This window comes from Caretta caretta, chromosome 1 (genome assembly GCF_965140235.1).
Source record: "Caretta caretta isolate rCarCar2 chromosome 1, rCarCar1.hap1, whole genome shotgun sequence".
Lineage (NCBI taxonomy): Eukaryota > Metazoa > Chordata > Testudines > Cheloniidae > Caretta > Caretta caretta.
The window spans coordinates 15,884,285-16,006,180 of NC_134206.1; the positions used below are offsets into that span (position 1 = coordinate 15,884,285).

The following is a 121,896-nucleotide window of genomic DNA, read 5'->3' on the forward strand; positions in this document are numbered from 1 at the left end:
TTATCTTTACCAGCTTAGGTCAAAACTTCCCCAAGGTACAAAATATTACACCCGTTATCCTTGGAATGGCCGCTACCACCACCAAACAATTACTGGTTACTGGGGAAGAGCTGTTTGGACGCGTCTGTCCCCCCAAAATACTTCCCAAAACCTTGCACCCCACTTCCTGGACAAGGTTTGGTAAAAAGCCTCACCAATTTGCCTAGGTGACTACAGACCCAGACCCTTGGATCTTAAGAACAATGAACAATCCTCCCAACACTTGCACCCCCCCCCCTTTCCTGGGAAATGTTGGATAAAAAGCCTTACCAATTTGCATAGGTGACCACAGACCCAAACCCTTGGATCTAAGAACAATGAAAAAGCAGTCAGTTTTTTACAAGAAGACTTTTAATAAAAAATAGAAGTAAATAGAAATAAAGAAATCCCCCCTGTAAAATCAGGATGGTAGATATCTTACAGGGTAATTAGATTCAAAAACATAGAGAACCCCTCTAGGCAAAAGCTTAAGTTACAAAAAAGATACACAGACAGAAATAGTTATTCTATTCAGCACAATGCTTTTCTCAGCCATTTAAAGAAATCATAATCTAACACATACCTAGCTAGATTACTTACTAAAAGTTCTAAGACTCCATTCCTGGTCTGTCCCTGGCAAAGAGCAGCACACAGACCCTCTGTTCCTCTCCCTCCTCCCAGCTTTTGAAAGTATCTTGTCTCCTCATTGGTCATTTTGGTCAGGTGCCAGCGAGGTTACCTTTAGCTTCTTAACCCTTTACAGGTGAGAGGAGCTTTCCCCTGGCCAGGAGGGATTTCAAAGGGGTTTACCCTTCCCTTTATATTTATGACACGCCCCCCAAATCTCAGCTAGGGTGAAACACTGGCTGGGATTTCTTCCTGGAGCTCTAGGAAAAACAGAGTTAATAAGACACATGCATCTCTAAATATACTACCAAGTACATAAAGACTAACAATATTTTCCACATCTCAAGGACGATTTTAACCAGTTGACTCTGGGAAACTTTCACGGGAGAGTGCATCAGCCACTTTGTTAGAAGCTCCTGAGATGTGTTGGATGTCGAAATCAAAATCTTGGAGAGCTAAACTCCACCGAAGAAGTTTTTTGTTAGTTTCTTTGACGGTGTGAAGCCACTTTCGTGCAGCATGGTCGGTTTGCAGGTGGAAACGCCGTCCCCAAACATATGGGCGTAGCTTTTCCAGAGCGTAGACAATGGCATAACATTCTTTTTCAGTGACTGACCAGTTGCTTTCCCTCTCAGACAGTTTTTTGCTGAGAAACACTACAGGGTGGAATTCTTGATCAGGTCCTTTCTGCATTAAAACTGCTCCCACACCACGCTCGGATGCATCTGTGGTTACTAGGAACGGTTTGTCAAAGTCTGGGGCCCTTAGTACAGGGTCAGACATGAGTGTCGCTTTAAGCTTGTTAAAGGCCTTCTGACACTTTCCGGTCCACTGAACAGCATTTGGCTGTTTCTTTTTGGTTAGGTCTGTCAGTGGGGCAGCGATTTGGCTGTAGTGCGGTACAAATAGTCTGTAATAACCGGCCAAGCCTAAGAAGGATTGAACCTGTTTCTTTGACTTTGGGACAGGCCACTTTTGGATAGCATCCACTTTGGCCTGTAGGGGGCTGATAGTTCCTTGACCCACCTGGTGTCCAAGGTAAGTCACTCTGTTTAGGCCTATTTGACACTTCTTGGCCTTAACAGTTAGTCCTGCCTCCCTTATGCGCTCAAGGACTTTTTGTAGATGTTCCAGGTGGTCTGCCCAGGAATCCGAAAATATGGCCACATCGTCAAGGTAGGCGACTGCATATTCTCCTAATCCCGCTAGGAGACCATCTACAAGTCTTTGGAAAGTGGCGGGTGCATTTCGCAGCCCGAAAGGGAGTACATTAAATTCATACAGCCCGAGATGTGTGATGAAGGCTGACCTTTCCTTGGCAGATTCGTCTAGCGGTACCTGCCAGTACCCCTTGGTTAAGTCCAAGGTAGAGATGAACTGGGCCTGTCCCAGTTTCTCTAATAGTTCATCTGTGCGTGGCATTGGATAGTTGTCTGGGCGAGTTACAGCATTTAGCTTACGGTAGTCCACGCAAAAACGTATTTCCCCATCTGGTTTGGGAACTAGAACCACTGGAGATGCCCATGCACTTTCAGAGGGGCGGATTACCCCCATCTGTAACATATCCTGGATCTCCCGTTCTATAGCAGTTTTAGCTTGAGGAGACACCCGGTAAGGTTGGACCCTAATTGGGTGAGCATTACCTGTGTCAATGGAGTGGTATGCCCGTTCAGTCAGTCCTGGGGTGGCTGAGAACGTTGGCGCGTAGCTAGTGCACAGCTCCTGGATCTGCTGTCGCTGCATACGCCCAAGGGTCATGGAGAGGTTCACCTCTTCCACACCACCAGCACATTTCCCTTCGTAGTAAACACCTTCAGGCCACTCAGCGTCGTCTCCTCCCTGGGCTGTAAACTGACAAACCTTTAATTCTCTGGAATAAAAGGGCTTTAGAGAATTAATATGGTACACCTTAGGCTTTTGGTTGGAGGTGGGGAATGCTATGAGATAATTAACAGCTCCCAGGCGCTCCTGGACCATGAATGGCCCTTCCCACGATGCTTCCATTTTATGGGCCTGGAGCGCCTTTAAGACCATGACCTGGTCTCCTACTTTGAAGGAACGCTCTCTGGCATGCTTATCATACCAGGCTTTTTGCTCTTTTTGAGCATCCTGTAAGTTTTCTCTAGCAAGGGCTAAAGAGGTTCGGAGGGTGTTTTGTAGGTTGGTTACGAAGTCCAGAATGTTAGTTCCTGGAGAAGGTGTAAATCCCTCCCATTGCTGCTTCACCAACTGCAATGGCCCCTTAACCTCACGGCCATATACAAGTTCAAATGGGGAAAACCCTAAACTGGGATGTGGTACAGCTCTGTAGGCAAAGAGCAACTGCTGCAACACTAGGTCCCAGTCATTGGAGTGCTCATTTACAAATTTACGTATCATGGCCCCCAAAGTTCCATTAAACTTCTCCACCATGCCATTTGTTTGATGGTGGTAAGGAGTGGCAACCAAGTGATTTACCCCATGAGCTTCCCAAAGGTTTTTCATAGTTCCTGCCAGGAAATTAGTCCCTGCATCTGTGAGGATGTCGGAGGGCCAACCTACCCTGGCAAAAATGTCTGCTAGTGCCTGGCACACACTTTTAGCCCTGGTGTTGCTTAGAGCTACTGCTTCTGGCCATCGGGTGGCAAAATCCATGAAAGTCAGTATGTACTGCTTTCCTCTGGGTGTCTTTTTCGGAAAAGGACCCAGAATATCCACAGCTACTCGCTGAAATGGAACTTCAATGATGGGGAGGGGTTGTAGAGGGGCTTTGACCTGGTCTTGGGGTTTTCCCACTCTTTGGCACACCTCACAAGACTGGACATAGGTAGAAACATCCTTGCCCATTCCTTCCCAGTGGAATGACCCCCCCAAACGGTCTTTGGTCCTGTTCACCCCAGCATGGCCACTAGGGTGATCGTGGGCTAAGCTCAAGAGCTTGGCCCGGTATTTAGTTGGAACTACCAACTGTTTCTGAGGATGCCAGTCTTTCTGGTGTCCCCCAGAAAGAGTTTCCTTGTATAAAAGTCCTCTTTCTACAACAAACCTGGATCGATTAGAAGAGCTGAGAGGCGGTGGGTTGCTCCGTGCCGCCGTCCAAGCTCTTTGGAGGCTTTCATCTGCTTCCTGTTCGGTCTGGAACTGTTCCCTTGATGCTGGAGACATCAGTTCCTCATGGGATTGTGGACCTAGGCTTGGTCCCTCTGGAAGCGATATAGGGGATGGAGCTGTTTCTGTTGACTGTGAACCGCTCTCCGCTGGTGCACTATGTTGGGATTCAGGCTCCGGCTGAGCCTCTTGTGTAGGGTTATGGGCTGCTGCCAGTTCAGGTTCGGTGGGGCCCTCTGGTGTTGAGGTTGCAAGTACTGGATTCAGTGCTGACACGGGGTCTGGTGTTGGTTGTTCGGCTGGTTCCGGTTCTGGGACTGGTTCCGTCTGGGTCTCTGGGACTGGATCCACTACTGCTGTTGCAGACATTGGCCTGGGGTCCAGGTCCATCACCTCTGACTGGGTCCTGATAGAAGTTTCTGGAACAGAGCTAGGCCTCACGGCTTGTTTAGCCTGGCTGCGGGTGACCATTCCCACCCTCTTGGCCTGCTTCACATGATTGGCCAAGTCTTCCCCCAACAGCATGGGGATGGGATAATCATCATAGACTGCAAAAGTCCACATTCCTGACCAGCCCTTGTACTGGACAGGCAACTTGGCTGTAGGCAAATTGAAAGAGTTGGACTTGAAGGGTTGAATCGTCACTTGGATCTCTGGGTTGATTAAATTGGGGTCCACTAAGGAAGCATGGATAGCTGACACTTGTGCTCTGGTGTCCCTCCACGCGGTGACCTTCTTCCCGCCCACACTCACAGTTTCCCTCCGCTCCAAGGGTATCTGGGAGGTATCTGGGCCTGTGGACCTCTGGTGTGATTCCGGTGCAATGAACTGTAATCTGTTGGGGTTCTTGGGGCAGTTGGCCTTTACATGCCCCAGCTCGTTACATTTAAAACATCGTCCAGCTGACGGGTCACTGGGGCGAGGAGGGTTGCTGGAGAACGGGGTGGTGGGACGATAAGGGGTCTGGAGGGTTCTTTGGGAGGTAGGTGGGGCTTTGGGCGGCCCCCGGTAATAGGGTGTGGTCTGGGGTGGTCCCTTCTGGTCTCCACTCCAACTGCGACCAGTTTTCTTCTTCTCTGCCACCTCCACCCATCTGGCTCCAATCTCTCCTGCCTCGATTACAGTTTTGGGCTTCCCGTCTAGGATGTATCTTTCTATTTCCTCAGGAACACCCTCTAAGAATTGTTCCATTTGCATTAGGAAGGGCAAATTTACTGGAGATTCAACACTTGCTCCTGATATCCAGGCATCCCAATGTTTCACAATGTGGTAGGCATGTTGGGTAAATGACATGTCTGGTTTCCACCTTAGGGCTCTGAACCTCCGACGAGACTGCTCGGGTGTTATCCCCATTCTGACTCTCGCCTTGGATTTAAACAGTTCATACTTGTTCATGTGTTCTTTAGGCATTTCAGCTGCCACCTCAGCTAAGGGTCCACTGAGCTGCGGCCTCAGCTCTACCATGTATTGGTCAGTAGAGATGTTGTACCCAAGGCAGGCCCTTTCAAAGTTTTCTAAGAAGGCCTCAGTATCATCACCTGCCTTGTAGGTGGGGAACTTTCTGGGATGGGAAGTGGTACCTGGAGAAGGATTGCTAGGGTTTGTTGGTATATTCTGCTGGGCCTTTATCCTCTCCACCTCCTCCACATGCTTCCTCTCTTTTTCCTTCTCCTCCTCCACATGCTTCCTCTCTTTTTCCTTCTCCTCCTCCACATGCTTCCTCTCTTTTTCCTTCTCCTCCTCCACATGCTTCCTTGCCTCCATTTCCCTCTTGTGGGCAGCCTCCTGTACCTCCTTCTCCAGCCGCATGAGTTCTATCTGTCTTTCATGTTCCCTTTGTCTTTCCTCAGCCTGAAATTTGGCTAATTCCAGCTGTAGTTGAGCTGAGGATTTGGTCATTCTAACCTCTCTGTTTTTAACTAACTTTACACCTGAGGTTTAGAAATAAACAAACAAAACTTGGCTGTAAAATTTTGCTGTGCTGCAATAGAATACCTATTCTCTGATAGTGATTGTCAGCCTACAGAAAAAGACAATTCCCTTGTCTCTGCTCTGGGCCCAAATTAAAGCAAAAAACCTCCAACTGCTTGGAAACCTGCTTACCCAGCCCAAAGAAAAAGCAAATGGGTAGAACACACACCCCCTATTTACTTTTAGGAAGAAAAGAAAAAAACCACCTCTGGGATGGAAGATTTCCCTGCAGGAGTTAAGTACCCTGCCTCCAGGCAAAAAAAAACCTGCAATTCACAAGATAATCCCCTTTTGTCTCTGCTTGGCCACAAAGCAGAGAGAAACCAAGCTGCTTTCAGTTTCAAAGCTGCTTTCTGGACTTTCTTTCCAAAGAAAAAAAAATTTTCCTTTTTAAAATCTGTATTTCTAGTTCAAAAAATCTCAACTGGATCTCAAATGATTTCAGGTTAATCCCACCACTGTGCCACCATGTCAAGGTTCCTCCCCCACTCTGAACTCTAGGGTACAGATGTGGGGACCTGCATGAAAAAACCTCCTAAGCTTATCTTTACCAGCTTAGGTCAAAACTTCCCCAAGGTACAAAATATTACACCCGTTATCCTTGGAATGGCCGCTACCACCACCAAACAATTACTGGTTACTGGGGAAGAGCTGTTTGGACGCGTCTGTCCCCCCAAAATACTTCCCAAAACCTTGCACCCCACTTCCTGGACAAGGTTTGGTAAAAAGCCTCACCAATTTGCCTAGGTGACTACAGACCCAGACCCTTGGATCTTAAGAACAATGAACAATCCTCCCAACACTTGCACCCCCCCCCCTTTCCTGGGAAATGTTGGATAAAAAGCCTCACCAATTTGCATAGGTGACCACAGACCCAAACCCTTGGATCTAAGAACAATGAAAAAGCAGTCAGTTTTTTACAAGAAGACTTTTAATAAAAAATAGAAGTAAATAGAAATAAAGAAATCCCCCCTGTAAAATCAGGATGGTAGATATCTTACAGGGTAATTAGATTCAAAAACATAGAGAACCCCTCTAGGCAAAAGCTTAAGTTACAAAAAAGATACACAGACAGAAATAGTTATTCTATTCAGCACAATGCTTTTCTCAGCCATTTAAAGAAATCATAATCTAACACATACCTAGCTAGATTACTTACTAAAAGTTCTAAGACTCCATTCCTGGTCTGTCCCTGGCAAAGAGCAGCACACAGACCCTCTGTTCCTCTCCCTCCTCCCAGCTTTTGAAAGTATCTTGTCTCCTCATTGGTCATTTTGGTCAGGTGCCAGCGAGGTTACCTTTAGCTTCTTAACCCTTTACAGGTGAGAGGAGCTTTCCCCTGGCCAGGAGGGATTTCAAAGGGGTTTACCCTTCCCTTTATATTTATGACACGCCCCCCAAATCTCAGCTAGGGTGAAACACTGGCTGGGATTTCTTCCTGGAGCTCTAGGAAAAACAGAGTTAATAAGACACATGCATCTCTAAATATACTACCAAGTACATAAAGACTAACAATATTTTCCACATCTCAAGGACGATTTTAACCAGTTGACTCTGGGAAACTTTCACGGGAGAGTGCATCAGCCACTTTGTTAGAAGCTCCTGAGATGTGCTGGATGTCGAAATCAAAATCTTGGAGAGCTAAACTCCACCGAAGAAGTTTTTTGTTAGTTTCTTTGACGGTGTGAAGCCACTTTCGTGCAGCATGGTCGGTTTGCAGGTGGAAACGCCGTCCCCAAACATATGGGCGTAGCTTTTCCAGAGCGTAGACAATGGCATAACATTCTTTTTCAGTGACTGACCAGTTGCTTTCCCTCTCAGACAGTTTTTTGCTGAGAAACACTACAGGGTGGAATTCTTGATCAGGTCCTTTCTGCATTAAAACTGCTCCCACACCACGCTCGGATGCATCTGTGGTTACTAGGAACGGTTTGTCAAAGTCTGGGGCCCTTAGTACAGGGTCAGACATGAGTGTCGCTTTAAGCTTGTTAAAGGCCTTCTGACACTTTCCGGTCCACTGAACAGCATTTGGCTGTTTCTTTTTGGTTAGGTCTGTCAGTGGGGCAGCGATTTGGCTGTAGTGCGGTACAAATAGTCTGTAATAACCGGCCAAGCCTAAGAAGGATTGAACCTGTTTCTTTGACTTTGGGACAGGCCACTTTTGGATAGCATCCACTTTGGCCTGTAGGGGGCTGATAGTTCCTTGACCCACCTGGTGTCCAAGGTAAGTCACTCTGTTTAGGCCTATTTGACACTTCTTGGCCTTAACAGTTAGTCCTGCCTCCCTTATGCGCTCAAGGACTTTTTGTAGATGTTCCAGGTGGTCTGCCCAGGAATCCGAAAATATGGCCACATCGTCAAGGTAGGCGACTGCATATTCTCCTAATCCCGCTAGGAGACCATCTACAAGTCTTTGGAAAGTGGCGGGTGCATTTCGCAGCCCGAAAGGGAGTACATTAAATTCATACAGCCCGAGATGTGTGATGAAGGCTGACCTTTCCTTGGCAGATTCGTCTAGCGGTACCTGCCAGTACCCCTTGGTTAAGTCCAAGGTAGAGATGAACTGGGCCTGTCCCAGTTTCTCTAATAGTTCATCTGTGCGTGGCATTGGATAGTTGTCTGGGCGAGTTACAGCATTTAGCTTACGGTAGTCCACGCAAAAACGTATTTCCCCATCTGGTTTGGGAACTAGAACCACTGGAGATGCCCATGCACTTTCAGAGGGGCGGATTACCCCCATCTGTAACATATCCTGGATCTCCCGTTCTATAGCAGTTTTAGCTTGAGGAGACACCCGGTAAGGTTGGACCCTAATTGGGTGAGCATTACCTGTGTCAATGGAGTGGTATGCCCGTTCAGTCAGTCCTGGGGTGGCTGAGAACGTTGGCGCGTAGCTAGTGCACAGCTCCTGGATCTGCTGTCGCTGCATACGCCCAAGGGTCATGGAGAGGTTCACCTCTTCCACACCACCAGCACATTTCCCTTCGTAGTAAACACCTTCAGGCCACTCAGCGTCGTCTCCTCCCTGGGCTGTAAACTGACAAACCTTTAATTCTCTGGAATAAAAGGGCTTTAGAGAATTAATATGGTACACCTTAGGCTTTTGGTTGGAGGTGGGGAATGCTATGAGATAATTAACAGCTCCCAGGCGCTCCTGGACCATGAATGGCCCTTCCCACGATGCTTCCATTTTATGGGCCTGGAGCGCCTTTAAGACCATGACCTGGTCTCCTACTTTGAAGGAACGCTCTCTGGCATGCTTATCATACCAGGCTTTTTGCTCTTTTTGAGCATCCTGTAAGTTTTCTCTAGCAAGGGCTAAAGAGGTTCGGAGGGTGTTTTGTAGGTTGGTTACGAAGTCCAGAATGTTAGTTCCTGGAGAAGGTGTAAATCCCTCCCATTGCTGCTTCACCAACTGCAATGGCCCCTTAACCTCACGGCCATATACAAGTTCAAATGGGGAAAACCCTAAACTGGGATGTGGTACAGCTCTGTAGGCAAAGAGCAACTGCTGCAACACTAGGTCCCAGTCATTGGAGTGCTCATTTACAAATTTACGTATCATGGCCCCCAAAGTTCCATTAAACTTCTCCACCATGCCATTTGTTTGATGGTGGTAAGGAGTGGCAACCAAGTGATTTACCCCATGAGCTTCCCAAAGGTTTTTCATAGTTCCTGCCAGGAAATTAGTCCCTGCATCTGTGAGGATGTCGGAGGGCCAACCTACCCTGGCAAAAATGTCTGCTAGTGCCTGGCACACACTTTTAGCCCTGGTGTTGCTTAGAGCTACTGCTTCTGGCCATCGGGTGGCAAAATCCATGAAAGTCAGTATGTACTGCTTTCCTCTGGGTGTCTTTTTCGGAAAAGGACCCAGAATATCCACAGCTACTCGCTGAAATGGAACTTCAATGATGGGGAGGGGTTGTAGAGGGGCTTTGACCTGGTCTTGGGGTTTTCCCACTCTTTGGCACACCTCACAAGACTGGACATAGGTAGAAACATCCTTGCCCATTCCTTCCCAGTGGAATGACCCCCCCAAACGGTCTTTGGTCCTGTTCACCCCAGCATGGCCACTAGGGTGATCGTGGGCTAAGCTCAAGAGCTTGGCCCGGTATTTAGTTGGAACTACCAACTGTTTCTGAGGATGCCAGTCTTTCTGGTGTCCCCCAGAAAGAGTTTCCTTGTATAAAAGTCCTCTTTCTACAACAAACCTGGATCGATTAGAAGAGCTGAGAGGCGGTGGGTTGCTCCGTGCCGCCGTCCAAGCTCTTTGGAGGCTTTCATCTGCTTCCTGTTCGGTCTGGAACTGTTCCCTTGATGCTGGAGACATCAGTTCCTCATGGGATTGTGGACCTAGGCTTGGTCCCTCTGGAAGCGATATAGGGGATGGAGCTGTTTCTGTTGACTGTGAACCGCTCTCCGCTGGTGCACTATGTTGGGATTCAGGCTCCGGCTGAGCCTCTTGTGTAGGGTTATGGGCTGCTGCCAGTTCAGGTTCGGTGGGGCCCTCTGGTGTTGAGGTTGCAAGTACTGGATTCAGTGCTGACACGGGGTCTGGTGTTGGTTGTTCGGCTGGTTCCGGTTCTGGGACTGGTTCCGTCTGGGTCTCTGGGACTGGATCCACTACTGCTGTTGCAGACATTGGCCTGGGGTCCAGGTCCATCACCTCTGACTGGGTCCTGATAGAAGTTTCTGGAACAGAGCTAGGCCTCACGGCTTGTTTAGCCTGGCTGCGGGTGACCATTCCCACCCTCTTGGCCTGCTTCACATGATTGGCCAAGTCTTCCCCCAACAGCATGGGGATGGGATAATCATCATAGACTGCAAAAGTCCACATTCCTGACCAGCCCTTGTACTGGACAGGCAACTTGGCTGTAGGCAAATTGAAAGAGTTGGACTTGAAGGGTTGAATCGTCACTTGGATCTCTGGGTTGATTAAATTGGGGTCCACTAAGGAAGCATGGATAGCTGACACTTGTGCTCTGGTGTCCCTCCACGCGGTGACCTTCTTCCCGCCCACACTCACAGTTTCCCTCCGCTCCAAGGGTATCTGGGAGGTATCTGGGCCTGTGGACCTCTGGTGTGATTCCGGTGCAATGAACTGTAATCTGTTGGGGTTCTTGGGGCAGTTGGCCTTTACATGCCCCAGCTCGTTACATTTAAAACATCGTCCAGCTGACGGGTCACTGGGGCGAGGAGGGTTGCTGGAGAACGGGGTGGTGGGACGATAAGGGGTCTGGAGGGTTCTTTGGGAGGTAGGTGGGGCTTTGGGCGGCCCCCGGTAATAGGGTGTGGTCTGGGGTGGTCCCTTCTGGTCTCCACTCCAACTGCGACCAGTTTTCTTCTTCTCTGCCACCTCCACCCATCTGGCTCCAATCTCTCCTGCCTCGATTACAGTTTTGGGCTTCCCGTCTAGGATGTATCTTTCTATTTCCTCAGGAACACCCTCTAAGAATTGTTCCATTTGCATTAGGAAGGGCAAATTTACTGGAGATTCAACACTTGCTCCTGATATCCAGGCATCCCAATGTTTCACAATGTGGTAGGCATGTTGGGTAAATGACATGTCTGGTTTCCACCTTAGGGCTCTGAACCTCCGACGAGACTGCTCGGGTGTTATCCCCATTCTGACTCTCGCCTTGGATTTAAACAGTTCATACTTGTTCATGTGTTCTTTAGGCATTTCAGCTGCCACCTCAGCTAAGGGTCCACTGAGCTGCGGCCTCAGCTCTACCATGTATTGGTCAGTAGAGATGTTGTACCCAAGGCAGGCCCTTTCAAAGTTTTCTAAGAAGGCCTCAGTATCATCACCTGCCTTGTAGGTGGGGAACTTTCTGGGATGGGAAGTGGTACCTGGAGAAGGATTGCTAGGGTTTGTTGGTATATTCTGCTGGGCCTTTATCCTCTCCACCTCCTCCACATGCTTCCTCTCTTTTTCCTTCTCCTCCTCCACATGCTTCCTCTCTTTTTCCTTCTCCTCCTCCACATGCTTCCTCTCTTTTTCCTTCTCCTCCTCCACATGCTTCCTTGCCTCCATTTCCCTCTTGTGGGCAGCCTCCTGTACCTCCTTCTCCAGCCGCATGAGTTCTATCTGTCTTTCATGTTCCCTTTGTCTTTCCTCAGCCTGAAATTTGGCTAATTCCAGCTGTAGTTGAGCTGAGGATTTGGTCATTCTAACCTCTCTGTTTTTAACTAACTTTACACCTGAGGTTTAGAAATAAACAAACAAAACTTGGCTGTAAAATTTTGCTGTGCTGCAATAGAATACCTATTCTCTGATAGTGATTGTCAGCCTACAGAAAAAGACAATTCCCTTGTCTCTGCTCTGGGCCCAAATTAAAGCAAAAAACCTCCAACTGCTTGGAAACCTGCTTACCCAGCCCAAAGAAAAAGCAAATGGGTAGAACACACACCCCCTATTTACTTTTAGGAAGAAAAGAAAAAAACCACCTCTGGGATGGAAGATTTCCCTGCAGGAGTTAAGTACCCTGCCTCCAGGCAAAAAAAAACCTGCAATTCACAAGATAATCCCCTTTTGTCTCTGCTTGGCCACAAAGCAGAGAGAAACCAAGCTGCTTTCAGTTTCAAAGCTGCTTTCTGGACTTTCTTTCCAAAGAAAAAAAAATTTTCCTTTTTAAAATCTGTATTTCTAGTTCAAAAAATCTCAACTGGATCTCAAATGATTTCAGGTTAATCCCACCACTGTGCCACCATGTCAAGGTTCCTCCCCCACTCTGAACTCTAGGGTACAGATGTGGGGACCTGCATGAAAAAACCTCCTAAGCTTATCTTTACCAGCTTAGGTCAAAACTTCCCCAAGGTACAAAATATTACACCCGTTATCCTTGGAATGGCCGCTACCACCACCAAACAATTACTGGTTACTGGGGAAGAGCTGTTTGGACGCGTCTGTCCCCCCAAAATACTTCCCAAAACCTTGCACCCCACTTCCTGGACAAGGTTTGGTAAAAAGCCTCACCAATTTGCCTAGGTGACTACAGACCCAGACCCTTGGATCTTAAGAACAATGAACAATCCTCCCAACACTTGCACCCCCCCCCCTTTCCTGGGAAATGTTGGATAAAAAGCCTTACCAATTTGCATAGGTGACCACAGACCCAAACCCTTGGATCTAAGAACAATGAAAAAGCAGTCAGTTTTTTACAAGAAGACTTTTAATAAAAAATAGAAGTAAATAGAAATAAAGAAATCCCCCCTGTAAAATCAGGATGGTAGATATCTTACAGGGTAATTAGATTCAAAAACATAGAGAACCCCTCTAGGCAAAAGCTTAAGTTACAAAAAAGATACACAGACAGAAATAGTTATTCTATTCAGCACAATGCTTTTCTCAGCCATTTAAAGAAATCATAATCTAACACATACCTAGCTAGATTACTTACTAAAAGTTCTAAGACTCCATTCCTGGTCTGTCCCTGGCAAAGAGCAGCACACAGACCCTCTGTTCCTCTCCCTCCTCCCAGCTTTTGAAAGTATCTTGTCTCCTCATTGGTCATTTTGGTCAGGTGCCAGCGAGGTTACCTTTAGCTTCTTAACCCTTTACAGGTGAGAGGAGCTTTCCCCTGGCCAGGAGGGATTTCAAAGGGGTTTACCCTTCCCTTTATATTTATGACAGAGCCATTGCTGCTTTATGGCAAAATCCTGCAGGGTGCTGGCCTTGCAGTGTGCTTGCAGTCCTGCATGCTGCTATTGCTAAGACCATGCATGTCAGCGCCGTTCTCTTTCATCATGCCCTTCTTTGGGGAGGGGATATACAGCAAAACAGCATCCTTTCCTGGTGTCCTGTCCTGGCCCAATGCCCCAGGACAGTGCTATGGGGCTGTGATTACAAGTTATTACACTAATTCTAGCACGATTGCTCCAGATCATTTTCCAAAGTGTTACTGGAGTATGTTTGGGGCCATTTCTGTCGTTCTGCTGTTGAACCTGTGAGAAGGACATGCTGCAAGAAATGGTCGTGGAGATTCATCAGGTGGTGCTCTTCTCTCTCAATCAGTACGGAGCCCTGGTGCAAGGTGTCGCTATACAGCGAGAGGGGCCATCTTCCAGGTAAAGTACGTCAGGTAAGTAAACCGAGGGCCATACTCACTAGAGAATATTCAAGATTCCCTGGCCCTTCTCACAGGAGCGTGATGGCTGCATTGTGTATGGAGTGTGCAGGCGTGTGTTTGCTTCCCTGACTGTGGTGAAAGGTGCACAATTCATACAGCAACCCCCCCGTACAAATGCACTGCTCTGTGTTAGGGTGTGTGCAGTACCTAGGTATCTGGTACACTAAGGCCACCTGTCATGCCAGCCTGAACTGTCTCATTGTTTCCTTCTGCTCCCTGTTGTCTCTCGTCTTGTACTTAGACTGTAAACTCGTTGGGGCAGGGACCATCTTCGTTCTGTGGTTTTGAGCTGTGCCCAGCACAGGGGGATCCTGGTTCATGACTGGGGCACCCAGGCCCTACCACAGTACAAATAATTATTAATAATAAAAGTAATACCTGCCATCACCATTAGCTTGCCCTGTCTGAACATTCTACCTACCAACTGATTATTTTAACCAGAGAAGTGGCTGCCTGGTAATACCATGTTCACACTTGTTTCAAGACCTCCCATTTGCGTCCACTATCTCTGATCCTGAACTCTCCTTCTTCCATATTTGCAAATCTGCTTGTTTTCATTTCTGAAATGTTGCCTCCACAAGCCACCCCTTGGATTCCCCCTCTGCTGAAATCCCCATGCAAATCATCTCACCTGGACGACTTCAAATACTCTCTCTACCATCCTCAAAATTCCCAGCCTTCCACACTCAAGCCCAGGCACCAAGCTGCTGCCCACCTTCTGAAAGAAGAGCCACCCCATCACTTCCATCCTCTGTTCACCTGGCTTCCTGTTCATTTCAGGATCCTGTTCAAAACTGTCCTCCGTGGGCCAGATCCTTAGTCTCTGTTAGGATATAGATATTCAGGCCTGTCTGTAAAGGCCTATACTCTAAGAATTTAGGTGTATTCTTATCACTTGGCTAGTTATAGAGGTACAAAAGAGAGAATTAAAATCACTGTCTGCCTGTGTAAGGGCCTTCTCTTACTGTGACAGTTTGTGGCCCCGTGCTTAGGCTCAGGCCTTTGGCTAAGCAGCAGAGGCAGCCATAAGCTGGGAAGCGAACGGTCACATCCTCACATTCCAAACTAGTCACATTGAAATAAGGTGCTATTCGGCTGTTAGGAATACAGTCCTGTTCTGATAGTGCTTATCACCTCCAGAGAAAGGGAAGTGCCTAGAAAATGTAAAAGAAAACTTAGTTTGATAGCATCCTGTCTGGCAAGAACTCACTTATCAATAGCTGGGATGTGAAATCCTCACTTCTGTATTGTTTTGTCATTATAGTTCCCACTTTGCTGTTGTTTGTCTGTATAATCTCTGTCTGGTTCTGTGATTGTTTCTGTCTGCTGTATAATTAATTTTGCTGGGTGTAAACTAATTAAGGTGGTGGGATATAATTGGGTACATAATCATGTTACAATATGTTAGGATTGGTTAGTTAAATTTCCGGAACATGATTGGTTAAGGTATAGCAAAGCAGAACTCAAGTTTTACTATATAGTCTGCAGTCAATCAGGAAGTGTGGGGGTGGGCATGCGGGTGAGGGAAATGGGAACAGGGAATGGGGGTAAGGAAATTGGAATCATGTTTTGCTAAAAGGGGAAATGGGAACAGGGAATGGGGCTGGGGAAATTGGAATCATGTTTGGCTAAGGGCAGGAATGGGAACAGAGACACAGGTGTAAGGCTCTGTGGTGTCAGAGCTGGGAAGGAGGATACTAAGGAAGGAAACTGGAATCATGCTTGCTGGAAGTTCTCCACAATAAACATCGAATTGTTTGCACCTTTGGACTTCGGGTATTGTTGCTCTCTGTTCATGCGAGAAGGACCAGGGAAGTAAGTGGGTGAAGGAATAAGCCCCCTAACAGTCTCTAATGGGCATGTCATTGAATCATAGAAATGTAGGGCTGGAAAGGACCTTGAGAAGTCATCAAGTGCAGCCCCCTGTGCTGTGGCAGGACCAAGTAAATCTAGACCATCCCTGACAGGTGTTTTTCCAGACCGCTTTTAAAAACCTCCAGTGACAGGGATACCACAAACTCCATTGGAATTCTAGTCCAGAGTTTAACTACCCTGAGAGTTAGACTTTTTTTCTAATAACTAGCCTAAATCTCCTTTGCCGCAGATTAAGCCCATTCCTTCTTTTCCTAACTTTAGTGGACCTGGAGAACAGTTGATCCTAGTCCTCTTTATAGCAGCCCTTCACATGTAAGGAGACTCAGTCTCCTTTTCTCACGACTATGCAAGCCCATTTTTTAAAATCTTTCCTGATATGTCAGGTTTTCCAAACCTTTCATTATTTTTGTTGCTCACATCTAGACTCTTTAATTTATCCATGTCTTTCCTTTCTTTGACACAGTACTGTAGCTGAGGCCTCACCAGTGCTAAGCAGAGCGGGACAATTACCTCCCATATCTTACATGACACTCTTGTTAATACATCCCAGAATTATATGAGCCTTTTTCTGAGCAGCATCATGCTGTTGACTCATATTCAATTTGTGATTCACCATAACCCCAGATCCTTTTCAGCAGTACTACTGCCTAGCCAGTTCTTCCCCATTTTGTAGTTGTGTGTTTGATTTTTTTTCCTTCCTAAGGGAAGTACTTTGCACTTGTCTTTATTGAATTTCATCAGACCAATTCTCCAATTTGTCAAGGTCATTTTGAATTCTACTTCTGTTCTCCAGAGTGCTTGCAACCCCTCCCACCGTGGTCTCATATGCAGATTTTATAAGCATACTCTCCATTATCCAAATCATTGAAACAAATATTGAATAGTACCAGACCCAGGACTCACACCTGTGGGACCCCACTAGGTACACACTCAAATTTGACAGCAAACTGCTGATAACTACTCTTTGAGTACAGTCTTGCAGTAAGTTGTGAACAGGGGTGCCATTTCAGATTGGGGGGGGCAACTTTAACCATGATTCCAGGGACTACTTAGGCACCTGAAAACTCTCTCTCTCTCTTTTATTATCTTCAGAAAAAAAAAAAACCTTAGAAATTAGCTGACAGGAGCACTGTATCTAATTCCTATATAAAAAAAGAAATTATTAGACCCACTCAGTTCTAATACTAACATGTTCTGATATCTTGTGATAAGTCACTTAAAGGACACTGCTTAGGTTTAATGTATATTCTTATTTTGTTACCAACTCTTGAGTACAATTGAAAGAATTGTAGAAAATCTAGATTACTTTCTATCATGTAGGCTACTTACTTTTTGCAGTTCACCAAGCTTGGAATAGATCACTTAACTTTTGAAAACATCCTACTCAGGCAAGGCCCCGTGAGTTTATACTGCACCTGCCTGGGGCTCTAGGGATGTTACCATACTACAAATAATAGACTAGAAACTGACTTTAAACAGGAGTAAAACTGACACTTTCAAGTCACTTTCACAGTATTGCCAAACCAGGCTCACCAAAAATCATGACATCGGCTTAAAAATCGTGAGATTATGTAAAAATAATAGATCATAGAATCATAGAATATCAGGGTTGGAAGGGACCTCAGGAGGTCATCTAGTCCAACCCCCTGCTCAAAGAAGGACCGATCCCCAATTAAATCATCCCAGCCAGGGCTTTGTCAAGCCTGACCTTAAAAACTTCTAAGGAAGGAGATTCCACCACCTCCCTAGGTAACGCATTCTAGTGTTTCACCACCCTCCTAGTGAAAAAGTTTTTCCTAATATCCAACCTAAATCTCCCCTACTGCAACTTGAGACCATTACTCCTTGTTCTGTCATCTGGTACCACTGAGAACAGTCTAGAGCCGTCCTCTTTGGAACCCCCTTTCAGGTAAAAAGAAAAGGAGTACTTGTGGCACCTTAGAGACTAACCAATTTATTTGAGCATGAGCTTTCGTGAGCTACAGCTCACTTCATCGGATGCATACCGTGGAAACTGCAGCAGACTTTATATATACACAGAGAATATGAAACAATACCTCCTCCCACCCCACTGTCCTGCTGGTAATAGCTTATCTAAAGTGATCATCAGGTTGGGCCATTTCCAGCACAAATCCAGGTTTTCTCACCCTCCACCCCCCCACACAAATTCACTCTCCTGCTGGTGATTGTGTAAAGAGTTGTCACTTTGGATGGGCTATCACCAGCAGGAGAGTGAATTTGTGTGGGGGGGTGGAGGGTGAGAAAACCTGGATTTGTGCTGGAAATGGCCCAACCTGATGATCACTTTAGATAAGCTATTACCAGCAGGACAGTGGGGTGGGAGGAGGTATTGTTTCATATTCTCTGTGTATATATAAAGTCTGCTGCAGTTTCCACGGTATGCATCCGATGAAGTGAGCTGTAGCTCACGAAAGCTCATGCTCAAATAAATTGGTTAGTCTCTAAGGTGCCACAAGTACTCCTTTTCTTTTTGCGAATACAGACTAACACGGCTGTTACTCTGAAACCTTTCAGGTAGTTGAAAGCAGCTATCAAATCCCCCCTCATTCTTCTCTTCTGTAGACTAAACATCCCCAGTTCCCTCAGCCTCTCCTCATAACTCATGTGTTCCAGTCCCTTAATCATTTTTGTTGCCCTCCACTGGACTCTTTCCAATTTTTCCACATCCTTCTTGTAGTGTGGGGCCCAAAACTGGACACAGTACTCCAGATGAGGCCTCACCAGTGTTGAATAGAGGGGAATGATCATGTCCCTCGATCTGCTGGCAATGCCCCTACTTATATATCCCAAAATGCCATTGGCCTTCTTGGCAACAAGGGCACACTGTTGACTCATATCCAGCTTCTCGTCCACTGTAACCCCTAGGTCCTTTTCTGCAGAACTGCTGCTGAGCCATTCGGTCCCTAGTCTGTAGCGGTGCATTGGATTCTTCCATCCTAAGTGCAGGATTCTGCACTTGTCCTTGTTGAACCTCATCAGATTTCTTTTGGCCCAATCCTCCAATTTGTCTAGGTCCCTCTGTATCCTATCCCTACCCTCCAGCGTATCTACCTCTCCACCCAGTTTAACGTCATCTGCAAATTTGCTGAGGGTGCAATCCACGCCATCCTCCAGATCATTAATGAAGATATTGAACAAAACCGACCCCAGGACCGACCCTTGGGGCACTCCACTTGATACTGGCTGCCAACTAGACATGGAGCCATTGATCACTACCCGTTGAGCCCGACAAACTAGCCAGCTTTCTATCCACCTTATATTCCATTCATCCAGCCCATACTTCTTTAACTTGCTGGCAAGAATACTGTGGGAGACCGTGTCAAAAGCTTTGCTAAAGTCAAGGAACAACATGTCCACTGCTTTCCCCTCATCCACAAAGCCAGTTATCTCGTCATAGAAGGCAATTAGATTAGTCAGGCATGACTTGCCCTTGGTGAATCCATGCTGACTGTTCCTGATCACTTTCCTCTCCTCTAAGTGCTTCAGAATTTGGGGTTCTTTTTATTTGCCTTCTGCTTTTTGAGCCTTTAGGGTGCACTGGGGTCACATTTTGAAACTTTCTTCACAACCATGAGGGCTAGAAACTTACTTTTTCTTTAAGAATGAAGGCTGAAATCATCACATATCCACTTGACTCCAGGAGCTGGAGCTTTCAGGAAAACATTATCATGAGACTCATTACAAAATCATGAGACCAAGAAAATTCCACATTTTAAAATTGAGGGAAAAAAATTAAGTGTTCTGAGGTATATCAGGGTCACTGCAGGTAGGAAAGGAAAATAAATAGGTACAGGAGCTCTGGGCAGCTTTTCCTCTGGAAAAAGAAGTTGAATGGTTAAATCTTCCAGTCTGTAATCAGGTAAAACTTCTATTGCCATCAGTGCCTCCACTCATAGATCTTAACATGTGCTTAATAACTATACATTTCATACTTAAATATCTGAGCCATCTTATCCAGGGCTACACATTTTATATGCATTGGCTCAGGGGCTACATTTTCTGGCATATTCTGAATAGTGCTGCGCACACCGATGGTGCCCAGTGAATAATACAAATCATGACAATAACCGACTTTATGGACTCTGTGGATGCAGTTTCTGTTTTCTGTTCTGGAATTGGCCTGGATACAGCTGAAATTCTACAAATTTGAGGCATAAACACATCTGATACTCATACAACACTTTCTCATTCCTTCCTTTTCTCAAACTCAGAACAAAAAATGACAAAATGTTTTTCAGTTCAAATGTAAAATTGCACAGAGCAGCCATTGCTCTACAACCAAGATTGGGCAGAATCTGCCATCTCTTGGAGGTTAAGTGATCCCCTCTCATCTGACTCTTGTTCTCTCTTTTTCTTCATCCTTCCTGACCTCTGTGTTGCTTTTCATGCTGTCAACTATGACATCCTTCCCAATCGTCTGGGATTGTTTGCTGGAGTCTCGGCAAATTGGCATTCTTGGTTTTGCTCCCATCTTATCCTCCAGGTTGCTTACGAATTGATTGTTTAATAATTTGTTCAAGTATCTTTCCACATGTCCAAGGAAGGGTGATTGGTCTACAATTTCCCAGATCCTCTTTGTTTGTACCATGCAGCAGAGAGAAAGGCTGGTCCAGTGGATAAGGAGCTAGCTCTGAGAGACCTGGGTTCATTTCCCTACTTCCCCCATAGACTTCCTGTATGGCCTTGGGAACAGAGTTTCAAAGTTGCTTAGGCACTCCAAGATGCAGCTCGGCATCTAGTGGCTTTACAAAGCACCTAACTTTCTAAGTGCTTTTGAAAATCCCACTAGGTGCCTAAATATCTTTGAAAATCTGGCCTTTAGTCTCTCTGTGCCTCAGTGCCCCATCTGTACAACGCAGATAACAGCACTGCTCTATCTCACAGAGAGGCTGTGAGGAGAAATAGGTTAGACATTGTGAGGTGCTCAGATATTACAGTAACTCCTCGCTTAACGCTGTAGTTATGTTCTTGAAAAATACTACTTTAAGCGAAACAATGTTAAGCGAATCCAATTTCCCCATAAGAATTCATGTAAATAGTGGGGGTTAGGTTCCAGGGAAATTTTTTTCACCAGACAAAAGACTATATTTTTATATATATACACACATACACAGTGTACAAGTTTTAAACAAACAATTTAATACTGTACACAGCAATGATGATTGTGAAGCTTGGTTGAGGTGGTGAAGTCAGAGGGTGGTATATTTCCCAGGAAATGCCTTACTGCTAAATGATGAACTAGCACTTGGCTGAGCCCTCAAGGGTTAACACATTGTTAATGTAGCCTCACACTCTACAAGGCAGCATGAATGGAGGGAGGGGAGACAGCATGGCAGAGAGAGACAGAGACACACATGGTGTGTGTGAGAGAGAGAGAGATGCACATTGCCCCTTTAAGTACGCTGACCCCACTCTTTTAAGTAGATCAGCAAGTTGAGACAGCAGCTGCTGCCAGCAAGCTCCCTGAGTCCTGTCGTGTCCGTCCGTTCCCCCAGCCCTCTGTGGAGATGGGGTAAAGGAGAGGGGGCAGGAGCGGGGGGGGAGGGGCACATCCTGACATTAGCCCCCCTCTTTCCCCCTGCCCCCCGCAGAGCAAGCAGGAGGCTCCTGGGAGCAGCTCCAAGGCAGAGGGCAGGAGCAGCACAGGGCAGTGGGGGGAGGGACAGCTGAACTGCCAGCAATTGATAGCCTGCTGGGCACCTGCCACACAGGGAACTTAGGGGAGCTGACGGGGGTGCTGCCGGTCCACCCTGGTTCTAAGCCCCCACCAGCTCGCTCCAACGGGCTGCTCTTCCTGCAAACAGTGGACAAAGCAGGCAGCTGCCAAACGACGTTATAAGGGAGCATTGCGCAACTTTAAATGAGCACGTACTCTAATGGATCAGCAACGTAACAACGAAACAACATTAACCAGGACGACTTTAAGTGAGGAGTTACTGTATAGTGATGGAACCTGTGACAGGGTGTACAGGCCCTACACTGGACAAGAAGGGGTTAACCCCACACCTATTGGGCATGCGCCAAATGCTGGCTCAGTATAAAAGGGAGCAGCCCAGCTCATTCTAGGCTGACTGCCAGAGAGGAAGCAGGATGCATGCTGCTGGCTCCAACGTGGGAGCAGCCACAGCCCCAGCCCCAGACAGCGGGAGCTGGAGATGCTGAGATCCAGGCAGACACCCGGATACCTGTGGACGGCCCGTGGACGCTGTAGTCACTGCGGGTAGTGCAGCCAGAGGAACCCGGAGACCGTGAAGACGTGCAGGCCACAGCATCAGGAGATACAGTAGAAAGAAGGACAGGGAAACTAGGCAGTGGACTGGTTAGTGAACCGGGTTTTGAGTCGGTGTGTTTCGGCTGAATCCCCACGGATTCAGTAGCATGCACATGTGCCAAGACCAGGGCCCTGGGCTGGGACCTGGTGGAGAGGGAGGGCCTGGGTCCCATTAACCCCGGTGCCACCCCCATGATTCTGACCATTGGGCTACATAACCCTGCTAAGGAGGGCAATTGCATTACTCTGGCCACTGTGCCGCACCGCGCTGACATCAAGGGCAACTGTATTGACTCTGGCCACTGGGCCGCACCGCCCTGACATCAAGGGCGACTGTATTGACTCTGGCCACTGGGCCGCACCGCCCTGACATCAAGGGCGACTGTATTGACTCTGGCTATTGGACCATACTACCCTGAGGCTAAGGGCAGGCAGGCGGACTTAAATGTGGGGCTGTGACGCCCTTGCTCCACCCCGAAAGGGGGATGGGGTGTACTTGCTTGGCGACAGGGCCATATAACTACTACAGGTAAGACTGGGGACTTCTCTGTATCACTGCTATCCCTTCCCTTGGTTTTGGCCCCCTCTTTTCACCTATCCCCCTCACATCTATCTCCCTCTTTTCTGAGTGTAAACTTGGCTGTATTTCTTCTGAGTCGCCTGTGTTCTCTTCAATGCCTCCGCCCACAAAGGCATTCCTGTTCTACAGGCTCATTGAAAGGCTTCCAGATCCTTAATTTAATTACCAACCCTTTCTTATCTTAATTACCCTGCCTCTGTTTATCAACAAAATACTGGCTCCCTGCCCCTGGGGCACACGCTGGGAGCAGCACCTCTCCTCTGCAGAATTTACATTCCACACTCAGGCTGTACTGCAGTTAAGAGCTCCTCCTGGGGCCAGGATTTGCACTGCGAGCAGACCTCCTGTATGAAAGTGTGGGTGGGGGAGGGGGGGGAATTGTGCACTCACTTTACAGTAATCCCATCTAGACCACATTCCCCTAGTTTGCTTATGAGAACGTCATGTGGGAATGTATCAAAAGCCTTACTAATGTCAAGATACATCACCCCTACTGCTTCCCCTCCACCCATTGCCATTAATCCTGTCAGAGAAGGAAATGAGGTTGGTTTGCCATGATTTTTTTTTCCCCTCGACAAATCCATGTTGGCTATTCCTTACGACCCTGTTATCCTCCAGGTTGCTTACAAATTGATTGTTTAATAATTTGTTCTAGCATCCTTCCACGTGTCCAAGGAAGAGTGATTGGTCTATAATTTCCCAGATCCTCTTTGTTCCTCCTTCCTCTGTGTTTGCCCTTCTCCAATCTTCTGGATCCTCGCCCATTCTCTAGGACTTCTCAAATGTAATTGCTAATGGTTCAGAGAATACTCAGGGCTAGTTCCTTAAGTACCCTAGGATGAATTTCATCAGGCCCAGCCAGCTTATTCCTTATTTTGGCTTGCATTCCTTCCTCCTTGTTGTTAACATTAATTGTGTTAATTATATGGTCACCATTAACCTTGTTAGTGAAGACTGAAGCAAAATAGGCATTAAACACCTCCGCTTTCTTGATGTCGTCAGTTATTGGTTCTCCTTCCCAGCTAAGAAGAGGACCTACAGTTTCCTTCGTCTTTCTCCTAACATATAAAAAGAACTTCTTCATATTCCCTTTTATGTCCCTTACTAGGTATAACTCATTTTGTGCCTTGGCCTCTCTCACTGTGTTCAGACATGCTTTTGCTATTCTTCTGTGCTCCTCCTCAACACTTTATCCATGTTGCCACTTTTTGTAGGATTCCTTTTTGATTTTTCATGTCACCAAAGAGCTCCTGGTGGACCCATAGTGGCCTCTTATCTTTCATTCGCACTGGAAAGGAAAAGACCACTGTGAAGAACATGGGGCTGCTTAGTAATCATTTTATTAATAATATAGTTCAGAAGGAGGCTGCCTGTATGAAAAGATGGGGTTAATTCTAGAAGCGAGTGACTGCATGTAGGCAGGACAGGGTACAATGGCTTCAGCCAGCCATCCATTGGCTGACACTTAAGAGAACTCCGAATAAGTGGCTCTTGTGTCGTTTACCTCTGACCAGCTGCTGAGCTCACTGGATGAGATTGTCAAGTGTGTGTGGGCAGGGAGGGGGCGGGGGCAAGAGGGCAGGTTTCCCAACTGTTAAACACGGGAGAAACAAAACAGCTGGGAAATTGAGACAAAGGACTTTTGGGGGAATACAAGTGACACTCTTGAGGGAGTAGGCAGTTGTTGGGAGAGACCTGCCTACCTGACGATCATCTAGGTAAAACTGACCTACAGGTAGACCTTTTGTGTTAAATTCCCCCCCCCCCACCACATGCTGTGCTTTGTTCCTGTGGTTAAACAAACAATACTTTTGTCTAAGAAGGCAGTTTTGGGTCACTGTAATCCAGGGGTCACAAGCTAAGTTCCCTGTAAGCCGCGGTCACGCAGCAGCCTATTTAAACACCATGCAGGTGCTCAGGGAACCCACCCGGGGACCTAGCCTGGCCCCCCTGTCACAGCCGGGGCGGCCCTCTGCCCCCAACTATGCTCCAGCCCAGACCTGCCGCAGCCGGGGTGCCTCTACCCCGGCTGGCGCAGCCCAGCTCAGATCAGGCCAGGCCAGGCCATAGCAGCCTGGCCAGGACCCGGTCGCAGCTGGGGCAGCGCAGCGCAGTGTGGCCTGGACCTAGAAGCAACTGGGGCAGCCTGGCCAGGACCCGGTTGCAGCTGGGGCAGTGCAGCGCAGTGTGGCCTGGACCTAGAAGCAACTGGGGCAGCCCGGCCCAAACCCAGGCAACCCAGCTCTGCTGCGGGGCACTTGTCCCAAAACCCAGCCCTAGCCGGACCTGTGGAGGCCGGGGGAGAGGCGCCGATCCTGCGGCCCCAACCCCAGAGCTGCCACAGCAGGGAGAGGCACCTCTCCCCCACCAGCTCAGGTGATGCTGTGAGGCGAGAGGGCTGGGGGGGAGTCCTCTCTCCCTGCCATAGCCCTGGAGCCCCCTCCTGCATCCCAAACCCCTTATCCCTGGCCCTAACCCAGAGCCCGCACCCCAACCGGAGTCGTCACACCCCTGCACCCAGCTCTGAACCCCTCATCCCTGGCCCCACCACAGAGCCCACACCCCCAGGTGGTGTTCACACCCCTGCACCCCAACACTCTGCCCCAGCCCTGAGCCCCTTCCCACACTCTGAACCCCTCAGCCCCACCCCCATCACATGAATTTTGTTATGTGCACTCATATGAAGGAGATATGTCACACATCACCTCCATATCAGTGCACATAACAAAATTCATTCCACAATTGCGTGGGAAAAATTAGCGGGAACACTGGTCACAAGCGCCCAAAGGGAAAAACTGAACCCGGTAGGATCTGCTGGGCGCGTATGGCTGATCATAGAATCATAGATTTTTAAGGTCAGAAGGGACCATTATGATCATCTAGTCTGACCTCCTGCTCAACGGAGGCCACAGAATCTCACCCACCCCTCATAGACTGGGCCCTGGGCTACAGTACCTGTGTAAGGGCGGGAGAATCATGGGATTACACTCCGGGGAAGGTAAAGGCAGGAGACCTGAAGAGGTGTACTCTAACTGTGCCGACCACTACCACTCCAATAGGCCCTAACTGGAGTCAGGATGGGTACATACTGGAACAAGTTACCTAGGGAGGCTGTTGAATCTGTCACTGGAAGTTTTTAAGACCAGATTAGACAACCACCCCTCAGGGGATGGTCTGGATAATATTTAGTGCTGCCTCAGTGCAGGGAACTGCACTGATGATCTAGCGAGGTCTCTATTGGAAAAGCGCCTGAGACATAAGCCCTTGTACTGGAGGCCTGAGGCCTGGGCTAAAGTAGCAGTCTAAATTTTGCTGATATAAAGCAAAATCAGGCTGTGAGCTAGAGGCAGGCCATGCTCACAGAATCTGGCAAGAACGGGGCTGATACTACAGAAACGCACAATCCTAAGAAGTGCTAGGCACAAAACACACACACACATTCCAGAAGGGTGGTACCAGAACACACCAGTCCCCATACCAAGAATGCTACAAACACGTTCCTCCAATATAACAGGAACACACTGACCCCTCCTAAAGATAAGGTCAGGATGACACTGCGATGGATAGAGATGTACAAGGTGATGGGTGGTAACGTCAGAGGGTGTCAACTAACTACATCAGAGGAGCAATACGTAACTTTTTTGTATTTGTGTATAAAGATGTATTTTAGAGGGAGTGTCTTTGTTTAGCCTAGGGAGGAACAGAAAGTCCTGTCATTCACTGAGCTGGTCCATTGTTACAGGCATACCTGTATTAGTTGCCTGGTAAAGTCTGCAGGATACTAGTAGGGTGACCAGACAGCAAGTGTGAAAAATCGGGCCGGTGGGGGGTGTAATAGAAGCCTATATAAGAAAAAGACCCAAAAATCAGGACTGTGCCTATAAAATCGGGACCTCTGGTCACCCTACATACTAGTACCATGTTTTGTTGACAATAAACCTGGCTGGGTGCCTTCGTACGTTAACAGATTTTATCGTCATTGGGCAGTTCGCTCTCGAAGTCTGCCATGCCAGCTGTCTACGCAGGGCTGGGGCGGCACATAGAGAGAACACACACACGCAGCCAGACATCTAACCGCATTGGTGAACCACGACCGCTAATCTGGTAAGTAAGCGAGCTGTCCTCCGTTTAAAAAACAACAAATTATCGTTTTTACATATAGTTTTAAAATAAAGTTTAATAATAAAAAATGCCTTGTTACTAAATTAATACAGAACATTTGGCAAATAATATACGTTATCAATTTTTAGTAAAAGTTTTAAATAAAATAATTTATTTAAATGTTTAACCCTTTTTAAAAATATTTGTTTGCCTTATTTTTTATACAGTTATAAATAGAATTCTGGCGCCATTTGTTTTTAATTGTCTGTTTGTCCTGTATGTCCTGTATGTTGTCTTGCGTTGCATGTTGTATGTGTCACATGACTGTTTATCATATTTATTTTGTTGCAATAAAAGTCAATTTTATACTTTTTTAAAAAAATGTAAGTGATACCACAGTATTTTGATATTATGGTTAGGGTATAACCATCATAATATTATTAATACCATTTTTTTTTCAAAATTCAAAAAGGTCTCAGTTATAAATATATGTACATATATTTCTGCCTCAACCATTAATGCAACGGAAAACAAAAATAATCCTCTTTTATTAATCAGTTTTGTTTTAGTTTTAGTTTTTATTTAAAGGGGGAAAAAAGGAGGGAAAATCTCAACATTAAGGTAAAGGTAATATTAACAAAATGTCAATTTCTTGTTTGGGTTTCTTTAAAAGTGCAAACAAGTTTATATATAGTTATAAAAATGTTATAGCAAAAATGTTTAAAAACAGTAATTTATGCATAAAGCTAATAAAACAATTTCAACAGGTTTCCACCTTTTCAAGAGGTTTCCACCTTTGTCTCACAAACACAGAAAAGTGTCATGAAAATTTAATACCCTCAAAGTGTTTGCTCAGACTTGCATTTAAAATTTATTTTGGTTTAATTTTATACACTTTTTTCTTTTATGGTATGTTAAAGGAAAGCAGTGGTTGTTAACATTTGTGCTTCTAAACAGTTAACGAATTGGTATCACAAGCAAATTAACTCTAAAAAGCTTGATAAAAATTCTCTTATTAACTCTTTTGCTAAAACAGAGTGCTCTGCAGGGAAAAGCCATCCACCTTCTCACAGAAGATTGTGAGCATCTATTTAAGCAATTAACCATTACATTTAGTATAAAATATTATGCATCCGATGAAGTGAGCTGTTGCTCACGAAAGCTTATGCTCAAATAAATTTATTAGTCTCTAAGGTGCCACAAGTACTCCTTTTCTTTTTGCGAATACAGACTAACACGGCTGCTACTCTGAAACCTATATAGCTTGTGTCATAAAAAACTTGGTCCCCATCATACTGTAAACAAACCAAGTTAATGTGTGTTAAATGTGGGTTACTAAAAACAAGAAGAAATGTAAAACAATAAAAAAAAATTATTAACTAATTGAAGATGTTTAAGGTTGCATCCCACAAACCAAAACCACCAGAAAAATCACACCACAAAAACACCAAAAAATATCAGTATACAGTTAACACACACACCCCCCCCCCAAAAAAAGAAAAATGAAGGGCTTTATAAATAAGAGACTGGTCAACTACACCTCAGTCTACCATATATAAACAATTAAGTTAACAAATCAGCTAAAAACCACTAGCTGAACCAGGGTTAAACTGTCATTTAATTTGAATTTAGCTACTGTGTAAAAGTAACTGTATCGTTACTGTATTTTTGCTGTACTGTTGTATTATAGCTGTACAACATTTACCATGTGCATAACATTGCTAAACTGTTTAAACAACACAACACACAAATAGCAGCGAACAACATGAAGGCAAGGAAAAAACAAATTGGTAAAAAAAATTAAGTTACACGGTAACTACAAATTGGGTAAACAAATTCCCTGGTAGTACCAGTCACAATCTGGGGTGAGTGACACTTCATCCTAAGTGTGGCCCATGTTATTAAAACAATCTTGTTCAGTCTCTGGGTACCAACACTAAATCCTGATACAGGAATATTGATTATTATCCATTCAGTAGGTCATCTGGAAGACAGCATCCATATGCAACAACGGGATCTACGTCTGCTCCTGGTGTATCACAGAGCAATGCAACCAATGGAACAGGGAAGCAAGCTGTTCCTGTTCCCTGTCCCGTGAAGCTTACCAAAGGGTAACAACCAGCAGTACGGGTAACCTATAACTTTTTTTCTGGCGACCCACTTGAAGAAAATTGATGCCTGCAACCCATCTGAGCTGGGGATGAGGAGCTTGGGTGTAGGAGGGGGCTCAGGGCTGGGGCAGAGAGTTGGGGTGAGGGCTGCGGGGTGGGGCTGGGGGATGAGGGGATTGGAGTGAAGGAGGGGGCTATGGGTTGGGGAGGCTCAGGGCTGGGGCAGGGGGTTGGGGCGCAGGCTTACCTGCAGTGGCTCCCAGCCAGCGGCACAGTCACGGTGCAGAGAGGGGGTTCCCGCCTGTCCTGTGCCCCAGAAGCGGCCAGCGGGTCTGGCTCCTAGGTGGAGGTGCACAAGTGGCTCCATTCGGCTCTTGCCTGCAGGCGCTGCCCCCCCCAGCCCAGCCAATGGGAGTGCAGAGCCAGTGCTCGGGGCGGGGTAGCGCCCAGAGCCCCGTGGCCCCCTTGCCTCCGAGCAGGACCTGCTGCTGGCCGCTTCCAGGACGCAGTGTGGTATCAGAACAGGTAGGGACTACGAGTTTTTACTGGCCAGCCACCAGGGTCCCTGGATGCTGAGCAAGGCGACCCAGTCCCTTGCATTCTGCGACCCAGTACTGGGTCGCAACCCGAACTTTGAAAACCACTGACCTAGAATATGATAGGACAGTACTGTGTAGTAATTAAAGACAAGACATTTATGTATAAAGGCCTCTTTTGTAATGTCACTACTCCATATTTCTTTTACTTCTCATATACATAGCACTGTGAAACACACTGTAATAATGCCTATCCCAGTAATTCAAAATACTCAACCTGCTACTAATAATAATACAGGTGGTAACTGTAATTACCCTAATAGGAATGTGTTGCGCTCTGTGGCACCAAAGTAAAAGAGCCAGACTACAATAAATTTAAAAAATTGTTATGCTTGAATATAAGGTGGTGTCATATGTACACATACATAATATGGATAGGGTATATTACACCATATCCATGTTATTCATATGTATTAATTATCTGGAAATACCCCAAAGGCTCAATCATGAGTACATTCCTCAATCAAATCCTGGACCTAACATTCCCAGGCCCACCATAAGGGACTAAACACAATTGGCAAATAAAATCTGTCCAGAAGTCATACAAAGAAATGTGCAGACCAAGGGACAAATGGAGCATTAATGTATAAATCGTAGGACTGGAAGGGACCTCGAGAGGTCTTCTAGTCCAGTCCCCTGCACTCATGGCAGGACTAAGTATTGTCTAGACCATCCCTGACAGGTGTTTGTCTAACCTGCTCTTAAAAATCTCCAGTGATGGAGATTCCACAACCTCCCTAGGCAATTTATTCCTGTGTTTAACCGTCCTGAAAGTTAAAGTTTTTCCTAATGTCCAATCTAAACATCCCTTGCTGCAATTTAAGCCCATTGCTTCTTGTCCTATCCTCAAAGATTAAGAACAACAATTTTTCTCCCTCCTCCTTGTAACAACCTTTTATGTGCTTGAAAACTGTTATGTCCCCCCTCAGTCTTCTCTTTTCCAGATTAAACAAACCCAGTTTTTTCAATCTTCCTCATAGGTCATGTTTTCCAAACCTTTAATCGTTTTGGGTGCTCTTCTCAGGACTTTCTCCATTTTGTCCACATCTTTACCAGTTGTAGCATTGGGAAGCTTTCCTTCTTTGGAAGATTTTTGCAAGAGGTGCATCAGTAGCCATCTTTTGTAACTTCAGTAAATGGAAAACTTCAACAAACATTGGGAACTGCCTTTAAGTTTTGGAGACACTGTTTAAGTAGGTAGCCGTATTTGTGCTTCAGGCTGTTCAGATGTTAATATACTGTGTGAACCTTCAGATGTCATGTTGGTATATTCTTCATTCTTAGTGTGTTCTTCAGCTTGGTTGGTTTTTGAGACCTTAGAGTGGAAAAATGGTTGCATTTGTTTTTGTCTTTTCATTTTCACTTTGATCTGCTACATATAAAACATATGAATAAATTAAATGCAAATTTAACATAAGGATAATGCAAATTATGCCAAAACACACAACAGTTATAGATTTCTAAAACAAAAAATATCAAACAATTTTGCCAGACCGATCAGCAAAGCCAATGCTGACAAACTACATGAAAAGGCTGAAAAACACTAAGCCCCTAAAAAAGCCTTATAAGCCAATCACTGTCAAAACCAATTTTAGTAGTACTTAATGAGGCTGTTAAGAATGTTGGATACACAACACAGTTTATTTGAACAAACATGGCTGGTGCATCCTACTTTCTATTTAAGCAAGAGATACCACACACTACAAACTGGAGGCCAATGTTAAGTGCATTGTCACTTGTTAATCTGGAAGTTGGATGCAAATGCTCACTATCTTTCTGCAAGAAACTCAGCTGACTGGTTAGAAGCATGTGGTACAACAGTGAAAGACTCAGCCGTTGAAAAAGTGAAGAACTCTTTCACCACATTCAAAAAATTTGCATACATGGCTGATGAATGCACCAATGCAAATAGGCTTAAAGTAGGAAGTCATTGTCCACATTATCTTGATGTCAGTAGTAAGCCAGCAGATGCATTTCTAGATGTTCAGGTTGTAGAAGACACATTGGCTGCATCTGTGACAACCCACATCTAAGAGTTAAATGCTTGTAAATTGAACCTACCTTCACTCTCACTGTCTCACCCTTCATCTCCCCTTCCCCGTAAATTCGGGGGGGAGGGGAAAACAATTTAAATTCCTGGGGAAAACATTGGCTTCAACACAATTGCTATAGAAAAGCACATAGAAACCCAGAATTCAGTCACCGGGGATTTTCAGCAAGAATTGTAGTGCCAATCTTTAAAAAAGGGAAGGAGGAGGATCCAGGGAACTACAGGCCAGTCAGCCTCACCTCAGTCCCTGGAAAAATCATGGAGCAAAGAATCAATCCTGAAGCACTTGCATGAGAGGAAAGTGATCAGGAACAGCCAGCATGGATTCACCAAGGGAAGGTCATGCCTGACTAATCTAATTGCCTTTTATGATGAGATTACTGGTTCTGTGGATGAAGGGAAAGCAGTGGATGTATTGTTTCTTGACTTTAGCAAAGCTTTTGACACGGTCTCCCACAGTATTCTTGTCAGCAAGTTAAGGAAGTATTGGCTGGATGAATGCACTATAAGGTGGGTAGAAAGCTGGCTAGTGTCGGGCTCAACGGGTAGTGATCAATGGCTCCATGTCTAGTTGGCAGCCGGTATCAAGTGGAGTGCCCCAGGGGTCGGTCCTGGGGCCGGTTTTGTTCAATATCTTCATAAATGATCTGGAGGATGGTGTGGATTGCACTCTCAGCAAATTTGCGGATGATACTAAACTGGGAGGAGTGGTAGATACGCTGGAGGGGAGGGATAGGATACAGAAGGACCTAGACAAATTGGAGGATTGGGCCAAAAGAAATCTGATGAGGTTCAATAAGGATAAGTGCAGGGTCCTGCACTTAGGACGGAAGAACCCAATGCACAGCTACAGACTAGGGACCGAATGGCTAGGCAGCAGTTCTGCGGAAAAGGACCTAGGGGTGACAGTGGACGAGAAGCTGGATATGAGTCAGCAGTGTGCCCTTGTTGCCAAGAAGGCCAATGGCATTTTGGGATGTATAAGTAGGGGCATAGCGAGCAGATTGAGGGACGTGATCGTTCCCCTCTATTCGACATTGGTGAGGCCTCATCTGGAGTACTGTGTCCAGTTTTGGGCCCCACACTTCAAGAAGGATGTGGATAAATTGGAGAGAGTCCAGCGAAGGGCAACAAAAATGATTAGGGGTCTGGAACACATGAATTATGAGGAGAGGCTGAGGGAGCTGGGATTCTTTAGCCTGCAGAAGAGAAGAATGAGGGGGGATTTGATAGCTGCTTTCAACTACCTGAAAGGGGGTTCCAAAGAGGATGGCTCTAGACTGTTCTCAATGGTAGCAGATGACAGAACGAGGAGTAATGGTCTCAAGTTGCAGTGGGGGAGGTTTAGATTGGATATTAGGAAAAACTTTTTCACTAAGAGGGTGGTGAAACACTGGAATACGTTACCTAGGGAGGTGGTAGAATCTCCTTCCTTAGAGGTTTTTAAGGTCAGGCTTGACAAAGCCCTGGCTGGGATGATTTAACTGGGAATTGGTCCTGCTTCGAGCAGGGGGTTGGACTAGATGACCTTCAAGGGTCCCTTCCAACCCTGATATTCTATGATTCTATGAATTGCACAGGGTCAACCTCCCCACAATCAAGTCCAAAAAGAACACGAGGAATAAACTTAATTCTTAAATACAACTTTATAAACATAAAGAAACAGTAATAGCTTAAATTCTAATACAGAGCAAGGCTGCTTATTAATCTGCATATAGTAAATTCAGTTTGATCTAAACTGGTCAGTCCTACAGAAACAGTTGGAAGTAACTCGGCACTCCAGAAGCTTAGGCTGTGTTCCCTCGAGTCTTTGTTCATCAACTTGATACAGTCTGCTGAGTCAAAAGCACTGCAACAACCTCTTCCCTCCTGTCTCCAGCTGGAACCCAGGAAGACTTTCTCCTCCTCCACTGCACTGTGGAATCGCTCCATTAGCTAGAGTAATTAACAGACCAATCAGTATTAAGTGGATAAATGAAAAATCTGTTACAAGAAAAATAACAACCGAGAATAGCAAAATATAGACGATTCTTTTCCCATCATCACATTTAAATAAGAAAAGAGTTGGTAAACCATACTGGCTGAGACAATTTTAAAGAGTTTGGCTGAAATCAAACATTCAAGCTATACAATTAAAATGAAAAATAATTTTCCCTCCCAATCTCCGCTTTCCATAACTAACCCTGCCAGGGCTTCTCTGTGAGAAAGTTAACATCACTATCATTCTGCAAAATGCTTCAGAGTTAGGGGGAAACAGCCTGCTTAGTTTCTGTTCCTGTGGCTGAGCAGCTACTCTGACTAATTGACCTCAATGGAGTCTATTAGTCCAGCTACAGGGAGCCTATTGATCATGCCCAAAACTACCATACCCGATTCCAGAAACTTCTAGGTGTGGATGCTAACTGTGCATTGATCTGCCTAGCTACACTGAGCCAGATACAACTCATTCCTCCCCCGCTTCTCCTCTCAAGAAGAGATATCTCCCTTTAAGGCATGTGGGTTACAGTTACACTTAGAAAATACAGTAGAACCTCAGCGTTATGAACACCTCGGGAATGGAGGTTGTTCGTAACTCTGAAATGTTCGTACCTCTGAACAAAACATTATGGTGCTTCTTTCGAAAGTTTACAACTGAACATTGTCTTCATACAGCTTTGAAACGTTACTATGCAGATGAAAAATGCTGCTTTTAACATCTTAATTTGAATAAAACAAGCACAGAAACAGTTTACTTACCTTGTCAAATTTTTTAAAACTTTCCCTTTATTCAGTAGTTTACGTTTAACACAGTACTGTACCGCACAGTATTTGCTTTTTTTGTGGGTTGGGTTCTGCTGTCTGCTTACTTCTGGTTCCAAATGAGGGGTGCGGTTGACTGATCAGTTTGTAACTCTGGTGTTCGTACTCTGAGGTTCTACTATACCCAGGCTCTGTGTCACTGATTTTCCCTGCAATAGGTAACTGACCTGCAAGGCCCCACCATCTGCTATGGCTCAGCAGACATGAGACACTGTTTTAAGCGCCTAAAATAGAAATCTGCTCTTACACTGTAGTGGCTTATGAGTAATCCTTACACCAATGGTTCCTCTTCTTGTTTTGAGTTAGGATACAAGCAAGGGTTGTGGGATTGGGCCCAAACTTTCCTAGAAAACAAAACAGCTAAAAGTACACTTGAAAAAAAAAATCACGGTTGGCAGGCAAGGCCAATGAAAGAAGGAAGCGGTAGTTTTAGAAGCTGGTGTGAACAAAATACCAGGGGCCTTGCTAGGCAATTTCAGACAGTACTATAGACAGATCAGGGTGTCAGTAGCTTCTGGTGATAAGACTTAAAGGCCAAAACAGAGAGACGAATGTGAATAGTGCAGCGATACCAATATGCAAAATAATTCTGCAGTGGGAGGGAGAGGGAAACAACTTGCAGAAGTGGAAAGAGGAAACAAGGAGAAAAAAGAGGTTGTGTTATAAAAATGGACAGAGAAGGGAATTTTATTAATGAGCTTTTCAAATGCATTGGCCATTATCATCCATTTGGCAGTCACAAGAAGTTATTCGGCCCCTGTCAGACAGGGAAGCAATTGGAGCTCCAAGCCATTAGAGGGCAATGGGCCAACATGAATCAGGCTGTCAAGAAATGCATTTGCTTGTCAAGAGATTAAGGGTCAGCCCTCCAAAATGCTAAACAGGGGCTTGGCAACAGAAACAGAGAGAGACATACAAATACCCTAGAATCTAATTGTGGTGAGGACAGTGGTGGGAGAGACTGCATCCAATTGAACTGTTAGTTTTTTGATAGAATTTTTAAGAGAGGTGAGTTTTGACTCAGTCCATCTACGATTTGCCTCTTCCCACCACTGCATGAAGCAGTCTACTTCTCCTCTCTCCAATTTGGTTTTTGGGAGGACGAGTTTGCTTTTTAAAGCATCCACTCGATCCTTGTCCCAAGAACCTAACAGTGGCCACTGTAATTTGGGGTTCTCTAGAGCTAATTTGGACCATTTTTCAAGAAACCTACAAGAGTCCGGACCCCTCCTAAAATACATAAAATAAGCTGGAGTTCCCCTAGGGAACTGTTCTACCTTAGACTTCTGATTACCCATCCAGGAGGACTTCACACAGCACTCACACAAGAAGGAAATTCGGGCTCAGCAGAGCGGTGCCCGGTGCAACACACAGAAAGGAGCCCACAGGCTACTGCCTCAACTGCCCTTGCTTTCACACCAGGGGTTATACCCAAGGCGTGGTGCGGCTGCAGCTGTGCAGATTCCACTTATTCAGACCTTGGGGACGGGGACCCCTTGGTCAGCCAGTCTCCGGACAGAGATGGCTCCCAGATTCACATACACACCACGGGGAAGACGGATAGACACAAAGACAAGACAGTCCTCAAACCGGTTAAAGCACAAAAATAATAATTACCTGAGACATCTGATTCCAGAAGCTGGATCCAAAGACCCCTACCCAAACAGAGTGGGAACCAACAAGTTCAATGGCGTAGACTGCGCTGCTGCTGTGTACCTTTCTGTCTTGTGGAGGATCGCTTGGACTAAGTGTCCAGGCGCCGGCTGCCACGATCATCCTGCAAGGCAGTCAGGGATCACACAGCCTCAGTGAAGCCGCTTGCCATCTCGGTGGAACCTCCAAATTGTCAAAGTTTGACTCAGACTCACAATTTATCAGACCACTCTGTTTTATTAGCAAAGCTGCTCTGCTAATACATTTAGAAGTGAGCCCCCCGAGTGGGGCTTGTGTCTCTTAATTTATACAGTTTTTTGGAGAACAAGTTACAGAGAAGTTACAGACAAAAGAAGAAAAAGATTTTAGTCACCACCCTTCCAGATCCCTGAGACCAGTCACGTATCTTCAATTACCTGCCACCCTTAACAATCTCCTTTAACAGCTTCCAGTTAACTAATTGCCCTTCACACCTTCCATTCTGATGCCTGCTTCTTAGACGTGCTGGCTCTATCTTAATTGCTTCTCCATTCAAAAGGTAACTGTCCCTACGTGTGCTCCCTCAGATACTTTGTAACATGTTTTGGCATGCCCTCTCATATACAATGTATCCAGCATGTCCCCTTATACAACGTTATACAATGCTATACTTCCACACCACCATAGGATGATTGACCCCCAACAGAGGCTCATTGTTCAGCAGCAGAACAGTAAAGCATATTGGGATTTCATTTCTAAGATCAGGTCAATACTGCAAACTGTTGTGAGCAAGCTATGTTGGTCAGGCATGGGATGAGGTAGGCTCTGTGATCAACACTGCTATGCTAACAAAAGGAGTAGACGGTTACACCAGCAAAACTGTGCTTTTGCCAGTATATCTTATTTTGCTGGGGTGCGGGGGGAAGAGGGGAAACTGGAATAAGCTCTACTGGCGCTGCCATAAGCTGTGTCCATACTGGAAGCACTCTGCTAGCCGATGAAGTGAGCTGTAGCTCACGAAAGCTTATGCTCAAATAAATTGGTTAGTCTCTAAGGTGCCACAAGTACTCCTTTTCTTTTTGCGAATACAGACTAACATGGCTGTTACTCTGAAACCTAGTATACCAGTGTAGCTAAACTGGCAAAGTGCTCCTAGTGTAGATCTGGCCTAAAAGACTGACAGTTCCAGCCTTTATCTTACAACCTGCTGATATCTAAAATGTGAGGAACGTCACAGCCATATTCAACATTCCTATGGGAGCAGGTGTGGCTTGTAATCATAAGTGAAACATTAATTATATGCTACACCTGATGTAACACTAAACCCTGGTCCAATTGAATTCCATAGCAACATTCTCTAGGATTTCAGTGGGACAAGGTTTAGGTCAATATATAAAACAGCCATATTAGAAAAGGGTAAATAATTTAAATGGTTGAGTTAAACAAGATACTGAGCTAAATGGGTTCTCTGCTTTCCAATTCAGAGCTCTTCATAAAAGATTAGGTTTGGAATAGATTTCAGGAAATCATCTAGTCCAACCCCCTGCTCAAAGCAGGACCAACCCCAACTAAATCATCCCAGCCAGAGCTTTGTCAAGCAGGGCCTTAAAAACCTCTAAGGATGGAGATTCCACCACCTCCCTAGGTAACCCATTCCAGTGCTTCACCACCCTCCTAGTGAAATAGTTTTTCCTAATATCCAACCTAGACCTCCCCTACTGCAACTTAAGACCATTGCTCCTTGTACTGTCATCTGCCACCACTGAAAACAGTCTAGCTCCATCCTCTTTGGAACCCCCCTTCAGATAATTGAAGGCTGCTATCAAATCCCCCCTCACTCTTCTCCTCTGCAGACTAAATAAGCCCAGTGCCCTCCGCCTCTCCTCACAGGTCATGTGCTCCAGCCCCCTAATCATTTTCATTGCCCTCCACTGGATTCTCTCCAATTTATCCACATTCTTTCTGTAGTGGGGGGCCCAAAACTGGACACAGTACTCTAGGTGTGGCCTCATCAGTCCCGAATAGAGGGGAATAATCACTTCCCTCGATCTGTTGGCAACACTCCTACTAATGCAGTCCAATATGCCGTTAGCCTTCTTGGCAACAAGGACACACTGTTGACTCATATCCAGCTTCTCATCCACTGTAATTCCCAGGTCCTTTTCTGCAGAACTGCCGCTTAGCCAGTCGGTCCCCAGCCTGTAGCAGCTCATGGGATTCTTCCATCCTAATGCAGGACTCTGCACTTGTCCTTGTTGAACCTCATCAGATTTCTTTTGGCCCACTCCTCCAATTTGTCTAGGTCATTCTACCCTACACCTATCCTCCAGCGCATCTACTTCTCCCCCCATCTTAGTGTCATCTGTGAACTTGCTGAGGGTGCAATCCATCCCATCATCCAGATCATTAACGAAGATGTTGAACAAAACCAGCCCCCGGGAATGACCCCTGGGGCACTCCGCTTGATACCAGCTGCCAACTAGACATCGAGCCATTGATCACTACTCGTTGAGCCCGACAATCTAGCCAGCTTTCTATCCACCTTATAGTCCATTCATCCAATCCATCGGGAAAAAGTGAAGTCACAGAAACTGCTGGGGAAATTGGAGAGTGTCTCTTTAATTCCTCTACAGCAGTGGAACACTGTCTGCTGACAAGGGTGGGTGTGCTTGAGGCCAGCTCTTACCCAGAGGCTACAGACAGGCTTTTCTTCAAGGGGGATGGGAGCATTTTGCCTGACAGTAGGAAGTCTGTCCAGATTGCTGGCTGCCAGGAAGCATAGGCGCCGACTTCTGTTGGCGCCGGTGGGTGCATGCTTTTTTGGAAAAATCTTTGGTACAGACTAGGAGTGGGAACAAGAAAGTCCTATGAGAATACTGCCTCTCAACTAGTACCTGTAGACAGGCTTAGAGATTGGCACAGCAGGGAAAGCATAACCAATCTAGACTGCTGTGTGGAAGGGGAAACTGAGGCACGCTGCCTCATGGCATTGATGGCTAAATGCCAAGACACCTACACTTTAAAAGATATTGACATCTGCATTATGTACACAGTGCTACACACCAGTGTTTTCAGGCAACCTGGAAACAGAAACCCAGAACATTGCAAAAGCACCTATGGATAACTTTGCAGTGTTTGGCAACACTTGGAGGCTGTATAACCAAAGCCAAAAAGGGATTTTAGGTATACTGCCTCCCCATTGGTCAGAGACCACCCCTCTGGCAGTAATCTCAGGGGGAAGGTGTGACGTTTCACTCCATATTATTCATGAAAATATGCTTATGATATTAATATGACATAACTGAGATATACTTTATGCAAGATGGCTCATGTGAGATATCATTGGAAAGGTTAGGATTTACTGAATGTGATTATCCAATTTATACACCTGCATCATTTCTGTATCTGAAGTTAGGAATATTAACTCTGTATCTGTATTTCAAGTGTCACCCCCAACCAGCCCTTCAGGTACAACAATAGAATGGAACAACAATGGAAAAGATGGATGCTGGAGACAGCCTACAAGCAATGGCTGCCACAGCCATGAAGACATGGATCCGAGTTACCAGGTACTGGATACCCTCCTCCCCTTTTGGAATGCTAGTGGTTTTCCACTAGAAGACAAAGGGTTCCCGCCTTACTCAAGAGCTATATCAGGCAGGGGAGTGACATCATCATGGTTCTCCTCTGCCTCCCCACCCAAAGAGAAACTGAAAAAACACCTGGAAGCAATAACTGAACTGAGGGGAGAAGGGTTGAACCCAAACTGGAAGGGCATCCAGCTTATGAGGAGTAATAACTGAGGTTTTTAGCTGGAGACCAGTGTATCTGCCTTTCAAGACTGTCTGTAATCTGCCTGCAGCAATATCTTGGGTGAGAAATTACTGTTTGTAAGAAATTTCTTTAGTGAAACAAGCCTAGTTTGCATGTTTGGTTTTATTTGCTTAGTAATCTGCTTTGTTCTGTTTGCTACCCCTTGTACTACTTAAAATCTGCCTTTTATAGTTGTTAAACTTTGTTTTGTTTATTATTAAACCCAGTTTCTGTAATTTCTAACTGGGGGGGGGGTCCACATTGAGGGCGGAGGCAGATTTCATAATATACCTTTGGGTCTGCACTCCAAGGGAGGTGGGATACCTGAATGCTGGGGCAAGTCCCTTAAGATGAGCCTTCTCAGTGTCTGTTCTGTTCTGCAGTTGGGTGTGGCCCTGCCTGTGTGTGCTGGAGGAGGCTTAACAGCTTGGCTCAGCAAGACAGGTAAAAAGGGTGCCCAGGCTCGCATAACAGGCGGGCTCAGTGATATCTCAGCACGTCAGGTGCCATCCTAAGGGAGGGAACCCATCACATTGAGTACTTCAACTTTTTCCACATCATCTGTCACTAGGTTGTCTCCCCCATTCAATAAGGGTCCCACACTTTCCCTAACCACCTTCTTGTTGCTAACATACCTGTAGAAACCCTTCTTGTTACCCTTCACATCCCTTGGTAGCTGCAACTCCAATTGTGTTTTGACCTTCCTGATTACATCCCTGCATGCTCGAGCAATATTTTTATACTCCTCCCTAGTCATCTGTCCAAGTTTCCACTTCTTGCAAGCTTCCTTTTTGTGTTTAAGCTCACTGAAGATTTCTCTGTTAAGACAAGATGGTCACCTGCCATATTTGCTCTTCTTTCTGCACATCGGGATGGTTTGTTCCTGCGCCCTCAATAAGGCTTCTTTAAAATACAGCTAGCTCTCCTGGACTCCTTTCCCCCTCATATTAGCCTCCCAGGAGAGTGATCACTTTAGATAAGCTATTACCAGCAGGAGAGTGGGGTGGGAGGAGGTATTGTTTCATGGTCTCTGCGTATATAATGTCTTCTGCAGTTTCCACAGTATGCATCCGATGAAGTGAGCTGTAGCTCACAAAAGCTTATGCTCAAATAAATTGGTTAGTCTCTAAGGTGCCACAAGTACTCCCTTTCTTTTTGCGAATATAGACTAACACGGCTGTTACTCAGAAACCAGGGAATCCTGTCTATCAGTTCCCTGAGGGAGTCAAAGTCTGCTTTTCTAAAGCCCAGGGTCCATAATCTTCTGCTCTCCTTTCTTCCCTTTGTAAGGATCCGGAACTCGACCATCTCATGGTCACTGCTGCCCAGGTTGCCATCTACTTCTACTTCCCCTACCAATTCTTCCCTGTTTGTGAGCAGCAGGTCAAGAGGAGCATGGCCCCTAGTTGGTTCCTCCAGAACTTCCACCAGGAAGTTGTCCCCAACACTCTCCAAAAACTTCCTGGATTGTCTGTGCACTGCTGTATTGCTCTCCCAGCAGATGTCCGGGTGATTGAAGTCCCCCATGAGAACCAGGGCTTGTGATCTGGAAACTTCTGTTGTCCAAAAAAAGCCTCGTCTACCTCATCCTCTTGGTCTGCTGGTCTATAGCAGATACCCACCACAACATCACCCTTGTTGCTCTCGCCTTTAAACTTAACCCAAAGACTCTCAACAGGCTTTTCTCCAGTTTCATACTGGAGCTCTGAGCAATCATACCGCTCCCTTACATACAGTGCTACATCTCCACCTTTTCTCCCTGCCTGTCCTTCCTGAACAGTTTAAACCCATCCATGACAGTGCTCCAGTCATGTGAGTTCCCCCCCCCCAGTCTCTGTTATTCTAGTCACATCATAGTTCCTTGACTGTGCCAAGATTTTCAATTCTTCCTGCTTGTACATGAGTTTGACTATTAATTCTCCTTTCAATTACATTGGTATAAATTAGAAATAATTCCATTAAATTCAATGGAGTTACACAAGTGTAAAGCCTGAGTACACGAGAGAAGAATTAGGCCCTTAATCCACTAGACTATATAACCTTTGGTTAAGCATGCAAATTTTCAGGTGTTAAATTAGCAACAGAAGCCTATTCACCCTGTGTACTAAAAACAATGAGGGTTACAAAGAAGAATTGATTATTTAATGGCTTCAAAGTTCAAGCAGGTTGTATTCAGATTGGGATCTGTGTATGAAAGTGTCATGCAAAATTGGATGTAATTTACAGTGTTTTGCTTTTTCAATAATAAATTAAAGTTAATGCTTTACATTTGGAAATGCTTTTCATCTGAGGAAAGTATTATAAACAATTATTGTGGGGCTTTTTAAACTTGTGTGAAGATTTTCAAAAGCACAAGGCGCAGTCAGGCACCTAACTTCCTTTGAAAGTCAATGGGATTTTGACTCATAATTACAATTTTTGCCTTCGAAAAACTCTCCCTTCACTTTCTAAGTCTAATTTGAGAGTGTTTCTGGTTTTACAACCCCTGGGCCAGATCCTCAGCTGCTGTAATTCAGCGTAGGTCTATTGAAGTCAATAGTAGCTATGCCAAGTTATACATGTTGAGGATCTGGTTATCTGCCTTTACTTCCTATTTGAAAGACAAGGGAATGGCTTTATATTTCTCGGCCCGTATCAGAGTAGCCCCAGGAAAGACAGCACCCAACTGCTAGGCTCAGACTTGGCTGTGAGAAAGATAAATGCCCCCTGTGATGGGTTCCCCAGGGTGCAACCTGGAACTAGGGTACCACTAAGCCCACTGTCTTACCTCTCATACTGTGATGCTGTGACAAGCTGCAAACCTCTCCAGGTACTGCACTTACAAAGACATCCACCAGCAGGGATGCACCCAGCTGAGTTACATGAATGCTTTTGCCAGCCACTCATGAACCAACAATAGAGGAGGCTCCAGCCAATTTCCCCCAGCTCCCCAGCTTTGCACCCCTGAGTTGTACTGTCTTGCCCTGGTCAGAAGCCTGACCAGTGTAAATTTATAACCCAGTCCGCCCCTCCCTCAATGTAGAGAGGACATGCACCAGCTGTTGTTCCTGAGCAGATTTCCCAAGCACTTCAAACAAAACACCCTGTTTTGAGTAAAATATAAAACAGATTTATTAACTACAGAGAGCCAACTTTGATCTGTACACTTATTACTTATAATCACTTAAAATCTATCTAAGAAATAAAAGTAAAATCACAATCTGAGTTATATAAACTAGATAGGATTTCAATCAAGCAGTGTCTCCCCCTGGTAGATAATACAAGCAGGTTACAGATCTTCCATACATAGGCTGGAATTCTCTTCCAGCCTGAAACCACCTCCCCAGTTCAGTCTTTCCCCTCCAGATATGTTTCCAGGTGTTGAGTTGTGGGGGGTGAGAGGCCAAGTGATGATGTTACTTCCCCTCTTTTATAGCTTCGTTTAGCTTGCTGAAAAGAGGCTTTGCTATGACATGCGTCAAGCAGTTTCCATTGTCTATGTGCTATCTCTGAGAAGTCTCCATTGTATGTGATTCTTGGGGGTATGGAGTCCTTTAACAGGTCATCAGTGTGTCTGGCTCCTCCTTTGTTGCACCTGAAAGGCTTGTTGTGAGTGTTCACAACCTTACAACATATTTCAGTAACACACACACAGCAAAACTTCATAACTTCACATACAATCCAACAGGATATTAATATACAATAGATAAAAACTTTTAAAATAATATCTCACAAGGCATACTTTGTACAAAATATAGCATAATTACATGACAGTGGTGAATATAGGGGTTCTAGGGTGCAGCTTTGAAGCACAGCATGCTGCAAACCCCTAAAATGTCTGCTTTGAGAAGGTTGGTAGAGTGAACCCCCTTCTGTTGGAGGGATGTAGGGATAGTGGCTTCAAAGGCAATAGGGGTCAATTGGGGAGGGAGACATGAACTACTAGTAGAAACCTAGGCCAAGATCTGAGTGATCTGAAGGTGGTGGATACAGGGTTGATTCTGTTCTTACACTGCTCTAAATCAGGAATGACTTCAATGAAGTCAATGTAGTTATTCTAGTTGTACACTAGTGTAACAGATCAGAATGGAGCCCAGTGCATGGGTAAGTGCCTCTGCCTTAGGGGCTTCTGGCCCACTGCTTAGCATTGCCTCCTTCCTTGATTGATTGCAGTGCTTGGCAGGCTTCTTTCTCCTGCTCCTGATGCTGATAGCTGTGGCCATCACTTGGTCATAAATATCAGAGGGATTCCTAACAGCTGCTCAAGTTCCAGAGAACCCCTGGAATTGAAACCTATGAACCTATCACCCACTTCCAAAACCACATACTGCAGCTCTTGTCAAGGGGCCGGCTTTTACAGAAACCTGTGACCATCCCGTCTGCAGCTGATGGGTTTGTGCTCTATTAGTAGATATTTTTATTTGCATATTGCTCATTCTTTACATCCTTCCCATATTTTAATATTAAATTTGTAAAGTAGATGGTCTGTACGGTACTTGTTTCTTTAATTGGTTTCCAAATTGCAAGCAGAATTTCAGATTTTACAGAGATTTTTTTTTTCTAAGTTTCACATCTATGCTGAAAAAGTCCTGTCTAGAGCCTCACTAAGAACAGGTTGGACAAACACGTGTCAGGGATGGTCTAGGTTTACTTTGTCCTGCCTCAACACAGGGTATTGGACTTGACTTCTTGAGGTCCCTTTCAACCCTACATTTTTATGATTCACGTCCTTACTGTATGAACAATATGAAATCAAAAACAAAACTGATAAATCTGAGCTATATTTGCAATCAACATCACCTTCCAATATATTGAACTTCCACAAGTCAAGAAGCTGAAATGCTTCAACCAGGCTCTACTCCTCCATCAGGGTCTGCAGGTTGAAGTCAATGGTGCCGGTGCACCTAAATCAGATGTTTTTGAAAATCCCACCCTTAGGTGCCTAAATATAGATCTGGGAGTCTATTTTTGAAAAATCTGGCATATATATATAAAAGTTTGCAATAACATTAATGTATTGAAAGTCTAAATTCTTTTAATTGTTAACATTGAAGCAATTATGTTTTGAAGCCACAAACATTTTATGCCCCTAAGAAATGCTTATACCACTATAAAAAATACACAAATAGTTACTATTCATGTGAGTCAAGGTATGTGCCTGCTTATGTGTTTGCATCTACTCTAGGAACAGAGACTGAGTTTAAGTTTGGTTTAGCTAGCCTAGACAAACCTTAAAGCATCTACTCATTTATTTAGCTTATGAGTGAATTGCTCAATTATGTGGAGGGAGAGGTTCAAATATTAGAAGGGGGATCCCTGGAACTGAACCTGGGGAAGATGGAGCTAAATTGTAGAAGGAGGTGAGAGGTGAAATTAGTGTTTTACTTAAAAAGAGAGAAAAGGAAACAAAGATGAATAATAAGATGTGCCTAGGAGGTCTGTGTGAATGAAGCCCTATACCTGTATGCAGCCCTGCTGAAATCAATGGGGATCCTCACTGGCCCTGGGGTATACCCCAATAGAGATCATTGCTGGACTGGGTCTGTACTTGTATGTTGTATCCCTTCTCTGCTTTGTCTTTTTAGATTATATGCTTTTTGGGGCAGGGATTGGCTTCCTCAGTGCTTGCAAATCAGTTGGTATATTTTGGGTGCTAATGTAATATAAACAGTAATAACTAAAGGAAATACTTGTATAAGGTGAGCAGGAGTGATACCGCAAATCAGGGAAAATCCCCAAAATGCTTCTACCAGCCCCCCAAACCTCCCCCCTTCCCGCCCCCAGCCCCTAAACCTCCGCGTCTGGCAGCCCCCCAAACTTCCCCCCTTCCCGCCCCCAGCCCCTAAACCTCTGCTTCTGCCAGCCCCCCAAACCTCCCCCCTTCCCGCCCCCAGCCCCTAAACCTCTGCCTCTGCCAGCCCCCCAAACCTTCCCCCGTCCCGCCCCCAGCCCCTAAACCTCCGCGTCTGGCAGCCCCCCAAACTTCCCCCCTTCCCGCCCCCAGCCCCTAAACCCCTGCTTCTGCCACCCCCCAAACCTCCCCCCTTCCCGCCCCCAGCCCCTAAACCTCTGCTTCTGCCAGCCCCCCAAACCTCCCCCCTTCCCGCCCCCAGCCCCTAAACCTCTGCCTCTGGCAGCCCCCCAAACCTTCCCCCCGTCCCGCCCCCAGCCCCTAAACCTCCGCGTCTGGCAGCCCCCCAAACCTCCCCCCTTCCCGCCCCCGGCCCCTAAACCTCCGCGTCTGGCAGCCCCCCAAACCTCCCCCCTTCCCGCCCCCAGCCCCTAAACCTCTGCCTCTGCCAGCCCCCCAAACCTTCCCCCGTCCCGCCCCCAGCCCCTAAACCTCCGCGTCTGGCAGCCCCCCAAACTTCCCCCCGTCCCGCCCCCAGCCCCCCAAACCTCTGCTTCTGCCAGCCCCCAGCCCCTAAACCTCTGCTTCTGCCAGCGCCCCAAACCGCGCTGCCGCCCACGAACCGGCTCCGGCGGGTCACAGTCGCTGCTCCCCGACTGGCGCCGACACCCCGCAGGCCGCAGCCGGTCGCCCTGGCAACGAGCGGGGCGGGCTCTGGGCCCGGCGGCCCCGCCCGGGCCCGGCCTGTGGGCGGAGCCACCTCCCGCCTCCGCTTCGGGCCGCGCCGCGCAGTGAGCGTCCGGGCCCGGCCGCGGTCGCACGCAGGCAGCGCAGCGCCATGGCTCCCGCCGCCGACAGGGCCGGCTACTGGGGCGCGCCCACCTCCACCCTGGAGTGGTGCGAGGAGAACTACGCCGTGTCCTCCTACGTCGCCGAGTTCTGTGAGTGCCGGCGGGCCTGGGCCGGTGCAGGCCCACCCAGGGCCCTGCCTCCCTTCCCGCCGAGCCGGGCTGCCCGCTCCCCGCCATGCCCGGGGGTGGCTTCCTCCCTCCTCCTGCATGTGGGCCAGGAGCCCGGGTGGGAAGGGGGAGACGGGCCCGGCAGCCCCTTGCCCCCCGCTGTAAGGGGAGAAACTGGCGGCCCCTGCCCCCGAACTCGTGGCCCCGGCCTCGGGGCTGGTGTAAACGGATCACCTGTTATGCCAGGGATGCGTCCCGGCTGCTCTCGGCAGGAGCTAGTGGAAGCTGGGCCCCAGAGTCGCTAATTCGAAGAGGAGTGAGTTCAGCCGAGTCCTCCGCTCTGCGTTGTGCAGGAGGCCAGATTAGACGTGCACCAGGGTCCCTTCTGGCACTCTCATCTCTGCCTGTGGGGATAGCCTCGGGGTGCTGCCGGAGCGGGAGATGAGATGAGGGGGGCAACAGGCTGTTGGCTATGGACATTGGGATGGCTTGGGGCCTTAAAGATACGAAGAAGGGAGATTCTTAATAAAAAAAAAAATCACACATATAGGCCATACCCTAGGCTTGGAAGGGTTAGAGTTTTATCAGTAAATGTTGGTAAATGTCAGTTTCACCATACACAGGTTAAAAAAAAAATCTCAATCTGTGATGACTGAAATACACCAATAGGTAAAGTAGGAAAAATGCTGCTTCGAGAGGTATTAGAGTTTGATTTAAGGATATTTGCTTTGTATGTTTTGACAGGTGGTGTTGGCAATTTGTGTTTTAATGGTTATAAAATTTTATTTTTTTAAAACTTAATGTCTGCTGTCATTAAGTAATTATTGTCTGACCCCCCCCCCCCGTCTGACCTTTCCATCATTTTCTGCAACTGTGAAAATTTAAATAGATAAGAATTTTGAAAATGCTTGATATTTGTTGACTTACATAGATAAATCAAATTCCTGTAAGCCTAGCCATGAGTTTGCATAGCTCTTAAACAGAGTGAGGCACATTCCCTGTCCTTTCCAAGGGAGGTAGGAAGAAGTGTCAGTCTAAGATGGACAAAGCAAAGTGCAGTTGTTCAGAAAAGGCACTTGAGGAAGCATATATTAATACATGCAGGACTTATTAATCAAGCTGATCTTATTTTTTAGGGGCTGAAGGTGGGACAGCAAGCTGTCAGGCTTTGTGCCTAGGGGTGGCCTTGGATCACAGAAAGAAAAGGAGTACTTGTGGCGCCTTAGAGACTAATAAATTGGTTAGTCTCTAAGGTGCCACAAGTACTCCTTTTCTTTTTGCGAATACAGACTAACACGGCTGTTACTCTGAAACCTGTCATTATGCTTGGATCACAGAGATGCTCACTTTGTATTCATGGCACTGCAGATTGTGCTATGAAAAATACTGATTTTTGACTTTTATCTCCGCTCCCCCACCCCATAATTAAGTATTTTTGTGTCATTTTTAAGGGTGATGGTGGTCATAGTGCATACATGCTGCTGTATGGTAGGGTCCCTATGCTGCAAAGGTTTATGTGTGGGCTTAAAGTTAAGGGCTCTTGTTTGCAGGATTAGCCTAGGAGAGCAGGATCAAACAAAACAGCTCCCTCCCCCAGAGTGTTTGGAACCTTGTATTAGAAAAAATCATAGCTGAGAATAGTTTAGATGCTTCACAGATTAGGTATGATTTCAGAAGTGTTTTGAATGAGTGGGAGCAAGTTTGGCATCCACTTTTGGAAGGTTTTAGGCATACAGGAGGGTGATGCAGATGATAGTGGGTTTTCTTTTGTCACAAACATTGGAGTGGGTGAAAAAGACACAGGGAATGGTCATGAGAGGCTCTTTTGTAGAGAGTGGCCATGGGAAGGCATGTAGAAGTAGAAGAGCAGCAGTGTAGACAAGGCAGAGTTATAGAGATACTAGAAAAACAAAGTCAGTATTAGAGGTGGGGCTGGTAGTGCTGCCTGTTGTTAAGGTTGCCTGAAACTTTCCATTGTAAGACCTTGCTTTCACTTGTTTATAATTTTTTGCCAAACTTTAACCATTTATAGATCTAAGGATGAAAAAGCGTAGTGACTAGCAAGATATACTTTTGTATGGATTGAAAGGCTATAAAATGAGTAAGTTGGGACATAACGTGTTAGCCCACACTAGTAGGCGCTAGATATGGAGAGGAATAAAATAATTTTAGAGATGTAAAGAACAGCAGAATTTGATGAAGGGGACATAAATCTACACAGATTTGAAGGGTGTAAACCCCGAGAAGGAAGGAAGATTATTTAGCATGGCAAAAGGGGGATATAACTAGGAGTACTGGGATAAAATTTAAAAAGAGAAAATTTAGACTGAACATCTGTATGTTCAGTGAATAATCTCTCCAGGGAAGTGGAGGAGGCCCCAATACTTTACAAATGTAAAATTAGGTTTTACTAGTGTCTAATCCATGTACGTTATGGAATAATCTTCCATTATTGTCGAGACAGACCAGGGTGAGCCAGTGGGTTTCCATCTCTACATCCTATGAGTAAGCGGAGGAAGAAAGAGAAGACAAAGATGACATCACGGTAGTGGAGAGTGTTCTGAATGTGAGGGTCAGAGGAAAGATAAAGCTCAGTTTTAGAGGATATGAATCAACTAGAGTTGTAATTTAAATCAGTGCAAATGGATTAACAACCTGTCTGTCATAAAAGAACCATGGGATCTTTCATGACCTTTGTTTTATAGCTCTTCTGAAGTCCCCTATTTGTATCTAATTATTTTGGATCTTTAAATTGTTGTCATTTGATATCTAGTGAATTTAAAAAACGAATTTGAAGTATTTTTGCATTCTGTATGTGTCCCTGACAGTCTTTGTGATTTTTAATATCACATCCTATTTGAAACTCAAATGTACAAGGTAAGCATACTGTAAAATAAAATTTTTTGGTATTCCTTGCAGTGATACCAGATATATTAAAAAAACAAAACAACCTTAGACCAACATGCAAATGCATTAAAAATTACATAGCAGTATAAAACACATTGGTGCTTGTTTTTAGAATTGTTGTTTATGGAGGAGAAAAAAGTTTGTGTTATGAGCAGTATGTTCTTGGGTAACAAACCAACAATTTCTCATTAGGTAGAAAGGCATAGGACTTCTTCAGTAAACCTGCATGTATCTAGGTAGATGTATGCCCATTTTTGTAGTAGATTGTAAAAGCAGGATGTCCAGTGTGTTACAAGCAGTGGAGAGCCACTCACTACAATGACAATATTTCTTACTTTTTGCATCCAGTTTTTATTCCAAATAATTTATAATAAGTCATTGGATATTTGAAACTTGCAGGACACTGTCAGGGTTAAGCCATGTGTTCTTTTCACATTAAAAGCTGTGTTATCTGGCCCTGTACCAACTGGAAAGCTCTATAAACCGGCATTTCTAATCTTCATAGAATGTCTGGTTTATATTCCGGTTGGTGCAGGGCCGGCAGGCTCCGTGCGTGGCTCCCCAGAAGCAGCGACATGTGCCTGCTGCTTCTAGGGGGAGGAACGGTCACGAGGGGTTCGGAGTGCGGGGGAGGGGTGCAGGTTTGGGGCTTGCAGGGGTGTGTGGGGCGTGGACTTTGGGAGTGAGTTTGGGTGCGGGAGGGAGTGCGGGGTGCTGGATCCGCCGGGCACTCACCTCGGGCGGCTCCCCGCAAGCAGCGACCAGACCCTGTGGCCCATAGGAGGAGGCGTGGCAAGGCGGCTCTGCATGCTGCCCCTGCCTGGAACCGCGGCCAATGGGGCTGCAGGGGCGACACCTGCGGACGGGGGAAGCTTGTGCAGAGTTGCCTGGTGTGCCTCTGCCTAGAGTCCGCAGGCATTGGTTGCCGCTTGCGGAGAGCCGCCTGAGGTGAGCACCCCCTGTCCCACATCCAAACTCCCTCCCAGAGCGCCCCACACCCTAACCCGTAGCCCTGCACACCCCACCCCCCAAACTCCTGCACTCTTTCTTAACTAGCATTTTTCACTTACCAGCACTTCCCATTCCCCCAACATGCTGGATAAAAAAGCTTTTACTGTCCTTATCTTGGGGCATGTCTACACTACAGCTGTGGTGCTGTAGTGCTATAACAGAGGTTTCCTGTGTTGCCAAAAAAGCCCTTCTTCCTTCAGTCTAGCCGTGTCTGCCACGAAGGTTAGGTTGACCTAACTGTGGCTCTCGGGGTATTTTTCACAGGCTTGAGCAACATAGCAATGTTGATCTAATTTTTAAGTGTGAACCAGCCTTACTAAAACACTGTAAGAGCCAAAAACATAGGCTTGTTTTGCAACTCAAGTCATTGTGCCACTTTGCAAATGTTTTTGATATGCTAATTTCAGTACAAACTGAGACATTGTGCTCATGTGCTAGTCCGGAAGCCTACGTGTATTTCTTTCCTATTCATTTTCTAAATGAGTAGTAAATGATGGCAGCTGATCAAATTTATGTATTCAGAGATGTGAATGTGAGGTCATGTAGTATACACTGTTTCTTTTATTAAATAATTCCATTGCTCCTCAATACCCCTAAAAGCCAACAGTTCAAACCCAAAGGTTCCTGTCTGGGACTTTTTTGGTGTTCACAATTCCAAAAATAAAATTTCCCTTCTGTCTTCCTTTATCCACTTACCTGACTGAATTTTCCACAGCTCTTTCTCCAACATCTTCCAACTCCCTGAGTCTCCTCCTCCATGTCTGCATTCTGTGGCAAAGCTTGTTGGATTGTTGATACCAACAGGAAATAAAATCTTCAGATTTTTTAATTTCATTTAAATAGACGCCAAATGCTCCCGCCCTCTCCTCCCCCTGAGAAAAAAGGAACAAAGGTCTTGAAAGGCAAATACATTTTAAAAACTTGAAGCTAAAGTGACCTTTACCTCTAACTGTATTTTATTCCCTTTGTTGGCTAATTTGCATGCATACTAGTTTGTTCTTTAGGGTTGGTCAAGGGTGCAGTGCTGCTGGCACTTGTTTGTGTGTGAGAGGACAACACAATACTGAAGCACTCGTTTTGAACCAACCCATTCCAGCCCCCAGTGCTCAGCATACTGAATTGTGCAAACTCTGTAAACTCTGTAAATAAACCAAAACAACAAACAACCCCCCGCACCTCTAAAATATTGGGCCTGTCATTCAACCTTAAGTGCTGCTGTTGTGCGTGAGTCATCTCCTTATTTCTAATTAAAGATGGTGGATAGAGACAAGGGTACTTCACGTCAGTTGAACCCATGTGATGTTTACATCACCATGTCCCCTGTTTTTGGTTCAAGTATCAGCTTGACAAGCCGTGTTCCCTCTCTGTCATCCACTAATATGAACGTAACAAGGGTGTGTCTTAGAACGTGATATGTATTTAGCAATTATGTTGTAAAAACGGAAACTTGCCCATATTTAAATTAATACTTTAAGTTAAAAGAAATTGTCCATGATGCCGCTGGGGGTCAGGACCCACCTCTTGTCAAATCAGAAGTCATGTTTTGGATATTCTCTAAATGTATTGGTTAATAAGTAATACTGAAATAAGGATAGAAGAGACTTGCAAATCTGAGAAGGGATCAAGATACAGACATAGTTTAATAATAATGTATTACTCAGAGAGAAAGCAAGCTTGGGCAAAATTTCAGATGGCTAAAAATCACCACAGAGCTTTGATTTGAAAACAGATAATTGATTGTATAACGGTTCAAGATGCACCATTTCCCTCAGTTGAGGTTCTCTTTGCTTCTGATCAACAGCTATCACAAGAAGAGGCATGCCAATGTCACAATCATGCTTATTTAGCATGCAAACAGCATTTAGAAACATAGTATTTGCCATGTTCGTTCAGACTAGTGGTCCGCCTGTTGTAGATAGAGGTCTGTTTTGGATGCTTCAGGGAAAGGTGTAAGGGTTCTTGTTATAGTCAATCATGGAATGAACAATCTATCTCAAGGAGAAATTTCTTCCTAGCCATTGGTTGTTAGTAGGTGGCTTATGTCCTAATGCACAAGGGTATGTATTTGTCATAGACTTTCGTTATCCTGTCCCATGTTACCCTGGATATTCTCATTTTTCATGTGAATGTCGACCCCTTTTCTAAATCCCACTAACTTCTACTACCCAATCCTACTGCTCTCTTGGCCTCTGATCTCCTTGGTACAGCATTTCTATATCATACTTAAGAAAAAAAAATCCTGTGTCAGTTTCAGACCTGTTTCTTTTCTCTTCTGCTGAATGCCCCTTTGTATTCTGAGTGGGTAAGTTGGAACACTCAATTCATCTTCACTGCGGCATCTGTTTTCACATATTTCTATCATATCACCTTCTATTTGTTGTCTTTATAAACTAAACTCTGTCTTTTCAATCTCTCTCCATATCTCTAATCACTTTTGTTGTCTGTTTAAGATACCTTCTATTTCTGCTCTTTTGAGTTGAGGTAGCCAGAACTGTGCGCACGGCTCAAGGTGAAGGCATGCCATCCATTTATGTAATGGCACTGCCATGTTTTCAGTAATTTTTTTCATCTCAGTCTTTACTAAGTGGCAAAAAACTGTATTAACACCGAGTCGAGGTTGCCTGGTGATAGTGTGTGTCCTTCCGGAACATAGAGTTCAGCAAAAAAAACTTCTGAAAACCAGAAAATAGAGCGGGGGGGCATACTACGCCCATGGGCTGCATCTGGCCTGCCAGCCGTATTAATCGGGGATCTGGGGCTTGCCCTGCTCTAGTGCTCTAGCTGGGGAGCAGGGTCAGGGGCCGCTTCGCGCAGCTCCCGGAAGCAACAGCATGTCCCCCCTCTGGCTTCTACACGTTGGGGCAGCCAGGGGGCTCTGCTCCGCATGCTGCCCCTGTCCCAAGCGCTACCCCTACAGCTCCCATTGGTCGGGAACTGCAGCCAATGGGAGCTGCAGGGGCGGCGCGTGTGGACAGGGCAGTGCACAGCAGAGCTGCCTGGCCACGCCTCCGTATAAGAGCTGGAGCAGGGACATGCCGCTGCTTCCGGGAGCTGCTTGAGGTAAGCACTGCCTGGAGACTGCATCCCTGAGCTACCCCCCAGTGCCCCAACCCCCTGTCTCAGCCCTGATTCCCTCGCACCCTCCGAACCCCTTGGTCCCAGCCCTACCCCAGAGCCCACACACACAGCCGGAGCCCTCACGCCCCTGCACCTCCCCAGCTGAGAGTCCCTTCCCGCACCCTGAACTCCTCATATTTGGCCCCACCCCGGAGTCCGCACCCTCAGCCAGAGCCCTCCCACACCCCAACCCCAACTTCATGACCGTCGCTCGCCATACAATTTCCATACCCAGATGTGGCCCTCAGGCCAAAAAGTTTGCCCACCCCTGAAAGTTGAGTAAAGTTAAGTTAAGTAAACCCATTCTCAGCTTCTCACCCCATGTTAGTGTTCTTGATGCATGCTCCAAGCATGCCTGTTCTAAGGTCTCCACTCAAAGAGGTAGAGTTTCCTCAGGTTCTGGATCACATGTGGGTAGGGAGATGGGCTCAGACACCCCCAGAAAGGCAAACCCCCTGAATGTGGCTTGCATGAAGAGGAGCAGGGATGGAGTCAGACCCTCATAGACGGGCGGAGGCCCCCAGTCCTGGTGTACACACCTTGGCGGGCAGGGAGTGGGGCTCAGACACCCCGAGAGGGGCAGTGACCCCAGATCCCAGCTTGAATAACGGGTAGGAAGTGGGGCTCAATCCCGCAGATAGGCAAGCACCCTCCAGAATCTGCCTTACATGAGGGAGGGCAGGAAAGGGTCAGGGGGTCACATTCCTGTAGGTGGGTTGGGCACACAGACATGGGAGGAGAATGTGGGGCTGACAGGCGCCCCTGCCCCTATTCTCTCCATCCCCAATCACTCACCCCCATGTCCCCTTTCCAGTATCCAACCCTTCCTTAGTATATATCCTAGTCCATTTCCTCTCCCCATCACCTGCCCCAACCCCTCCCCCCACTCTTCCACCCCAATCACTCTTCCAGAGAGCACTTGCTTGTAGAAGTTAATTTTCTTTAAAAAAAAAAAAAAAAAAATAGTCGCAGCATCTTCTGAATAGTCTACTGTACTCAGATTACATTTCCCTAGAATAAGATTCCCTCTTTGATACAGGCACACTGGAGCAACATGTCCACATATTTGACTCAGATTTCTACCCTGGGTTGAATTTAAACTCTGTGCCTGATGTGAAGCTCAGATTTGTTGTTGTGACACTTCATCGGCGCAACCCATGTCTTGTGACAAAGGGTAGATCTACTGTACAATACACTACCCACTTGCCCATGTCAGTTGAATCCAGCTTGCGGAGCTATAAAATTGCAGTGTGGGCATTAAGGCTTGGTATGGAGTCCAGGCTTTGGGGCTCGGGCTGGAGCCCGGGCTCTAGGACCTTCTGCCCTCCTGAACATCAACAGTGCAATTTTATAGCCATGCGAGCCCTAGTCAGTTGACATGGGCCAGCTGTGGGTAGTTTATTGCACTGTAGACGTCATTTTCCAACTAGTTAGCCTTACACTACGCATTTGCAGTAAGAAATAGCTTTCGTGTATCATGTCTTAACACATGAGGCTTCTGATATTCCAAACAGAAGCAAAATCTTTTACAAATACCTTTGCCCAAAGTTCTGCATGGTGTCTTGCACTCTGTTGGGGTCACCCGCTAGCATTGGACATCCTGATGCAATTATCTGAGTCTTTGTTTGATCTCTATATGTGAGCAACAAAAGGTTGCTAGAATCACTCAACTGTAAGAAATGCTGTATCTCAGGAAATGGCCCCAGATTTGGATCACTAACAGAATCCTGCATAAGGGACAGCAAATTTTAAGGCAATCCAAGTAACTGTAGATTTTAGAGCATTTAGAAGAGTGGAGCATTAAACAGACATTTGGTCTTAACTTTAACTTATTTTACCCTAACACTTTGTTTGCCTTTTTGAGTGCTACTTCACATGGAGAAGATGTGGTTACAGCTATCCACGATTATGCCTGGTCTCTTTCTGAGAGGTTAAAGTTAATATAGAACTGACCAATATGTATGAGTAGTTGAAATTATTTGTCCAATTTGCATTACTTTGCCTATGTTAACAGTGAATTGTGGGGGAGCAAAGAAGAGGTAATGTAGTTAAAGCAGTAAGCTAAGAAACTGCTCTTCATTTCCTCATGGTCTTTTCTAGTTTTGATTTTAATAATTTTGTCATTGACAGATGTTGCCCCTTTATTGTTCATTCTCTTTTCTAGGTCACAAATGAATATGTTAAACACCAGCCTTAGCACAAAACATTTTGGCACTCCACTGTTAAACTTTTGCGTAGTTGATGGACAACTATTTAGTCCTTCTCTTTTTGTCTCTGGTCCCTTTCTAATTCATGACACAACTTGACAACTTAGTTGCTTAACCTCTTTTGAAAGACTGTGTCAAAGGCTTTTTTGAAGGTACAAATATATTGAACAATCAGTTTTCATCTATCTGCCGTTACTAGCATGCCGAAAGGGGTTTAACAAGTGATATGAACATATGCCATTTGTGTTTACCTGTTAATATTTGCGTAGTTAATCAGTGGCAATAAAATACTTTAATGCTACTTAAAGCACCAAATTACATCACGTTCAGTACTTCAAATTCAACATTCATATGGCTGGCATTTGGGCAACTGCCACTCCAAATGTTAAATCATATAAATGCCACTGTTCTAATTCTGTTGTCTGAAAACTTCCAACGCCCACAGACTTATGAATGGAATGATATGAATTTGCACCTTCAGAAAGTATTAAAGAATTTTACACTTATGCAAAATGAGTGAAGTTAAAGGAACACTGCTGACTTAATAACACGCCTGTATAATTCTTTATCTTCTATAGTTGCAGGTAATACCTATAATTACTGTTACTGAAAGACACACAAATGTCTTCAGTTTGTTTTTTGTGCCTTTGACAGTGTTGTTTGTACTGTCTGTTTCCCCTGGTTGTATGAGTCTTTCACACAGCAAAAGAGGAGATGTGATTGAGTCCAAAATATTGACAGTGGAACTCTGGGAGGTGTAATGCCTGAAATTACTTCTAACTTTCTCTCTCTCTCTTTTTTTTAAATAAGAGATTTCTAACTGATGTTGTCTCTTATCCGTGTATACTACATGTGGCAGACATCGTGTTTTGGTTTTTTATTATGCAGTTCTCCTGGTTATAATTCCATAAAAGTCATGCCTCTTTGTGTATGTCCACATAGTCAAACTTGATGTCCAAGAGTGTGTATACACTGTATGTGTACGCTACAAGCATGACAGCAGCACAGCTGTAGTGCTGCAGCTAAGCCTGTGTAATGTAGACACTTGCTACAGTGACAGGAGGCTTTTCCATTGTTGTGATAAGTCTATCTCCTCGAGAAACAGTAGCTAGACCAATGGAATAATTATTCTGTCAGCCTAGCTCTGTCTACGGTGGGGGTTAGGTTGACCTAACTACGTTACACAGAGTGCAAAATTTTTCACAGCACGGAGCAATGTAGGCAGACCTAAGGTTTAGTTGCAGAGCAATCTTGCAAAAGGGTCTCTGAGCGTGGATCCTTGCATCTGAATGGAGTGCCACTGATTTTGGTGGCCTGCATGCAGGTAGATTATGCTGAGTCCCTCTGGAGTCATAGGAGTCCATTCACATGTAAGGTTTTTTTTATATAGTGACAAAGCTCTGTCCTTGCCTCCATGGGTCCCGCGTTTCCTGGTGGATTTCGCTAGACTCAGAGGCTCACTGTGACCCTCCACGTAATCTTTCTCTCTAGAGACAAGGGTCACAGTCTACAGAGCCATTTTCATCATAAGCCAGCGAGGGAGGTGAGGAGAAGTTATCCTTCCTTGCACAGTCTCTGTTGTCTCCCAGTCTCAGTCTCAGTGATTGATCAGGGGGCAAAGTTGTGGTAGCTGACCTTTTAGAAACATGATATGTACAATCCCCTGGCTCCCCCCGCCCTACTTGTTGCAGAGCTTTTTGGAGAGAAATTTTTAGACTGGCAGTTCTGTTTTAAAAATGTGTAATCCCCAGCTTTGTGCCAGGGCAGTCTTTGATTTTTTGGGGAGACCATCCCCCCAGCTCTCCTTCCCCTTCTGAGGCATTTGCAGCGGCTGGTGCCCCTGCAGGCTTCAGCAAGCAAGCAAGGCTGGGAAAAGCCACAGGCGAAAAGCAGGGTGTATGATCCCCAGCAGGAGAGGAGCCAGGCAGGACTGGGAAGAGAACTGGCTCCAGGGCAAGCAGCCTTTCTCCCCTATCTTCATGAGGAAAATGAAGCTCGAAGAGCAGCGAACCAGATGAAAGATCATTCCTGAGTCCATACAGCCAGTGCCAATTGCCACACTATTGACCATGGAATTCAGCTGCCTCCTCCCCCCCTACTTCCCTCTGGGTAGCGGGTGGAGGATACCAGACACAGCACTGATGTTGTCAATGCCGGCAAGTGTTTTGTACAGTTCTCAACGTTAAATATTTTCTTAGTGCATCAGCCTTATTCAAACCCCATGAGGTCATAGACCACAGCCTTGGAACCTCATTCTGCTCCCTGCCATGCTATCCAGATTAAACCCCTACGGAAAGTGTTGTCCTTGCCTATCTATTAGAGTAGGCCTCCTGACGGCTACTATCCTAATCAAGCAAGGGCTTTTTTATTTGAAGTTGTGAGCTTTCTCTGATGAGACCCAGTATTGGACTTCTACTCTGGACCAGTAGTCTGCACAACTGTCATAGCATTCATTCCCTAAATTAATTCAAGAAATATTCCTCCTTCAGTTAAGCTTCAGTCCAGTTCTCAAGAGCATTGACATTCTCAGGGTAGAGTAGTCATGTCTCCTATACTGAGATATGCTAGACAGCCATTAGCTCACCAAATTCTGCATAGTGGTCATCTGATCTTAGAGAATGCCATTTCCTTTCTTTTGGTAGAAGTAGTCTCCAACTTTAGTGTCCAGGGGAAGATGGAAGAGAGGTATATGTATAATCTAACTCATTTTTGATGTCCAAGTTTAAAGAATGATCCTGTCTCCCACCCTGGAGGCACACTACAGTGGGATTTTCATAGCAATGAATCTGTGCACATTAACACAAAGAAGAACAGGAAAATGTATCTGTACTTACTCTAAGAAAGGAAGTTTTCGGGTAATATGGTCCCACCCTAGAGACAAATGGATCATCCAGAATAGAAATGAAAATTGGCATCCAAGGATATGGGTTTGCCATTAGATGGATTTTTTACAATCCTCTGCAGTTGGAGAGGTTGTTCCTCAAAGAATGTTTACCACAATCTGTAGTAAGTGGATTTGAATTATCCTGGCAATGGAAGTTGTCTGAACTGAAAGGAACCTCAGGAGGTGGGATATTCCCCTGCTGCCAGTGACTGACTGGTCTGGTTCTCCTCCTAAGCTGCAAGCAGACTGAAGTACCAGTTGGAACAGATCTGTGGCCCTTATTATTCAAAGAAAGGACATGTTGGGGAAAGCACAGGTAAAATTTTCCTCGTTATTCTAAAAAGATAACTTCAGTATGAAATCTAGTAAATTTGTTAACAATGAATTAAAAGTAGTTCCAGGTAACTTGCCTCTGAGTCTTCCTCCCAGTTGTTGTCACTCTTACAATGGCATTTAATTTTTCCCCCCTCTACTCTTGTGGGAATGTCCCATGTAAGTAATAGGGGAAGTGACTGTACACAAAGTGTAGCCAAATGCACAAAGTAAACAGTCTGGAAAAATAGAGATGCAACATTTTTTATTTCTCTGATCTTTCAGTTATAGCAGTCTTAATTATAGCTTAATTAATAATTAAAATAATAATTTTTAATTATTAATTTAAAAAAAAGTTGACCGTGTCCTTTTGTTTGTGGCCTGTGTTACTACAAAGCTGACCTTCCAACCTGGTGCCATGTAATGCTGTTTTCCTGCATCTGCAGGCAGCTCCAGTGCCTCTGCTGTTCCTCATGGCTTTCTTCAGGAACAGCAGAGTGAAAACCAAATCAGTCTTGCCTGTTTTTACGCTTCCTCTTCAGAACTGGTAGGCAACAGTAAAAACGCAAATCAGGTCAATTTAATTCTGTTGCTGTGAGGGAAAGCAGCAGAGGCAGACATGAAAGTAACTAAATTGTGCATTATAAGAAGTACACTCTCTGGTTCCTTTCCACTGCATGGTGTCTGGCTGTGGGGTATGTGGTAGCACAACTATTTTTTTGCTAGTTTTCTTGAGCCTTAGTGTAGTAGATGTTGTTGGTAAATTTTTCAGGCTCTGATTTTTGTTCCTTTAAGACCTCTCTGAATCCATACTTTCCTCTCTATCCCCATCACTGACAGATGTGTCCATACCAAGTTAATCTCTTACCTTTAATGTTGCAACCTTCTCTGTCTTCCCATCTGTTCTCACTCTAGGTGTAGAAGAAGCTGAACAGCTGTTACTCCTCTCCGAAAAACATTCCTATCCCATCATTCACCTTCTGCCCCATCTTCGACTCTTGTGATTCTTCTTGCCTTTCATGTCAGATTTATATTTCTTGTTCTCACCTTCAGAGTCATATATAATTTAACCCATCTACATCTCCGCTTTCATTGTCCAGCTAGCACACCCACTGTATACACTTGTCTCAAGTCTTTCTGAAAACGTCCTTTATGTTCTTCTCATGGTCATCTTTACACCCCCTTCTGTGCCACCCTTCATGCTTGGAACACCATTGTCCGTGTGCGCCCACTGTCAACCCTTTTCCTCTGTCAGATCCTCCCTTTAAACTCAGTTCTTCCATGAAGCTTACCAACAACCCTCCAGCTATCATGATTATGTACTATACTATGCTCTAGTTATAATAAAAAAAACTATACCACTTGCAGTTTAATCTTTCAGTATATGGTATCACTTACTTTTTATGGTTTAAATTGTGGCACAGACCTAAGTCTTCCTCTCTTCTGTTGCAGAAAGTCCACTTACAGTGTTCAGTAAATATCTGTACACTTCTGTACTATGGATGTTGCGCAGGGAGGGAGCACCACCCAGCTCCACTCCTGGCCCTTGCTGCAAGCTCTACGTCTAGGGTGCCAGTTGCCAGCCTTGACCCCTGGCCTCGGCTCCACTCCCGGCCCCAGCCTCGGCGCCTTTACTCCTGTCTGCGGCTCTGCTCCCGGCCCTGGGATGGGGGCGCGGACAGGAGTAAGCGGGGCCATGAGGTTAAAAGTTTGGGGGCCACTGGGTTAGGGGATACCTAGTCATGTTCAAAGGTAGCTGGAAAGAAATTGGGAGACTGAAGAAAGAGTGAGAATATAGAGGAGGTGGTTGGAAGTTGATAGTGGAAGAGAAGCCACAATGTCCAAGTCCAGTGTGGGGGAGAGATGTATAGCTGAAAGTTGTTGCTGAATGTTATCCTGTTACTTTGAAGAGGTTCTGAAGAGTTCTGGCAGGGCTGAGTGCGAACTTGGAGAGAAATGACTGCAGAAAAGAACTGCTGGGGTGGTAAGTGCAGGAGACAGAGAGAAGAAGCAGAATAGTTTCCCAAGGAAGACTGGGGAGAGTAAGGAAGGCAGTAGTGAAGGAAATCTGTATGGTCCTAGGATTTTCTCTAAAGGCAGTTGAGCAAAGGAAGAAGTGAATGCAAGTAGTAAGTCAAGGTTGGGTTGTTGGGCAAGGCAGGGAATCAAATGAGGCAAAATACTGGAGGTGTGTGTGGGATGGAGCAGGTTAAGTACTGCAAAGGAGTCAGATTTTGGTGTTCTGGAGGTCATAGAAGGATTATGTGATTGAGCAGAAGGCAGGGAGTAAGTGAGTAATATTAACCGATAAAGTGGTGATCAGAGCAAGGGAATTCAGAGATTGGAACTGGAACAAGGACAGTACTCGAATACAACATCAAGAGAGTGACTAAGGCCTTTCCAACATGAGGAAGCTGCTCCACGAAAGGTGTGAATGTTAACAGATTTAGTTCAACTGTTGTTAAATGCCTTGTCCACACTCTTATTTCCGTTTAAACGGAAATAAGAGTATCCTCAGAGGGGTTTGTACCAGTTTAATTGCTTTAAAAATTTAACTTGGGGTGCAACATTCTTGCATAAACAAGTCCTTAGTTTGAGTAGAGAAGTTGGTCCAGAGATGGAGGCAAGGGTGTTCAGGAGAGGAAGAGTAAGGTGGTATAGTTTGACAGTTTAGTTTGAACATGGGCAGTTGGGCTGAAGCCGAAGCCTGAGCAACTTAGCTTCGTTGGGCCCTGGGCAGTTGCTCTGCTTGCTACCCCCTAATGCTGGCCCTGGCTTTTAATCTACTGAAAAACAGTTGTGGCACGGGTGGGCCATGGAATTTGTATAGCATGTTGGGGCGGGGATCAGAAGGACAAAGATTGAGACTCCATGGATTATCCTAATATATTGGTTTGGTCATAGCCATGATATCGGACATTACTCTAGGGCCACTCATAAATTTAACAATTAGCCTATTTCTTGGCTATCTTCCTCTTTCTTCCCTAACCTCCAGGTTTCCAGCATTAGCCTGCTTCTTGACTTAAGACAGCATTTAAAATCAATTTGAGATCCAGAATTTCTTTTGCTATTAAAGTAAGTGTACCTAGTAATGATGTAATGTTAGAGTTAATATTGTAGACAAAATTCCAACTTTTCACAATTCCAGCATGACAAGTTTCAGAGTAACAGCCGTGTTAGTCTGTATTCGCAAAAAGAAAAGGAGTATTTGTGGCACCTTAGAGACTAACCAATTTATTTGAGCATACTTAGAGACTAACCAATTTATTTGAGCATACTTAGAGACTAACCAATTTATTATGCTCAAATAAATTGGTTAGCCTCTAAGGTGCCACAAGTACTCCTTTTCTTTTTGCGAATTCCAGCATGGTTTGTTTAGACTTCTATTGCATTTTTTGGGCTGTAAATCAAGCATTTTATTTGTTTTCAATACTCTTCCTGTATTGTCTGGACACTTCATTAGACATGTCAAAGTGTTTATGCCTGCAATTTTATTGCAAAATCTTCCACATACAACTTGAAAATGACTTACCTGCACTATCTTCTCTAAGTTTGGAATGTCCTATGAGTTTGTCAGGCAAAGAATGAATTCCCAGAGGCAGGATACTGTCCCCACCCCACAAAAGGTCTTAAATAAGAGACTCCCATAGAGATGGCAGGACCTCATTTCAGCGAATTATAGGAAAGGGTTATTATTTCTTGCAGTCCAGTGCATTCGGGACATCCTGGATTGTGAATGGAATGCTCCCAGTAAGAAGCTGCAGCCCTTCCTAATAATCTAGACCAGGGTTTCTCAAACTTCATTGCACTATGACCCCCGTCTGACAACAAAAATTACTACACGACCCCAGGAAGGGGGATTGAAGCATGGCAGCAGGGCCGAAGCCTGAGCCTCGCTGCCCGGGGGCAAAGCCAAAGCCTGAGCCCCACCACCCAGAAAGGGAGCCAAAGCCGAAGCTTGAGGGCTTCTGCCCTGGGCAGGGGGGCTGTAACCTGAGCCTTGTTGCCCATGGCTGAAGCCAAAGCCTGAGCCCTGCCACCCAGGGCTGAATCCCTCAGGCTTCAACTTCAGCCCTGGACTGCAGAGCTCAGACTTTGGCTTCAGCCCCAGGCTCCAGCAAGTCTCAATGCCAGCTCTGGTGACCCCATTAAAATGGGGTTGCACCCCACTTTGAGTCCCGACCCACCGTTTGAGAACCGCTGATCCAGACTTCTGGTTTGCTCTCTCAAACGACGTCTGAAGATCGCATCTGTCATTTTTAAGGGTGTAGAAAATACTGTGATAGTCCCTAAGGGTAAATTGGACTGGAGATGGAGACCATACTTGAGAATCTTAGGTTTCAGAGTAGCAGCCATGTTAGTCTGTATCCACAAAAAGAACAGGAGTACTTTTGGCACTTTAGAGACTAACAAATTTATTAGAGCATAAGATTTCATGGGCTACGTGTTATTTGTTAGTCTCTAAGGTGCCACAACTGCTCCTGTTCTTTTTGAGAATCTTAGGATGCCCTTGAGCTTCCATGCAGACCTAGATATCACCTATGTTGTTAGGTGGTTAGAAGAACTAAGTTTGGAAAATGTTGAGGAGTGTATGTTGTCTGGCAGCTATTTTTATTCTGTGATGTTGCCATGGAACTCTTCCCTGCATCTCTATTCATCATGGCCCATCAGACTTTGTGGCTGCAGAATGTGATTGGATGATCTATGTTCAAGGCTGTACTTTTACTCTTGTAAGACTGTCCGGGCCAAATCATAAAATTCTTCAAGAAAGACAATTGTGGAAGATATCTTTGCAGGATCTGTCCTTTCACAAAAAGAACGATGGTTAAGTCTGGGTTTTGAATTACTGCGTGTTGTCCTGAAAACCAAGGAAGAGGCATTTTATAATTTCTATCGCAGCAACAGAAAGTATGGTTTGATCACGTAACCAACAAAAAAAGTTTTGGAAATTATTGGAACTCAGGAAATGCTAGTTAAAGATCTTATGAAAAGACAGATTTGATTTGCAGGGCATATTTTAAGAGGTTCAGATGGCAAGGCATGTTTACGGCACTGGAAGGGAAAGTTGAGGGCAGAAAAAAATGAAGCAGAGAGAGAAGATCTTGGATGGACAATGTGGTGTGCTGGGTGGATCAAAATGGCTATCCATCCACAGAGATTTGCAGAGGATAATTCAGAATTGGGTACCATGGTTGCAAACCTCCAGTAAGGGAGAAGTCACAAAAAGAGATTGCAGTAACGTCTCTTAATTCCAGTAAGGACTGGGCTCCATTGTGCTAGGCATTGTAGAAACAAGTAACAAAGGTTGTAGTCCCTGACAATTTACTCTAGGTATTTGTTCACTTCCTTCACCCAGCCTTTTACTGACAGAAATTCATCAGTGGTTTAGTGGTTAGGGTGATAGCATGGGACTTAGGAGTTCTGGGTTCAATTCCTTGCTCCACCACAGACTTCCTGTCTGACCTTAGGTAGGTCTCTCTGGCCATCTGTAAAATGGTAATAATAGCACTTTCCTACTTCAGAGGCATTGTGAGGCTAAATACATAGAGATTATAAGGTGTTCAGACACAATTGTGATGGGAATCATGTAAGTACTCAAAACATTTTTTATCTAAAAGTATTTTTAAACCATCAGCAAGTAAATATCAGTAATTTGTGTTAAACTGCAGCATGAACACAGTTGTCATATTTGTGTGATACTTAGGATATCAATTTCTTATCAAGAAATGTCTGATGATTTAAATTCTGGGCTTGGTATGTGTCATGTTAAATCAAAGAAAAAGAAATGAGTGCAAGTGAATAGCTACAGTGCTAGCATAATGCACAAAAGGATGAAAGCAGGGTAGATCGATTTAAATCACCAGGTGGAAAGCCTCGATTTAAATCCATTGTAATCAACTTTTCCATTTGCACTTCAGTTATTTTCTAAAGAAAGGTGCATTCTCACTGGTTAATGTACCCATTAAAATATGTTGATATTCAAATAAATAGAGCCTTTACACTAGGGTCTGGTCTACACTACAGAGTTAGGTTGACATAAAGCAGCTTACATCGGACCTAAGAGGGTACACTATAATGATATATATTTCTTTAAGCAATTATATTGCTTGATATTTTCAGATTCTTTTGTTGGAAAACGAATGGTATATTGCTACTATACTAGATAATTAACTTTTTGCTCATGATTTGTGTCAAGCTTTATTAGGATGGTAACTGGAATTTAATTAAGCACACAACAGTTTATTAAATTTATTTTTATTAAATAAAACAACCATATGTTTTGACTACTTAAACTTCTATTATCAAAACACATCTCACATTTACAACTATATGATATATTAGAGGAATTAACTATAGTCAGTGAATTAACTGATTATTTCAGGTTCTCCTGGGAACATTTTCAAATATGCTTATGTGAAAGTGACTGGAGTGGAAGTTCCTGCTTGCCTAAGTCTCTTGACGATGACATTTCCTAAGTGACATCTACTAAGTTACTTAGGCTAACCTATTGTGCCATATTTATAAAGCTTGACCTAAAAGTTAGATGTCTTCCCCCTGATTCATTCTTTATAATATAGGAAAACCGCTTTTAACTCAGTTTTTGATAGAGGCCCATGGATTCAGAATATTTATATTTTTATGTAAATGTTTTAAAAGATTACAATAAGTTTAGGGCTTAACGTATTTTGTATTAAATTCAGATTTCATTTTAAACAGGTTTATTTTTGAAAATAAATAAAAATTCAATAAAACATTGATTTAAATAAGAAAATCTGATTTAAATTTAAAAATATCTGTTCTCATCCACTCTGGATGAAAGTCACAATGTCAGAAGCTAAACAGTAGAACATACTGATTTTTATATGGCTAGTGTCTTTTAATGTACAGGTTTCAGAGTAGCAGCCGTGTTCGTCTGTATCCGCAAAAAGAAAAGGAGTACTTGTGGCACCTTAGAGACTAACAAATTTATTTGAGCATAAGCTTTCGTGAGCTACAGCTCACTTCATCGGATGCATTCAGTGGAAAATACAGTGGGGAGATTTCTATACACAGAGAACATGAAACAATGGGTGTTACCATACACACTGTAAGGAGAGTGATCACTTAAGGTGAGCTATGACCAGCAGGAGAGCAGGGGGGGGAAGACCACCTTTTGTAGTGATAATCAAGGTGGGCCATTTCCAGCAGTTGACAAATGTTTTTACAGAGGTTAGATGAAGGTTAGAGTAAAGTAAGAGATAATTTGATGGTACCCCAGGGCACTTTATGAGCTGTTGAATTATAAGTGCTTTTATAAGACATGCATAGCAAAAAGAACCCAGTACACTGAAAACACTCATGCCCCTTCCAAGTTTGAACTGAGCTCTCTTCTGTATCCTGTGTTACTCAGGAGTGCGGAAGGCTTTTTTTGCTAACTACCTTCCAGACTTTTCATTATGTTTGGAGAAGACCATTGTAAAGTTAAATATTGTAGGTAACATTTTTACTTGGATATAAAAACATCAGCTGAATTGGTGTTACAATCCTCAAATGAGAATGAATTCTGCAACTGGAGTAAAGGATGTAAAGCTCATAAGCCATAACGTATCTTGAGATAGCAGATCAGAACTACTTACAAAATAACAGTGGCATATTTTGGGTCACTGGGAATAAAGGCCAGACTCGTGCTGTTATAGTTAATGTCTTATTCTGAAAATACCTTTGTCCCTTTTCTCACCCTTTAAGGCACCTGCTAAATATTTTTGTTTAGAGGGAAGCCAGCACAAATCTTTGCGCACTAGAGAACTGAAGGGTGGGAGGAGCGGCCCAGAAGTTTCTGAAACACAGGTGGTATGTTGTATAATTTACATTTGAGTGACCTAGCATGCCTTCAGTATTGTGCCGTGCTGCTTCTGTCAGTGCAGGTCCCGTGTGAGAGGCCCCATTCCAGTGCTTCGGCATCTTTGAAACAGCTAGCTATTTCTGTCAGGTCTGACACATAGCAGGACTGAATTTTCATGTACTCATAGCATGGGCGTGTCGCCATCAGTGGTAGAATTGGTGCTATGTTCATGCCTCATCCAGTTCATCTCCTGGGCGGTGCTGTATTGTTCTCTGCAGTTCATCTTCTAGTGTGTTGTCCAGTCTAGTTTTAACTGTTCCAAGTTATGGGCTTCCCACTAGGAGACTCTTCCGGTGCATAATGGAGCTCACTTTCTGGAAATTCTACCTACATTTACCTTTTCTTAATTTTGTTTAATTGCTGCTAGTTAAAATACCCCCATGTAATAATCCAAAGAATTCCTCTCACTTCTTGATCTTCACATCTTCCAAATATGTAGACTGTTATATCATTCCGTTTTAATTGTTGTTTAGCAAAGGTATAGATACTTAGTTCTTTCAGTTTTTTTAAGAACATCCTTTAACTCCTGATACTTTCCGTTGCTATTCTCTGATCTCTGTCCAGTTAGCTTTCCTTAAAATACAGTGTCAAGATGTGAATACTGTACTTACCCAGTACTGTATAGGGATGGGATATACCTCCGTGCTGTATGGTATGGCTTGGATCTTTGTATTATTTCTTGGTTCTCTGCAGTGTTTGCCTTCCTATTTTAATTCCATTTATGCAGTCCTTTAATTTGCTGTTTAAATTTCTTCCTTGTCATTAGAGCCAGATCTAACACTGTTCCTTATAGTAACCCATTAGTTCTAGCCATTATTTTTTATCATTACCCATTTTTATGGTACTTCAGTAAGTTTCCAATTATTGCTTATATGGTTCAGTTAACGTTTGTCTAATTATTTGTTTCCTTCAATATTTTCTCCATTTTCCTATACGAAGGAGTTATAGGACTACTATTTGAAAGATTTGTATGAGATATTTGAATGTTGTCTAGGTTGCTTTTACTAAAAGGTGCAGCTGGGTGCCAGCATGGATTGTAATCACAATAAATTACCAAAGCTAAGCAAGAACAGGCCTAATTAATACTGGATGGGGAATCTCCATGGGAAATGGAGGGTGCAAGAAGTTAGCTGTTTCTACTGAGTGGTTAACACTATTCCCTCAGTCAGTATTGATGCAGTACTCCAGCCTGATGTAACACTGCGCTGTATGTCTGGATGACAGTAAAACAAAGGTCCTGAGTACTCATGGTCATGGAAGTTCCTGTGGCACATTTTATAAAATTAGGGAGATTAGTGTTGGTACACACTGGCCAAATTCCATTTTGGGTGACTCTATTCTATCTACTTGAGGTCCTCCTGAAATATCAATTGGATACAGGATTTCCTGACTCATTCTGTATGTCACTGTGGAGCGTTAAATATAAGATACTCTAAATTTAAAAATGGCTTGTGGAAATGGAAAGCTAATTGCTGTGCTGTTTTCCTGGTGATATGATGGAAGAGAGAACTGCAAAAGATACAAGTTAGTGAATTGAAGAAATACGGATTCTTTTTCTGAAGAATTTATGAAGTGATGCCTGTATTCTGGTGATCTAGTAATGATCTTGGCTTTTCAAGGATTCTGAGCTATGTTATTGCTCCGTGTGGTCTAATTGTAAAATATTGTATATTCAGCAGAAATTTGCTGTTCTATTCACATTTTAATTTCCCTGTTGGCACTTTGATACCATGGTGATGGGTGCCCTAGAAATTATGCCTGTATTACAAGTAAATTGCTATTGACTTTCTAATTCTTTTTAAAAAACATTTTATCAAACCCTCTTCATGTCTCTCACCTTCTGTATTATATTGAAACTTCTCATCCTACCCTTCAAACCCATTGTCATAAATATAAAGGGAAGAGTAACCACCTTTCTGTATACAGTGCTATAAAATCCCTCCTGGCCAGAGGCAAAACCCTTTCACATGTGAAGGATTAAGAAGCTAAGAACCTCGCTGGCACCTGACCCAAAATGACCAATGAGGGGACAAGATACTTTCAAATCTGGGGGCAGGGAACAAAGGGGTCTGTCTGTCTGTCTGTGATGCTTTTGCCGGGAACAGGTCAGAAATGCAAGCCTTCCAACTCCTGTTAAATTATAAGTAATTTAGCTAGAAAATGCATTAGATTTTCTTTTGTTTAATGGCTGGTAAAATAAGCTATGCTGGAGGGAATGTATATTCCTGTTTTTGTGTCTTTTTGTAACTTAAGGTTTTGCCTAGAGGGATTCTCTATGTTTTTAATCTGATTACCCTGTAAGGTATTTACCATCCTGATTTTACAGAGGTGATTCTTTTATCTTTTCTTTAATTAAAATACTTCTTTTAAGAATCTGATTGATTTTTCATTGTTCTTAAGATCTAAGGGTTTGGGTCTGTGTTCACCTGTACTAATTGGTGAGGATTATTATCAAGCCTTCCCCAGGAAAGGGGGTGTAGGGCTTGGAGGGGATATTTTGGGGGAAGACGTCTCCAAGTGTCTCTTTCCCTGTTCTTTGTTTAAAATGCTTGGTGATGGCAGCATACCGAAGCTGGTAAGAGTAAGCTTAGGGGGTCTTTCATGCAGGTCCCCACATCTGTACCCTAGAGTTCAGAGTGGGGAAGGAACCTTGACATGGTGGCAGAGTGGTGAGATCATTTTGAACCAGAAGCACAGCAGGATTTAAAAGGTTTTGGAAAAGGTGATTGCAGCTGTTGATTCTGTCTCTCTGCCTGGGGGACAGAGCAGCAGGCATAAGAAAAAGATTTTTCTGTAGGCTGAGAACAGCTATCGGTGACAAAAGGTATCAGGTTACAGCACAGCAAAATGTTACAAGCCAGGATTTTTTTTGTTTTCTTTCTTACTCTCGGGTGTAAAGTTAGTTAAAAATAGAAAGGTTAGGATGACAGAATGCAGTGTTCAACAGAAGCTGGAATTAGCCAGATTTGAGGCTGAGGAAAGACAAAAGGAACATGAAAGATGGGAGAACTCAAACAGATGGAGATGGATGCACAAGCGGCCAAAGAAAAAGAAATGGAGACTGCCCACAGGAGAGCTATGGAGGCAAAAGAAGAAGAAATGGAGAGAGGGGAAAAAGAGAGGAAACAATGCTGAGGAGGAGAGGCAAAAAGAGAGGAAGCATGAACTGGAGATGGAGAAGGCAAGGGCTGACCGGAATCTATTGGATAACCCTAACAAAATTTCCCCAACAATCCACAAATGGAAGCGACTGTGTCCACAGTACGATGAATCCAGTGATATTGCTGAATATTTTCTCACCTTTGAGAGACTGTGCACTCTCCATAAAATTCCTGAAGCTCACAAGATGACCACATATTCGTCGCAAAATTGACTGGAAGAGCTCTGAACATATTCAATAAGATGCCTATTGATGAGGCTTCTGACTATAATAAGTTCAAGGATTTGGTTTTAAAGCAATTTCAAGTTACACCTGAAACTTACAGAGTAAAATTTCGAACCCTTAAGAGTGGGCCTGGACTAAGTAATGTGGCTTATGTAAACCAGATGACAGATCTGTTTGATAAATGGCTCAACAGACAGGCTGTAACTAACTTTGAAGGAATGCGGGATTTGATGGTACAGGAGCAATTCCTGAATAAGTCCGAGGATGATATAAAACAGTGTTTATGGGATAAGAAAATGGACTCAGCAGGAAGTCTTGCTTCTTATGCTGATCAGTACAAGCAGTCCCAAGGACCGCTAGAGAGGCGGGGCAAACAGGAACAAAAAGGGTCGAGGGAGGAGAGAGAAACAACCCTGGTCGCAGTTGGAGGGGATACCAGAAGGGACACCCTCAGACCACACCCTACTACCGGGTGCAGCCTAAGGCCCCAACTACGCCCCAAGGAACACTCCAGACACCTTATCGTCCCGCCACACCATTTTCTAGCAACCCATCTCGCCCCAGTGACCAGTCAGCTGGGCGATGTTTTAAATGTAATGAGCGGGGGCACGTAAAGGCCAGCTGCCCCAGAACCCCAACAGACTACAGATCATTGCACTGGAATCACACCAGAGGTCCTCAGGCCCAAATACCCTCAGAGTGGAGGGAAACTGTGAGTGTGGGCGGGAAGAAGGTCACAGTATGGAGGGACACCGGAGCACAAGTGTCGGCTATCCATGCTTCCTTAGTGGACCCCAATTTCATCGACCCAGAGTCCAAGTGGCTATTCAACCCTTCAAGTCCAACTCTTTTGACTTGCCTACAGCCAAGTTGCCAGTCCAGTACAAGGGCTGGTCAGGAACATGGACTTTCGCAGTCTATGATGATTATCCCATCCCCATGATGTTGGGGGAAGACTTGGCCAATCATGTGAAGCTAGCCAAGAGGGTGGGAATGGTCACCCGCAGCCAGGCTAAGGAAGCTGTCAGACCTAGCTCTGTTCCGGAAACTTCTACCAGGACCCGGTCAGAGGTGATGGAACTGGACCCCATGCCAACATCTGCAACAGCAGTAGTGGATCCAGTCACAGAGACCCAGACAGAGCTAGTCCCAGAACCATTGCCAGCACTGAATCCAGTGTTTGCAACCCCAACACCAGAGGGCCCCACCAAACCTGCACTGGCAGCAGCAGATAACCCTACACAAGAGGCTCAGCCGGAGCCTGAACCCCAGCATAGTGCACCGGTGGAGAGTGGTTCACAGTCCCCGGAAACAGCCCCATCACCTGCATCGCTTCCAGAGGGACCAAGCCTAGGTCCACAATCCCATGAGGAACTGATGTCTCCAGCATCAAGGGAACAGTTCCAGACCGAACAGGAAGCAGATGAAAGCCTCCAGAGAGCTTGGATGGTGGCACAGAGCAACCCACCACCTCTCAGCTTTTCTAATCGATCCAGGTTTGTTGTAGAAAGAGGACTTTTATACAAGGAAACTCTTTCTGGTGGACACCAGGAAGACTGGCATCCTCAGAGACAGTTGGTAGTTCCAACTAAGTTCCGGGTAAAACTCTTAAGCTTAGCCCATGATCATCCTAGTGGCCATGCTGGGGTGAACAGAACCAAAGACCATTTGGGAAAGTCATTCAACTGGGGGGGAATGGGCAAGGATGTTTCTACCTATGTCCCGGTCTTGAGGTGTGGCAAAGAGTGGGAAAACCCCAAGACCAGGCCAAAGCCCCTCTCCAGCCACTCCCCATCATTGAGGTTCCATTTCAGCAAGTAGCTGTGGATATTCTGGGTCCTTTTCTGAAAGACACACCCAGAGGAAAGCAGTACATACTGACTTTAGTGGATTTTGCCACCCGATGGCCGGAAGCAGTAGTTCTAAGCAACACTAGGGCTAAAAGTGTGTGCCAGGCACTAACAGACTTTTTTGCCAGGATAGGTTGGCCCTCCGACATCCTTACAGATGCAGGAACTAATTTCCTGGCAGGAACTATGGAAAGCCTTTAGTGGTGGCAGCATACTGTTCAAGGCCAAGGCAAAGTTTGTACCTTGGGGGAGGTTTTTAACCTAAGCTGGTAAGAATAAGCTTAGGGGGGGTCTTTCATGCAGGTCCCCACATCTGTAACCTAGAGTTCAGAGTGGGGAAGGAACCTTGACACCCATGCATACGTTAGTTCCCACCCACTTTTTTTAAACCCCTTTCCATGCCCTTTGTCCCTTCTGTCACCCATGCCACATAATTAACCCCTCCCCCCCCCTTTGCTTCCTTTCCCTTCTCTCCCTCTCCTTTCCTTTCATTCATCTGGCTACCTGTGCATAGAAAGAAACCTCTGCCTCCCCAGAACCTCTAAAAGGGAGGCCGCCCCCACATGATACAGCTAACTTAATCCAGCCTTTAGGCACAAGCAGGTGACCACTCTTTCAGATGTGCTGGAATACATGCCATTCTTCCCACTTTCTTAATAAGCATATTAGACACCCTGACAATTGTTAGCTTGCACTGTAGCTCTGACTGGGTTGTCCAAAGTTAAAGGTTTGATTATAAAAATAAGTACTTGTCACTTTCAAAAATATGAAAAGTTCTAAGATTAAGTCACTTGTGGCCTAATAATAAACAGACCGGAAGAAAATTCAGGTACTTCACCTTTGACTTCACTATCTCACACTTGTATTTTCTTTTCCCTATTGCTACGTGCAAGACCCACACAAATGGAAATACATTGACAGTGGCTGTGCAAAATGCTGTCAGATGTGCGAAGTAAAACTGATGTTTTTTTCTTGAATCATTTACTTAAAGTAAACGTAGAAGTTACGTGTGATGATAGTTGTTATAATGCTGGTATCCCTTTAAAATGCTGCTGCCTTCCCTGTTTTTCTTGTTTAAAGTGGTGGTATGATACCATACAGATTTTTAATGGAAGAAATGTGGTGGTCCTCTTTATTGATCACAAATCTAAAACTAAAAAAAACTTTAACTGCAAAAGTGTCCTTGCCACGCTGTCATATACACCCTACTTTAACTTACTATTTTCAATTCAGCAGAGTCAAAATTGATGGCTTTTCCTAAAGAGAGAGAGAGAACATTTTAACAGTGGAAAGGACCCTCATGATTCATAAATCTCTTTCATCCTTCGTACAAATATAGATACCAGGGTAATTTAGAAATGTTCAAGTCACACTGGTTGCCCTGCCAAAAGTTTAATGAGGTATTTTTTAGCTTCTTTAGTACCTTTCCCTCATTGAAAACCCTGCATTTGTTGCAAGTTATTGTAATGCATTAGGGTATTTTTATTTTTATTAAATTTTTCTAATGGCCATATTTTGTTGAAAATAGACTGAATTGTCTAGCTTCATTTACTTTATCCTATCACATTTTCCTTCATGTGTTTTGTAGAAGTAACTTTCCAATTCAAAAGTTAGCTAATTCTGTAGGAATTAAAGGTTTACAAAATCTAGGTTCAGCAAATTTATGGGAGCCCATTTATTCTACGAAATATTCCAGCTAACACCAAGCTCCATTCCGTGTTGTACCCATTTATGCCTTTGTTTCCTTTCATGTGCACGCATCAGGCACATCATTAGACTGTCAGATCTTTGTTTGGCATGACTGAAACTGTTGTCCGGAGCCATGTACACTTAGGGTGGTTTATAGATGTTTGAAGGACTGTAAAATTGTTCAGTGAATATACATGCAAAGTAATAGACTTCTCAAATTTTCCATAGAAATTTGAATTACCGATTGTATTTGTTGGATAGTTTGCAGATATGGTAAAACTCTGCCCATGGGAAGTATAACTAATAGAGGACCATGGAATTTATATTTGTATAAATTTGTTTTCATACAGGTACAGTACAGTACTTGGACTTCCTTGGCAAATAAAATGTCACTTTGGAACAGTGCTGTGTATTAAAATAGCCTTTTCATGAAAAATTGTCATGAAAATTTGCAAAGCAAGGCATGAAATCTACTTGCCTTCCCTTTACCATGATGATAGATTAAACTAACACTTAGGTTAAAAAAAATTATTCTCCCTGGGTGAGTATAATCTTGAAAAAGCTGCTTTTAACAAAGCAACTAGATTTTTATAATTTGTGTGGTGATGGGGAGCCTGTGTTCAGGGAAGGCCTTGGGACTCATGCTGTTCAGATGAATAAAGCTGGGTGGGGTGAGAGTGTATACTAGGTGGGAGGGAGGATGATGGGGGACTCGACAGTCTAACGTGGAGCAGTAGGGGAAGTACAAAAGTGCAAAGCGTACAATATTTTTAATAGGTTCCCCTGATGCATGCCAAGAGCATTTAGTCAATACCGTGCGCTAAAACAATGTGGGAAGTAGTATCTAAAATTTCAGAGTAACAGCCGTGTTAGTCTGTATTCGCAAAAAGAAGAGTACTTGTGGCACCTTAGAGACTAACCAATTTATTTGAGCATGAGCTTTCGGTCATGAAAGCGCATGCTCAAATAAATTGGTTAGTTTCTAAGGTGCCACAAGTACTCCTTTTCTTTTTATCTAAAATTTGTTAGGAGTGAAGGCACTTCCTCTCATTGCAAGACAGCCTGAGATGTAAGGAATGTGCTCACTGATAAGACTGTAGCAAATAGTTTACATCAGCTTCCGTTTTATAAATATTTAGAGAATGAAAGCTAAAACTCTTGCCTTAATGTACATTGTTCTCTTTTCTGTGTTCTCATATCAGTCTGAAGTTTACAGCCTTAATGGGCTCTATTCTGAAACGATTTGCTTTGTCAGTTATGAACAGGTCTTTCTTTACATGTTCCTTTAATTCAGTATTTTTGTATTCTTCTTTTGTGTATTTCTTAGCATCCTATGAATCATTTCATACTAATAAGCACCTTTAAGAAATTATGAGATTTACATGATCTGCAATAACTGCTTTGGGAAATCAGAGCATTTAAGAGCCACTCTAGAAAATTATGAAGACTTAGAACACAGGGCCATATTCTAAAGAAACTTTACCCTGCTTTTTCAGGCTACGTAGCCCTCTTGCATTGTTTGTGGGGAGGACAAGATAATGGCCAAGTTAAAATATTTACAATACATACAACACAAATATTTAATTTAACGGGAGCTTCTTCCACCCCTGAATTCTGTTAAGGCTGACCTACTGCCCACTTTAGGGATGGGGCATCTTTAGCCTGCTGAGGTCCTATAATCTTATCTCTCCTTATCTGATGGCTCTGCAGCCCTACTCTCCCCAAACTAATGATCAAGGAGAGAGATTCAGTATTATCTAGCCTTGTCTAAAGGGATGCATCTACTGAAATAGGGAATAGTCTTCTTGACACTAGTCGTTGGGCTGGTGACCTCCAAAGGGAATTAAGAATGAAGAGATCCTATAGGGCAGGCCCTTATTCTGCAGTCAGATAGGCATTGGGTGCCTTTGCACAGCCCTGTTGACCTCAGTAAGGATTCACTTGGGTACAGGGGGTATGGTTCTGCAGTACCGATCATAAGACTGCGGCCTTTCTTCGGGGATCACTGACTTGCAACCAGAACAGCTTTGTTTATAACTGGATCAAATTGGTGGTTGTGCCATTGTTAAGCATGATCATGTTAGTAAAGCACCTTGTTAAAGAAGGTACTCGCTTCAGATACGATTTATCTGCTTATGAAGAACATCTAAAATGGAAACAATCTAAATTTGTCTGTGTTTATACTAGTTGCATTTTCAGGTTTGCTGAGCTTTGGCAGTGAAAATAGGCTAGTTACTTCACCAGTATCTAATTTCACATTCTGGTTCTCATGCTGGAATAATACTGTTGTGTCTGGGGTTTTTGCACTGCAGGAGAGTGTTTAAATATGTAAAGCAAAGCATAGTTTCTTTGGTAGTGTTTCTTGGAATATATTGTACTTTAAAACACTTGAGCATAGTTTGATTCTTCCCATTTCCTTTTGGCAAGTAGTTTGAGGGGATTAGGTATTTGTGTGAGAAGAGTTCCTGTGGCAGGTGCTATATTGAGCTGCTATATTGGTCAAAATGCCCCAAATTAACTTACACGTTTCACAGGATGCACCTCTTTGTTCAAGGCTTTATACAATTTAACTCTTATTGGAGATCCTTGAATAATAAGGCTCTGATATTAGCATAATATCAAGCATTTCTGGTTTTTGGTCTGATGCAATCTGCAAGTACGTGTTTCTCTGTGCTTTATCTTGTCAGGTGGTCAGACTCATGTATTTTTGTGAATCAGCCCCTTTAAAGAAAAGTATAGGTCTGTATTTAATTTGGTAACTACAGTACATAACTTCTGCTCCTAAAATCTGACTACATCAGGCAGGGATAAGATGCTGAATTTGCACTCCCTTCAGACCAAGCCTGTTTGCTTAATTTCAGTTGCCTTACTTAAGGGTTTACTCACTTTTGTTTGCACTTTGTGCAGTCATTTATAGTACACCCATGCAAAGTGGATGTAAAAACACTACCCAGTCAGTATGGGAGAGTCGTTGTTTATAGTATTTGTGCAGGTGCTCTACTTTCTTGCAGTGGCATCTGGTATCCTAGATCGTTGTAGTTCTAAAATGTGACACTTATTTTTGGTCTTCTCTTTGTGTTATTGGATTGCATGTTATATGTATCTGAATACAGCCAAGCTCAGTGTTTAGGCAAATGGCTTCAAGTTCTATTCAGCTAAAAACTGGAGATCTGTGTTGGTAGCAGAGCTCTTGTGGTCAGATGTCACACATCCCAGCAGCCTGTTGCTTCTGGACCACACTAAGAATGTGCTGGTCCTACTGAAATTTGTCTTTAGAAATGTGCTTTGGTTAGTAGGTGTATGGTAAAAGCTTTAAACCCTGATAAGGGAAGAGTGTTGCCTGCAGTTAGCTTAAATGATTAAAATGAAAATTGTATAACCTCTCTTGAGGGATCAGAGGGAGGAGCATGGGGAGAGAAGGAAGGAGTACTGTATGCTCATGTTAGTGCCCCCAAAGTGTTCCAGGAGTTGCTTTTTCAAAAAAAGCAGCTCCTTACAATACCAAAACTTCTGCTGTTTGAGGATTTATATTTGCTAAAAGAATTTCTGATAAAATATGCTTTGTATTCTACCAAGATTAACCATATTTTTCCTGTTCCTTTGCCATAAACATAAGCACCATCCAGTATTCTTCTTTGGTCTGATGTACTATTGTAATATTACCTGGGCACATGGAAAGTAGTATAAAGGTGTTTTTGTTTTAAAAAAAAAATCAACCCCCCCCCCCCACACACACACACACACTTTTTAGTGACGTTATCCAGACTGTAGCAAAATCTAACAGTGGATAAAGTGCTGAAGCAGAAAGAGGCTTGGAGAAAAGGTGTAGCCTTTTTACTGAGAACTGTTGAAGTCTTGTTTGAATGAATGCAGCTTTGTTTATTTCAAGTGCATGTTGCCCAATACTAAATCTCTTCTTGGGTTTCTATCCTACAGGGAACACAGTGAGTAACCTGATTTTCATTCTACCTCCAATCTATGGTGCGATTCAGACCTATAAAGATGGCCTTGAAAAACGATATTTAGCTGCATTTTTTTGTCTCACAGGTATGTGTAAAACTTGATTTGCACTTTAATTATACAGGGATTTCAGATGAGATCTGTATAGTCAAAATCGGAACATTTGTTTCTGTTATAACTTCAACCTCAGTTCTTTATATAATCTATAATATCTGGAGATGATTATTAGTTTTGTTTAGGCCAGATAAATAAAATTAGAATTAACAAAATAACTGTCTGATGTAGTAAAATAAGCACTATCTGGCCTTGTGTCCTAATCCAGTGCATACATTTTTATAGACTGTGTCCCTTTTATGCTGATTTACAGAAGCTATGTTGTGTGGCCCATATTTACCAAACAGTAACACTTATAAAAGCATAAATAAAACAAGTGGGCAAACACCTTGGAGGAACTGAGTGAGCACAAGGTTTCCATCTCTTTTGTCAGTTTTAGTGCTTACCTTTTACTGGTTTGACCTGCATCAGGACAAACAATCACATTCAAGGCATTCTCCCAGTAGCTAGAGGGCACTCTTCTCCTTACAGAACTTCATAATATTAACCTGTAGACAGGCGTCTAAGAAGCTCAAATAACTGTGGTGTTGAAAGCATGACCTATTAGAGAGAGTGTCTCTGAATATTTTTCCCAAGTACTGCTTATTTTCTTTGGGATTATGTCTATAGTACTTTAATGTTACCCATTCTAGAAGGGAATTGATCCAACTTCTTGTATCAAGCACTTCTGTAGTTGTTTTGAACTTAATCTAACCTTATCTCCCCAAAGTATACGTCTGGTATCTGTTGGTCCTGCTTTCTCTTATCAGAGGTGTTGGTCTTTGAGTGTACATCGGAGGCATAGCTCCTAGATTTGGCCTGAAATTTTTGTCAAAGATTGAAGTGTCTTATTTTGTGTTTTAGATTCTCTTCTATATTTTTTGGCATGCTTAAGTTCTAGTGCTAAATCACTCAAATTGTGCTAAAGATAAATGAATGCCAAGGGAGAAAGGATTCTGCACTCCAGCCACAGATTGATAAGAATTTATAACCGGCCTAGAAGACTTAGCTTTAAATGAAACCGAGAGATGTGCGTAGAATTAGTTATTAGAACCTTTCAGTTAAGGGGTCTGTCACGGTTTCTCCCCCACTCTGAACTCTAGGGTACAGATGTGGGGACCTGCACGAAAAACCTCCGAAGCTTATCTTTACCAGCTTAGGTCAAAACTTCCCCAAGGTACAAAATATTCCACCCTTTGTCCTTGGATTGGCCGCTACCACCACCAAACTAATACTGGTTACTGGGGAAGAGTTGTTTGGACGCGTCCTTCCCCCCAGAATACTTCCCAAAACCTTGCACCCCACTTCCTGGACAAGGTTTGGTAAAAAGCCTCACCAATTTGCCTAGGTGACTAGAGACCCAGACCCTTGGATCTTAAGAACAATGAACAATCCTCCAACACTTGCACCCCCCCTTTCCTGGGAAATGTTGGATAAAAAGCCTCACCAATTTGCATAGGTGACCACAGACCCAAACCCTTGGATCTGAGAACAATGAAAAAGCATTCAGTTTTCTTACAAGAAGACTTTTAATAAAAATAGAAGTAAATAGAAATAAAGAAATCCCCCCTGTAAAATCAGGATGGTAGATACCTTACAGGGTAATTAGATTCAAAACATAGAGAACCCCTCTAGGCAAAACCTTAAGTTACAAAAAAGATACACAGACAGAAATAGTTATTCTATTCAGCACAATTCTTTTCTCAGCCATTTAAAGAAATCATAATCTAACACATACCTAGCTAGATTACTTACTAAAAGTTCTAAGACTCCATTCCTGGTCTATCCCCGGCAAAGACAGAATATAGACAGACCCACAGACCCTTTGTTTCTCTCCCTCCTCCCAGCTTTTGAAAGTATCTTGTCTCCTCATTGGTCATTTTGGTCAGGTGCCAGCGAGATTACCTTTAGCTTCTTAACCCTTTCCAGGTGAGAGGAGCTTTCCCCTGGCCAGGAGGGATTTCAAAGGGGTTTACCCTTCCCTTTATATTTATGACAGGGTCATTCACCTATTCCTACCCAGAAGCCAAAAACAGGTCTACATGGAGTAGCTGGGACCACTCCTGTCCCTAGATTGTGGGAAATGCAAGAGAAGAAAACCATTACTTTTCAGCTACCACCAAAAAAAAAAAAGGCAAAAATAATCCAACAAAATTAAATTTGAAAAATTATAAAAATAAATGAAACTCCAAGTGCTGCCCCTGGATTTCATTTCTTGGTTGTGTGTGAAGTTATTTTAAATATTAATCCATAAATACCTTAATATAAAAAAATCCCCACAGAATATTCTCCATCTAGTCCCCAGAATTCATTCCTGTAAGACTAGTCCCTACACAATAGAAGCAGTCTAATAAAGCATCATTTATCATATAAAGTTTCAGATTTTTCCTGAACCTGCTTACAAATACATATCTACATCCATTCTGAGAGGTGAAAGCATGGGTGGGTTCATGTGACCTGTACACATCCTTGGCTAGAGCCCATGTATAATGTCAAATTCTTTCCAGTTGTAGATATTGCTTTGGAAGTCTCTTTTATAGAGCCATGTGAATAACAGCCATTCATAGCCTGAAATTTGTGGATGGCATTGTATTTGCATCACCACTCAGATTTTGAAACAAATATATCAACTGACAGTCAAATATCTACAATTGCTAGTACCAAGAAACCTGTATTAACGCTTTCAGAAATAAAAGGAATATGGTGCTCTAAATATAATATAGCTTAGTGGGATCTTACATTTTCAGCACTACTTTATTTACATATGTTAGACTACTTTCCACTGCCCTAAAATAGGGTGTGTATTCTGTGCTTATCACACCGTTTAGATATGCCCCTCTGTAATTTGAAGTGATGAGGATCAACATCAAAATGTTGAGGGGTGACACCCAGTATCTATTTAACTACTGCAGCTTGTTGTCAGCTTTAACTTTGAAATGCTATGTCGCTTCAATTGGTTGCCAAAGCTTCTGAATTAAGAGGTTCCAGCTGGCTAAATTCTGTATGCTTACTGACCTCTATGCTATTACATGCTTGGGGAAACTCTCTTGTAACAATGTAACCTAGACCTCTACTTCCTGGGTCAGAACCTAATTGTCTCCCTTTCTCAATATGTAGATGACCACATGGGAAGCTTATTTCTGTGGCAAATGTTTCATTCCTCTCTCCTCATGTTTGTTCCCAGTTCGAAAATACTATACTTATTTGAGGACGTACTTACAGAATGTCTGATTGTGTTTTTGGTTTTTATGAAGTGAATACTTTTCTAGAAATGCCTAGATCATGTAAGTCTTTCTGTAATGTGAGGCAAGGAACGGGGAACATAAGGGTGTTGTGGTGGAAGCGAGAGTAGAGGCCACACATGGACACAAATAAGGTTAAGTACTAAGTTACTTTAACTACTCTACCTTAGTATAATTACTCTTCTTTACTGAGCAGAAATAAATCCCAAGCCCCTTGCATGCTTGCTATATTATTTTAATTGCATGGTTTAAAAAAAGGGTGGGTATGGATAGAAAATGGGTGCTTCCGAGGAAATAAGGATTTTTCTGTGATCCTTGGCAGACATATGAGGTGCTCAGCTACATGCTTCCCTTTCTAGTTCGTAGCTTGCTCGTTAATGTCCAATCAGGATTCCATGGCCTGCTCATCTCGTCATACTATATGCATAGCGTGCAGGGTTAAGACAGAAGAATAAGACCTTGTACCATTTCACAGAGGCCATTAGATAACAGCTGTGGCTCTCAAACTCTGACTGAAACTTTTCAACTAGCTCCACAGCAAAGTGTATTTTGGGTTTTGTTTTGGGTTTTGTTTTGGGGTTTGTTAAATAACTTTTTGACAAAAATAGTTATGAATTTTTTTGTTTTATCTGTTTTTATTTTCTGGTTAAAATCTTTGAAGCAAAATGGGAAATGTGTATTTTTGTTTAGAAAAAATTCATTTTGTGTGGTAACAGGAAAATCTTTAAAGAAAAAACTAGAGATTTTTTTTCTTCTTCCCACCATTTTGTCTTCCTTTTTCACCTTTCTTGCTGGGGAAGTGGGAAAGTTTTTTTGTTTTTTTTTTAATTTAAAACTTCAAGCGAGAGAGAGTAACTTTTTTTTCCCTTTTCCCCTTTCAGAGAGGGGAAAAGGGAAGGGGGAAATAATGAAAAATAAATTAAAATTTTGAATTTGAAATGAGAATTTTCATCTTGAAGTTTTTTTGGTCAAAAAAGTGTTTTCATTTCTTTCAAAAATTTTCACAAACTAAATTTAAATTTCTGCTAGCCCTGTTTGGCTGAGTTTGAAATGGCAACATAGAGATGTAATCATAGAAATATAGGGTTGGAAGGGACCTCATGAGATCATCTAGTCCAGCCTCCTGTGCTGAGGCAGGACTAAGCATACCTAGACCACCCTGACAGGTGTGTGTTCTTAAAAACCTCTGATGATAGGTATTCCACAACCTCCCTTGGAAGCCTATTCCAGAGCTCAACTACCCTTATAGTTAGAAAATTGTTCCTAATATTTAACCTAAATCTCCTTTGCTGCAGATTAAGTCCATTATTTCTTGTCCTGCCTTCAGTGGGCATGGAGAAAGATAGATCACCGTCCTCTTTATAAGAGTCCTTAACATATTTGAGGACTGTAATGAGGTTTCTCCCCTCACCCATCATCTTTTCTCAAGACTAAACATTTTTTTAACCTTTCATCGTAGGTCAGGTTTTCTAAACCTTTAATCATTTTTGTTGCTCTCCTCTTGACTTTTTCCAGTGTATCCACATCTTTCTTAAAGATGACATACCACCCTTACTTCTACACTGCTGCCTTCAAAGCTGGGCGGCCGGAGAGTGGTGGCTGCTGACTGAGGACCCAGCTCTGCAGGCAGCAGCGCAGAAGTAAGGGTGGCAGTACCATACCATGCCGTCCTTAATTTTGTGCCGCTGCGGCGATGCCTTCAGAACTGGGCTCCTGGCCAGCAGCGGCTGTTCTCCGGCTGCCCAGCTCTGAAGGCATCGCCGCCGTCAGCAGCAGCACAGAAGTAATGGTAGTAGTACTGCAACCCACCCGCATAATAATATTGCGACCCCCCACCCCGCCACACACACACACACTCCTTTTTGGGTTAGGACCCCTACAATTTCAACACTGAAATTTACGATTTTTAAAATAGTCTGACCATGAAATTGACCAAAATGGCCCATGAATGTGGAAGGGCCCTGTGTATTGGTGAAGCACTCCTGGTGCAGACATGGCCTTAGTCTTAGATCATGAGCAGAGTGGAATGGGATCCTTGCCTGCCCAGTGGATATAGTATGGTGCAGCAAATCAACATGTTGTAACTTGCAAGCATGACATCCACAGTGCCTTTCTCAGTTTAGAAACTTGCTGAAACTGCAGTCTTAAAATATTGTGGTGTGAGGGTTTTTTTGTTTGTTTGTTTGTTTTTTGTAGTAAGCATGTTAGGGGCATCTGCGTGTGGTGATGGACAAATGCAGAGTATGCTTATAATTAAAGCTGCGATCACAAGTATTTTTAGTAAAAGTCACGGACAGGTCATGGGCAATAAACAAAAATTCACAGCCTGTGACCTGTCCATGACTTTTACTAAAAATACCTGTGACTCAATCTTGGGGTGGGAGTGTGGGGACCTCTGCTGAGGGGGTGTTGGGCGGTACCAGCTGCCCGGGGCCATGGACCGTGGCTGCTCTGGCTGGCCGGCCGGGGATTGCTGCATGGGGCCACTGGAGCAGCGGTTGGTGTGGCTGTCCCAGGGGCCACTTGAGTAGTTGGCCCTGGAGCGAGCCAGCCACTTGGGCAGGCCTGGGTTGAGCCACACTGCCCCTCCAGAAGTCTCGGAGAGTTGCAGAATCTGTGACTTCCGCGACCTCTGTGACAGACAAGTAGTCCCACTTATAATTTGCACAAAAGACTGTAACATTTTGACTTGTTAAGTAGTTCCTTTCCAAATTACTTAACTTTGAAAAGGCATATTTACCTGCTATCTAGGCACACAATTGGGTTTTTTACTTCAGCACAGTGGCTTCTCAGCTGACTGTTGACTGCATGTTCTTTTGATTGATGATGATCTATTTGGCTACTGTGAATATATACCAAAGTCAAACAATAGTACTAACGGATGTATTATATAGAAGCATCAATCCTCAAGACTCTCAATATGGATTATTAACTGCTACTGGGATGGAGCAAGGAAGCCACCACCATGCAAACAGAACTGAATTTAAGGGGTTCTCTTAGATGGACAGAATATACTTTAGATGGCTTTTATCCAGGACTCTAGAGTGACATAATTACTTTTGCATAAAGTTAACATGAGATCTTATGACCAAAAGTATTCAAGGCCTGGGTTTTCTGTGTCATCCAAAAGATAGTACCCTAAGCACAATTCCCACAGCACTGTTCTAGGGCACTGATTCAGAGGGGAGAGTGCCACCTACTGAATAACCAGCTCCCCATCATGCAGCACCCTGGATTTCTCACTGAGTTCTTGCATCCAAATACTGAACAGATCTGATCCTGCTTGATTTAGGAAATCTGACATGATTGCACCAAGATTATAGATTTTATTGAAGTGGTGCATGTACAGGGCTTGCACCTAAAGCATTCATAGTTTTTTAGAATTTAACAGACCCAAGAGCATTTCTCATTTTAAGCATTTTAAGGAATATCTTTCAACCCAGTGTAATCTTTCATAATAAAAGAAACACCAAGGTTCTACAGCATAGTCCTTACAACAGTTTCTAATTTTGTATGTGTGGAGTGGGATTCTAATTGGTTTGCTGGTTTTATAACTTTAATAACCTAGAACTAACCTATTTTGTTCATTAAAAAAACAAGTTGAAACCTTGCATGCCATGTTTCTGCCCAAGGGTGAAATTTATTGCTGTTATAAACTGAAAAGGATTTTGTAGAGAAAATACTGATGTAACCTTGACTACAGTGACACTAACTCGTGCACTGCTATGATGAGCTTATTGATTTCCAAATTGAATGACAGTCAGAATATACTGTAGGTGTAGCCAGATACATGTGAATTTCCCAATTAAATCTTAATGGAGTTAGAATAGATGTTGGTCATGATATGAAAAGTTCTCTAAAAAGAATGTGTAGATGCAGGTACACAGTGACACTCAGGTTTAAATGACAGGTTTCAGAGTAGCAGCCGTGTTAGTCTGTATTTGCAAAAAGAAAAGGAGGACTTGTGGCACCTTAGAGACTAACCAATTTATTTGAGCATAAGCTTTCGTGAGCTGAACTGTAGCTCATGAAAGCTCATGCTCAAATAAATTGGTTAGTGTCTAAGGTGCCACAAGTACTCCTTTTCTTTTTTCAGGTTTAAATGAGTAATTTAATTAAATTTCAGTTGGGAACGATGGAAGTGCGTATGCTTGCCATAGACAATGGTGTCCAATTTCCCCAGAGCGCTAATGAAGTTCAGATATCTCTGACAACACATTTTGAACGATATGGTTGGACTGCAAATGTGACTGTAAGTAAGCAGTTGCATGCTTAGACATTCCTCTTCAGTAAGGAGACACAGTGACATAGTAATACTAGTCTAATAGAGCATAAAAAAACAGAACACCTCTAGATAAGGGCACTTGCACATCTGACAAACTTCAGTATATATTCTCGAAAGTGATCTATTTACCCATTACTGAAATGTGACTATTATATCTTTGGACTGGAGTGCCACACTGCAGAGCAGTTTAAGACAAAATGAAAAATACCTTAATTTGAAACTAAGGGAGAGTTTTAGGTAGAATGTGTATAGACCCAGACATTAACCTATCTACTCTTCCCCCTACCCCAAAAAAAGGAAGATTTTTTTTTTTAATGGCAAGGAACATATCTTGTCACATTTGAAAGTACTAGGGGAGACCAGCAACCCCCTGCCAAAGCTAACTCCCTGCCCCACCAAGTCTTATCTAAATAGTCAGAACAATTTCTAAGGCTGTCTCTACGCTAGCAGCACTTTACCTGTGTGGGAATACCGGTATACTATACCGGGAAAGTGCTCCTAGTGTGGACGCAACTTATACCAGCAAATCTACACTTTTACTGATATCTGATTCCCCTCTCCCTGCGCAAAGCAAACTCATCCATAAAAGCAGGGCTTTACCGGTGTAACTGAGGGCAAGTCTACACTAGAGCACTACATCGGCGCAGCTGCACCACTGTAGCACATCTGGTGATGACGCGCTGTGCTGTTGGGAGAGCGTTTGCCTATCAGCATAATTACTCCACCTCCGTGAGAGGTGGAAGCTATGTCAGCGGGAGAGCAACAGTGTGCACAGTGCTTAGTTCAGTGTAACTTACGTTGCTCGGGGGGTGTCTTTGTCACATCCCTGAGCGACGTAACTTACAAATCAACTTAAGCGGTAGTGTAGACCAGCCTAACTCTACACCAGGGACTTCTGCCCACACTGCTATATTGGTCAAGGACCACACGCCTGACTGACATAGCTATGCTGGCTGAAGTCTGAGTGTGGACATGGCTTAAGAATCTGTCTTCATCAGGCCTAAGAAAAACAAGGTGAATGATATCCAGGTAAGGTGGTGTCTTTAAACTAATGTCAGAAGTAAATACAGAGATGAGAGGGCAAATATGTCAAATGAAAAAAGCCAGGTGAATATATCAAGAGCTTCATAGAAGTCAGAAATGGAAAAGACCTGCTAGTCTTTTTTCTGAATAGTTCCATTAGGTTTATGTAATCTGCAATCCACAGCTGTACCTGGCTCTAATTCTGAAATCTGAACTCAAATCCTGTTTCCTGTGGTCTGATAAAGATTCTGTAAACTTTGGCTTTTAAAGCCTTTCAGCTGAACATCAACAAAAATATCACAGGTTTGTGGTTTTTATTTAGTCAGAAGACAATACTGTGTAACTGTTTCTCCATCTTTCTTAACGGTTCTAATACATTTAATATTTGGGAATACAATACTCCTGTGATCCTAATGCTCAGTGCTCTCCTACTTTATGGAAAAGAATGCTGGGGGAAATATTCTCTGACAAAAAGTTCAATGGGATCTTTAATGACCAATATGTCTGTCAAAAGGCGTTAAAAAAAAATTGGATAGATGACTGAAAATGTCCCTGTCTGTGATGTTTAAAGATCTGTTGTCAGTGAAGTTAATTTGTTAAGATAATACACTGATGTGTTTTTAACAAAGGTTATGCTAATTGTGTTTTGGTTTCATTTCAGCTGTTGGATTGGGATCCTGGTGCTTCCACATGACCCTGAAGTATGAAATGCAGGTTAGTACTAATCAGCAGATGCGAATAACCTTGTGCAGGTATCTCATTATTGCCCCAAATGTGCATTTGCTGGGTTTTTTTAATTCTGTAACCAAATGCCTCCAGTGACTTGCTTTTCCCTCATAGGAATCAAATCAGGTGGCTGTGCATGTTCATTTTAAGTCTGGCAGAGCTGGCAAAGAATTATCACTCTAAAGGGGGACAGAATGTGTCATTTTAGGGATTTGTTCTTAGCTAATCTAATTTTGTTTGATTTATATGTAAAATATGTTTTTCACTGGATGTGATTCCTTTCAGCATAGATGTAGTGTGAGCCCTACTTTGTTAGCCATTGGTACTGATGTACATGCAGGAATGTATACTGGTTTCTAAATCAGTACTTTAATCAATTGACTATTTAGTAAAAGGGACGTTCCCTATTATGAGATTTAGAGTTTTCATTTGTGATGCTGTAATATTAAACTACATTACAGCTTCGACTTGGTACTGAACATTATTGCCTAGGATTATTTTTGTCATCCATTGGTATCCCCGTGTATTGCTTAATGTTGTAGCAGTATAAAACTGCACTTCTGGATGTGCATCTGCCCTTGGCACCGAAGTCGAAACTCTGTGAAAAGCAGTAATTGTTGGCTGGTTCTCCATTTGGGAATAATAGAAGAGGTTCTTCAGCAATACATTGTTGGGCAAGGAGATTCTAGTCCCAATATAGCGTCATTCCCAAGAAGACTTGAAGGGCTTTGCCATAGATATGAGAACACGAGACAAATTCATCTTCCAAGTCAAGGTCAGGATGGTGACGGCCTCCATAATCTTCTCTCTTATGTCTATGGGATTTGTTGGAGGCTGTCAGCCTCAATGGTGCATATTATTATCTGTCATTGAGGTCAGAATGTATAAAGTACCGAAGCTTTTGCATATGCAAAGTCCCTTCTAGTACAAATTACTCCACAGCACTCAATATCTAGCTGTAGAAGCAGCTAATCTAAATGCGAGGGATTCACAATTACCCTGTTACTAGCTGATGAGTCCCCATAGTCAGAAAAAGTACATTCCATCCTTTAGACAATGCTGTTGTTCACTGGGTCTGTGTCTCAACAATGAAAAGTCATCATTCATAGTGGCTCAAGTGGTAACTTTCACAGGAGCTATCATTAACTCAGTATTGCAAACAGACCATCAGGCAGAATTGTACAGCAAAGGGGAAAAGGCAAGGGCTTCAGAAAAATTGTCCCAGTGGCTGCCTGAAGAGCAGCTGCCAAAACTGTTTGGTGGGCAGCTATATCCGCTCACTATGTCACTATGCAAGGTTCCTTGATGCTTGGACATCCAGTAGTTAAGACTTCTGAAAGGACTGATTCACACCCTCCTTCTTGTGCCTGGGCCATGCTGTCTTTTGGGGGGAATTGGTTCCCACCTAGATGGAATCTGTTTGAACCTCTAGGAGATTTACTCTACTATTTTGTCCTTGAAAACTACCAAAATGTGAACTTTGGAGGCTAGTGTCCAGTTTTGAAAATGTTGGCCACAGTATTTGTTTTGATTTTGGTTTTATTTTCTTTCATGGAACCTTAATTTATTAACAACTTTTATTTAAAGAAGGAGCTACATGGATTAATCATGTGGTTATGCCTGACCAGACCTTGGAAAATTGAAATATCAAAAATGCTAAGAAATGGTTTAAGCAAACTCTGGGCTGTTCATCTCTAGTGCTGAATCTTCTAAATGAATAGCTTCATTTATCCTGGGTATTGTTGGTCATCCCTTCTGAATTCTCCAAGTTTCTTTTGCCAAAAATAAGAGACGTTAATTTGTTCTCACTCTTGATAGACTCGGCCACTATCTTAAAATGACTGAATTGCCTTTCAACGTGAAAGTTAAAAATTGAATGGTTATTTTGGCCAATGCGTTCAGAGGCCCTCTTCCCAAGGTGAGCAGTACCAGGCTGGCTTTATGCAAAGGAACATGCCAGTTACCATCGGGAGTGGTTTCCTTTCATGTGGCTCAGCACTTAGAGTAGGACTACAGCGTCTCTGGCACCAGTGCAGCTGTGGCCCCTCTGAGTGCCCCTGCACCAGTGGTAGTCTGGGAGCCAGGAGCCACTGTACCAGCACAGCTCCAGCCTGGCAATCCCCCTCAATAACCTTCAGAAAGGGGAGCACCACTGCCTCCAGCAGCAAAACATGCTGGCCTTATTTGCACCCCATTTGACCTCTTCCCCGGAAAATTCATTTCCCTCTGACAAAAATGTGGGTCAAAGTAAAGAAACATAAAAATTGTTCTTTAATTGAAACTATGTGGAGCGCTTACTTTCTAAGTTCATAATGTTTAATGACCCCTTTGTCAAGATTCAGTCTCTTGACTTTACTGTCATCTTCCGTGAGAAATCAACTCCGCACTCTCAAATTCACATGTGCATGTATGTAAGCACTCATTGGAGAGCAGAGTTTTGGTGGAAAAGGTGATGTTCTGATTCTGTGTATGTGATGCAAAAGTTCAAATGCAACATGAGCATCCTCAGCAGAAGTATCTATTCTTCATAGATCTTTCTTGCCTCCTCCATTAAGGTGGGTGTATTACTTCCCAAAGACTTTTCCCCCCTCCAGAAGAGTAACTTCATTTTCTTTAGACAAAATGTTGTGATCCTATTACTAATGGTTTAAAAATTGTTTAAGATAAAAATGCATTAATTTGCAGTCATAATTGGAAGACCCAATTATTGCAACTTACTACAGTTTACTTAATTTTGCAAATTAGAAAGAAGGTAAACGAAAAGCGAGGCTACTGCATCAGAGAATGTTTCGTAATGTACTAATGTTCTATAATACTCTGTGCAAAAATAATGAGGTCTTAAAGAGGCTTCACTACAACCTCCTGATTAATTTTTATTGAGAGGTGGGGAGATACCACGAAATGTTTTGAGCAGGTTATGAAGTTTGGGGGTTAGGTAGTTCCTGTATTACAGGATTTCTTTAAAAATTTACTGGAAATTCCGTAAATGTTTAAAAGGGATATGAGAGTGGTGAAAATGGCAGAGATCTGTGAACACATGCTGTCTCATAATATGTTATATTTGAAAGATTCGTTAAGCAAGCATGGTAACTCACCTGCTTTCTAAGGTTGAGAGGCATTTGATACTGTCGAAGATAAAATATAGTCAAGAATCTGGGTATCATAAAACTGTTAAAAACCCCTACTTAACAAGTGATTTCCCCCTGGTTAACTTACACCTGTGCATGAGTTAAAAGTGATTTTTCATGTTTTGGTGTTTCTCTGCTTTTTGTAGCTATTGGATGAACTGCCAATGATATACAGTTGTTGTGTGTTTGTCTACTGCCTGTAAGTATTTTGTCAAATGTTTTTAATATTGGAAAGCTACTTTTATGTAATGTCCAATACATGGAACCCAATCTGCTCTCATTTAAATTGATGCTAAAGCATCTATGCTATACTCAGTGCAGTCAACAATTTTACTAACAGTAAAGAATCACGATCTAATGGGCAGATTAGGAGCCAGGAACTCTGACTTCTAGTCCTAGCTTTGCTAACTTAGACCTGCTGTGTGACCAGGTGCAGATTGCTTAACCTCTTTGTCTATTTCCCTAGCTGTAAATGAGGCATAACATTTTGGATAAAGTAAGACAATATTGTGATAAGCCTTGTAGAAATGTTAATAAACAAATCAAATTGCCTCCCTACTTCACAGGGATGTTGATTTAATGTTTGTAAAAACATTTTGCAAATGTAAAGCATTATATACAGTTAAGAATTAAGCAATATTTGGCATGTAGACAACAAGAGTAATGAAACTCTTGCAAAAACAGCAGGGTTATCGTTCACTAGGGACAGTGTGCTCCGAATGTAGACTTCTAAATTTTGGTCAAACCTACTTTCCATAACCTTTTAAAAAAAAAAAAAAAAAAAAAAAAATTCTTAAGGAAACTAAATACTTTGTAGAAGTGTCCTGGAAAAACTAATAGAACATTTTGGCACAACATCCAAAGCAGTTCTCCTCCTTGGATCAGGGAACTGTGTAGCATTTTGCAACTCCAACAAATGAGTCAAGTTATGCAATACTGTCTTTCCCACCTGCCACATCCAGTCCCTGAAGCGATATGGCAGGCTGTGCCTTGAAAATCCAACTAATGAAATCGATCCACTTATTCCTGTTATGGACTGGTTGCAAGCAATGAGTTTTGTTTGACTACTTAAAAACATAGAGACAGATCTTCAGCTGGTGTAAATTAGTGTAGCTTTATTGAAGTCTGCCTGTAGCTTGTGGATTAAGTGGAGTACTGTTGGGCCAAATCCTCAGGTGGGGTAAATTATCATAGCTGCATGCACTACAGTTTAGACCAGCTCTGATGTAAAACTTGGGTCCATAATGTTTTCAGTCTTAAAACTGTTTCACTTTAATCTGAACCCATCCTAGAATCATAGAACCATCGGGTTAGAAGGGACCGCAAGGGTCATCTATGAGTCTAACCCCCTGCCAAGATGCAGGATTTGCTATGTCTAAACCAGTGGTTCTCAACCCGCAGCCCACGGACCACTTGCGGCCCAATCAGCATATAGCTGCAGCCTATGTGACATCCTCAGTGCCATTCAGCTAGTATATATATTGTGTGGATGAGGCCAACATCACACACAGAGAGCAGCATATATGGCCTACAATGGTAAATAGGTTGAGAACCACTGGTTTAAACCATCCAAGACAGATGGCTATACAGCCTCCTTTTGACAACCTCCATTAAAGGGGAGCTTCCACAGCCTTTCATAGAATCATAGAATATCAGGGTTGGAAGGGACTCAGGAGATCATCTAGTCCAACCCCCTGCTCAAAGCAGGACCAATCCACAACTAAATCATCCCAGCCAGGGCTTTGTCAAGCCTGACCTTAAAAACTTCTAAGGAAGGAGATTCCACCACCTCCGTAGGTAACACATTCCATTGCTTCACCACCCTCCTAGTGAAAAAGGTTTTCCTAATATCCAACCTAAACCTCCCCCACTGCAACTTGAGACCATTACTCCTCTGTCATCTGCTACCACTGAGAACAGTCTAGATCCATCCTCTTTGGAACCCCCTTTCAGGTAGTTGAAAGCAGCTATCAAATCCCCCCTCATTCTTCTCTTCCACAGACTGAACAATCCCAGTTCCCTCAGCCTCTCCTCATAAGTCATGTGTTCCAGTCCCCTAATCATTTTTGTTGCCCTCCGCTGGATGCTTTCCAATTTTTTCACATCCTTCTTGTAGTGTGGGGCCCAAAACTGGACACAGTACTCCAGATGAGGCCTCACCAATGTCAAATAGAGGGGAATGATCACGTCCCTCGATCTGCTGGTAATGCCCCTACTTATACATCCCAAAATGCCATTGGCCTTCTTGGCAACAAGGGCACACTGTTGACTCCTATCCAGCTTCTCATCCACTGTAACCCCTGGGTCCTTTTCTGCCGAACTGCTGCCGAGCCATTCGGTCCCTAGTCTGTAGCGGTGCATGGGATTCTGCCGTCCTAAGTGCAGGACTCTGCACTTGTCCTTATTGAACCTCATCAGAATTCTTTTGACCCAATCTTCTAATTTGTCTAGGTCCCTCTGTATCCTATCCTTACCCTCCAGTGTATCTACCTCTCCACCCAGTTTAGCGTCACCTGCAGACTTGCTGAGGGTGCAGTCCACGCCATCCTCCAGATCATTAATGAAGATATTGAAAAAAACCTGCCCCTATGCGGTCTATTCCATTGTCCTACTGTTCTTACAGTTAGGAAGTTTTTCCTGAGATTTAATCTAAATCTGCTATGCTGTAGTTTGAACTCATTGCCTCTTGTCCTGCCCTCTGTGGCAAGAGAGAACAACTTTTCTCCATCTTTTATCCTGTACCCGTGAGATTTCTTTTGCATTTATTTTGCCTGAATTGAGTGTGATTCAGAGAAGAAAAAACCAAATTCAAACACCAGTTCTCGGCTCGTATTGATTATTCCATATTTTTAAAAGTATAATGGACCTAAGTGAGGCTTATGCACAGAATCTGCTTGAAATTATGTACAGTGAGTAGTATACTGCATGTAAATTCTTAAATATAAGTGCTTTACATAATGTGCTTATATTTAGTAAAATTATGGAAGCTTAAGAAGAGAGATCATCTAGTTCATCTGCTCGCCAAAGTAGGATTGTTCAATACAGAATATTCCCTAACCCTTGGTTCAATCTAATTTAAAATCCCAAGTAGTAGAATTTCCACCACTTCCCTTGGCAAGATGCTCTAGAGCCATACATCTTCCTGTCTTGAAGATTTTTTGCAGATAAATATATATTTTTCCTCCCTTTCATCCCATTACTATAAGGCTAAGTAATATTTCTCCCTCTGTGGTGATTTGTAGACATATAAACCCTTATTCATCATTTAGCTAAGCTATACGTATTTAGGTCTTAATTTTTCTTGACACATCCATTCCTCCAGCCCCAGTCACGTTTGCTGTTCTCAGAGTTCTTTCCCGTTTATCAAGCTCTTTTCTGATGATGTGGTTCTCAGAACTGTACCCAGTAATCTAAGTGTGATTGCACCACAGCCCATATAATTTCCTGTTTTCTGATGCAATATAATTTTGGGCTACATGTTACCATGTGAAAGTTTCAGTGTTTTTTCTAGTAACCACATCAAACTTGTGTCTAATTTGCTGTCCATGAAAGAGGAAGCCTTTTTAGGCATTATTTCTTCCCACCCTTTTTCTTTTCATTGGGTTAATCTTTCCCTGTGTGTATTAGCTTGTGTTTTCCCCAAACAAGTTGTTCATACAGTAACACATAATTAAAAGTAAATATCAGGCCAGTATTTATTACAAGTGAAATATACTCCATCTATAAAAGTGACAGGGCCTTGTGGGAAAGTATACATTTTCTTACAAGGCCCATGAGTTTCATGTCACTTCACTCACAGGTTCCCTTTAGTTTCCAACAGATGGTTCTTTTTAACATTATTACTTCTTGTAAGATTTATCATTTATATATGATAAAGTAGGACATGTAACTTTCCTGTATGTTTTATTTCAGGTATGAATGTTTCAAGCACAAGAACAGTGTCAATTATCCTCTGCTTTTTGTATTAATAACTTTCAGTGTCATAGTCAGCATGGTAAGTAACTTTTTCTTATGCAGAACTTTCATATGTGCATTAGTAATTTTTCTAACATATAAGGAATATTAAACTGGCAAAATTCCATCTCTTGTACTTTATTGCTTGCTGTCGAAACTGGGCAGGGGAGAATAATTCTGTTCAAAGCTCGGGAGACTAATTTAGTTATTGTATTGTGAAAAATGTAATTTTTCTGTGGGAAACTTTAATGTCTTCTGTAAATAAAAACTGATTCAAAACACTTTATGTGGAAAAAGTTCATTCACATAGAGACTATAGGAAGGCAATCCAGGTGCTAAGGTCCTGGGACTGGGAGTCAGGAAAATGGTCTGCTGTTCTGACTCTTGCACTGCCTTGTTCTGAGACCTTGGGCAGTTGCTTTACCTTTCTGAGCCTTAGCTTCCTCATCTGTAAAATGAGAATAATAATGCTCAGTCATCTTTGTAAAGTGCTTTGAGATCTACAGTTAGAAAGCAATATATGTGCTAAATAGAGGTTAAAACCAGCCACAACTAGAAGTTAGCTGTTTAAATGATCAAAATAAATATGACACAGTTAAGGTTAATTTGATTCTGTTCCTTGATTCAGCGTGCTCCCTGGATGTTTGTGGGGGGGCTTCATAGGAACCTAAAACCACATGGGTGGAATCTCTATATTTGGTGATGGAGATAAAAGCCAAGTAATCCCGCCAGTTTCATTGCTGACCCTTATCCTAATGTATTGCAGATTTTGCATCTTTATATGTGTTGGCTGTTCTTCTGAGCCTTTTTGGTATGGCATGTTGTGGAGCAGATCAGATGGAGACTGAAATGAAAAAATTCTTTTCATAGATACAGTGCCCACTTTTTTCCAAAACAGGATTTGAACTCGCTACCTTAGCAGTAGGAGTCTACTGTGACTTTTTGTTAGCATCCATGGGAATTAAGAGATATCATTTAACAGAGACAGATTGATAATTTCAAGAAAAAATTAATTGCCTATGAGGACTATAGTTCAGCCTGTTTCAGTACCTATCAAGGATTATATATGTTCAAAATTTTAATGCACTTTTAACTCACTATATGTGTGTTGCAGTTTAAATAAATTGAGAGACGTTCACATCTAAAACTATCTGTTTAAGCTAGCTGTTAAAACTAATTTTTAAAATAGTGATGTAAATCTGGAGGGACTCAAAGAATATTGGTGCTTGTTATTGTCAGGGGAAAGAACTCAGATGCCTAATCAAGTTTAGTACTGTGTAGATGGATAGTTGTATTTTTATTCTAAGATGGCTTCAGTCTTTCTGATTTTTCAATATGTGTAAAAAAAAAAAAAAATCTGTATGTAAAACAAAGTATGTGTAACACTTTTTCTTTGACTCTTTGCAGATTTACCTAAATTTGAAAGAGCCTGTATTTCATCAGGTAAATCTTATTCCTTTGCAATTAATTCTTTAGCATAAAGACAGCCTTGTTAAATAATGTATGCAGTGTTGCTGTAGCCATGTTAGTGTCATGTTTGAGAATCTTGTATTATACATCACAGTTTACAAAAAGAATAATCATGCCTTACACATTTTTTTTTTTTTTTTTTTTTTACTGGCGTACTGCAGTCCTGTCATTTGTTGACCTGGAAAAAATATTGGAGAATTATCTCAAAACTTAATGATTGTATTTCATTGTCAAGGAGTGCTGGGGTGAATTCAGTATTTGATTGAATATTTTACCTGGATATTCAATGGCTACCTTATATAAATTACCAGGGCTACTGTGTGGTGAGGTGCATGAGAGAGAGGGACACCTGTCTGCTCTTCTCTCTTCTTGCTTGCTGGGAAGCCCTAGTTGCTCCTTAATAGCAATACAGCCTGTTTGTTTTTTCTGCTGGCTCCTCCTATTTCCTGTCAGAAGATAGGGATGAAAACTGGCTGCTCTCTAAAGGCTGCTGTGTGTGAGAGAAACACATTGAGTCTTTTCTCTTCAGAGGCACCAGATAAATGGAAATGTACCCAGTACCCTAACTCTTTGGTACTCTGTGGCTTTCCTGGTATTTATACCTCTGAGTTCACAGTGATTTGACTCTGGGGCTTTAGAAGCACAGGTCGTTCCGGAATGAAAATACCAGGAAAGCTGCAGAAAGCCGATGAGTTAAGGGGCTTCAGCAGGCTACTAGGTCTGTTATATGAGAGATGGAGTACTGAGCAGCAGTTCTCTCCCTCTGCCTCCCTCAGTGGATGTGTCATCTTCCCTTTATCTGTACCCACCTGTATTTGACTGAAAACTTAACGTTGGTGAAAAATTCAGGATGGTGTCTAGGAACAAGCCTGCATCTTCTAGAGTAATGTGACCTGCTGCATTTTCAGGCCCTCAGGGTCACTTGCATGCTTAGAGATTGATCTGTGTATTGATAGGGAGAAGGTTGCTTTTTTTGTGCTGGTATTTACCAATGCAAAAGGTTAGCAGTCATGATTATGTATCTACACAGAATGGGAGTGGATATTTCCCCATATGGATGGATGACTGACTGACTGGATAACATCTGGACAGTTAATGTGTTTTGTAGATGCTCAGCTTCTTGGAATACTGAGCCTTGAAACCTTAATTTCTTCAGATGTCATGGCATAGAATATACCACCATCACTGGCACAGCCGTCACAATAAGAAATGGTATATGTATTTCTGCTGGTATATTAATAAAAAGCCTGATAATCATGGTGCTACTTTTATGCTTGTGTAACAAGAGGAACATATGCATTATTATGGTGATCAGGGTGAAAATAGAGACTTAAAGGAAATTCTTCCTTTGAGCCACTCACCGCTCTGGTTTTGAATCCGTTAATTTTAAATAATTTTGGATGTAACAACGGGGGAAATTAAGTTTTACTGATGCTGATGGTTTAAAGTCAAATGCCCACTGAGCAGTATTGCCCACTGCTGTGAAAGCATTACAGCTTGACTGCAGCCAGCTTGGCATGCTTTTAATGTCTGAGCTGCTAAATATGATGCAAATTAAGAGGTCGCTTTCCTGTAGCAATAGGGAGAATTCTAGGAAACTTAAAATCCTTGCCTCTTGGCTTTAATGTTTATATCTGGTTTCCATTAAGTTCAGAATATAGCCTTCATGCCATCAATCATCATTTCACCATGAAGTTGTGAAGGGTAACAGTGAAAAATACTTAGCTCCTTAAAAATATTGTTTTTCTGCTATGACCGCTTTTTCCAAATTATAAATTATTAGGGAAATGAACAAATTCCAAATGTTAAAGTACTGCACTCATTTTTGCATGGAATTTACCCAAATGCACTGTAAATCAGGAAGGAGTATTTCTATGATTGTGTAACTAAGCTAGGTATTTTTTCCACCTCAATATTTGCCCCTTATTTATAGAGTACATAGGGGATTGCTATGTAACTTCAATAAATATTTAATGAAATGAATACATTCTGAAGAATTAATGTGAATTTAATTACTTATATATATAATTGCAGTTTAACTTTGAGGCCTGAGTCTATACTCACTTTTAAATAGCCAAGCAATGTTTTTCCTTACGGGACTTAAGTAATACCAGGAATCATCTCATACAGTCTCTATACATTGGTCAGTTTCACAAAGGAAGGGGCAAATAGTTGTGTTCAAGTAGAGAGTAAAGCAGGCCATGCTTTTTGTATCCTCTCAATCTCCTAGTCCACAAAGATGAAGTAACAACAGAAGGGTTCTGCATTGTTTCAGTACCCATGATCCAGGCCTCATTTTTCAGTCAGCTGCTTACTTTCTTTCCTGTTCTTCTGTCTTCTTCCTGGCTAATGCCCCTAAATTGCTTACAATTAGAGGGGCTTCCAATTATTTATGGCATAGTAAGAAAATAGGTAAAAGTACAGTGGTCCTCTCCTCCACACTGACAGTAGGTATCAAGGAGCTTTAGAAATCCCAGTGCTGCAATGGTAAGAACAGCCTACCATCCTTTGGCCAACTGAAGGCTGTACTTAATTTGCTTAACAGAATAAATTAGAGGCGGCCTCATCCCTAATACAAAGGTGTGGCCTTGACATCATGTACCATCTTGATCCACTCACTTGATGGGCAGCTGGGGCTTTGCAGTGGGGCTGCTCACAACCGGGCTAAGCTAACTCAGGTGCTCAGACCTGGGTGCTGATCACCTGAGTTAACTCTGCAGTGAAGATATACCATCACTGTGTTTGTACAGGGCCTAGCACAATGGGGGCCCTAATCTTGGGTGGGGTTTCTAGATCCTGATGTAATATAAGTAATAGTTTAAGCATCTGATTCCTTTCCCACCCTATTTCTTAAGCATCTTTCAGAAACTCAAGTCCTATACAGTAGAAATCTGTTTTTTGTACTGTAAACTGCAAATAAGACTTCCAGTTCCAGGATAGATGATGCTTAAATATTTAATGTTAAACATTTTGTTTTGGCGAAAAATATATTAACTGATAAATATTGGGTGGTGTACAAAAATCCAGACTCTCTTGGTGAAGTTCCTTATATCTGCAATAATAGTTGAAGCTAACAAACTGATGCTAACCAGTTTAATGAAGACTGGGGCAGAAAGTCAGGAGCAGTGTTAATAAATGGTGGGAAATAGCAGAAAACTGAACCTGTCTGGAAATGCAGTCTGATGGGTCTGGGACTAGTCTCCCTCAGGGTCCCCAAAGTGTATTCCCAGCTGTGCCTCTGACTAGATACAGAAAGTGATTTTGTGTGAGTCACTTAATTTTCTGCATTAAAATACTAGTTTTAGTTTTTTGTAAATTCTGTTTAGGGCCCGGAGATGAAAGGCGTTACCTACTTTTAAGGGCAGAGTATTTACTACTGATAAGCCTAAGGCGTATTTTCCAGTGCAAAGGTGAAAAATTGTGGCAGCCTGAATAATGTGCAGCTTCATTTTTGCCACATACAGTGGGGAGGGAAGTGTTTTATGATAACTAACGTTGAAGAGATGCTTATGCGGCTTCCTTTTATTTAAGCTACTTTGCAAACTTTCTTACTTGGTCTGCTGTTTTCTCTAGTCCAATTTAAAGCAGATTCTGTAAGAGACAGAGTTACAGAAAGCTACCTTGTGTGTTTTCAAAGTATTGTAATTTAAGTGATGCAGTTATTTAATGCCACATTTAGAAATGCAGAGAGAAACAACATAAAGAACTGGAGCAAACATAAGCAAAGCTTTTAAAAGAAAAAAACAAATATGTGTTATCTTTTGGGGGAGGTCAGGGAAGAAACTTAGAATTTTTGTATTCAGTTTAAAAGATAGACTAGGAAATGTATAGAGTGGGTTCAAGCATTACTTAAAGCTCACTGTGTGGCTCCATTTATATTCCTCCAGCAAGAAACTACTGCAGCATGACTCTACAATTATTATCCCTTCATGGTCACAGTATCTCTTTACAATGTTTTGTGTCTGAGGATGATGGTGTTTGGTGTATGTCAGGAAGAACTATTAGAGAAAGAATGAGAAACTGGAACAATAAACGTGTATTCATCTTATTACTGACACGCTACTTTAAATTCTTGTTTCTTTTTTTCAAGATGTGTCAACGATGGATGTCTTTCCATTCACAGCAATAGTTAGTTTTTATCCCTGCATCATTATGACTATCTTCTATCCAAGCCATTAAGCCACTAATTTTGAGGGATCAAGTCAGTGGCTCTCAGGAAAAGTGCTTTCCTTCAGTTTTTGCTCCTTCATTCTGTCAGTAGCTGCTCCAAAGAGTAATATTTTTTAGCCAGTATTTTACCTGGCCTGTGGGCTGGTCATAAGCCAGGTGTTTCGCTAGATGGAGTAAAAGCCTTTCATACTTGTACAAAGAGCCAGTGTAAGTCTGTTACATGATAAAAGCTTGATGTTGGCTACTATTTTAACCAGTGTGACAGAAATCTGTCTGTAAAGCAGAAACGTGTATCCATATAGAAATAGAGGAATGCTTAGAGATGGAAATTGTAAGTAAGAAGAATGCAGTAAGAAAAATGATCAAAACTATCCTTTGGTAGTCCTTTAGCGTGCTGTCTCTTGTAGTGAGTTTTCTAACATTTTAGAACAAGTCTCTTGATTTGGGTGTCGAAGTGGAACAGATCATCTTAAATTTGTCCTTTTTGGAAATCAGGGTTAAGACAAGATAGAAGTGTTCATTAATGTATTGGAAATATTAAAAGGACCTCAAACTATACACAATACGGAGAGGCATAAAGATGGAGGACTCACTCTCTGGTTGTAGCAAGGTGTGAACTCCCTCTGGACACTTAAACACAGGCAGTATACAGCTTTCCTCAATTGGCTCAGTATTAACGATCACTATATCAAGTCTAGCTGGGTTGTTTCTGGGTCACACATCTCCCCAATAAAGGTAATAAGACTTTACTTAACTTTTCTGTTAATGCATAAAACAGATTGGAATTACGCTAGCAAATCCCTTTGTTTAGTTCTGCACTGCAATAGTGAATAAAAAGTAGTGACTGTTTTAGTAACAACTTTAATCGGCTCTTACTCTGAACACAAATGGGGCAGGTCCACTGTGCACTTTTCACATAGTCTGGATTGGAGCTTCACTTTAAGTACCATAAAGACTCAGGTCAGAATTGATTCAGTTCTGATACATATGGATAGTTAAGGTTAAGATTCTGTCATGGGTATTTTTAGTAAAAGTCAGGGACATGTCATGGGCAATAAACAAAAATTCACAGAAACCTGCAACCTGTCCCTGACTTTTACTAAAAATACGTGGAGGTGTGTGTGGGACAAACAGCAGCTGCTCCAGCCCTGCTGCTGCTCCAGCTCCAGGGACTCACCCAACCCCAGCCACTGCTCCGATGGCCGGGGACTGCTGCTTCGGTAGGCCTTGGGCTGGCCACCGGTCAGCTGTGCGGCAGGCTCAGGGCTCCGGTCGACCTCAGGACTGACACTTGCTCCAGCCCTGCCCCAAAAGAGGTCCCGGAAAGTCACAGAATCCGTGACAGAATCGTAACTTTATCAATAGTAAAATGTAGACATTATGGTCTGCCAGTCACCATAACCTTTCCTCTTTAATGCTAAAGGTTGATTTGAGACTAATATACAATCCTTCAATGGCTGCCTTTAAACTTCTGTGGAGGGATTTTTCTCAGCTGCTACAGTTACAATATTGTTATGCCAATAACCGAACCAGTTTGTTGTTTTTTTGTATTATGATAGGACCTACAGGCCCCAGTTATTCTATTGCCAGAGATAGCTGCTGGCCTGAAGGCTAAATAAACAAAACAAAGGGTGGGGAAAGGGATGGAACATACAAGCAGTGTCAGTAAAATGTTGGTTTGCAAATGCCATACTAGTTCCTCAATTTTGTAGTGGTCTTGGTTTTTTAATACAATTATTGGAGGAGTTCTGTTTGTTAAATATTTAATATATTTAATATAGAACAAGAGAGAGAGAAGGAAAGATAGGAAGGGATTAGCTAAAAGGAAAAACAAAGGAAGGTCGGGGAATGGGGAAGGAAAAATAGAGAGGGATATGGAGGATATCACAATTTAGGGCAGGTGCACCTGTATCCGATGCATCCGATGAAGTGAGCTATAGCTCACGAAAGCTTATGCTCAAATAAATTGGTTAGTCTCTAAGATGCCACAAGTACTCCTTTTCTTTTTAAAAGTTAATACCCAAGTTGTATAATTTGAAATATTACTTTGCTGCTGCCTAGCTTCATGTTATGGTTTACTGGCCAAGGATTCAGTGTCCATCTCACTGATTTGTTGATGTACCAAGAGAATACTGTGGTAAAAGAAAGGTAGTGTGGACCAGTATATGTGGCACTGGATTGGGACTCAGGAGACCTGGGTCTTAATCCAGCTTTGCCACTAGACTGCTGCATATTTGGGGACAAGTCACTTCACCTCTGTCTCAGTTTTTCCATATGTAAAATAAGGAAAATATTTACCTCCTGTGTAAAGTGCCAGATACTATCATTTCTGCTAATGTGTTCTCATTTGGGCTATTGACCTTATAACCATACTGTTAGAGGAGTCCATTTGGGGCTTATCATAGAATCAGAAAAGATTAGGGTTGGAAGAGACCTCAGGAGGTCATCTAGTCCAACCCCCTGCTGCATGTGAGAGAGGATGTGAGCAGCCATAAATTATTTCCTATTCATTTATTTTCCTAAATTGCTGCCTTTCACACTGGGGTGGTGTCTTTGAGTACAATCCCTCCTGAGCCATATTCTCAGCAGGTGTAAATTAGTGATGTTGTGCTGATATACCCCAACTAGGAGTTTTGCACCCCTTCTTCTTTGTCTCATTTTGCCACTTAATTTAATTCAGACTGCTCTTCCTTTTGGGGGGCAAGAAACATTAATCAATGTCCCATCTCTGCCATCTGAGATTGTTACCTAACCCCACGGCCACCTCTCTTCTCATTCAATTTCATGGTTGCTCCCCTCTCTATCATCTGCCCAGCTTTTTGTTGTACACCTCACTGGGAATAAATGCATTTGCTCGTTCCCTGTTGACCAAAAATTTAGAATGCCAGGGCAGGGGTTTCAGTTCCAGTAACTCTTTATCCTGCAGCACCTCTCTTTTTGAGGATGCCAGGTGCTTGTTCTCTGGCTAAGTGAAACTTCCCAAAACAGCAGCAGGTTTCTCAGTAAAACAAGATTTATTTAAAAGGAAAGAGAGAGAGACTGTTTTTATTAAAAGAGGTGCTTTGCATAGGCTACTCTAAGTAAGGTGTTCTCAGCTGAAGTTGCAAAAAGTCAACTTGTCCCAAAGAGCAGTCTGTGGTGCTGACACCAGTGTCAAGAGTTCCATCCTCATGCTGTCCCGAGAGAGAGAGTGTCCCCATCTGCTGTTTATACAACTCTGCCTGTGGATTCATTGCCATATGCAGAGAGGTTAACTTACTCCCAGTGCTGTGTGTTTACTGCAAGATCATCCTATCCCTCATGATAATCCACCTCACCCAAGAGCGTATAGAGATGAATTCATTTTTTTTTCTTCAACTTAACCCCTGTGGCAACTCCTCAAATCCTTTTGCTCAGCAACTTCTGCAGCTTGTCCCGTACATTTCTAGGATTTCCCCCTCTCTATAAACCTCACAGTTGGCTTACTTACACTACAGCTTTCCATGCCATGGTGTGGCCAAGCTCTTCGTAAAATAAATTCTCTTCTGGTGGAGACTGATATTGGGGATAATCATATCCACTAATGGGCGAGTTGTGTTGTCTCCTGGAGCTCCCACTAATACCTTTATAATTGCTGACCAGTTTCACTAGGTCTTCTCAGATAAACAGGCATATCATGATTGAGTTGTCGATCTACTCATAGAACACTACCTCATCCCTGTTTAGAGAAGGCCTCAATGTTGAACATATGCTACAGTTAACTTAAAATGCTCCCTTGGGCTTTGCTGAATGGTAGACATAGTGAGATCTATTCAGATTTCTGCTTTCATTAATGCTGCACGGTATCATTACTCACAAATGCTGTCTGTGAAGGAGTTGCTAATTTAGACACCATCCAAGGCCACTGTCATTTTTGCAGGCCTGGATTAAAGTGCACAGAGAAGGGAAGACATGGTGATGTGCTCCCTAATCAAAACTCAACTGCAGGGAGGCATTTTATACTTTGGCTTTGTTTTTCTTTTGTTTGGAAACTTAAAGGGGAAAAAACTATCCTCTATACTGCGGAATAGACAAAATGATGGTTTGAAAAAGTCAGTAAAGATACTGTAGATGAGAAACCAACAAACGTTTAGTTTTCTTTTGTGTTAGTATGGTTAGCCCCTAAAATCTTTAAAAACACAATAATACCTGCCTGTTACACACTAACATTGAATTTTATCTCCACTTTCCTGCAGATTGTGTATGGAGCACTAGTTTCTATTATAGTACTCCGGTCTGTGTATATTGTATTGTGGTAAGTGACTGTTTCTTTAGCTCAGCATTACAAGTAGATACGTTCTAACTAGGTGTTTGCATCTAAGAGGTGTACACTTTAAAAACAATTTAACATGAGAAACTGGGATTGATGACCACTTCTCTAAAATGAGTAAGAAACGCAAGGTCATATGCTCTCTGTCTTGTGGCAATGGAGAAGTGATTCATGTCTTCAGTAAAGATATTTGATTGAAGTTAGGCTTTGTCTACACTGGCAACTGAACGACAAAACTTTTGTCATTCAGAGGTGTTAAAAAACCACACGCACTCCCCAAAAGACAAAACTTTTGTCAACGAAAAGCACCAGTGTGAAAAGCGCCTCATTGGGGGTGGACGGTTTTTGTCAGCAGGAGAGCTCTTGCGCGCTCGCGCTCTCTCTCTCTCTCTCTCTCTCTGACAAACAGAGGCTACGCTGGGTGCCTTTTAGCAGCACGGCTGTGATGGCACACCCGTGTTGCTAAAAGATGCATAGTGTAGACAGTCCCTTAGCCTGTGCCTTCAAGCAAGCCTGGACCACACACATTCATGATCAATGTCTTTTTGTCAACTGTTTTGACAGTAGCTTTGGACCGGTAGTTCGTAGATTCCTTCAGGCAAAGGGACTCTCTCTTCCTTTGTTTTTTTAAAGTACTGTAAATACTGCCAGTGCTCAAACAAAAATTCTAGTAGCTGGCTGACGTTGGGGTCAGTCACAGGGTTAAACACTTCAGTTAATGTTTTCCCTGCAGCCCAGTCCTTAAAGTTAGCACGTAAAGTACTTGGATGCTAAAAGTTTTGTTGAAGTTACTGTTTTGAATGGGTAAAGTGTGATATATGTGAAGTTGGGAATTAAATTTTTCTTTTCAAAATAAAAGGAATGGTATCAAAAGAGCTGGAAGAACTGAGAACCAGTGAAAAGTCTCTCTTGGTAAAACTGAAGAAACAGAGAGACCAGCCAGTGTGAATAAATATATTAAATTAAGTTTCTAGGTTCACTTTGTGCCCTCTCCTCTCTTTTGTGTCTCCTGCTTGAGTGATCTCTTCTCTCAGGGGTTCAGATACTGCTTAGGTCTGAGCAATATGTATCCATCTTGAGTTTTCCTACCGTAAAAAAGCGTGTGTGTGTTAGCAACTTAAGTTTACTGTCTTTCCAGCCCTGTAAATCCCAACAGCTCTGCCTATCCTTCCAACATCTTCTCTTGTATGTTCTGCTGTCACCCCAGTTAAAATGTGTAAAACCAAACCTTTCCTTCTCTTACCCCACCTTCGTGTCTTACCCAATACTTGACAACATTCAGTCGCTCTTTCCTTCTCTCATATCCAGACCCTCGCCATATCCTGTAGTTACTTCCTCCACATTCCCAAAACTCTGCTGTCCTGTGGCTCAGTCTAGTGCCTAACTGCAAAAATATCCTTCCTTTACCTACTCCCTTCCCCCCAGTATCTTCTCATCCCCAAATCCATCAAACCCAGCCCCTAAAATCTTTTTCTATTACTCAAATTGGGCCCCCCTTCCTTAGACTCCTGCTCTGGCTTCTTACTTCCAGAACTCTTCAGAACTATGCTCCTACCTGTGTCTCCTCACCATTCACTTCTCATTCCCCGCACCCTTCCTAGTCTGATTGCTCAGAGGGTCTCTTTCGCCCAGTCCCACATTGTGCCTTCATTTATGCTGCCCTGTGCTCGTGGACCAGACTCTCAGTTAATAATGCATGTAAACCCCCTTCTCTTTCCTCCTCCATGAAACACATAACCCCATCTATTTAATGAGCCGTTCCAGCTGAAATTAACAGTATATAATTTATGCCTTTCTTTGTTCATTCATATGTTCAGCTAACTTGTGCCCTTAGAAAGTAAGCTCTTTGGGTAAGGACGTTTTGGGGGTTTGGCTCAGCTTACCTGTTATATTTATGGGACTAAATAAATGCTAGTTAGAAATCAATCTGCTGATGATGTGAATGGGTTTGTGTTTACCCCCTCAGTAACACATTCAGTGTATGTCTGATATGTTTGCCTTGAGGAAAAAATATCTACAAGCTCGTAAACCACACACCTCATGCCAGTCACCGTAACTCCAAAGTGTGTATTAACAGGAAACACTACTGTCAGAGAATTTTATTTACATTTAAAACATGAGTTGTGTTTCATGGTAGCTTCTTGGGGTTGGAATTGGATATTTTTGAGTACTTGTCCTAGTACTGTCAAAGGAACAAACTTCACCCACTTCCACTAAGACGTTAATGATTCGGTGGCCTACATGAATGCAAACAGTAAGATGGGCTTATGAATGATGTGCTGCCTTGCATCTGTGGTTCTTCAGCACATTTGTCTTGTATCCTAAATAGGATTTTTTTCCTAATGGCTCTCGTTGGTAAAACACAATCTGAAATGATTTTTTCTAAAACTGTCCACTGGGCTAGTGGTTGGCTTTGGTATGCCGCTTTATCGAAAGGCTGCAATAACTTTTGCTTTGAATGTTAAAGGGACACAAACCAACAACTACCCACAACGCTTCTGTCTGAAACTCTCTTACCTATCACTGTTAGAAGTAATACTAAAGAATAACCAAAAGAGATTAGAGAGGGGAAAAATTCTTTCCATTTAGTCTGTGCATTGGAATAGTCAGTTTAATTGTTTCCTCTCTTGTTTATGTTTTTTTTTCACACCTAGCTGTCAGGGTAAGAAATGTCTAGGAGGAAAATGAGTGATCACCCCAAAATAGCAAGGGACTTGGGATGTTTTACCTGACAGTACTGAGCCTTTAATTCACTTTTTAAAATGTGATTAGATTTCAAATTGATGGTGTCGCGTTAAAGGAATTTTAATCTTTTTTCCACCAGGCATTTAATTTGTAAATAGTGTAATTTATATATGTTACTTTAAATGCAGTTTGTATCCTCAAAACTAAATTTCACTTTGTTTCTCTCCCCCTAGGGTATACCCATGGCTTAGGGGTCTGGGCTATACATCCTTAAGTGTATTTTTAATGGGATTTTTTTTCTGGAACGTAGACAACATTTTCTGTGATAAATTGAGGTAAGCATTTGCAACTTGTCTGCATATCTTTTAATCTCTGAGTTCCATGGCTTTATTTGTTTTCTGCAGAATAATTCTGAGTCCATCTCCTGATATGTCAGTATAAGCCCCACAGAATATTTACAAGTGTTTTATCCAGTCTGCTCTTGATTAGCTCTCACAACAGAGTAGACCTCTAACAGCTGCTCAAATTCTAAGCATTGTTAGCGTGAAAAATGATGTAGAAATTCTGGAATTGGAATTTAACTGGTCATTTCGTTGGCAGCCCTCGAGGCAGAATACTAAATATCTTGCTTATCTACAGCTACTTTGAAACTAGTTCTTGAAAAAGTTTGAGACACGTATATAGTTTAAGCATCTCTTTCGTGGACTGGGAGTTTTGATGCTTAATCAGTAGTCGTTTCTTTACTTAAATATACACACACGTTTGAGAGCACATTCACCAAAGCGTGGTGATAACAGAACACTCCTATGTCCATGCTCCTAGCTGTGGAGAACTTCCATAAGCTCAAAATTCAAACAGCTTTTTATCCAGTAAGAAGACACTTTGGGTTGCCCCTACTGTGGAACCATAGGATACTTCTACACTGCAATACCTGTGACTGGCCTCTGTGAGCTTGGACTGTGGGGCTGTAAAATTGGAGTATAGACGTTCAGGCTCGGGCTGGAGTCCAAGCTCTGGTACCCTGCAAGGAGGGAGGGTCCCAAAGCCCAGGCTCCAGCCCGAGCCCAAACTTCTACACCTCAATTTTACAGGCCCACAGTCCAAGCCAGCTGACACGGGCCAGCTGAGGGTATTTAATTGCAGTATAGACATATCCATAGTGACCTCTAGTGCCTACAACATTTGGTCCTTTTCTTGCCATTGATGCTGAAAAGGCTTCCATGGCTGAATTGCTGCTGACTGATCTGGAGTCAGAGCTGTGAGCTCAGTATCATTCAGCCACCTGGCTGTGGCATTTTCTTTCTTCCTTTTTTTGGTCTCATTCTTGACTTTAAAAAAACTTACTGTGGTCACCAAAGGGAGTTTTAGGGCCTGTTATCTTTCCAGGTTTTGCCTTTTTTTCTTCTTCCTCTTTTTCAGCAAAATGTCAAAAATAGCAACCCTACAAGATCTTGAAACATCCGATATAGATGTATGGTCTGTCAGCTAATAAACAGTGACCACTCTTGGAGGAGTTTCAGGTGAATCACAGCTAATTAGTCTGACAGAGTTGCATCCTTTTGGGCATTTGTGTCCTGGCGTGGCATTTGAAGAGACTCTCCTGGCCTCCTCACAACACCTCAACTCAATCCAATGCAAAGTCAGCCAGTAAGACCTCAAAGACAAAAGCTCACAGAAAGCCACTGTCAAATTTCACAGCTGGATGTCAAGTCTATGCATGGTAGAGCACAGGTCTGGCAAGATAGGTCCTGACGATGTATCACTCTTGAAATATTAATTCCCTGGGTGCATCCTAACAGTAGTACTAACCACCAACTTGGAGGACGTTTATTCATCTCTCTCTAGGGACAGGTTAAGGCCTGCATCAAGAAGATCCCAGTTGACTCCTGTGATCTCACCTCCTCTGCTCAGGCACTCTCTGGGCCTGTACTGACTCCAACTTGGACAGCATTACACCAGTAATTTACTATATTGGGCCAGAACCCAGCAAGGCATATTGTATAACCTGACATCCTCCTTCCACCACAGTTTGTGGCTGTTAATGATGTATGCACAACATTGGGCCAGTTGAAACTTGGTCCCAGCAGAGTTCTCTTGGAGCTTGCAGACCTGTGAATGTGTCAACTATGTCAGTTGAGGCTCATGCCCAAAACTTGATGCTATTGATACATCTGGTGCTGGGATGTGACTCTGTCAGCACAAATGACAGGGTGTTCATTGAAGCTGCAGGTACTGGCACAAGGACTGACTGCTTTTTCAGCCATGCTGACGCAACCGTGAGGTCAAAACCACTCTATCAATTGAGGGAGTCTGCCCTTTGCCTGCAGTTTGCATCTTAGTAGATTGCATCAATCGCTAGAAGCACCTTTTTCCATCTCCAGCTGGCAAAAGGAAAAAAATGTCAGTGTACTTCCTACGGTACAATGTGTGTGTTGCTGCCTGTTGCAGTAATTTTTAATTTAACTGTACCTGTTTCATAGTTTTAATCCGAAATCCCTGGAACTTTGGAATCTCCAGGGGTGACTTACTAGAGCTGGTACTCTTGGAGAAGATACGTTTTCTTGCTTGTAATTTTTATTCTTTGGAAGTCTCCAAGGCCTTGGCTACACTAAAGGGGTAAGTCAACTAAGTTACACAACTCCATCTACGTGAATAACATAGCTGGAGTCGAGGTAGCTTAGGTCAACTTACTACGATGTCTGTACCATGGTGGGTCGACGGGAGACAGTCTCCCATAGACTTACCTTACACTTCTCGTTCTGGTGGAGTACCGGAGTCAATGGGAGAGCAATCTGCAGTCAATTTATTAGGTCTTCAATAGACCTGCTAAATCGACCCTGATGCATAGATCGCTGCAGTGTTGATCCGCAGTAAGTGGAGACATGCCCTAAGTTATGAGTCACACTGACCTACTCACCTCCTCTTAAATTTCAGGATTTTGTAACCATTTTGCACTTCACTTCTGTAACATGTTTCAATTTCCACAGAGAATGGAACTGATGAAAATACTAAAGGTTGCTCTGGTTCCACAGCTAGGTTAGCACAGAGCACCCCTGGATGGAGCCACCAACTTTTGAATCTTGAGCTGTGGGAGCCACTGCTACTCCAGGGCTATGAGCATGGATCCAGGAGTGTCGATGTGTTACGTACATATTGTGGAGTTTCCCCTTTCTGTTCTTAATGCAGAATGACATTAACCTGGCTATTCATGAGCACATTTGTGTCTGCACAAGCATATCCACCTCAACCCAGCTCTAGGACTAACACTAACTAGTTAACAAGGGCTACAGGAAATGAATAAAATCAGCTACCATATCCAATTTTTGTGATTGAATGTGAAAATCGATTTTTAAAAGGAAGGAAAAGATATTTAAACTCTCTCTCCATCTCAAATTAAAACCAACTTAATCATACTTGTCTCTAGAACTCTGTGGTGAGGAAGAGGAGCTGGGACAACTTGACTCCCCTCTCTTTGCTTTGTCCTCTTCCCCAGCAGCTCTCTTCCCAACTGTCAACCAACTGGGCAGAGCATTTCAAGCTCTGCACTCAGTTCTGCTTCCTACCAGCAAAGCTCTTCAGTGTATGTCTACACTGCAATAAAACACTCATGACTGGCCCATGTCAGCTGACTTGGGCTCCCAGGGCTCAGTTGCAGGGCTAAAAAATTGCAGTGTAGACATTGGGGCTTGGGCTGGAGCCCAGGTTCTGGGGCCCCACATATCCAGAGTCACTTTGAGTTATATATCAGGCATTTGCTGTCCTTGGTGGTTTGGTTCACAGCTGTCCACCCAGTCTGCCCTTGCCTCGCACTGGGAAGGAGAGAAAGTCAAGACAAACTTCCCATGAGGTTGGTGAGTGGGGACGAAATGGCTACTAGACACAGAGAAGTGGGTATGCAGTGTTGTTGTAGCCATGTCAGTCCCAAGATTAGGTGGGTTAGTTAATACATTTATTGGACCAGCTTCTGTTGGTGGGAGAGAGAGAAGCTTTTGAGCTTATACAGAGTTCTTCAGAAGGGTTCCAATTCTTCTCTCAGACCTTCTATTTTTTCACACTGGCCAGGAAACTGGCGGGAACAAAGTAAGATGCATTAGTATTTTCTGGTGTCTTTAGTATGATGTGATACCTGAAGTTATGGGTCTAAACCATTTAAGACTCTCAGTAGTTTTCCAAACCTATGAGAAGACTGGTTCGACGAACATCTTCCCAAACTAGGGATGGAAAAAATGTCGTCATTATTAACTTAGTAAAGACTGAACACAAATGTCGTACGTGACTGAGATACAGAAACAGTAACATGATCTGACAAGTGAACACTGCTTCTTGGGACTGCATAGTCTGGAACAAAATGCATTGTGACACGTTTCTTTGAACAGGGGATTACGAGAGAAGATGCCTCCTGTTGTGGGAGCCGTGACCCAGTTTCATGCTTGGTGGCACATTTTTACGGGCCTTGGCTCTTACCTTCATATCCTGCTAAGGTAGGAAACAGCCTTTTTCCCCATAGCTTGTTAAGCAAAGTATGTGGGGTTTCTATAAATAGTTTTAGATTTGAGTTGCTAGTTGGAAGTGCCTCATTTTAGAGTACCAGGCACACTAGTAAAATAATATCTATTCCATAATTATGCTTTGTTCTGTGGGTATTGGGGAATTGACCTTGGTAGCAGGCATGGTCTAACCTAGATGTTTATAAAACTGTTTTAGGATTAGTTTTTGACAAGTATTTTCCCAGTTGCATCTTGCCCTTTAAAAGTCATATTAGCTGAAAGGATTGGGAAAATAACCATTTTTATTAAACTAATGGGATGGAAGTTTCTGTAATTGGTAGAGAAATCTGTCTAAGAATATATACTATATATTAGAGTGTAGAATTGTTCGTGTTGCAGGGTGGGTTGCAATTCATACTGGCAGTCCTATAGTTTTTATCTCTCCAGCAGTGAAAATGCCAGTGGACTTGAGGTTGTATTGCTTCATTTTTCAAACACAAGATGTTAACTTAAATGTTTGTATTCCTTCGGGTTGCAATCCTGTAAACACTTACACCTGTGTTTAACTTTCTATGTGCTCTACCACTGCTGAAAACTAGTGCAGCTATTTCATGAAGCAGGGAGATGAGGGTGCTATTTTCATCTAGAATACTTCATTGATGTCCAGGCACCTCTGATTACTCCCATGAGTAGCCCAATTGAAAAGTTAAGCATGAGCATAAGCATTTGCAAGCTTGGAGCTGAATTCATGGTCAGGGGAGGTGCTCTTCAAATTTTCCAATCATTTTTGGCTCTTTCTTTACTGCTGTCTATTGTAGATCAGAATTAGAATTGGGTTTAGGATGGAATTGAAAATATTTTTGTTGCTCATTCGCAACATGTCATCAAAATGGTTTTGTCTCTCCTCTGAAACATAAATAGGGCCCTACCAAATTCACAGTCCATTATGGTCAATTTCATGGCTATAGGATATGAAAATTGGTAAATTCAACATTTTCAGATGTTTAAATCTGAAATTTCATGGTATTGTAAGCGTGGGGCTCCCAACCCAAAAGGTGATTGTGGGGGATCCTGTTAGTGGGGGGGGGTCTGCAAACCTGTTGTAGTGGGGGTCATGGGATTGCCACCTTCAGTTCTGTGCTGCCTTCAGAGCTGGACATTGAAGGCAGCAACCGCAGAGCTTCCTGCAACCGCAGGACATTCCTGGAGGTGGAGGTGGGTCTGGTAGCGCCCCCCCCACCTCTCCCGAGCAGCTGTGCAGGGGATGGACAAGTCCTGTCCCTTCCCAGCCCAGCTAGAGCTAGGAGCCCCTTTTGCTGGGGCACTCCCAGCAGCACAGGGAAGATTGGACCCAATGCGACAAGTTTCCTCTAGCTGCAGGAACCTCTGGGGCTGCTGCCCAGACCCAGGGTGCTCTGCAGCAGGGTGAGGCACCCGGAGGTGGGTCTGGTCCCCCGTCCCCTCCCCTCACCCAGAGCATCAGTGCAGGACTTGTCCATCCCCAGCCCTGCGAGAGCTAGGAACCCCTTTTGCTGGGGAGCTCCTAGGAACAAGGGGACATCAGGAGATCCACAAGCCTCCTCCAGCTGCGTGAACCTTTGGGGCTGCAGCCCAGCCCCAGGGTGTCCTGCAGCAGGGGGAGGCACCCTGAGGTGGGTCTGGTCTCCCTCCTCAGAGCGGCTGTGCAGAGGATGGACAAGTCCTGTCCCTCCCCAGCCAGAGCTAGGAGCCCCCTTTGCTGGGGCACTCCTAGGAACAAGGGGACATGGGATTTCACAGAGAAGGGCTTGTTTCACGGTCCGTGAGGCATTTTTCATGGCCATGAAATTGGTAGGGCCCTAATCATAAAATAAATATCTTTAAGAGGTATTCCAGCAAGTGTGTGAATTTTAATCGCTTCTCAAATGCTTTTTTCCACACTGAGAGCAGGGTTGAGGTTTTTTTGGCCAGTTATAAAGCTGGTTATTTTCCTTTTGGTTCTTTCACGAGGGACAGTCCCAACAGCCTCCTTGTGATAGCGTTTTCTTGCTGTCCTGTTGAACACAGCTGCTCAGTGTAGGAGGCAGGTGCTCTGCTGTTCTGCATGGCTTGAGTACACCTAGCTATAGAAAGTTCTTCTCAGAAAGCAAACTAAGGCAGACAGTTTAAATACTGTAGGCTAGATTTGCAGTGCCAGAAATAGGGGGGAAAAATTGGTTTTGCATGCATTACCCCGGGAGTGTTTTTCCAGACGAGCTAAGTGATCTCCCTATAATTTAATTTTCCTAGTGTTTCTCCAGTCTGGTTTTACATTTCTGAATTGGCAGGGCTGTTATCAGATTATTCCATAGTCTGTGATCTCCATGTAAGAGGTTTTTCTAATATTTAGCCAATTTTTGTTAATTTCATCTTCTCCTTCTACAGTAGTTTATATACTTTTGTGCCATGATAAATAATCCCCATCACTCTTGGCTGTTTACAAGCTTCAAATGTTTGTAGACTTCTATCACGATTGCTGTAAAGCAGTGGAATCCAGTGGATTAAGCACCCGGGTAGGAGCTAGGAACTCCTGAGTTCTTTCAGTGAGTTGCTCAGGCACTTCTGTGCCTCAAGTTTCCTGAGAGTTTTGCCCGACGTCACACAGTGAGTGGCAGAGTCTTTAATAGCCTCCATTTCTCCTGACCCAGAACTCGGCTCCAGGAACGAGACCGTGCAAACCTTCCATTTGCTAATGTTATAGTTTCAGTGTTGTATAAATGCTAAGGGCACATGGGACTGTCATGCATACCCAGCATGGTTTCCTGAAAGTGTAAGCTGTGCCTCCCTTCCTGAGGTAAAGGTCTGTAAAACCAAACAAAAACCACTGTTGAAGCAGATACCATGGGAGGAGGGGACGGATGAGCAGAAGTGTAGGAGCTGTGAGCAACCTATACTTGCTTTTTGATGGGTGCATGCAACTTTGCTCAGCACCGTGGCTACTCAGAGGGTTTGCTCTCCCACCCCTCCAGGCTAGGGAGGGGCAAGTCCCTGATGGCTGTTTCCCCTGTGGCAGAGGGAATGCTCTTCGAGGTTCCTCTCTCCCTTTCCTTAAGGGTGGGGGTGGGGAGACACCGCTCACTTGCTGCTGTGTGACAGCCAGTAAAACAGGGCTCGTGCCGGGTAAACCCAGGCAGACCTAGCTGAGGCCGAGCTGTGATCACAGAAGCGCTCCTGGTGCAGGCAGGAAATCATGGGGATCACTCCTGTCATCACTGTTGCACCTGCTCTGCACAAAGCCTTAAGTGTAGCTGTGTACTTTGTATGGCGCTTTGGTTGTGAAATGCTCATTATTAAGCAATGCATCTTATGAAAGGATTTCTCCCCCTAGCTTATACACAAGGACACTTTTCCTGAAGTACAGGCCAAAGGTGAAGGTAAGCTGTCAAACATTTTTGTACTTACTGATACAGTGTAGAAGTGGGCCATTCAGTTGGCTTACACTTAAGCGTGCTTCTGGGCTCATTGGCCAAGCCTTTCTGTTTCTGGCTTTATTTTTACATTGTGTTCTGTTCGTTAATTCCAAGAAACATAACTGAGAACAAGTGAACTGTATTTCATCTGTTCTGAGCGGCTACATTGCAAACAAATCTTGTTTTCCCCCCTTTTCATTTCAGTTTGTTTTTGGCATATGGCCTATTCTGCTTGTGGAACCCCCCAAGAAGCACTGACTGTGAGACATCCAACCAACCAAGTGTGACCACTGGCTGAATAAAGAAACTCCACAGCTGTTGACACTGATGTGGCAAAATTATGCATCAGCTCAAGGGTTGTGTAGCAGGAAATAGACTTCTGTATTACTGGTTTTGCCAGGTACAGCACAGAGCGAAGAGTCGGCGCATTATGGGAATAATGTTTAGAACCGTTTTATTGTTAAGGTGTTAAAACAAAATTAAGACACAATATTTTGTGTGTATATGTTGTATAGCTGAAGATACTGGGCTATATTTTGTGCTGGTCACAGAAACCTTACCATTTTTTGAAATGGGTTGCATATGTTTTCATTCAGTTGTCCGTCTGGTCTGTGGTTTAAACTAATATAGTAACTGAATTATGAAAATGGTAGGCCAAGTGATGGCCAATCTAAGTATCCAGGGGGCCTGTTGTGAATCGAATCCTTCTGAACTAATCCAGGCTTGCACTTTTATACAGTTTAGTGAAGTATGCAATTATTTAGGGCTCTCTTTTACCATGCTTATATGTTGCTATTTGCAGTAAGTCAAGGGAATGGGACAAGTAGAGAAATTGTATTAAATTAGGTCAGGCTTCCATTTTCTTTTTAGGACTCATCGGGAGTGTTTTCCAGCAGTGTCTGGGGATAGGGTGCACCAATGCAATGGCTCCAGGACTCTTTAAAAAGGGGTTTAGAGTCACTTAGACATTCTTGCTATGAATGTGAGGAAACTTGACAACTGTCTCAAGTCCTTCTAACTTGTGTGAGAATCCAGGAGGCCATTTCTGGTAATTCTGAATATCCCTAGCAAGTACTGAACACCCTTTACTAACCCTTCTTTCATTCTGCAAATCATTCATGCTCACAGCTTCACAGCCACTTAATTTAAATGCATGTTTATATATGTGTTGGTCTAGCTTTAAATTCTCTCCCTCCCCCCCATATTTTTCAATCTTACAAATATTCACCGGCTTGTGTTGAAGGTGCTAAGTATCCTTCATTTGCACTGACTTCAGCTGGAGTGGAGGGTGCTCAGTACTTAGAAAATCAGGCCTTTTTTCGGTCTGCATAATTGACAGCACTCTGAGGCCATGTCTCTACTAGAGACCTTATGCAGCTGCACCACTGTAAGGTCTCCCATGCAGCCACTCTATGGCAATGGGAGAGAGCTCTCCAGTCAACATAATTAAATCACCCCCAACAAGCAGCAGTAGCTGTGGTCATAGGCGCCAACTTCCTGGGGCCTCTGGGTTTGCAGCAACCACTGAAAAAACCAGCAGCACTCCCCTGCCAGTAACCCCGCTGATCGACTTCTCCCCCTCCTTCCCAGTGCCTGCTGCCTGCCACAGTTCAGCCGTTCTGTGGCATGCAGGAGGCTCTGGGAGAGAGGGGGAGGAGCGTGGACAGAGCAGGGGTGTGGCCGTGGGGGAAGGGGTGGAGTGGGGGCAGGGCACCTATAAAGCTGCTTCAAAGGTCTGCAAAGTCTTGGCCATGTAACTTTTTTTGTTTTACTTCAAAAGATAAGACTAGATCCTGTAACGTACAATCAATATTAACCAAAATTATCTTTTCCTTTAAATGTGTTTCTCTGTCTGCACTTTACCTACAGACTTTAGAGGCCTTCTGTAATACCACTATCAGTATGTAAATCTTTAAATGGTGGTTTGACTGGCAGTTGACGGCTAGCTTGCAGTCTGTGTAAACATTATCTGATAGATCTGCAACTTAAATAGAGCTAAAGTCACTAGTCAGGAACCCATCTCTATTCAGGGAGGGTGCTTAAGTGCCATTGAAGTCAATGGGAATTAAGCATGGGCTTTCCTGAATTGGGCACCATATTTATTTGGGAAAAAATCATTTCCGAGAAGAGCTTTGCAGTCGGTTTCAAAAATACAACTAAAGAGGGTGCTGGTTCTCCCCCACCAAATGCCCCAAAGCAAGCCTGGGCCCTGCCCTTGAGGAGCTGGACTTCGGGATCTTTTTAGTCCCCTCTGCCACAAATGGAAGTCAAGCACATGCTTTGTTGAATTAGGGCCAGAAGCACCATCTCATAGCTGCAGCATGCAGAACATCTCAACAGTCACTGATGGCCTCCTGGTTACTTAATATTTTTTTTAAAACTTTTTTTTTTAGTGGCCTTATTTTTCTTGTTGCAGAATCTGGGGGGGTTATGTATTTTCGGGACTTACCTGTGTATGTGCAGTCACTGCTGTGTGCTAAAAGCCAATTTCCCGATGAAGAGATGTCTCTGCTTGTATGAGATGTGTTTAAAAAAACTTGCTCAACATCCTACGTGCTTGTGAGAAGCAAGATAGTACATTTCTTTTCAGATCATGTGAAATTAATTTATCGGGATGTCAAATAAGTGTTAACATGTCTTGTCAGTTTGCTTCTGTTTACTTTTTTTTTGTTCAAAAAAGTAAAAATAGTTTTAGGGTTTCTGTTTTTAGCTTGTTTTGCAAGGTGGCTTATTCTTTCATTTTTTAAGTAGCCAAAACACACACTTTTCCCCAAGAGCCTCTCTTCAAGACATTGCCACTACATAAAGAATGTAAATTGAGATGTGTAAGCCTCTAACTACAAATAGTAATCTAAAGTGATGGATGTGTTGGGAAGCACTACCTTACAAATTGTAGGTCCTATTGAAAATGTCAGGACAGAATAAACTTTATATTCTTATTTCAAACATGACATCCAGACGGCCTTGTTCAGTTGCTTGAAAAATAGATGTACTAGACTACAGTGTAAAGAACATGCATGTATCTGTTACATTTCTACTTGTTTATATTCCTTGTACGACCAAGCAGATCAAGGAGGTATTTATTTTCTGAAATCTGGTGTACACCTAAACCTTAGCTACGTCGCACAGGGGTGTGAAAAACTCTCACCCCAAGAAATGTAGTTAAGCCAACCTAAGCCCCAGCGTAGACCTTGCTAGATTGACCTAGCTACTGCCTCTCAAGAGGTGGATTTACTGCAGTGATGGAAAAACCTCTTCTGTCGCTGTAGCTTCTACACTATGGCACTACAGCGGCACAGCGCTTGTGTGGCTGCAGAGCCTGAAGTGTAGACACATCCATAGAGCAGCAGATCTCAGACTTTTAGAGTGGGCTGCATCTGACAAGACAGTGTCACATGGACCATCTTCCCTTCCCATGTGTGAGCTCACTACATCTCTGTGGCTGTTACTGCCATGGAAAAGTAACATTCGCAAAGTAGCAAGTGTGTTTTGATGCAATTTAAAGGTTGGAAACTTTAACTCTGTGGCCTGTGTCATGCAAGAGGTCAGGTTAGATGATCATACTGGTCACTTCTGGCTGCAAAAAGATCTATGGAAAACCAGGAGGGCCTTTACCATGTGACCAATCAGCTCCCCAGTGGACCATCAGCAAGTGTTTCACAGATCACAGTCTGAGAACCTCTGCCTTAGAGTCAACATTAGGACATTTAACCTTCTCTGACCATAAAAATCCACACCACGCTTTTCCCCCATACGTCAGGAGTCAGGATTTTTTGGATGCAGCCCAACAATGAAAAGTGCTTTTGCAACAAGTGCTTTTGTAGTGGCAGATTCAGACCTACCAGTAAGGAGGAATCTCACCTACATCTAACTTGAAAGCAGAAATGCAAGTTGGCTAACACTATTAGTTATCTCCAGAACTCTTCTTCCTTATGGGGGAGAAAATGTTTCTTCTTTCAGTTCTAATACCAGGAGATGCACAACCAGCAAGTGTTTAGAACAAACTGATCATTTTAAAAGCACCATAGAGTTAGAATTTGGAATATGCAATAGAATTATCACTTGCACATCTACCTCTGTCATGTATATTGCACACTATCAGTGCCCTTAATTTAAGGATGCAAAGATAAAGACAAGTAGCCTAACTCAGACCTCGCAACACTAGCAGGATTGCAAAGTATTGAACTAATCTATGGCTAAATGTATTCGCTCTAGGTAAGTGGATTTGTTAGATACTTGTCCGAGGCTTTCTGCTTATACACTTGATCCTGTTCATCTGCACTCAAATTTGACTGACTTTTGTAATGGGTGTTATGAACAGAAGGGCCACAGATTCAAGGCCTTCATTCTAGATATCTGAATTTAAACCTGCTTGCCAATATAGTTGTGCATTTATGTTACCTTTAGGTGGCTTAACATATATAACTTGTATTTGGTGTATGATAGGTGGCAAGTATATGATGGTAAAAATTCTATTTTATAAATACTATTTGTTTTTTTCCTTTGGGCCCCTCTGGCTCTAAAATTAATGTATTCAGTCCTTGGCAGGACATGTTAAGCTAAAGGAGAAGTTTAAAGCTACTTGATTTTTTTTTGCTTGTTTTTATTTGAATTTGGTTGCTTGCAACATCTAGTTCCCAACAGCTGGTTACATTTATCAGACACAAAATGAAAAGTGGGGAGGTTAATGCTACCCGCCAAGATTCTCAAAACCACAAGCTGAAACCTAGGCTTCCAACTCCATGTTTAGACACCTTACCAAGTGGCTTGACTTTCAACCCGCTAGGCACCCCAGCAGTTTCCACTACCCTCAGTGTTTTTGATACCTACCCACCTTGTTTACTGTGGATTCAGCAATTGGGCAGCAATCACTAACACTTATTAAATGCATTGTATCCATTAGTCATTTAAAATCAATTTATATAGTATTTTTGGCATCTGATGGCAGGAGATGAATGGTCAGGAGGAACACTGCATACTGGAAGATTTTTTTTCTTAAATTATAGTGATGGCTCAGGAAGTGACTAAGTCAGGGCAGTCTTTTCCTCAACAGCTCGGTGGTTCTGAGAGTCAGACCTTCTGTATTTTGCAGTCATTAAGGCCTGATCCTACAATTGACAATATGCAGATGAAGCAACCCCTTGATTTTAGTGGGGCTGCACCTGTGTTGTGTAAATTGCAGGACTGGGGTTTAAATGTACAGTTTGTTTAACGCTCCAAAACTAGTATAGCTGTTGAAGAAAAATTCTAACTGGAGAAACATTTACTGATGGAAGGCAGGAGAACATAGTAAATCTTAACTGGAGTCAGTGAGATAATAAATACAGAATCCCTTAGCATCAGTTTTAGTCACTTTTCCTTGTAACTGCACTTTAGACACCTCTGTGTAATAGGCTTGAATGTTTTGAAGCCTGTATGCTTAACTTTTAATATGGATTCTGAATTATTTACTATAGAGGTACTGTAGTTGGAATATTATATGCAATATATTGGATATTACAGTGTACCTTTACGTGGATGGACTATAGAATGGATTATTCTGTACATGAACAAAAATGTCTCTTGCATGTCAGGGATGTTCTCTACTTTTTTTGCTTTTGAAAATCCTATAATGTAATGACACAGTTAAGTTTTAAAATGTTGTGTGTCATGGAGCATGCAGAATTACATGCAATTAGCTGATGCTGCTAAGTGCCTGGTTTTTCTCAGTCACCATGTTCTCTGAGCATGAAATTATATTGGTTTTTTGTTTTGTTTTTTGATAGTATGGGCAAGATCCCAAAGGGGGGTGGTTTTCGTTACATGATTATTTAGGTATTCCAAAAAAAAAAACACCTTATAATGCAGAATTCCAAATGGTGGTGTTTTTTTAGTGGACCTCCAGAAATATGCAATACTGCATTATCTAGCCTTTTGCTGCCTTATTACTCAACTAGCACAATAAGCATAATTTCCATATGTCTCTTATTATCGTAGTATGAATCAGTTGAGATTTTAAAAGCCAACCAGGGGACTTAACCACACAGCCCCCATTTATTTCAATGAGAGCTGTGTGGCTAAATCGCTCCTGATCCTGCAATTTGACAGCGCCTGGGTGGACTGCTGCTCCCACGGAGTCTCATTGACTTCTAGGGAGTTCCATGCAGGCACAAATCAGGTAGTTACCTATCTTGAAAATGCATTGATGAGAGTTTGCAAGTGAAAGTTTAATGACCCATTTGATTATCTGGCATGTCATGAATCTGGTCCTAGTTAAGCAAAGCACTTAAGGTTAAGTCCATCCCTCTTCTACAAAACTTTGAAGCACACAAAGTCCCATTGAGTGAGACTTGAGAATGTGCTTAAATGCTCTGCTGAATAGGAATAGACTTTTGCATGTGCTTAAATGCTTTGCTGAATTGAAGCCTCAGTCACTGTCTTGCAACAGAATTTTACTCCATTGTTTGACCGTGCACAGTATTGCTCCCGGGGCCGAGGGGGTCTAGGAACATAAGCAACAGTTACTTTGTAGAGTGATTTGGTTACTGCTTGTCTCATGTTCTGTCAAATTGATGTAGACTCTGTTGAACCCAGTTGAATGCACTGATAATGCATTGTTTACTGTTTAGAAGATAACCAGTCTTTGGACATGGAATAGCCAATGTGTTATGTGACCAAACTTTCTAACATCAACACTATTTGTTTGAGTGTAATCTTTGTTTTCCAGTTCAAGATATTGTTGCAGATGAATTCACTGTGACAAAAAAATATAAATGGGGTGGACTATATGTAATAGCAGTTGTACTAAGAAATGTTTAATAAATATTTTGATATACTGCACTCAATCTTCATATGGAAACAACTGGTAACTAACCCTAGGCTTAGGTGTGTCAACCCTTTTTGTTTTGCAAAACACATCAGCTTTGAGATATTTAAGTAATAATGTATTTAATCTATTATCCATGCTGCATTCAAGTACTAATTGTCTTTATAGTTAAAAATATTAAAGAATTTTGTTTTAAATAAGACTTTTTGTAATGTTTCCTGTTTTTTGTAGTGCACTGAGCTAGATAAATCAATCAACTGAAAGGATGATTTTATCAATGTTGTTTAATATTTAAGGATACATGCCTCTGTTTGAAAACCACACAGTTTGAACTGGAATCTCAGCTTGGATATGCAATTCAGCAGGGATAAAAGGTTTGGTATGCCATTGATTTGAGTTCATTGTAATTTTTTAAAAACAAATTGCATTAAAATT

At 43.1% G+C, this 121,896-nt stretch overlaps 1 protein-coding gene and 2 long non-coding RNA genes across 5 annotated transcripts; 1 reads left to right on the forward strand and 2 right to left on the reverse strand.

The window, feature by feature from the left end:
* Window positions 1-33,067: 33,067 nt before the first annotated feature.
* LOC125632282 (uncharacterized) lies at window positions 33,068-46,792 on the reverse strand. Its single transcript, XR_007355261.2, has 2 exons — window positions 46,708-46,792; window positions 33,068-33,375 (listed from the first exon to the last, which is right to left on the reverse strand). It is a non-coding gene; the product is annotated as an uncharacterized LOC125632282 (long non-coding RNA).
* On the reverse strand, window positions 42,771-46,231 carry LOC125632275 (uncharacterized). 2 transcript variants are annotated; one of them, XR_007355259.2, is made up of 2 exons: window positions 46,138-46,231; window positions 42,771-44,567 (listed from the first exon to the last, which is right to left on the reverse strand). It is a non-coding gene; the product is annotated as an uncharacterized LOC125632275 (long non-coding RNA). The 2 variants fall into 2 exon arrangements; XR_007355257.2 differs by having other exon boundaries at window positions 42,771-44,605.
* Window positions 46,286-121,663, forward strand: ACER3 (alkaline ceramidase 3). Of its 2 annotated transcripts, XM_048840150.2 has the most exons (11): window positions 46,286-46,455; window positions 77,654-77,764; window positions 86,982-87,034; window positions 90,321-90,373; window positions 94,087-94,168; window positions 95,536-95,571; window positions 103,983-104,041; window positions 106,975-107,076; window positions 111,118-111,222; window positions 114,575-114,620; window positions 114,861-121,663. In XM_048840150.2, the coding sequence occupies exons 1-11, from the start codon at window positions 46,353-46,355 to the stop codon at window positions 114,912-114,914; spliced, it is 804 nt and encodes a 267-aa protein (XP_048696107.1). In that variant the 5' UTR covers window positions 46,286-46,352; the 3' UTR covers window positions 114,915-121,663. The 2 variants fall into 2 exon arrangements, with proteins under 2 accessions (XP_048696107.1, XP_048696116.1); XM_048840159.2 differs by lacking the exon at window positions 77,654-77,764.
* Window positions 121,664-121,896: the final 233 nt, after the last annotated feature.

Coding starts and splice junctions, on each gene's coding strand:
- ACER3 (XM_048840150.2), top strand. CDS start 46,353: ATGGCTCCCGCCGCCGACAGGGCCGGCTACTGGGGCGCGCCCACCTCC. Junction 94,169..95,535: donor TCAGTGTCATAGTCAGCATG/GTAAGTAACTTT, acceptor GACTCTTTGCAG/ATTTACCTAAATTTGAAAGA. Junction 114,621..114,860: donor AGTACAGGCCAAAGGTGAAG/GTAAGCTGTCAA, acceptor TTTTCATTTCAG/TTTGTTTTTGGCATATGGCC.